Source organism: Marmota flaviventris, chromosome 18 (assembly GCF_047511675.1).
Source record: "Marmota flaviventris isolate mMarFla1 chromosome 18, mMarFla1.hap1, whole genome shotgun sequence".
Lineage (NCBI taxonomy): Eukaryota > Metazoa > Chordata > Mammalia > Rodentia > Sciuridae > Marmota > Marmota flaviventris.
The window spans coordinates 15915852-16044244 of NC_092515.1; the positions used below are offsets into that span (position 1 = coordinate 15915852).

Here is a 128393-nt window from a genome sequence, read left to right on the forward strand (position 1 = left end):
CCCGCTTATCCCTACACACAGCTCCTCAGGCTGTGGGGGTCTTTGCTGGCATGAGTCCCTGTGGGAACAAAGCTACCTGCAAATACACACCTCAGGCTCACAGGGCGATGTCCCTGTGCAAAGAGTCAGTCCCAGTCGCTCATACCAGTCCTGGGGCTGGGATTCGAGGGTCCATCCCTGTCCCCCAACATCACTCCTTCAGCCTGTCCAGGCCTTCTTTGGTCCTTACAGCCCCAACAAATGGCCAACCCGCTGGAGTAGACAGGTCAGAGCCCAACCCAAGGCAGTGTCACAATAGGCACCTGCTCCCCAACGCCTCAGGGACACATCACTAGGCAACTGCTAGTTGATTATTACGACTGCATCTAACGGCTCACAGCAAGCGCATGCGCAGTTGCCAGACAGTCAAGACTAAGGACGCGGTCCCACCAGGAGGTAAATGAAACAGACGATTTGGGGAGGGGGGTCACAAAGGTCTCCACATGGACATTCATTGACCCTGAATTCAGTCACACTCTCAGAGCTGGGCTTAGGAAAGCCCATTCTCTGTGACAACCCTCAGGATCTTCTACGTCTTTGAACTGGCTGGTGGGGAACGTTAGGTCTGCACCACCCATTCCCACCCTCCAGGGGGGACCAGACTCTGTTCAGAGAGGACCCAAGCATTGAGAGATCCACCTGTCTTTAGTATCCCAGTGTCCACTTTTCCCAACATAATTTTTTTCAAATGGCTATCTTTTTTTTCCACTGAATGTTTTGACACTCTTATTGAAAATCATTTGTGAATGTACAGGTGGGTTTATTTCTAGAATCTCAAGGCCATTGGTCTATGTGTCTATGTGTACCCAGTACCACATTGTTTGGAATACTGTAGCTTTATAGTAAAATTTTAACAACTTTATTTTACTTATTTTTTATGTTGAGGATCGAACCCAGTACCTCACAAGTGCTAGGCAAGCGCTCTACCATTGAGCCACAACCCCAGACCTAAAGTAAATTTCAAAATCACAAAGTATTAGTTCTTCAACTTTATTCTTTCTCAAGGTTGTTTTGACTATTCCAAGTTTCTTGAAATTTCATATGCCTTATAGGATGAATTTTTCTATTAAAAAAATTTTCAGGGTTTGTGGAGATTATTTTAAACCTGCAGACTGGGGTACTGACTCCCATGATGCGTGTTGACCCACTAATAGTATCCCACAAGTTTCTTAGGCTTTATTCACTTTTTTCCTTTCTATTCCTTAGACTCAGTGATTTCAATTGTCATATTTTGAAGTTTGCCAATTTATTCTACTTTCAAAAATCTTCTTTTGAATCTCCCTAATGAGTTTTTCATTTTGGTTATTGTACTTTTTGCTCAAAAATTTCATTTTTGTACCTTTCTGTTTTCTATTTCTTTATTGTTTCCATTTTGTTTCTTCATGTGTTCTTGAACTTGTTTGTGGACATCTACCATTGGCTCTTTGTGCATTTTTAATATAACTGTTTTAAAATCTTTGTCTAATATATCCACCATCTGGTCTTACTCATTGACTATATTTTCCTTTGAATGAGTAATAATTTTCTGTTTCTTGGTATACCTTGAGATTATTTTTGTTCTCAGCTGGACATTTGAATCTTATACTACAGTAACTGGAAATTATATTTCGCTTTCCCCAGCATTTACTGAGTTTTGTTGATGCTGTTTTTTGTTTATTGTACAAGGGTATCTCCTGCTGGGGATGAACCTGAGTTGTCAACTTAAGATCTCAGGTTTTTCCTGTGCCCACATCTGTCCCTGGGCATTTATAGTGACTTTTAAAATTTCCTATATAATAATGGTTTTCAATTGTCCTAGTCCTTAAATTTCTATTTCCCAAAAGGTAAAATATGAGGAAGTGAATGGGAAACAAACATGGACTGGCTTTTTAAATCCTTTGAAGGCCACATCACTCAGTGGGGTCTGCAATAATAGTGATTTGCCTCTGTGTCTCTACCTCCATGATCAGAAGCTGCAATCACTGATCAGAATATAGATCCCCAATATTTGAAAAAGATTCTTATTGTCAAACATGACTCCTGCTGCTCAGGAAAGAGAGCATGGCTGAAATCTAGAGGTGTTGTCTGGTAGCTGCTATTGTGCTGAGTGTTGAAACATACCAAAACTAATAGCAATTTACTTTCCAGCAACTGTAAGCCTTTTAATAGGCCCCAGAGTCCCAAAAATAATTACATAAGATAAATTCTGTCAGTAGTTTATGTCTAAGTGGAGAAATTGATTCTTGGCACTTTGGACTTTCCACCTTCCCTAACATCAATATTTCATTCTGTTTACAGCAAAACCTGCACACAGAGATATTTATAGCAGCTTTATTCATAATATCCTAAAACTGTAAGCAACAAAAATACCCTTCAGTGGTTGGATAAATAAACTGTGGCACATCCAGACAATGGAATATTGTTCAGCACTAAAAAGAAATGAGCTATCAAGCCATGAAAAGACATAGAGGAAACCTAGATACATATTACTAATTGAAAGAAGGCTATCTAATACTGTATGATTTCAACTGTATAACATTCTGGAAAATACAAAACTATGGAGAGAGTAAAAAGATGCCAGGAGCTAGGGGGAGAAATATACAGAGGATTTTTAGGGCGGTAAAGCTACTCTGTATCCTAATGATGAATACATGTCATTATTAGTTTGTCTCAACCTATAGAATGTACAGTGACATAAGATTACATAAGGAAACAATTGAATACAAATTAATAGACAAGAAAAAGGAAGTCTAGTAGAGAAAGGGGGGAGATGGGAGGAAAAAGGGGGATCATGAACTGATATCAATTTCCATGCATGTATGAGTTTGTTAGGAGAAACCAACTATTATGTATAACCATAAAGCTCTATTAAAAAATAAAAGTGCTAATAAAAATGAATTCTAATGTAAACTGTGAACTTTGGGTGATAATGAGTGTCAATGTAGGTTCTTCAATTGTAAACAGATTGGGTATGTCAAAATGCAGTCTACTGTCATGTGTAACTAATTAAAACAAATAAAAATTGTAGCCTTAATTAGAAGAAAAAACCCCAAATGTACCACTCTGGTGGGGGGATGTGATAATGGAAGAGACTATGTATGCAGTGGTAGAAATGTACGGGAAATCTCTGTAACTTCTAATTTTGTGTGACCCTAAGACTGCAATAAAATGTAAAAAGTCATATCCCCCTAGTCATGTATTAGAACTGTTATGCAATGACAACTATAAAAGTAAAATAATGGAAAGTAATTTACAACAAAATGTTTTCCCTCCATGAGGCTTGGGCCTGTAGAGGATGGTCAGGTGCTTCTGTCAGCTTATAATTTAATTAATAGGGCACCCTCATTGGGCTCTGCCAGTCCTGCTCCCATCATGTAACCCATATTGGCACTTCATTCTTGCATAACCCCATTTTTATTGACTCTTTTTACTTATACATAACATCAGGGTTCATTTTGGCATAATTATAAAAACATGGACTATCATTTCCTCTAACTCAGTCCCCATTACTTCCCCATTCCTTCCCCTGCCCCTGTTCCCTCTACTGGTATTTCTGCTATTTATAGTTTTTCTTTTTTCTTAATGCCTTGTGGATATACATGATGGTAAGATTCATATATGTACATAAAAGTTAAGTCAGATCAATGCTACTGTCCTTCCCTTACCCCACTCCACCTCTCTGCCATCAATTCCCTTCATTAGTTCAACAATTTTTTCTTCTGTTTTGATGGAATTCCTCCCTCCCTTTCCCCCCATTCTCTCTTTCTTATTATCCCTTATTTTGAACTAGTTTCTGCATATCAGAGAAAACATTCAACCTTTGACTTTGGGGGCTTATTTCACTTGTAGCATGATTGTCTACATGTTATGCTAGTTCCATCCACTTACCAGCAAATTCCATAACCCCATTTTAAAGGTGAGGCAATCAAGGCAACTCCTAGACAGTAATTCCTAAATAGATCACTGTTGTGCCAGAATTTGAACCTAGGTTCACAGCTTTCTCTCACCATTCTTCTTGTGTCACTTCTCAAAAATTTGAAGCTCAACTTGTGATCTCCTGATATCCCCAGATCCTCCTCAGCCATCCTGGGTTGATAATTGCCCTGTGCTTTATGAGGCACTCAGAAGGTGGGTGTCTATGAGGCTGGGACCTCATCCTTGTCCCTCAGGCCTTCTATCTACAAACACGGGGAAACAGTGCTGAGAAACTTGGGAGTAGTCAAGGACGACTGGGGGCCTCAAAAAGTAATGGGGGCAGTGAGGAATCTACAGACATTATACTAGAGGGGTTAGTGAGGAACCAGCATATAGTGCCAGGATTTGATGGGGAGGGGTCACAGATACTGTGTCACTGGTCAAGATATAACAGACATGGGAATGTAGGGCCCCCATCATAATTGTCCTATTGTTAATAGGGTGCTATGGAGAGTGCAATGGAGGCTCCAAAATGTAGATGGGAAATGTGGTTATGGTTTGTTATCAGCCATTTACCTTTACTACAGAGGAGAAAGGCAGGTTAACAGTATGAACCATATTGGAAGAATCACCAAGTGCTGTACTGGGGATAGTTACAGAGACTGCTAAGTGAGTAATAGAAGATCACTGGTTACCACTGTGATGGACAAATAAGTGGAGGGGGATCACACATCCCCCTACAGATGTAATAAAATTATCAGCTAACATTTGGATTTGCCAATATTTCTTAATTCTGACATTGTATTAAGTGGTCATCAGACACTGGAGCATGGAAGTTAGCAGACATTGTCACAAATAGGATGAAGTAACAAATATGCTGAAGTGAAATTGGGGGAGGGAGGAAGTAATAAAATCTACAGGTACTATTTCCAGGGATTAAGTAGGGGTGACACACATAAAAAGGGGATAACAGAGAGTGGACAGACATTATTCTGGGGCAGATTAAGAAGGGGGAAAAGGTGACCATAATTACTCTGAAAGGTCAGTAGCCACTGCCCTAAGTTGGGGGGAAATGGAGGGTCACGAGATATTCTAAGTTGGTGAAACAGTAGTGAAATCTTAGCTACAGTGCTGGATGGGGAAAAAGGAGGTAATGGTCAACAACAATCTTCTAAGATAGGGAAGGTCATCCTGTGCATCATCAGATACAGTGAAGGAAGAGTGTGGAGACATAAATGTGGATGAGCAGATATTAAGCTAGGCAAGGACAGTGGGATAGATCATGGAGCACTGCCCCATCAGGAGCCAGGGCAATAAATCCCCAGCCCTCCCCCCCTTGATCAGGTCATCTCTTGGTCTCTATCCTTACCTCTTCATATTGCCCTTCACAAGGACAAGACCATCTCTGCACAGCCTATTTCCCACTCCCAGCATTGCCAATGCATTGGCCCTAGACAAATCATTCTGCTGGCTCCAGTAAGGCCATCCAGAAGCTGAATTTCAAAACATGCCCAAGTATCTGTAAGCTAATGCTACCCATTTGGGGTTGGTCACCTAATTTGCAAGATCCAACCTTGCCTACTCTTGGCCCTTCCATACTTGGCACACCTGTCAAAACAGGATAAGCAGGTCTACAGATGGAATTATTTGGTGTTAGAACTCTGGACTTTGTGCAGCGTAGAACTGTGAATGCAGGGGCTTCAAAATGAGTGGGATTTTAAAAAACACTCTGGAACTGACATTTTGGAATTTTAGAATCATGGCAGGGAATCCTGGGATTTCCTATACCTAAATTTTTCTTCTTTAAATGGGTTAGTATCGAGAAATTTTATAGACTTTATTTAGCTTTAGGGCTAGGAAGGGACACAGCTTAAGTAAACATTAAAAATGGAAATGCTTACCATGTTTTAAGCAAGCTGGTTCTCCCTTTTGGAGCCTCATATGCTGCAAAACAGAAAGGAACTGAGGGAATCTGGGGTAAGGATGGGTCAATACTCCACAATGTGCATATGCCTGCTACATGGCAGACATGGGTCTAGGCCCCTAGTGGTGAAGAAAACAAAACAAAAAAAATTCTAGAGTGGGAGCCACAGGCAAAAAAGCATCATAGATAAGGCTCCATGGCATAAGTGCTATGGAGAAAGATAAAAGGGGAAGGTAGAGGGGGCTTGGATTTTAATCAGGTAGGGAAGGGCTATGAGGTGACCTTGGAGGAAAGGCATAAAGGGAAAAGCTACAAAGATATAATGAAAAACAGTGCTCTGTGCAGAGGCACAGCAAATTCAAAGGTCCAAGACAGGAACTAAATGAATGTGTTGAAGGCATGCGGGGAGGAGGTCTTTGTGGAGTACATGACATGAAGATGAACACAAAACATAATATATGTTGGGGTTTGTTATAAGTTAGTAATTTGTTCTTATGTAAGTTGAGTCATTAAGGAAGGCAAATAAGTGTGAAGAACTGTGACTAAGGGAGACTTAATTTGACCCAGATGACCTGAAAATTCTTACCTCAAATGGCTCTCCCAAAGACAGTGAACTGAGTTCAAAAGATACTATGCTGGGGGTCAGAAGACAATGTGATGATAGCTTCTGAGGCACGAAGACACTACAAGTAGCTGTAAGTGGGGTGACAAATCCTGTGTTAGATGATAATGGTAAATCCACATACACTCTTTTGTGTCAGTATAGATAAGGAATATATTTTATTACATCACTTCCTTGATAGAAGCAGCAATGGTAGACTGAATATACACAAATGTGTTAGATTCAACCAAAGAATGAAAACCCTCATGCCTGTTAGATATGTTCTTCAGGAAACAACTTACAGAACTAAGGACGTATCACCACCCTCTATATTGTGTTGTTTTACTGTTCAATTTGTTGGCATTGTCCCTATTCCACCAAGAGGATTATCATGATTATAATTTATCCTTCCTATGAAGAATTTGGTACCTATGTTCCACTGTATTTTTCATGAGAAGGCTTCCTCTAAAGCACCAGTTCCTTCTCAGTATGCCCCAGGATTTAACAATGGTGATGACAATGTAGAATCCCCCCACCCCGCCATTCAGCTCCTTCTCAGAGGTCCTCTTGTAAACAGTGCAGTGTCACATTCTGCTGTGGGCATTTCTACTTACAATAATATACATATTATTCTGTTGCATGGATTCAATAGTGTCATGTCCTCAGTAAGGTTTTTCTCACACTGTTTAAGTGTGAATACTCTGGTGCACATTGAGTACAGATTTCTGAACAAAGCCTTTCCCACAGACTACACACTTGTAGGGCTTGTCTCCAGTATGTGTTGTTTGGTGTTTATTCAAATTTGACCTGTCAGTAAAGGCTTTGCCACATTCAGCACACACATAAGGCTTTTCACCTGTGTGAATTCGCTGATGCACTTGGAGCTGAGATTTCTTAGTGAAAGATTTCCCACAGTCACTGCATTCATAAGGTTTCTCTCCAGTATGAATTCTGTGATGTGTAATCAACTCTGACTTCTGTCTGAAGGTCTTCCCACATTCAGAACAGATGTAAGGCTTCTCTCCTGTGTGGGTTTTTTGGTGTTTACTGAGATTTGACCTGCCACTAAAGGCCTTGCCACATTCACCACACACATAGGGTTTCTCGCCTGTGTGAATTGGCTGATGTACCAGCAGCTGAGACTTGGACGTGAAGGACTTCCCACAATCACTGCATTCATAAGGTTTCTCTCCTGTATGAATTCTTTGATGAGTAATGAAGTTTGACTTTCGGATAAAGGCTCTTCCACATTCAGTGCATACATAGGGTTTCTCCCCCGTATGAATTTTCTGATGCACAATGAGTATTGATTTCTGATTGAAGGCTTTCCCACATTCATGGCATTCATACTGCCTCTCTCCAGTATGAATTTTCTGGTGTATATTGAGGTGTGACTTTTGGGTGAAGGCTTTTCCACAGGTACTGCATTCATAAGGTTTCTCTCCGGTATGAATTCTCTGATGTGTTATCAAGTCTGATCTCTGAGTAAAGGCCTTTCCACATTTAGAACATACATAAGACTTTTCTCCTGTATGAGTTTTCTGATGTGTGATGAGATTTGACCTGTTGGTGAATGCCTTCCCACATTTATTGCACATGTAAGGTTTTTCTCCTGTGTGAATTCGTTTATGCACATGCAGTTGTGACTTAGAAGTAAAGAATTTCCCACAGTGACCACATTTATAAGGTTTCTCTCCAGTATGAATAATTTGATGTGCAATCAAGTGTGCCTTCTGGATGAAGGCCAGCCCACACTTCGTGCACACATAGGATTTTTCTCCTGTATGAATTCTCTGATGCACTGTGAGTGCTGACTTCTGAGTAAAGGCTTTTCCACAGTCACCACATTCATAGGGTTTCTCTCCAGTGTGAATTCTCTGATGAATAATTAACTCTGACCTGTAAGTAAAGGCCTTCCCACATTCAGCACATATGGACGATTTCTCTCTAATTTGAACTTTCTTATTTGCAACAAGGTTAGAACTATTGTTGAAGACCTTCCCATATTCGGTACATGAATAGGGCTTTACTCTTGTGTGAATTCGTTGATGTACCTGGAGTTGAGACTTGGAAATGAAGGCTTTCCCACAGTAACTGCATTCATATGGCTTTTCTCCAGTATGAATTCTTCGGTGTGCAACCAAGTGTGTCTTCTGGATGAAGGCCTGTCCACATTCAATACATATGTAGGATCGCTCTCCTGTATGAATTTTCTGATGCATCTTGAGTGTGGACTTTTGTGTAAATGCTTTGCCACAGTCACCGCATTCATGGTGTCTCTCTCCAGTATGAATTTTCTGATGTATACTGAGATCTGAGTTATAAGAGAAGCCTTTCCCACATTCACTGCATTCATAGAGTTTCTCTCCAGTGTGAATTCTATGATGCCTGAAGAGAGAAGACACTTGGAAAAAGGACTTTCCGCATTCATTGCATTTATAGGGCTTTTCTCTAGTATGGGTTTTTTGATGTGTGATGAATTCTGGCTTATGCACAAAAGCCTTGCCACATTCAATACATACATAGAGTTTTTCTCCTGTATGAACTCTCATATGTACCTTGAGCTGTGATTTATGGGTGAAGATCTTTCCAAATTCTGCACAATCATAGGATTTCTCTCCCGTATGAATTTTCTGATATCGAGAGGGTACTTGTTGATAACTGAGATTTGTTCTACTTTGATTATGGTTCCATAATTTCTCTCCTGTTAGAGTATACTCATGGTCATCAGTATAGGAAGAAATTTTACTACATTCAGTCATCTTTTTAATGCTATTTGATGTATTACTTCTATAATGACTGTATAAATCTAAATTATGTTTCAAGACATTCCCAAATGAGCCAAATTGGTGGGGTCTTTTGGAGGGGGGAATAATGTTTGGGCTCATGTGGATTATTTTTGTAATGCCTTCATACTCATGATGACTCTTTGTAGTCCATATTTTCTTGATGAAAGCAGTATCATTTATTGATTTACTTCCTGTTTGATGATAGGTGACTATCTGATCACCAATCTGCTGCAATTCTTCTAGAATAAAATACAAGAAAACATCACTTGTAATACCACCCCACTGCTCAATGTGGAAAGAAGTTTTTCAGAAATCTGTTATAAGGTTTGAAACCCAAATACATCTTCTCAGAAAAGAAAGAGGTGATTTTAGCTCAAAGAACAGCTAAAAGAGGCTAAAGGGAAGGGTACAAATACCTCATCCAGGTTGAACAAAGAGAAAAGGGTGAGTGTCATTTGATGAGGAGGTTGACGATGGTATTGATAGGAAACATTCTGGCATACAATTCAAGAAAGGAAATAAACTAAGCAGATAGCACTATGGACATGTGGGAAAAAATAAGGCAAAGAACAAGATATATTGCAAAGTTATATTTATGTAATCTAATGATACATAGCCCTAATTTACTATAAATTTTATAACAAGCATGAATTAAAAATGTTTCTATCAGCCAGGTAGCACATGCCTGTAATCTCAGTGGCTTGGGAGACTGGAATAAGAGGATTATGAGTTTGAGAGAAGTCTCAGCAAATCAGCAAGGCCCTCAGCAACTTAGCAAGACCCTGTCTCAAAATAAAAAATAAAAAGGACTGGGGAGGTTGCTCAGTGGTTAAGCGCCCCTGGATTCAATCCTCAGTCCCCCCCCAAAAAAGTTTGGGTCATACAAAAGAGTGACCTATAGTGGGAGTGTTAACTGAAGACTATGATTAAACTCAAGCAGATAAGGTACACAAAATAGTAACAATAAATCCAACCGATCAGGCAGAGAAACCCTAGTTAATGTGAAGTCACTCAAGCAGCATGAGAAGGAAAGTTTGGGAAAGGTGACTGATAATGTCAAGTATCACATATAAGTATACCCAAAGGTTAAGTGACAGTGACCCCCACATCATCAATTGGGAAACTGAAGAAATGAAAAATCTCATGGAAATAACTATGGAGAAAACAGGAGGAGTCCCAGGTTGGAGACTGTAGGGAGCCACTCTGAATGACTCAAGCCTTCCATCCTGAAGCAAGGCTTTGACCATCACTACATTTCGTTGTCCCAGTTCAGGAAGTTAAGGGCATATCTTCAGATGTGGGCGATGCCCCTTGAATTACACTCACCTGACCCTTGTAATCCTGCCCCTTCTGGTCTTTTTTTGGATGGAACTTTCTCAGAACAAGGGTCCCCCCAATAAAGGCCCACTTCTGAATGTGCTCGCTCTCTCTTGCCAAACTTTCGTGACTTTCTCTTGCTCTCCTATTTGGGGAGCCTGAGGCCGAGAGTGGAGAAGCTGTCCTGAAGCTTGTTTAAAGGTAAAGTGTGTGTCTGTGTTTTATTTGGTGTCCCTGGAAATTCACACGAGCCACCTTAAGTTCAGCTGCCCACATCGGTTGGGGGCAGCAGGAGACAAAAGTTCTGAGGCATCTCAGAAAGAAAAAGGGACTAACAGGAATGTGAATATGTGTCACATAGTAAATCTGAAGTAAAGTAGATCCATAAATGCCTGGATGTGTAAACAAAGACTCTAGAACTACATGAAAGGTAGGGATTTAAAAAAAAAAAGTTAAGAGAAAAAGGGCATAACAAAAAAGAATAATCCTTAATGAGACCAATTGTTACGGGCAGAATTCAAAAAGCCAAGGAAGACAGAAATGGCAAAGGTCAATCAGGTAGAAGGCATTTAGTTATCTGAAAAGTCAATATCGAGGACACTCAAAAAATTGAGTACCTTCCAGAAAAGCATTTCAAAGCACCTCAGATTCTTAAAGACAGCTGAGATTTGCTCTCTTGCGTTGCTGAAACTCCCTTATCTCCCATTTACAAGGGTGACACTCACTCACCTGGACAGCTCTGGTGTGGGTTCTCACCCTGCAGTGCCCACGGCTCCTGTCCTTGTTCCACCATGAAAACCTCTGACTCAGGAACTTGATACCCTGTTCATGGGAAATGACAGAGGACTGGTTCCAGCTAATTCAGTTTCAGAGCCCAATCTATCAATTTGTTTTTCTTTTTTGGTAGCAGGGATTGAACTCAGGCACTCAACCACTAAGCCTCATCCCCAGCCCTATTTTGTATTTATTTAGAGACACAGTCTCACTGAGATACTTAGCACCTCACCATTGCTGAGGCTGGCTTTGAACTCACGATCCTCCTATCTCAGCCTTCCTAGCTGCTGGAATTATAGGCATGTGCCACCACGCCCAGCAGCCCAATTAATCTTATGAGTCAATAAAGTTTTTTTTTTAAGAAGAGTAGTCATGTATCTCTATGAATAGAGTAATATGAAGATTCTCAAAGGAGATAAAGAATTCTGGACATTGTTCCACAGAATTCATCCAACTGAGAGTGGAAACACTCTCAGAAACCTCCTTTCAGATACCACGGTGACAAAGCTTACCTACTGAGAGCAGGTGGCTGTAGGTCTCCTGCATCACATCCCGGTAGAGGTTTCTCTGAGCAGGATCCAGATGCTGCCATTCCTCTCTGCTGAAATCTATAGTCACATCCCTGAAGGACACTGGTCCCTGTAAAGGGAAAATTCCTGTTCAATGTGAACAGTTAGTTTTTGGGATGCAAAAACAGTATTTAGGAATTTGGAACATGACTTTTGCAATTGTTTTTAATTTAACTCCTTTTTTAAAAAACTCACACCAGGGAATAATGCCAACAGCATGGCTGACTAGAAACCCTAGCACTCATCCACCAACACAGAGACAGGCAAAGCAACAAACAACTACATTTTGATTAAAATAACTAAAGAAAAGTGCCAAAGTACATTAAAGGAGTAGTAGAAACCTTATAAAGTATAGAGACCCAGGCTAGTCACATAAAGAGCAAAAGGCAATACCTCACCTCTGCCACCCCTAAGTAGCAGTTAGCACAGAATTAAGAGAAAGGTAAGCAAGCGGACTCCAGCAACCACCACCTATTGCCATCTATCCTAGCTGGCGACCTAAGGCTGGGTTCACAAAATCTGACTCTTCTGATAACTTAAGAAAACAGCCAAGAAAGCATGCAAACACACAGAAGTACCTTTTCAAAATCTGGGGATGGCTCTGTGACCTTAGGGGCCTGTGGAAAGAGAGAGAGCCACTAGAATTCTTTATTCTTATATAGGGGACACACAAGGGGAGGTTCCATGGAACATTCTACACCAGAAGGGGCAAGGGGTGGGATTACAGAGGAACAGATGCGTGTAGCTCAACCCCACCGGGTGACGCCTACTCCTGGAGCCATGCCCCATTATCTGAGTGGAGGTAAAGCCCAAGTTATTGTGGGGCACAATAATTGCTCAGCATCTCTTGCTCAGGACTTATGGGCATGTATTTCCAGAACAGCTCCTGAGAATCACCACCTTGGATCTCTACAATCCTCACTACCTGGGACTCATGTTGTCCTCACAGGTGCTAAGCCCGACTGAAGGAGGTGCCCAGTCTTCACACGAAGCCAACACTGTGTTCTACCCTTTATGATTCATGTGTATACTGTATATAGCATCTTGCTGGGAGTATCCTACTCCAGGGTGAGTATCACAGCACCCTTTCATTCCTGAGGCCTTATTGCTACTGAACGACCACTGCCTAGTGGCCCACTATCTCTGAGACAAGCTATTGCTACACCCTACCCTGTGGGAGCAAAATACCACAAAGCCATTCCATCTACCTTCTCAGCTGCTGCTGCACCCTGCCCCTCAAGGCCTGAACTAAAGTGGTATCCTGCCTACTGGGTAAACAGTGTCTTGGCCACCCAGAGCAGTCCCACACTCCTGTACCTGAACTGAAGCCGCACATTACCCTCCAAGGAACTGGTGCCTTGACCCAAATCAAGCAACAACACATCCCAGACTGAGCTGACATGGCACTCCATCTCCTAGGGAAACAGCATTGGCTGAGTTGTACCCAACCCTACAGGTTGAACAACAGTAGTGTCCTGCTTCCCTGGAACTGAACTAGCCACCTGGAGCCTAAGCTGGTGAGATACCCCTGACCAAGGCATGCAGCTGTCCCTGTGCTACCCCCTACATTCCAGGGCTCAAGCAACAGCTGAGCTCTGCCATCCCAGAGTCATTACTATAACTGCAGTTAGCCTCACAGAATTTGGGACATTGCCAGGACCCACCATCATCACTATTCAAAACATGATCCCTTGAGGCCTGAGTCATTACTGTGTCCTGAATTGCAGCTGCACCCTGCTTCCCACGCCCAATCCTCCATTGCATCCCTTCTACCCAGTAGCTGAGCCAGTGCTGTGGCGTGCCCTCGGATTCCAAGTCACATCTATAATCCAGACCATGGGCCCAAGCTGCTGGAGGTGCCTCAGAATGACAGACTAGTTTTATCAGGAATCTGAATCCAGCTCTGCCTCAGAGCAAACCTGCACCCCAAAGTCTAAATACTACCACAGGTTTGTGAGTCCCTGAGTCAAGGACTAGGTCAGACTCAATACAAAGAAGGATCCCTAAGCTAAGAGTCATCACTGTGAGAGAAATGAGAAAAGGAGGACCACAAAAGTCCTTGCTGCTGAGGATCCTAATAACCTATGATGATGTCATTCCTGCTATAAACCCTTATAGGTTAAGTCACCAAGGCACATGCACTATCGCTGATGTTGATCAAAGCTTAAGAAACCATACAGAGGCTATACCACTGCACTTCAGGGAATCAGCCATACTCTTCCCATCCAGCACACTAAGACCCATATGCAGGTGAAAAATCTCTCCCTACAAAAGCTACTCTGTGTAATATAGAAAAGGTAATTTTTCCACCAGATTTGTAGACATAAGAACATGAAAAGGCAAGAAAACATGACACTACCAAAGAAACAATAATTCTCCAATAATGACCAAAGAAATGGAGATTCACCAACTACCTTAAAAGGAATAAAAATAATTTTCTTAAGGACACTCTGTGAGATGTAAGAAAACACAGATAATTCAACAAAATCAGGAAAACAATCATGATCTGAATGAGAAATTCAACAGCAATAGATATCATAAAGAAGAATCAAACAAAAATCTTGGAACTGAATAATTCAATTAACAAATATAGAACATAGTAGAGAGCTTCAACAGCACCCTAGATCAAGCAGAAAAAAATTTGAACTTGCTATGATTTGGATGTGGGTTGTCCTCCAAGGATTAATGTGACAAAAGATTGATCCCCAGTGTGATAGCATGAGAGGTGGTGGAAATTTTAAGAGGCAGAGCCTAGTAGGGGTCACTGGGGCATGCCGTTGGAAGGGATTAACAAAGTTCCCTTAAGAAACATTAGTCCCCTCAAGAGAAAAAAAATTGGTCCTCTCCTCAATCTCTACCTTCCTGCCTTGCCATGGGATCTCACTCTCATGCACTCCTACCATGGTGCCATTCACCAAGATGTGACACATATAAAGGCAGCCCTCACCAGAACCAGTGCCATGCAATTTGGACTTTCAGCCTCCAAATTTTTATACATACCTAGCCTTAGATACTGTGTTATGGTATAAAAACAGATTTATACAGGACTAAAAGCAAGACCTGAAACCATAAAACTAGAAGAAAACAGGGGAAGCTCCTTGACATTGGCCTTGGCAATGATTTCTTGGATATCACATAATTCAGGCTACAAAAGCAAAAATAAATACACAGGACTATATCAAACAAAACAGCTCCTTCATAGCAGAAGAAACAGTCAACAAAATATAAATACAACCTACAGATTAGGAAAAAATATACGATACATTACAGCAACTGTTTATTTTTCATATATATATATATATGTATATATATAAAAACAATGATGTCATGTTAATTATACCTTAAATATAAAATAAAATTTAGTTAGAAACAAAACTTAACTCATCCCCATTTCCCTAATGATTTTTTTTCAATTTTTTTTAGTTGTAGATGGACAGAATGCCTTTATTTTATTTGTTTATTTTTAGGAGGTGCTGAGGATCGAACCCAGTGTTTCATGCATGCTGTGCAAGCACTCTGCCACTGAGCTACAGCCTCAGTCCATCCTTAATATTTTACTATGGAAATTTTTAATCACACATAAAATTTAAAAGAATTTCATAGTTCACTTACTTTACTTACTTTATCACACATTTACCCAAGTTTTTATTTATCCATTGATTTACCTTACATTTTGGTGCATTTCAAAGTAAATTGCAAACATTAGCACACTTCCTCCTAAATATTTTTTTTAATATTTATTTTTTAGTTGTAGTTTAGTTGTAGAATATAGCTCAGTGGTAGAGCAGTGGTAGAGCACCTGTCTATCATATTTCAGACCCTAGATTTGATCTAGAGTACCACACATACACACAAAAAAATGTGTATGGAAGAGAAAATACTCATGGAATTGATCCATCTTTAATTAGGAGGCCATTTTACTCATAAAAGTCACACAAACACAACTCAAGTTCCTTAAGGATATGGGAAAATGTAGCTAATAGAAAAGGCCAGACAGTGCACAGTAAAAATGAGCCCAAAATGTATCCTGGATATTGGTATAAAAGTGGTGAAACTGCCATAAAGGCTGCAAGTTTAGTTAATAATATTGTCCCCAAGTCACTTTCCTATTCTCATCCATGTACTACAGTTAGTTTTAGCTTTAGGTGAAAAAAAAGTCAAAAGCCACCTTCTTTTACCTCTTTTTGCATCTTCCCTCCTCAGTAGGACCACAATGAGCTCCCATGGGGTTTTTGTTCTTGGGGGTGTGGGGGGTCCTCTTGATTTGACTAAGGTGCTCCCTCTAAGAGGGGAGGAGCTTCCTACCCCTGCAGCCCAAGATAGTTCCCAACCCTGGCCCCACATAAGAAGAGTAAACAAGAGATCCCCATGAAAAAACATCACGCTCAGTCACACAACCGGAGCAGAAGCACAGGGACAGGGTCAACGACAGGTACGCCAATTTGAGAGAGTTCCCGCTTATCCCTACACACAGCTCCTCAGGCTGTGGGGGTCTTTGCTGGCATGAGTCCCTGTGGGAACAAAGCTACCTGCAAATACACACCTCAGGCTCACAGGGCGATGTCCCTGTGCAAAGAGTCAGTCCCAGTCGCTCATACCAGTCCTGGGGCTGGGATTCGAGGGTCCATCCCTGTCCCCCAACATCACTCCTTCAGCCTGTCCAGGCCTTCTTTGGTCCTTACAGCCCCAACAAATGGCCAACCCGCTGGAGTAGACAGGTCAGAGCCCAACCCAAGGCAGTGTCACAATAGGCACCTGCTCCCCAACGCCTCAGGGACACATCACTAGGCAACTGCTAGTTGATTATTACGACTGCATCTAACGGCTCACAGCAAGCGCATGCGCAGTTGCCAGACAGTCAAGACTAAGGACGCGGTCCCACCAGGAGGTAAATGAAACAGACGATTTGGGGAGGGGGGTCACAAAGGTCTCCACATGGACATTCATTGACCCTGAATTCAGTCACACTCTCAGAGCTGGGCTTAGGAAAGCCCATTCTCTGTGACAACCCTCAGGATCTTCTACGTCTTTGAACTGGCTGGTGGGGAACGTTAGGTCTGCACCACCCATTCCCACCCTCCAGGGGGGACCAGACTCTGTTCAGAGAGGACCCAAGCATTGAGAGATCCACCTGTCTTTAGTATCCCAGTGTCCACTTTTCCCAACATAATTTTTTTCAAATGGCTATCTTTTTTTTCCACTGAATGTTTTGACACTCTTATTGAAAATCATTTGTGAATGTACAGGTGGGTTTATTTCTAGAATCTCAAGGCCATTGGTCTATGTGTCTATGTGTACCCAGTACCACATTGTTTGGAATACTGTAGCTTTATAGTAAAATTTTAACAACTTTATTTTACTTATTTTTTATGTTGAGGATCGAACCCAGTACCTCACAAGTGCTAGGCAAGCGCTCTACCATTGAGCCACAACCCCAGACCTAAAGTAAATTTCAAAATCACAAAGTATTAGTTCTTCAACTTTATTCTTTCTCAAGGTTGTTTTGACTATTCCAAGTTTCTTGAAATTTCATATGCCTTATAGGATGAATTTTTCTATTAAAAAAATTTTCAGGGTTTGTGGAGATTATTTTAAACCTGCAGACTGGGGTACTGACTCCCATGATGCGTGTTGACCCACTAATAGTATCCCACAAGTTTCTTAGGCTTTATTCACTTTTTTCCTTTCTATTCCTTAGACTCAGTGATTTCAATTGTCATATTTTGAAGTTTGCCAATTTATTCTACTTTCAAAAATCTTCTTTTGAATCTCCCTAATGAGTTTTTCATTTTGGTTATTGTACTTTTTGCTCAAAAATTTCATTTTTGTACCTTTCTGTTTTCTATTTCTTTATTGTTTCCATTTTGTTTCTTCATGTGTTCTTGAACTTGTTTGTGGACATCTACCATTGGCTCTTTGTGCATTTTTAATATAACTGTTTTAAAATCTTTGTCTAATATATCCACCATCTGGTCTTACTCATTGACTATATTTTCCTTTGAATGAGTAATAATTTTCTGTTTCTTGGTATACCTTGAGATTATTTTTGTTCTCAGCTGGACATTTGAATCTTATACTACAGTAACTGGAAATTATATTTCGCTTTCCCCAGCATTTACTGAGTTTTGTTGATGCTGTTTTTTGTTTATTGTACAAGGGTATCTCCTGCTGGGGATGAACCTGAGTTGTCAACTTAAGATCTCAGGTTTTTCCTGTGCCCACATCTGTCCCTGGGCATTTATAGTGACTTTTAAAATTTCCTATATAATAATGGTTTTCAATTGTCCTAGTCCTTAAATTTCTATTTCCCAAAAGGTAAAATATGAGGAAGTGAATGGGAAACAAACATGGACTGGCTTTTTAAATCCTTTGAAGGCCACATCACTCAGTGGGGTCTGCAATAATAGTGATTTGCCTCTGTGTCTCTACCTCCATGATCAGAAGCTGCAATCACTGATCAGAATATAGATCCCCAATATTTGAAAAAGATTCTTATTGTCAAACATGACTCCTGCTGCTCAGGAAAGAGAGCATGGCTGAAATCTAGAGGTGTTGTCTGGTAGCTGCTATTGTGCTGAGTGTTGAAACATACCAAAACTAATAGCAATTTACTTTCCAGCAACTGTAAGCCTTTTAATAGGCCCCAGAGTCCCAAAAATAATTACATAAGATAAATTCTGTCAGTAGTTTATGTCTAAGTGGAGAAATTGATTCTTGGCACTTTGGACTTTCCACCTTCCCTAACATCAATATTTCATTCTGTTTACAGCAAAACCTGCACACAGAGATATTTATAGCAGCTTTATTCATAATATCCTAAAACTGTAAGCAACAAAAATACCCTTCAGTGGTTGGATAAATAAACTGTGGCACATCCAGACAATGGAATATTGTTCAGCACTAAAAAGAAATGAGCTATCAAGCCATGAAAAGACATAGAGGAAACCTAGATACATATTACTAATTGAAAGAAGGCTATCTAATACTGTATGATTTCAACTGTATAACATTCTGGAAAATACAAAACTATGGAGAGAGTAAAAAGATGCCAGGAGCTAGGGGGAGAAATATACAGAGGATTTTTAGGGCGGTAAAGCTACTCTGTATCCTAATGATGAATACATGTCATTATTAGTTTGTCTCAACCTATAGAATGTACAGTGACATAAGATTACATAAGGAAACAATTGAATACAAATTAATAGACAAGAAAAAGGAAGTCTAGTAGAGAAAGGGGGGAGATGGGAGGAAAAAGGGGGATCATGAACTGATATCAATTTCCATGCATGTATGAGTTTGTTAGGAGAAACCAACTATTATGTATAACCATAAAGCTCTATTAAAAAATAAAAGTGCTAATAAAAATGAATTCTAATGTAAACTGTGAACTTTGGGTGATAATGAGTGTCAATGTAGGTTCTTCAATTGTAAACAGATTGGGTATGTCAAAATGCAGTCTACTGTCATGTGTAACTAATTAAAACAAATAAAAATTGTAGCCTTAATTAGAAGAAAAAACCCCAAATGTACCACTCTGGTGGGGGGATGTGATAATGGAAGAGACTATGTATGCAGTGGTAGAAATGTACGGGAAATCTCTGTAACTTCTAATTTTGTGTGACCCTAAGACTGCAATAAAATGTAAAAAGTCATATCCCCCTAGTCATGTATTAGAACTGTTATGCAATGACAACTATAAAAGTAAAATAATGGAAAGTAATTTACAACAAAATGTTTTCCCTCCATGAGGCTTGGGCCTGTAGAGGATGGTCAGGTGCTTCTGTCAGCTTATAATTTAATTAATAGGGCACCCTCATTGGGCTCTGCCAGTCCTGCTCCCATCATGTAACCCATATTGGCACTTCATTCTTGCATAACCCCATTTTTATTGACTCTTTTTACTTATACATAACATCAGGGTTCATTTTGGCATAATTATAAAAACATGGACTATCATTTCCTCTAACTCAGTCCCCATTACTTCCCCATTCCTTCCCCTGCCCCTGTTCCCTCTACTGGTATTTCTGCTATTTATAGTTTTTCTTTTTTCTTAATGCCTTGTGGATATACATGATGGTAAGATTCATATATGTACATAAAAGTTAAGTCAGATCAATGCTACTGTCCTTCCCTTACCCCACTCCACCTCTCTGCCATCAATTCCCTTCATTAGTTCAACAATTTTTTCTTCTGTTTTGATGGAATTCCTCCCTCCCTTTCCCCCCATTCTCTCTTTCTTATTATCCCTTATTTTGAACTAGTTTCTGCATATCAGAGAAAACATTCAACCTTTGACTTTGGGGGCTTATTTCACTTGTAGCATGATTGTCTACATGTTATGCTAGTTCCATCCACTTACCAGCAAATTCCATAACCCCATTTTAAAGGTGAGGCAATCAAGGCAACTCCTAGACAGTAATTCCTAAATAGATCACTGTTGTGCCAGAATTTGAACCTAGGTTCACAGCTTTCTCTCACCATTCTTCTTGTGTCACTTCTCAAAAATTTGAAGCTCAACTTGTGATCTCCTGATATCCCCAGATCCTCCTCAGCCATCCTGGGTTGATAATTGCCCTGTGCTTTATGAGGCACTCAGAAGGTGGGTGTCTATGAGGCTGGGACCTCATCCTTGTCCCTCAGGCCTTCTATCTACAAACACGGGGAAACAGTGCTGAGAAACTTGGGAGTAGTCAAGGACGACTGGGGGCCTCAAAAAGTAATGGGGGCAGTGAGGAATCTACAGACATTATACTAGAGGGGTTAGTGAGGAACCAGCATATAGTGCCAGGATTTGATGGGGAGGGGTCACAGATACTGTGTCACTGGTCAAGATATAACAGACATGGGAATGTAGGGCCCCCATCATAATTGTCCTATTGTTAATAGGGTGCTATGGAGAGTGCAATGGAGGCTCCAAAATGTAGATGGGAAATGTGGTTATGGTTTGTTATCAGCCATTTACCTTTACTACAGAGGAGAAAGGCAGGTTAACAGTATGAACCATATTGGAAGAATCACCAAGTGCTGTACTGGGGATAGTTACAGAGACTGCTAAGTGAGTAATAGAAGATCACTGGTTACCACTGTGATGGACAAATAAGTGGAGGGGGATCACACATCCCCCTACAGATGTAATAAAATTATCAGCTAACATTTGGATTTGCCAATATTTCTTAATTCTGACATTGTATTAAGTGGTCATCAGACACTGGAGCATGGAAGTTAGCAGACATTGTCACAAATAGGATGAAGTAACAAATATGCTGAAGTGAAATTGGGGGAGGGAGGAAGTAATAAAATCTACAGGTACTATTCCCAGGGATTAAGTAGGGGTGACACACATAAAAAGGGGATAACAGAGAGTGGACAGACATTATTCTGGGGCAGATTAAGAAGGGGGAAAAGGTGACCATAATTACTCTGAAAGGTCAGTAGCCACTGCCCTAAGTTGGGGGGAAATGGAGGGTCACGAGATATTCTAAGTTGGTGAAACAGTAGTGAAATCTTAGCTACAGTGCTGGATGGGGAAAAAGGAGGTAATGGTCAACAACAATCTTCTAAGATAGGGAAGGTCATCCTGTGCATCATCAGATACAGTGAAGGAAGAGTGTGGAGACATAAATGTGGATGAGCAGATATTAAGCTAGGCAAGGACAGTGGGATAGATCATGGAGCACTGCCCCATCAGGAGCCAGGGCAATAAATCCCCAGCCCTCCCCCCCCTTGATCAGGTCATCTCTTGGTCTCTATCCTTACCTCTTCATATTGCCCTTCACAAGGACAAGACCATCTCTGCACAGCCTATTTCCCACTCCCAGCATTGCCAATGCATTGGCCCTAGACAAATCATTCTGCTGGCTCCAGTAAGGCCATCCAGAAGCTGAATTTCAAAACATGCCCAAGTATCTGTAAGCTAATGCTACCCATTTGGGGTTGGTCACCTAATTTGCAAGATCCAACCTTGCCTACTCTTGGCCCTTCCATACTTGGCACACCTGTCAAAACAGGATAAGCAGGTCTACAGATGGAATTATTTGGTGTTAGAACTCTGGACTTTGTGCAGCGTAGAACTGTGAATGCAGGGGCTTCAAAATGAGTGGGATTTTAAAAAACACTCTGGAACTGACATTTTGGAATTTTAGAATCATGGCAGGGAATCCTGGGATTTCCTATACCTAAATTTTTCTTCTTTAAATGGGTTAGTATCGAGAAATTTTATAGACTTTATTTAGCTTTAGGGCTAGGAAGGGACACAGCTTAAGTAAACATTAAAAATGGAAATGCTTACCATGTTTTAAGCAAGCTGGTTCTCCCTTTTGGAGCCTCATATGCTGCAAAACAGAAAGGAACTGAGGGAATCTGGGGTAAGGATGGGTCAATACTCCACAATGTGCATATGCCTGCTACATGGCAGACATGGGTCTAGGCCCCTAGTGGTGAAGAAAACAAAACAAAAAAAATTCTAGAGTGGGAGCCACAGGCAAAAAAGCATCATAGATAAGGCTCCATGGCATAAGTGCTATGGAGAAAGATAAAAGGGGAAGGTAGAGGGGGCTTGGATTTTAATCAGGTAGGGAAGGGCTATGAGGTGACCTTGGAGGAAAGGCATAAAGGGAAAAGCTACAAAGATATAATGAAAAACAGTGCTCTGTGCAGAGGCACAGCAAATTCAAAGGTCCAAGACAGGAACTAAATGAATGTGTTGAAGGCATGCGGGGAGGAGGTCTTTGTGGAGTACATGACATGAAGATGAACACAAAACATAATATATGTTGGGGTTTGTTATAAGTTAGTAATTTGTTCTTATGTAAGTTGAGTCATTAAGGAAGGCAAATAAGTGTGAAGAACTGTGACTAAGGGAGACTTAATTTGACCCAGATGACCTGAAAATTCTTACCTCAAATGGCTCTCCCAAAGACAGTGAACTGAGTTCAAAAGATACTATGCTGGGGGTCAGAAGACAATGTGATGATAGCTTCTGAGGCACGAAGACACTACAAGTAGCTGTAAGTGGGGTGACAAATCCTGTGTTAGATGATAATGGTAAATCCACATACACTCTTTTGTGTCAGTATAGATAAGGAATATATTTTATTACATCACTTCCTTGATAGAAGCAGCAATGGTAGACTGAATATACACAAATGTGTTAGATTCAACCAAAGAATGAAAACCCTCATGCCTGTTAGATATGTTCTTCAGGAAACAACTTACAGAACTAAGGACGTATCACCACCCTCTATATTGTGTTGTTTTACTGTTCAATTTGTTGGCATTGTCCCTATTCCACCAAGAGGATTATCATGATTATAATTTATCCTTCCTATGAAGAATTTGGTACCTATGTTCCACTGTATTTTTCATGAGAAGGCTTCCTCTAAAGCACCAGTTCCTTCTCAGTATGCCCCAGGATTTAACAATGGTGATGACAATGTAGAATCCCCCCACCCCGCCATTCAGCTCCTTCTCAGAGGTCCTCTTGTAAACAGTGCAGTGTCACATTCTGCTGTGGGCATTTCTACTTACAATAATATACATATTATTCTGTTGCATGGATTCAATAGTGTCATGTCCTCAGTAAGGTTTTTCTCACACTGTTTAAGTGTGAATACTCTGGTGCACATTGAGTACAGATTTCTGAACAAAGCCTTTCCCACAGACTACACACTTGTAGGGCTTGTCTCCAGTATGTGTTGTTTGGTGTTTATTCAAATTTGACCTGTCAGTAAAGGCTTTGCCACATTCAGCACACACATAAGGCTTTTCGCCTGTGTGAATTCGCTGATGCACTTGGAGCTGAGATTTCTTAGTGAAAGATTTCCCACAGTCACTGCATTCATAAGGTTTCTCTCCAGTATGAATTCTGTGATGTGTAATCAACTCTGACTTCTGTCTGAAGGTCTTCCCACATTCAGAACAGATGTAAGGCTTCTCTCCTGTGTGGGTTTTTTGGTGTTTACTGAGATTTGACCTGCCACTAAAGGCCTTGCCACATTCACCACACACATAGGGTTTCTCGCCTGTGTGAATTGGCTGATGTACCAGCAGCTGAGACTTGGACGTGAAGGACTTCCCACAATCACTGCATTCATAAGGTTTCTCTCCTGTATGAATTCTTTGATGAGTAATGAAGTTTGACTTTCGGATAAAGGCTCTTCCACATTCAGTGCATACATAGGGTTTCTCCCCCGTATGAATTTTCTGATGCACAATGAGTATTGATTTCTGATTGAAGGCTTTCCCACATTCATGGCATTCATACTGCCTCTCTCCAGTATGAATTTTCTGGTGTATATTGAGGTGTGACTTTTGGGTGAAGGCTTTTCCACAGGTACTGCATTCATAAGGTTTCTCTCCGGTATGAATTCTCTGATGTGTTATCAAGTCTGATCTCTGAGTAAAGGCCTTTCCACATTTAGAACATACATAAGACTTTTCTCCTGTATGAGTTTTCTGATGTGTGATGAGATTTGACCTGTTGGTGAATGCCTTCCCATATTTATTGCACATGTAAGGTTTTTCTCCTGTGTGAATTCGTTTATGCACATGCAGTTGTGACTTAGAAGTAAAGAATTTCCCACAGTGACCACATTTATAAGGTTTCTCTCCAGTATGAATAATTTGATGTGCAATCAAGTGTGCCTTCTGGATGAAGGCCAGCCCACACTTCGTGCACACATAGGATTTTTCTCCTGTATGAATTCTCTGATGCACTGTGAGTGCTGACTTCTGAGTAAAGGCTTTTCCACAGTCACCACATTCATAGGGTTTCTCTCCAGTGTGAGTTCTCTGATGAATAATTAACTCTGACCTGTAAGTAAAGGCCTTCCCACATTCAGCACATATGGACGATTTCTCTCTAATTTGAACTTTCTTATTTGCAACAAGGTTAGAACTATTGTTGAAGACCTTCCCATATTCGGTACATGAATAGGGCTTTACTCTTGTGTGAATTCGTTGATGTACCTGGAGTTGAGACTTGGAAATGAAGGCTTTCCCACAGTAACTGCATTCATATGGCTTTTCTCCAGTATGAATTCTTCGGTGTGCAACCAAGTGTGTCTTCTGGATGAAGGCCTGTCCACATTCAATACATATGTAGGATCGCTCTCCTGTATGAATTTTCTGATGCATCTTGAGTGTGGACTTTTGTGTAAATGCTTTGCCACAGTCACCGCATTCATGGTGTCTCTCTCCAGTATGAATTTTCTGATGTATACTGAGATCTGAGTTATAAGAGAAGCCTTTCCCACATTCACTGCATTCATAGAGTTTCTCTCCAGTGTGAATTCTATGATGCCTGAAGAGAGAAGACACTTGGAAAAAGGACTTTCCGCATTCATTGCATTTATAGGGCTTTTCTCTAGTATGGGTTTTTTGATGTGTGATGAATTCTGGCTTATGCACAAAAGCCTTGCCACATTCAATACATACATAGAGTTTTTCTCCTGTATGAACTCTCATATGTACCTTGAGCTGTGATTTATGGGTGAAGATCTTTCCAAATTCTGCACAATCATAGGATTTCTCTCCCATATGAATTTTCTGATATCGAGAGGGTACTTGTTGATAACTGAGATTTGTTCTACTTTGATTATGGTTCCATAATTTCTCTCCTGTTAGAGTATACTCATGGTCATCAGTATAGGAAGAAATTTTACTACATTCAGTCATCTTTTTAATGCTATTTGATGTATTACTTCTATAATGACTGTATAAATCTAAATTATGTTTCAAGACATTCCCAAATGAGCCAAATTGGTGGGGTCTTTTGGAGGGGGGAATAATGTTTGGGCTCATGTGGATTATTTTTGTAATGCCTTCATACTCATGATGACTCTTTGTAGTCCATATTTTCTTGATGAAAGCAGTATCATTTATTGATTTACTTCCTGTTTGATGATAGGTGACTATCTGATCACCAATCTGCTGCAATTCTTCTAGAATAAAATACAAGAAAACATCACTTGTAATACCACCCCACTGCTCAATGTGGAAAGAAGTTTTTCAGAAATCTGTTATAAGGTTTGAAACCCAAATACATCTTCTCAGAAAAGAAAGAGGTGATTTTAGCTCAAAGAACAGCTAAAAGAGGCTAAAGGGAAGGGTACAAATACCTCATCCAGGTTGAACAAAGAGAAAAGGGTGAGTGTCATTTGATGAGGAGGTTGACGATGGTATTGATAGGAAACATTCTGGCATACAATTCAAGAAAGGAAATAAACTAAGCAGATAGCACTATGGACATGTGGGAAAAAATAAGGCAAAGAACAAGATATATTGCAAAGTTATATTTATGTAATCTAATGATACATAGCCCTAATTTACTATAAATTTTATAACAAGCATGAATTAAAAATGTTTCTATCAGCCAGGTAGCACATGCCTGTAATCTCAGTGGCTTGGGAGACTGGAATAAGAGGATTATGAGTTTGAGAGAAGTCTCAGCAAATCAGCAAGGCCCTCAGCAACTTAGCAAGACCCTGTCTCAAAATAAAAAATAAAAAGGACTGGGGAGGTTGCTCAGTGGTTAAGCGCCCCTGGATTCAATCCTCAGTCCCCCCCCAAAAAAGTTTGGGTCATACAAAAGAGTGACCTATAGTGGGAGTGTTAACTGAAGACTATGATTAAACTCAAGCAGATAAGGTACACAAAATAGTAACAATAAATCCAACCGATCAGGCAGAGAAACCCTAGTTAATGTGAAGTCACTCAAGCAGCATGAGAAGGAAAGTTTGGGAAAGGTGACTGATAATGTCAAGTATCACATATAAGTATACCCAAAGGTTAAGTGACAGTGACCCCCACATCATCAATTGGGAAACTGAAGAAATGAAAAATCTCATGGAAATAACTATGGAGAAAACAGGAGGAGTCCCAGGTTGGAGACTGTAGGGAGCCACTCTGAATGACTCAAGCCTTCCATCCTGAAGCAAGGCTTTGACCATCACTACATTTCGTTGTCCCAGTTCAGGAAGTTAAGGGCATATCTTCAGATGTGGGCGATGCCCCTTGAATTACACTCACCTGACCCTTGTAATCCTGCCCCTTCTGGTCTTTTTTTGGATGGAACTTTCTCAGAACAAGGGTCCCCCCAATAAAGGCCCACTTCTGAATGTGCTCGCTCTCTCTTGCCAAACTTTCGTGACTTTCTCTTGCTCTCCTATTTGGGGAGCCTGAGGCCGAGAGTGGAGAAGCTGTCCTGAAGCTTGTTTAAAGGTAAAGTGTGTGTCTGTGTTTTATTTGGTGTCCCTGGAAATTCACACGAGCCACCTTAAGTTCAGCTGCCCACATCGGTTGGGGGCAGCAGGAGACAAAAGTTCTGAGGCATCTCAGAAAGAAAAAGGGACTAACAGGAATGTGAATATGTGTCACATAGTAAATCTGAAGTAAAGTAGATCCATAAATGCCTGGATGTGTAAACAAAGACTCTAGAACTACATGAAAGGTAGGGATTTAAAAAAAAAAAGTTAAGAGAAAAAGGGCATAACAAAAAAGAATAATCCTTAATGAGACCAATTGTTACGGGCAGAATTCAAAAAGCCAAGGAAGACAGAAATGGCAAAGGTCAATCAGGTAGAAGGCATTTAGTTATCTGAAAAGTCAATATCGAGGACACTCAAAAAATTGAGTACCTTCCAGAAAAGCATTTCAAAGCACCTCAGATTCTTAAAGACAGCTGAGATTTGCTCTCTTGCGTTGCTGAAACTCCCTTATCTCCCATTTACAAGGGTGACACTCACTCACCTGGACAGCTCTGGTGTGGGTTCTCACCCTGCAGTACCCACGGCTCCTGTCCTTGTTCCACCATGAAAACCTCTGACTCAGGAACTTGATACCCTGTTCATGGGAAATGACAGAGGACTGGTTCCAGCTAATTCAGTTTCAGAGCCCAATCTATCAATTTGTTTTTCTTTTTTGGTAGCAGGGATTGAACTCAGGCACTCAACCACTAAGCCTCATCCCCAGCCCTATTTTGTATTTATTTAGAGACACAGTCTCACTGAGATACTTAGCACCTCACCATTGCTGAGGCTGGCTTTGAACTCACGATCCTCCTATCTCAGCCTTCCTAGCTGCTGGAATTATAGGCATGTGCCACCACGCCCAGCAGCCCAATTAATCTTATGAGTCAATAAAGTTTTTTTTTTAAGAAGAGTAGTCATGTATCTCTATGAATAGAGTAATATGAAGATTCTCAAAGGAGATAAAGAATTCTGGACATTGTTCCACAGAATTCATCCAACTGAGAGTGGAAACACTCTCAGAAACCTCCTTTCAGATACCACGGTGACAAAGCTTACCTACTGAGAGCAGGTGGCTGTAGGTCTCCTGCATCACATCCCGGTAGAGGTTTCTCTGAGCAGGATCCAGATGCTGCCATTCCTCTCTGCTGAAATCTATAGTCACATCCCTGAAGGACACTGGTCCCTGTAAAGGGAAAATTCCTGTTCAATGTGAACAGTTAGTTTTTGGGATGCAAAAACAGTATTTAGGAATTTGGAACATGACTTTTGCAATTGTTTTTAATTTAACTCCTTTTTTAAAAAACTCACACCAGGGAATAATGCCAACAGCATGGCTGACTAGAAACCCTAGCACTCATCCACCAACACAGAGACAGGCAAAGCAACAAACAACTACATTTTGATTAAAATAACTAAAGAAAAGTGCCAAAGTACATTAAAGGAGTAGTAGAAACCTTATAAAGTATAGAGACCCAGGCTAGTCACATAAAGAACAAAAGGCAATACCTCACCTCTGCCACCCCTAAGTAGCAGTTAGCACAGAATTAAGAGAAAGGTAAGCAAGCGGACTCCAGCAACCACCACCTATTGCCATCTATCCTAGCTGGCGACCTAAGGCTGGGTTCACAAAATCTGACTCTTCTGATAACTTAAGAAAACAGCCAAGAAAGCATGCAAACACACAGAAGTACCTTTTCAAAATCTGGGGATGGCTCTGTGACCTTAGGGGCCTGTGGAAAGAGAGAGAGCCACTAGAATTCTTTATTCTTATATAGGGGACACACAAGGGGAGGTTCCATGGAACATTCTACACCAGAAGGGGCAAGGGGTGGGATTACAGAGGAACAGATGCGTGTAGCTCAACCCCACCGGGTGACGCCTACTCCTGGAGCCATGCCCCATTATCTGAGTGGAGGTAAAGCCCAAGTTATTGTGGGGCACAATAATTGCTCAGCATCTCTTGCTCAGGACTTATGGGCATGTATTTCCAGAACAGCTCCTGAGAATCACCACCTTGGATCTCTACAATCCTCACTACCTGGGACTCATGTTGTCCTCACAGGTGCTAAGCCCGACTGAAGGAGGTGCCCAGTCTTCACACGAAGCCAACACTGTGTTCTACCCTTTATGATTCATGTGTATACTGTATATAGCATCTTGCTGGGAGTATCCTACTCCAGGGTGAGTATCACAGCACCCTTTCATTCCTGAGGCCTTATTGCTACTGAACGACCACTGCCTAGTGGCCCACTATCTCTGAGACAAGCTATTGCTACACCCTACCCTGTGGGAGCAAAATACCACAAAGCCATTCCATCTACCTTCTCAGCTGCTGCTGCACCCTGCCCCTCAAGGCCTGAACTAAAGTGGTATCCTGCCTACTGGGTAAACAGTGTCTTGGCCACCCAGAGCAGTCCCACACTCCTGTACCTGAACTGAAGCCGCACATTACCCTCCAAGGAACTGGTGCCTTGACCCAAATCAAGCAACAACACATCCCAGACTGAGCTGACATGGCACTCCATCTCCTAGGGAAACAGCATTGGCTGAGTTGTACCCAACCCTACAGGTTGAACAACAGTAGTGTCCTGCTTCCCTGGAACTGAACTAGCCACCTGGAGCCTAAGCTGGTGAGATACCCCTGACCAAGGCATGCAGCTGTCCCTGTGCTACCCCCTACATTCCAGGGCTCAAGCAACAGCTGAGCTCTGCCATCCCAGAGTCATTACTATAACTGCAGTTAGCCTCACAGAATTTGGGACATTGCCAGGACCCACCATCATCACTATTCAAAACATGATCCCTTGAGGCCTGAGTCATTACTGTGTCCTGAATTGCAGCTGCACCCTGCTTCCCACGCCCAATCCTCCATTGCATCCCTTCTACCCAGTAGCTGAGCCAGTGCTGTGGTGTGCCCTCAGATTCCAAGTCACATCTATAATCCAGACCATGGGCCCAAGCTGCTGGAGGTGCCTCAGAATGACAGACTAGTTTTATCAGGAATCTGAATCCAGCTCTGCCTCAGAGCAAACCTGCACCCCAAAGTCTAAATACTACCACAGGTTTGTGAGTCCCTGAGTCAAGGACTAGGTCAGACTCAATACAAAGAAGGATCCCTAAGCTAAGAGTCATCACTGTGAGGCAAATGAGAAAAGGAGGACCACAAAAGTCCTTGCTGCTGAGGATCCTAATAACCTATGATGATGTCATTCCTGCTATAAACCCTTATAGGTTAAGTCACCAAGGCACATGCACTATCGCTGATGTTGATCAAAGCTTAAGAAACCATACAGAGGCTATACCACTGCACTTCAGGGAATCAGCCATACTCTTCCCATCCAGCACACTAAGACCCATATGCAGGTGAAAAATCTCTCCCTACAAAAGCTACTCTGTGTAATATAGAAAAGGTAATTTTTCCACCAGATTTGTAGACATAAGAACATGAAAAGGCAAGAAAACATGACACTACCAAAGAAACAATAATTCTCCAATAATGACCAAAGAAATGGAGATTCACCAACTACCTTAAAAGGAATAAAAATAATTTTCTTAAGGACACTCTGTGAGATGTAAGAAAACACAGATAATTCAACAAAATCAGGAAAACAATCATGATCTGAATGAGAAATTCAACAGCAATAGATATCATAAAGAAGAATCAAACAAAAATCTTGGAACTGAATAATTCAATTAACAAATATAGAACATAGTAGAGAGCTTCAACAGCACCCTAGATCAAGCAGAAAAAAATTTGAACTTGCTATGATTTGGATGTGGGTTGTCCTCCAAGGATTAATGTGACAAAAGATTGATCCCCAGTGTGATAGCATGAGAGGTGGTGGAAATTTTAAGAGGCAGAGCCTAGTAGGGGTCACTGGGGCATGCCGTTGGAAGGGATTAACAAAGTTCCCTTAAGAAACATTAGTCCCCTCAAGAGAAAAAAAATTGGTCCTCTCCTCAATCTCTACCTTCCTGCCTTGCCATGGGATCTCACTCTCATGCACTCCTACCATGGTGCCATTCACCAAGATGTGACACATATAAAGGCAGCCCTCACCAGAACCAGTGCCATGCAATTTGGACTTTCAGCCTCCAAATTTTTATACATACCTAGCCTTAGATACTGTGTTATGGTATAAAAACAGATTTATACAGGACTAAAAGCAAGACCTGAAACCATAAAACTAGAAGAAAACAGGGGAAGCTCCTTGACATTGGCCTTGGCAATGATTTCTTGGATATCACATAATTCAGGCTACAAAAGCAAAAATAAATACACAGGACTATATCAAACAAAACAGCTCCTTCATAGCAGAAGAAACAGTCAACAAAATATAAATACAACCTACAGATTAGGAAAAAATATACGATACATTACAGCAACTGTTTATTTTTCATATATATATATATATATGTATATATATAAAAACAATGATGTCATGTTAATTATACCTTAAATATAAAATAAAATTTAGTTAGAAACAAAACTTAACTCATCCCCATTTCCCTAATGATTTTTTTTCAATTTTTTTTAGTTGTAGATGGACAGAATGCCTTTATTTTATTTGTTTATTTTTAGGAGGTGCTGAGGATCGAACCCAGTGTTTCATGCATGCTGTGCAAGCACTCTGCCACTGAGCTACAGCCTCAGTCCATCCTTAATATTTTACTATGGAAATTTTTAATCACACATAAAATTTAAAAGAATTTCATAGTTCACTTACTTTACTTACTTTATCACACATTTACCCAAGTTTTTATTTATCCATTGATTTACCTTACATTTTGGTGCATTTCAAAGTAAATTGCAAACATTAGCACACTTCCTCCTAAATATTTTTTTTAATATTTATTTTTTAGTTGTAGTTTAGTTGTAGAATATAGCTCAGTGGTAGAGCAGTGGTAGAGCACCTGTCTATCATATTTCAGACCCTAGATTTGATCTAGAGTACCACACATACACACAAAAAAATGTGTATGGAAGAGAAAATACTCATGGAATTGATCCATCTTTAATTAGGAGGCCATTTTACTCATAAAAGTCACACAAACACAACTCAAGTTCCTTAAGGATATGGGAAAATGTAGCTAATAGAAAAGGCCAGACAGTGCACAGTAAAAATGAGCCCAAAATGTATCCTGGATATTGGTATAAAAGTGGTGAAACTGCCATAAAGGCTGCAAGTTTAGTTAATAATATTGTCCCCAAGTCACTTTCCTATTCTCATCCATGTACTACAGTTAGTTTTAGCTTTAGGTGAAAAAAAAGTCAAAAGCCACCTTCTTTTACCTCTTTTTGCATCTTCCCTCCTCAGTAGGACCACAATGAGCTCCCATGGGGTTTTTGTTCTTGGGGGTGTGGGGGGTCCTCTTGATTTGACTAAGGTGCTCCCTCTAAGAGGGGAGGAGCTTCCTACCCCTGCAGCCCAAGATAGTTCCCAACCCTGGCCCCACATAAGAAGAGTAAACAAGAGATCCCCATGAAAAAACATCACGCTCAGTCACACAACCGGAGCAGAAGCACAGGGACAGGGTCAACAACAGGTACGCCAATTTGAGAGAGTTCCCGCTTATCCCTACACACAGCTCCTCAGGCTGTGGGGGTCTTTGCTGGCATGAGTCCCTGTGGGAACAAAGCTACCTGCAAATACACACCTCAGGCTCACAGGGCGATGTCCCTGTGCAAAGAGTCAGTCCCAGTCGCTCATACCAGTCCTGGGGCTGGGATTCGAGGGTCCATCCCTGTCCCCCAACATCACTCCTTCAGCCTGTCCAGGCCTTCTTTGGTCCTTAGAGCCCCAACAAATGGCCAACCCGCTGGAGTAGACAGGTCAGAGCCCAACCCAAGGCAGTGTCACAATAGGCACCTGCTCCCCAACGCCTCAGGGACACATCACTAGGCAACTGCTAGTTGATTATTACGACTGCATCTAACGGCTCACAGCAAGCGCATGCGCAGTTGCCAGACAGTCAAGACTAAGGACGCGGTCCCACCAGGAGGTAAATGAAACAGACGATTTGGGGAGGGGGGTCACAAAGGTCTCCACATGGACATTCATTGACCCTGAATTCAGTCACACTCTCAGAGCTGGGCTTAGGAAAGCCCATTCTCTGTGACAACCCTCAGGATCTTCTACGTCTTTGAACTGGCTGGTGGGGAACGTTAGGTCTGCACCACCCATTCCCACCCTCCAGGGGGGACCAGACTCTGTTCAGAGAGGACCCAAGCATTGAGAGATCCACCTGTCTTTAGTATCCCAGTGTCCACTTTTCCCAACATAATTTTTTTCAAATGGCTATCTTTTTTTTCCACTGAATGTTTTGACACTCTTATTGAAAATCATTTGTGAATGTACAGGTGGGTTTATTTCTAGAATCTCAAGGCCATTGGTCTATGTGTCTATGTGTACCCAGTACCACATTGTTTGGAATACTGTAGCTTTATAGTAAAATTTTAACAACTTTATTTTACTTATTTTTTATGTTGAGGATCGAACCCAGTACCTCACAAGTGCTAGGCAAGCGCTCTACCATTGAGCCACAACCCCAGACCTAAAGTAAATTTCAAAATCACAAAGTATTAGTTCTTCAACTTTATTCTTTCTCAAGGTTGTTTTGACTATTCCAAGTTTCTTGAAATTTCATATGCCTTATAGGATGAATTTTTCTATTAAAAAAATTTTCAGGGTTTGTGGAGATTATTTTAAACCTGCAGACTGGGGTACTGACTCCCATGATGCGTGTTGACCCACTAATAGTATCCCACAAGTTTCTTAGGCTTTATTCACTTTTTTCCTTTCTATTCCTTAGACTCAGTGATTTCAATTGTCATATTTTAAAGTTTGCCAATTTATTCTACTTTCAAAAATCTTCTTTTGAATCTCCCTAATGAGTTTTTCATTTTGGTTATTGTACTTTTTGCTCAAAAATTTCATTTTTGTACCTTTCTGTTTTCTATTTCTTTATTGTTTCCATTTTGTTTCTTCATGTGTTCTTGAACTTGTTTGTGGACATCTACCATTGGCTCTTTGTGCATTTTTAATATAACTGTTTTAAAATCTTTGTCTAATATATCCACCATCTGGTCTTACTCATTGACTATATTTTCCTTTGAATGAGTAATAATTTTCTGTTTCTTGGTATACCTTGAGATTATTTTTGTTCTCAGCTGGACATTTGAATCTTATACTACAGTAACTGGAAATTATATTTCGCTTTCCCCAGCATTTACTGAGTTTTGTTGATGCTGTTTTTTGTTTATTGTACAAGGGTATCTCCTGCTGGGGATGAACCTGAGTTGTCAACTTAAGATCTCAGGTTTTTCCTGTGCCCACATCTGTCCCTGGGCATTTATAGTGACTTTTAAAATTTCCTATATAATAATGGTTTTCAATTGTCCTAGTCCTTAAATTTCTATTTCCCAAAAGGTAAAATATGAGGAAGTGAATGGGAAACAAACATGGACTGGCTTTTTAAATCCTTTGAAGGCCACATCACTCAGTGGGGTCTGCAATAATAGTGATTTGCCTCTGTGTCTCTACCTCCATGATCAGAAGCTGCAATCACTGATCAGAATATAGATCCCCAATATTTGAAAAAGATTCTTATTGTCAAACATGACTCCTGCTGCTCAGGAAAGAGAGCATGGCTGAAATCTAGAGGTGTTGTCTGGTAGCTGCTATTGTGCTGAGTGTTGAAACATACCAAAACTAATAGCAATTTACTTTCCAGCAACTGTAAGCCTTTTAATAGGCCCCAGAGTCCCAAAAATAATTACATAAGATAAATTCTGTCAGTAGTTTATGTCTAAGTGGAGAAATTGATTCTTGGCACTTTGGACTTTCCACCTTCCCTAACATCAATATTTCATTCTGTTTACAGCAAAACCTGCACACAGAGATATTTATAGCAGCTTTATTCATAATATCCTAAAACTGTAAGCAACAAAAATACCCTTCAGTGGTTGGATAAATAAACTGTGGCACATCCAGACAATGGAATATTGTTCAGCACTAAAAAGAAATGAGCTATCAAGCCATGAAAAGACATAGAGGAAACCTAGATACATATTACTAATTGAAAGAAGGCTATCTAATACTGTATGATTTCAACTGTATAACATTCTGGAAAATACAAAACTATGGAGAGAGTAAAAAGATGCCAGGAGCTAGGGGGAGAAATATACAGAGGATTTTTAGGGCGGTAAAGCTACTCTGTATCCTAATGATGAATACATGTCATTATTAGTTTGTCTCAACCTATAGAATGTACAGTGACATAAGATTACATAAGGAAACAATTGAATACAAATTAATAGACAAGAAAAAGGAAGTCTAGTAGAGAAAGGGGGGAGATGGGAGGAAAAAGGGGGATCATGAACTGATATCAATTTCCATGCATGTATGAGTTTGTTAGGAGAAACCAACTATTATGTATAACCATAAAGCTCTATTAAAAAATAAAAGTGCTAATAAAAATGAATTCTAATGTAAACTGTGAACTTTGGGTGATAATGAGTGTCAATGTAGGTTCTTCAATTGTAAACAGATTGGGTATGTCAAAATGCAGTCTACTGTCATGTGTAACTAATTAAAACAAATAAAAATTGTAGCCTTAATTAGAAGAAAAAACCCCAAATGTACCACTCTGGTGGGGGGATGTGATAATGGAAGAGACTATGTATGCAGTGGTAGAAATGTACGGGAAATCTCTGTAACTTCTAATTTTGTGTGACCCTAAGACTGCAATAAAATGTAAAAAGTCATATCCCCCTAGTCATGTATTAGAACTGTTATGCAATGACAACTATAAAAGTAAAATAATGGAAAGTAATTTACAACAAAATGTTTTCCCTCCATGAGGCTTGGGCCTGTAGAGGATGGTCAGGTGCTTCTGTCAGCTTATAATTTAATTAATAGGGCACCCTCATTGGGCTCTGCCAGTCCTGCTCCCATCATGTAACCCATATTGGCACTTCATTCTTGCATAACCCCATTTTTATTGACTCTTTTTACTTATACATAACATCAGGGTTCATTTTGGCATAATTATAAAAACATGGACTATCATTTCCTCTAACTCAGTCCCCATTACTTCCCCATTCCTTCCCCTGCCCCTGTTCCCTCTACTGGTATTTCTGCTATTTATAGTTTTTCTTTTTTCTTAATGCCTTGTGGATATACATGATGGTAAGATTCATATATGTACATAAAAGTTAAGTCAGATCAATGCTACTGTCCTTCCCTTACCCCACTCCACCTCTCTGCCATCAATTCCCTTCATTAGTTCAACAATTTTTTCTTCTGTTTTGATGGAATTCCTCCCTCCCTTTCCCCCCATTCTCTCTTTCTTATTATCCCTTATTTTGAACTAGTTTCTGCATATCAGAGAAAACATTCAACCTTTGACTTTGGGGGCTTATTTCACTTGTAGCATGATTGTCTACATGTTATGCTAGTTCCATCCACTTACCAGCAAATTCCATAACCCCATTTTAAAGGTGAGGCAATCAAGGCAACTCCTAGACAGTAATTCCTAAATAGATCACTGTTGTGCCAGAATTTGAACCTAGGTTCACAGCTTTCTCTCACCATTCTTCTTGTGTCACTTCTCAAAAATTTGAAGCTCAACTTGTGATCTCCTGATATCCCCAGATCCTCCTCAGCCATCCTGGGTTGATAATTGCCCTGTGCTTTATGAGGCACTCAGAAGGTGGGTGTCTATGAGGCTGGGACCTCATCCTTGTCCCTCAGGCCTTCTATCTACAAACACGGGGAAACAGTGCTGAGAAACTTGGGAGTAGTCAAGGACGACTGGGGGCCTCAAAAAGTAATGGGGGCAGTGAGGAATCTACAGACATTATACTAGAGGGGTTAGTGAGGAACCAGCATATAGTGCCAGGATTTGATGGGGAGGGGTCACAGATACTGTGTCACTGGTCAAGATATAACAGACATGGGAATGTAGGGCCCCCATCATAATTGTCCTATTGTTAATAGGGTGCTATGGAGAGTGCAATGGAGGCTCCAAAATGTAGATGGGAAATGTGGTTATGGTTTGTTATCAGCCATTTACCTTTACTACAGAGGAGAAAGGCAGGTTAACAGTATGAACCATATTGGAAGAATCACCAAGTGCTGTACTGGGGATAGTTACAGAGACTGCTAAGTGAGTAATAGAAGATCACTGGTTACCACTGTGATGGACAAATAAGTGGAGGGGGATCACACATCCCCCTACAGATGTAATAAAATTATCAGCTAACATTTGGATTTGCCAATATTTCTTAATTCTGACATTGTATTAAGTGGTCATCAGACACTGGAGCATGGAAGTTAGCAGACATTGTCACAAATAGGATGAAGTAACAAATATGCTGAAGTGAAATTGGGGGAGGGAGGAAGTAATAAAATCTACAGGTACTATTTCCAGGGATTAAGTAGGGGTGACACACATAAAAAGGGGATAACAGAGAGTGGACAGACATTATTCTGGGGCAGATTAAGAAGGGGGAAAAGGTGACCATAATTACTCTGAAAGGTCAGTAGCCACTGCCCTAAGTTGGGGGGAAATGGAGGGTCACGAGATATTCTAAGTTGGTGAAACAGTAGTGAAATCTTAGCTACAGTGCTGGATGGGGAAAAAGGAGGTAATGGTCAACAACAATCTTCTAAGATAGGGAAGGTCATCCTGTGCATCATCAGATACAGTGAAGGAAGAGTGTGGAGACATAAATGTGGATGAGCAGATATTAAGCTAGGCAAGGACAGTGGGATAGATCATGGAGCACTGCCCCATCAGGAGCCAGGGCAATAAATCCCCAGCCCTCCCCCCCTTGATCAGGTCATCTCTTGGTCTCTATCCTTACCTCTTCATATTGCCCTTCACAAGGACAAGACCATCTCTGCACAGCCTATTTCCCACTCCCAGCATTGCCAATGCATTGGCCCTAGACAAATCATTCTGCTGGCTCCAGTAAGGCCATCCAGAAGCTGAATTTCAAAACATGCCCAAGTATCTGTAAGCTAATGCTACCCATTTGGGGTTGGTCACCTAATTTGCAAGATCCAACCTTGCCTACTCTTGGCCCTTCCATACTTGGCACACCTGTCAAAACAGGATAAGCAGGTCTACAGATGGAATTATTTGGTGTTAGAACTCTGGACTTTGTGCAGCGTAGAACTGTGAATGCAGGGGCTTCAAAATGAGTGGGATTTTAAAAAACACTCTGGAACTGACATTTTGGAATTTTAGAATCATGGCAGGGAATCCTGGGATTTCCTATACCTAAATTTTTCTTCTTTAAATGGGTTAGTATCGAGAAATTTTATAGACTTTATTTAGCTTTAGGGCTAGGAAGGGACACAGCTTAAGTAAACATTAAAAATGGAAATGCTTACCATGTTTTAAGCAAGCTGGTTCTCCCTTTTGGAGCCTCATATGCTGCAAAACAGAAAGGAACTGAGGGAATCTGGGGTAAGGATGGGTCAATACTCCACAATGTGCATATGCCTGCTACATGGCAGACATGGGTCTAGGCCCCTAGTGGTGAAGAAAACAAAAAAAAAAAATTCTAGAGTGGGAGCCACAGGCAAAAAAGCATCATAGATAAGGCTCCATGGCATAAGTGCTATGGAGAAAGATAAAAGGGGAAGGTAGAGGGGGCTTGGATTTTAATCAGGTAGGGAAGGGCTATGAGGTGACCTTGGAGGAAAGGCATAAAGGGAAAAGCTACAAAGATATAATGAAAAACAGTGCTCTGTGCAGAGGCACAGCAAATTCAAAGGTCCAAGACAGGAACTAAATGAATGTGTTGAAGGCATGCGGGGAGGAGGTCTTTGTGGAGTACATGACATGAAGATGAACACAAAACATAATATATGTTGGGGTTTGTTATAAGTTAGTAATTTGTTCTTATGTAAGTTGAGTCATTAAGGAAGGCAAATAAGTGTGAAGAACTGTGACTAAGGGAGACTTAATTTGACCCAGATGACCTGAAAATTCTTACCTCAAATGGCTCTCCCAAAGACAGTGAACTGAGTTCAAAAGATACTATGCTGGGGGTCAGAAGACAATGTGATGATAGCTTCTGAGGCACGAAGACACTACAAGTAGCTGTAAGTGGGGTGACAAATCCTGTGTTAGATGATAATGGTAAATCCACATACACTCTTTTGTGTCAGTATAGATAAGGAATATATTTTATTACATCACTTCCTTGATAGAAGCAGCAATGGTAGACTGAATATACACAAATGTGTTAGATTCAACCAAAGAATGAAAACCCTCATGCCTGTTAGATATGTTCTTCAGGAAACAACTTACAGAACTAAGGACGTATCACCACCCTCTATATTGTGTTGTTTTACTGTTCAATTTGTTGGCATTGTCCCTATTCCACCAAGAGGATTATCATGATTATAATTTATCCTTCCTATGAAGAATTTGGTACCTATGTTCCACTGTATTTTTCATGAGAAGGCTTCCTCTAAAGCACCAGTTCCTTCTCAGTATGCCCCAGGATTTAACAATGGTGATGACAATGTAGAATCCCCCCACCCCGCCATTCAGCTCCTTCTCAGAGGTCCTCTTGTAAACAGTGCAGTGTCACATTCTGCTGTGGGCATTTCTACTTACAATAATATACATATTATTCTGTTGCATGGATTCAATAGTGTCATGTCCTCAGTAAGGTTTTTCTCACACTGTTTAAGTGTGAATACTCTGGTGCACATTGAGTACAGATTTCTGAACAAAGCCTTTCCCACAGACTACACACTTGTAGGGCTTGTCTCCAGTATGTGTTGTTTGGTGTTTATTCAAATTTGACCTGTCAGTAAAGGCTTTGCCACATTCAGCACACACATAAGGCTTTTCACCTGTGTGAATTCGCTGATGCACTTGGAGCTGAGATTTCTTAGTGAAAGATTTCCCACAGTCACTGCATTCATAAGGTTTCTCTCCAGTATGAATTCTGTGATGTGTAATCAACTCTGACTTCTGTCTGAAGGTCTTCCCACATTCAGAACAGATGTAAGGCTTCTCTCCTGTGTGGGTTTTTTGGTGTTTACTGAGATTTGACCTGCCACTAAAGGCCTTGCCACATTCACCACACACATAGGGTTTCTCGCCTGTGTGAATTGGCTGATGTACCAGCAGCTGAGACTTGGACGTGAAGGACTTCCCACAATCACTGCATTCATAAGGTTTCTCTCCTGTATGAATTCTTTGATGAGTAATGAAGTTTGACTTTCGGATAAAGGCTCTTCCACATTCAGTGCATACATAGGGTTTCTCCCCCGTATGAATTTTCTGATGCACAATGAGTATTGATTTCTGATTGAAGGCTTTCCCACATTCATGGCATTCATACTGCCTCTCTCCAGTATGAATTTTCTGGTGTATATTGAGGCGTGACTTTTGGGTGAAGGCTTTTCCACAGGTACTGCATTCATAAGGTTTCTCTCCGGTATGAATTCTCTGATGTGTTATCAAGTCTGATCTCTGAGTAAAGGCCTTTCCACATTTAGAACATACATAAGACTTTTCTCCTGTATGAGTTTTCTGATGTGTGATGAGATTTGACCTGTTGGTGAATGCCTTCCCACATTTATTGCACATGTAAGGTTTTTCTCCTGTGTGAATTCGTTTATGCACATGCAGTTGTGACTTAGAAGTAAAGAATTTCCCACAGTGACCACATTTATAAGGTTTCTCTCCAGTATGAATAATTTGATGTGCAATCAAGTGTGCCTTCTGGATGAAGGCCAGCCCACACTTCGTGCACACATAGGATTTTTCTCCTGTATGAATTCTCTGATGCACTGTGAGTGCTGACTTCTGAGTAAAGGCTTTTCCACAGTCACCACATTCATAGGGTTTCTCTCCAGTGTGAATTCTCTGATGAATAATTAACTCTGACCTGTAAGTAAAGGCCTTCCCACATTCAGCACATATGGACGATTTCTCTCTAATTTGAACTTTCTTATTTGCAACAAGGTTAGAACTATTGTTGAAGACCTTCCCATATTCGGTACATGAATAGGGCTTTACTCTTGTGTGAATTCGTTGATGTACCTGGAGTTGAGACTTGGAAATGAAGGCTTTCCCACAGTAACTGCATTCATATGGCTTTTCTCCAGTATGAATTCTTCGGTGTGCAACCAAGTGTGTCTTCTGGATGAAGGCCTGTCCACATTCAATACATATGTAGGATCGCTCTCCTGTATGAATTTTCTGATGCATCTTGAGTGTGGACTTTTGTGTAAATGCTTTGCCACAGTCACCGCATTCATGGTGTCTCTCTCCAGTATGAATTTTCTGATGTATACTGAGATCTGAGTTATAAGAGAAGCCTTTCCCACATTCACTGCATTCATAGAGTTTCTCTCCAGTGTGAATTCTATGATGCCTGAAGAGAGAAGACACTTGGAAAAAGGACTTTCCGCATTCATTGCATTTATAGGGCTTTTCTCTAGTATGGGTTTTTTGATGTGTGATGAATTCTGGCTTATGCACAAAAGCCTTGCCACATTCAATACATACATAGAGTTTTTCTCCTGTATGAACTCTCATATGTACCTTGAGCTGTGATTTATGGGTGAAGATCTTTCCAAATTCTGCACAATCATAGGATTTCTCTCCCGTATGAATTTTCTGATATCGAGAGGGTACTTGTTGATAACTGAGATTTGTTCTACTTTGATTATGGTTCCATAATTTCTCTCCTGTTAGAGTATACTCATGGTCATCAGTATAGGAAGAAATTTTACTACATTCAGTCATCTTTTTAATGCTATTTGATGTATTACTTCTATAATGACTGTATAAATCTAAATTATGTTTCAAGACATTCCCAAATGAGCCAAATTGGTGGGGTCTTTTGGAGGGGGGAATAATGTTTGGGCTCATGTGGATTATTTTTGTAATGCCTTCATACTCATGATGACTCTTTGTAGTCCATATTTTCTTGATGAAAGCAGTATCATTTATTGATTTACTTCCTGTTTGATGATAGGTGACTATCTGATCACCAATCTGCTGCAATTCTTCTAGAATAAAATACAAGAAAACATCACTTGTAATACCACCCCACTGCTCAATGTGGAAAGAAGTTTTTCAGAAATCTGTTATAAGGTTTGAAACCCAAATACATCTTCTCAGAAAAGAAAGAGGTGATTTTAGCTCAAAGAACAGCTAAAAGAGGCTAAAGGGAAGGGTACAAATACCTCATCCAGGTTGAACAAAGAGAAAAGGGTGAGTGTCATTTGATGAGGAGGTTGACGATGGTATTGATAGGAAACATTCTGGCATACAATTCAAGAAAGGAAATAAACTAAGCAGATAGCACTATGGACATGTGGGAAAAAATAAGGCAAAGAACAAGATATATTGCAAAGTTATATTTATGTAATCTAATGATACATAGCCCTAATTTACTATAAATTTTATAACAAGCATGAATTAAAAATGTTTCTATCAGCCAGGTAGCACATGCCTGTAATCTCAGTGGCTTGGGAGACTGGAATAAGAGGATTATGAGTTTGAGAGAAGTCTCAGCAAATCAGCAAGGCCCTCAGCAACTTAGCAAGACCCTGTCTCAAAATAAAAAATAAAAAGGACTGGGGAGGTTGCTCAGTGGTTAAGCGCCCCTGGATTCAATCCTCAGTCCCCCCCCAAAAAAGTTTGGGTCATACAAAAGAGTGACCTATAGTGGGAGTGTTAACTGAAGACTATGATTAAACTCAAGCAGATAAGGTACACAAAATAGTAACAATAAATCCAACCGATCAGGCAGAGAAACCCTAGTTAATGTGAAGTCACTCAAGCAGCATGAGAAGGAAAGTTTGGGAAAGGTGACTGATAATGTCAAGTATCACATATAAGTATACCCAAAGGTTAAGTGACAGTGACCCCCACATCATCAATTGGGAAACTGAAGAAATGAAAAATCTCATGGAAATAACTATGGAGAAAACAGGAGGAGTCCCAGGTTGGAGACTGTAGGGAGCCACTCTGAATGACTCAAGCCTTCCATCCTGAAGCAAGGCTTTGACCATCACTACATTTCGTTGTCCCAGTTCAGGAAGTTAAGGGCATATCTTCAGATGTGGGCGATGCCCCTTGAATTACACTCACCTGACCCTTGTAATCCTGCCCCTTCTGGTCTTTTTTTGGATGGAACTTTCTCAGAACAAGGGTCCCCCCAATAAAGGCCCACTTCTGAATGTGCTCGCTCTCTCTTGCCAAACTTTCGTGACTTTCTCTTGCTCTCCTATTTGGGGAGCCTGAGGCCGAGAGTGGAGAAGCTGTCCTGAAGCTTGTTTAAAGGTAAAGTGTGTGTCTGTGTTTTATTTGGTGTCCCTGGAAATTCACACGAGCCACCTTAAGTTCAGCTGCCCACATCGGTTGGGGGCAGCAGGAGACAAAAGTTCCGAGGCATCTCAGAAAGAAAAAGGGACTAACAGGAATGTGAATATGTGTCACATAGTAAATCTGAAGTAAAGTAGATCCATAAATGCCTGGATGTGTAAACAAAGACTCTAGAACTACATGAAAGGTAGGGATTTAAAAAAAAAAAGTTAAGAGAAAAAGGGCATAACAAAAAAGAATAATCCTTAATGAGACCAATTGTTACGGGCAGAATTCAAAAAGCCAAGGAAGACAGAAATGGCAAAGGTCAATCAGGTAGAAGGCATTTAGTTATCTGAAAAGTCAATATCGAGGACACTCAAAAAATTGAGTACCTTCCAGAAAAGCATTTCAAAGCACCTCAGATTCTTAAAGACAGCTGAGATTTGCTCTCTTGCGTTGCTGAAACTCCCTTATCTCCCATTTACAAGGGTGACACTCACTCACCTGGACAGCTCTGGTGTGGGTTCTCACCCTGCAGTGCCCACGGCTCCTGTCCTTGTTCCACCATGAAAACCTCTGACTCAGGAACTTGATACCCTGTTCATGGGAAATGACAGAGGACTGGTTCCAGCTAATTCAGTTTCAGAGCCCAATCTATCAATTTGTTTTTCTTTTTTGGTAGCAGGGATTGAACTCAGGCACTCAACCACTAAGCCTCATCCCCAGCCCTATTTTGTATTTATTTAGAGACACAGTCTCACTGAGATACTTAGCACCTCACCATTGCTGAGGCTGGCTTTGAACTCACGATCCTCCTATCTCAGCCTTCCTAGCTGCTGGAATTATAGGCATGTGCCACCACGCCCAGCAGCCCAATTAATCTTATGAGTCAATAAAGTTTTTTTTTTAAGAAGAGTAGTCATGTATCTCTATGAATAGAGTAATATGAAGATTCTCAAAGGAGATAAAGAATTCTGGACATTGTTCCACAGAATTCATCCAACTGAGAGTGGAAACACTCTCAGAAACCTCCTTTCAGATACCACGGTGACAAAGCTTACCTACTGAGAGCAGGTGGCTGTAGGTCTCCTGCATCACATCCCGGTAGAGGTTTCTCTGAGCAGGATCCAGATGCTGCCATTCCTCTCTGCTGAAATCTATAGTCACATCCCTGAAGGACACTGGTCCCTGTAAAGGGAAAATTCCTGTTCAATGTGAACAGTTAGTTTTTGGGATGCAAAAACAGTATTTAGGAATTTGGAACATGACTTTTGCAATTGTTTTTAATTTAACTCCTTTTTTAAAAAACTCACACCAGGGAATAATGCCAACAGCATGGCTGACTAGAAACCCTAGCACTCATCCACCAACACAGAGACAGGCAAAGCAACAAACAACTACATTTTGATTAAAATAACTAAAGAAAAGTGCCAAAGTACATTAAAGGAGTAGTAGAAACCTTATAAAGTATAGAGACCCAGGCTAGTCACATAAAGAACAAAAGGCAATACCTCACCTCTGCCACCCCTAAGTAGCAGTTAGCACAGAATTAAGAGAAAGGTAAGCAAGCGGACTCCAGCAACCACCACCTATTGCCATCTATCCTAGCTGGCGACCTAAGGCTGGGTTCACAAAATCTGACTCTTCTGATAACTTAAGAAAACAGCCAAGAAAGCATGCAAACACACAGAAGTACCTTTTCAAAATCTGGGGATGGCTCTGTGACCTTAGGGGCCTGTGGAAAGAGAGAGAGCCACTAGAATTCTTTATTCTTATATAGGGGACACACAAGGGGAGGTTCCATGGAACATTCTACACCAGAAGGGGCAAGGGGTGGGATTACAGAGGAACAGATGCGTGTAGCTCAACCCCACCGGGTGACGCCTACTCCTGGAGCCATGCCCCATTATCTGAGTGGAGGTAAAGCCCAAGTTATTGTGGGGCACAATAATTGCTCAGCATCTCTTGCTCAGGACTTATGGGCATGTATTTCCAGAACAGCTCCTGAGAATCACCACCTTGGATCTCTACAATCCTCACTACCTGGGACTCATGTTGTCCTCACAGGTGCTAAGCCCGACTGAAGGAGGTGCCCAGTCTTCACACGAAGCCAACACTGTGTTCTACCCTTTATGATTCATGTGTATACTGTATATAGCATCTTGCTGGGAGTATCCTACTCCAGGGTGAGTATCACAGCACCCTTTCATTCCTGAGGCCTTATTGCTACTGAACGACCACTGCCTAGTGGCCCACTATCTCTGAGACAAGCTATTGCTACACCCTACCCTGTGGGAGCAAAATACCACAAAGCCATTCCATCTACCTTCTCAGCTGCTGCTGCACCCTGCCCCTCAAGGCCTGAACTAAAGTGGTATCCTGCCTACTGGGTAAACAGTGTCTTGGCCACCCAGAGCAGTCCCACACTCCTGTACCTGAACTGAAGCCGCACATTACCCTCCAAGGAACTGGTGCCTTGACCCAAATCAAGCAACAACACATCCCAGACTGAGCTGACATGGCACTCCATCTCCTAGGGAAACAGCATTGGCTGAGTTGTACCCAACCCTACAGGTTGAACAACAGTAGTGTCCTGCTTCCCTGGAACTGAACTAGCCACCTGGAGCCTAAGCTGGTGAGATACCCCTGACCAAGGCATGCAGCTGTCCCTGTGCTACCCCCTACATTCCAGGGCTCAAGCAACAGCTGAGCTCTGCCATCCCAGAGTCATTACTATAACTGCAGTTAGCCTCACAGAATTTGGGACATTGCCAGGACCCACCATCATCACTATTCAAAACATGATCCCTTGAGGCCTGAGTCATTACTGTGTCCTGAATTGCAGCTGCACCCTGCTTCCCACGCCCAATCCTCCATTGCATCCCTTCTACCCAGTAGCTGAGCCAGTGCTGTGGCGTGCCCTCGGATTCCAAGTCACATCTATAATCCAGACCATGGGCCCAAGCTGCTGGAGGTGCCTCAGAATGACAGACTAGTTTTATCAGGAATCTGAATCCAGCTCTGCCTCAGAGCAAACCTGCACCCCAAAGTCTAAATACTACCACAGGTTTGTGAGTCCCTGAGTCAAGGACTAGGTCAGACTCAATACAAAGAAGGATCCCTAAGCTAAGAGTCATCACTGTGAGAGAAATGAGAAAAGGAGGACCACAAAAGTCCTTGCTGCTGAGGATCCTAATAACCTATGATGATGTCATTCCTGCTATAAACCCTTATAGGTTAAGTCACCAAGGCACATGCACTATCGCTGATGTTGATCAAAGCTTAAGAAACCATACAGAGGCTATACCACTGCACTTCAGGGAATCAGCCATACTCTTCCCATCCAGCACACTAAGACCCATATGCAGGTGAAAAATCTCTCCCTACAAAAGCTACTCTGTGTAATATAGAAAAGGTAATTTTTCCACCAGATTTGTAGACATAAGAACATGAAAAGGCAAGAAAACATGACACTACCAAAGAAACAATAATTCTCCAATAATGACCAAAGAAATGGAGATTCACCAACTACCTTAAAAGGAATAAAAATAATTTTCTTAAGGACACTCTGTGAGATGTAAGAAAACACAGATAATTCAACAAAATCAGGAAAACAATCATGATCTGAATGAGAAATTCAACAGCAATAGATATCATAAAGAAGAATCAAACAAAAATCTTGGAACTGAATAATTCAATTAACAAATATAGAACATAGTAGAGAGCTTCAACAGCACCCTAGATCAAGCAGAAAAAAATTTGAACTTGCTATGATTTGGATGTGGGTTGTCCTCCAAGGATTAATGTGACAAAAGATTGATCCCCAGTGTGATAGCATGAGAGGTGGTGGAAATTTTAAGAGGCAGAGCCTAGTAGGGGTCACTGGGGCATGCCGTTGGAAGGGATTAACAAAGTTCCCTTAAGAAACATTAGTCCCCTCAAGAGAAAAAAAATTGGTCCTCTCCTCAATCTCTACCTTCCTGCCTTGCCATGGGATCTCACTCTCATGCACTCCTACCATGGTGCCATTCACCAAGATGTGACACATATAAAGGCAGCCCTCACCAGAACCAGTGCCATGCAATTTGGACTTTCAGCCTCCAAATTTTTATACATACCTAGCCTTAGATACTGTGTTATGGTATAAAAACAGATTTATACAGGACTAAAAGCAAGACCTGAAACCATAAAACTAGAAGAAAACAGGGGAAGCTCCTTGACATTGGCCTTGGCAATGATTTCTTGGATATCACATAATTCAGGCTACAAAAGCAAAAATAAATACACAGGACTATATCAAACAAAACAGCTCCTTCATAGCAGAAGAAACAGTCAACAAAATATAAATACAACCTACAGATTAGGAAAAAATATACGATACATTACAGCAACTGTTTATTTTTCATATATATATATATATATGTATATATATAAAAACAATGATGTCATGTTAATTATACCTTAAATATAAAATAAAATTTAGTTAGAAACAAAACTTAACTCATCCCCATTTCCCTAATGATTTTTTTTCAATTTTTTTTAGTTGTAGATGGACAGAATGCCTTTATTTTATTTGTTTATTTTTAGGAGGTGCTGAGGATCGAACCCAGTGTTTCATGCATGCTGTGCAAGCACTCTGCCACTGAGCTACAGCCTCAGTCCATCCTTAATATTTTACTATGGAAATTTTTAATCACACATAAAATTTAAAAGAATTTCATAGTTCACTTACTTTACTTACTTTATCACACATTTACCCAAGTTTTTATTTATCCATTGATTTACCTTACATTTTGGTGCATTTCAAAGTAAATTGCAAACATTAGCACACTTCCTCCTAAATATTTTTTTTAATATTTATTTTTTAGTTGTAGTTTAGTTGTAGAATATAGCTCAGTGGTAGAGCAGTGGTAGAGCACCTGTCTATCATATTTCAGACCCTAGATTTGATCTAGAGTACCACACATACACACAAAAAAATGTGTATGGAAGAGAAAATACTCATGGAATTGATCCATCTTTAATTAGGAGGCCATTTTACTCATAAAAGTCACACAAACACAACTCAAGTTCCTTAAGGATATGGGAAAATGTAGCTAATAGAAAAGGCCAGACAGTGCACAGTAAAAATGAGCCCAAAATGTATCCTGGATATTGGTATAAAAGTGGTGAAACTGCCATAAAGGCTGCAAGTTTAGTTAATAATATTGTCCCCAAGTCACTTTCCTATTCTCATCCATGTACTACAGTTAGTTTTAGCTTTAGGTGAAAAAAAAGTCAAAAGCCACCTTCTTTTACCTCTTTTTGCATCTTCCCTCCTCAGTAGGACCACAATGAGCTCCCATGGGGTTTTTGTTCTTGGGGGTGTGGGGGGTCCTCTTGATTTGACTAAGGTGCTCCCTCTAAGAGGGGAGGAGCTTCCTACCCCTGCAGCCCAAGATAGTTCCCAACCCTGGCCCCACATAAGAAGAGTAAACAAGAGATCCCCATGAAAAAACATCACGCTCAGTCACACAACCGGAGCAGAAGCACAGGGACAGGGTCAACGACAGGTACGCCAATTTGAGAGAGTTCCCGCTTATCCCTACACACAGCTCCTCAGGCTGTGGGGGTCTTTGCTGGCATGAGTCCCTGTGGGAACAAAGCTACCTGCAAATACACACCTCAGGCTCACAGGGCGATGTCCCTGTGCAAAGAGTCAGTCCCAGTCGCTCATACCAGTCCTGGGGCTGGGATTCGAGGGTCCATCCCTGTCCCCCAACATCACTCCTTCAGCCTGTCCAGGCCTTCTTTGGTCCTTAGAGCCCCAACAAATGGCCAACCCGCTGGAGTAGACAGGTCAGAGCCCAACCCAAGGCAGTGTCACAATAGGCACCTGCTCCCCAACGCCTCAGGGACACATCACTAGGCAACTGCTAGTTGATTATTACGACTGCATCTAACGGCTCACAGCAAGCGCATGCGCAGTTGCCAGACAGTCAAGACTAAGGACGCGGTCCCACCAGGAGGTAAATGAAACAGACGATTTGGGGAGGGGGGTCACAAAGGTCTCCACATGGACATTCATTGACCCTGAATTCAGTCACACTCTCAGAGCTGGGCTTAGGAAAGCCCATTCTCTGTGACAACCCTCAGGATCTTCTACGTCTTTGAACTGGCTGGTGGGGAACGTTAGGTCTGCACCACCCATTCCCACCCTCCAGGGGGGACCAGACTCTGTTCAGAGAGGACCCAAGCATTGAGAGATCCACCTGTCTTTAGTATCCCAGTGTCCACTTTTCCCAACATAATTTTTTTCAAATGGCTATCTTTTTTTTCCACTGAATGTTTTGACACTCTTATTGAAAATCATTTGTGAATGTACAGGTGGGTTTATTTCTAGAATCTCAAGGCCATTGGTCTATGTGTCTATGTGTACCCAGTACCACATTGTTTGGAATACTGTAGCTTTATAGTAAAATTTTAACAACTTTATTTTACTTATTTTTTATGTTGAGGATCGAACCCAGTACCTCACAAGTGCTAGGCAAGCGCTCTACCATTGAGCCACAACCCCAGACCTAAAGTAAATTTCAAAATCACAAAGTATTAGTTCTTCAACTTTATTCTTTCTCAAGGTTGTTTTGACTATTCCAAGTTTCTTGAAATTTCATATGCCTTATAGGATGAATTTTTCTATTAAAAAAATTTTCAGGGTTTGTGGAGATTATTTTAAACCTGCAGACTGGGGTACTGACTCCCATGATGCGTGTTGACCCACTAATAGTATCCCACAAGTTTCTTAGGCTTTATTCACTTTTTTCCTTTCTATTCCTTAGACTCAGTGATTTCAATTGTCATATTTTGAAGTTTGCCAATTTATTCTACTTTCAAAAATCTTCTTTTGAATCTCCCTAATGAGTTTTTCATTTTGGTTATTGTACTTTTTGCTCAAAAATTTCATTTTTGTACCTTTCTGTTTTCTATTTCTTTATTGTTTCCATTTTGTTTCTTCATGTGTTCTTGAACTTGTTTGTGGACATCTACCATTGGCTCTTTGTGCATTTTTAATATAACTGTTTTAAAATCTTTGTCTAATATATCCACCATCTGGTCTTACTCATTGACTATATTTTCCTTTGAATGAGTAATAATTTTCTGTTTCTTGGTATACCTTGAGATTATTTTTGTTCTCAGCTGGACATTTGAATCTTATACTACAGTAACTGGAAATTATATTTCGCTTTCCCCAGCATTTACTGAGTTTTGTTGATGCTGTTTTTTGTTTATTGTACAAGGGTATCTCCTGCTGGGGATGAACCTGAGTTGTCAACTTAAGATCTCAGGTTTTTCCTGTGCCCACATCTGTCCCTGGGCATTTATAGTGACTTTTAAAATTTCCTATATAATAATGGTTTTCAATTGTCCTAGTCCTTAAATTTCTATTTCCCAAAAGGTAAAATATGAGGAAGTGAATGGGAAACAAACATGGACTGGCTTTTTAAATCCTTTGAAGGCCACATCACTCAGTGGGGTCTGCAATAATAGTGATTTGCCTCTGTGTCTCTACCTCCATGATCAGAAGCTGCAATCACTGATCAGAATATAGATCCCCAATATTTGAAAAAGATTCTTATTGTCAAACATGACTCCTGCTGCTCAGGAAAGAGAGCATGGCTGAAATCTAGAGGTGTTGTCTGGTAGCTGCTATTGTGCTGAGTGTTGAAACATACCAAAACTAATAGCAATTTACTTTCCAGCAACTGTAAGCCTTTTAATAGGCCCCAGAGTCCCAAAAATAATTACATAAGATAAATTCTGTCAGTAGTTTATGTCTAAGTGGAGAAATTGATTCTTGGCACTTTGGACTTTCCACCTTCCCTAACATCAATATTTCATTCTGTTTACAGCAAAACCTGCACACAGAGATATTTATAGCAGCTTTATTCATAATATCCTAAAACTGTAAGCAACAAAAATACCCTTCAGTGGTTGGATAAATAAACTGTGGCACATCCAGACAATGGAATATTGTTCAGCACTAAAAAGAAATGAGCTATCAAGCCATGAAAAGACATAGAGGAAACCTAGATACATATTACTAATTGAAAGAAGGCTATCTAATACTGTATGATTTCAACTGTATAACATTCTGGAAAATACAAAACTATGGAGAGAGTAAAAAGATGCCAGGAGCTAGGGGGAGAAATATACAGAGGATTTTTAGGGCGGTAAAGCTACTCTGTATCCTAATGATGAATACATGTCATTATTAGTTTGTCTCAACCTATAGAATGTACAGTGACATAAGATTACATAAGGAAACAATTGAATACAAATTAATAGACAAGAAAAAGGAAGTCTAGTAGAGAAAGGGGGGAGATGGGAGGAAAAAGGGGGATCATGAACTGATATCAATTTCCATGCATGTATGAGTTTGTTAGGAGAAACCAACTATTATGTATAACCATAAAGCTCTATTAAAAAATAAAAGTGCTAATAAAAATGAATTCTAATGTAAACTGTGAACTTTGGGTGATAATGAGTGTCAATGTAGGTTCTTCAATTGTAAACAGATTGGGTATGTCAAAATGCAGTCTACTGTCATGTGTAACTAATTAAAACAAATAAAAATTGTAGCCTTAATTAGAAGAAAAAACCCCAAATGTACCACTCTGGTGGGGGGATGTGATAATGGAAGAGACTATGTATGCAGTGGTAGAAATGTACGGGAAATCTCTGTAACTTCTAATTTTGTGTGACCCTAAGACTGCAATAAAATGTAAAAAGTCATATCCCCCTAGTCATGTATTAGAACTGTTATGCAATGACAACTATAAAAGTAAAATAATGGAAAGTAATTTACAACAAAATGTTTTCCCTCCATGAGGCTTGGGCCTGTAGAGGATGGTCAGGTGCTTCTGTCAGCTTATAATTTAATTAATAGGGCACCCTCATTGGGCTCTGCCAGTCCTGCTCCCATCATGTAACCCATATTGGCACTTCATTCTTGCATAACCCCATTTTTATTGACTCTTTTTACTTATACATAACATCAGGGTTCATTTTGGCATAATTATAAAAACATGGACTATCATTTCCTCTAACTCAGTCCCCATTACTTCCCCATTCCTTCCCCTGCCCCTGTTCCCTCTACTGGTATTTCTGCTATTTATAGTTTTTCTTTTTTCTTAATGCCTTGTGGATATACATGATGGTAAGATTCATATATGTACATAAAAGTTAAGTCAGATCAATGCTACTGTCCTTCCCTTACCCCACTCCACCTCTCTGCCATCAATTCCCTTCATTAGTTCAACAATTTTTTCTTCTGTTTTGATGGAATTCCTCCCTCCCTTTCCCCCCATTCTCTCTTTCTTATTATCCCTTATTTTGAACTAGTTTCTGCATATCAGAGAAAACATTCAACCTTTGACTTTGGGGGCTTATTTCACTTGTAGCATGATTGTCTACATGTTATGCTAGTTCCATCCACTTACCAGCAAATTCCATAACCCCATTTTAAAGGTGAGGCAATCAAGGCAACTCCTAGACAGTAATTCCTAAATAGATCACTGTTGTGCCAGAATTTGAACCTAGGTTCACAGCTTTCTCTCACCATTCTTCTTGTGTCACTTCTCAAAAATTTGAAGCTCAACTTGTGATCTCCTGATATCCCCAGATCCTCCTCAGCCATCCTGGGTTGATAATTGCCCTGTGCTTTATGAGGCACTCAGAAGGTGGGTGTCTATGAGGCTGGGACCTCATCCTTGTCCCTCAGGCCTTCTATCTACAAACACGGGGAAACAGTGCTGAGAAACTTGGGAGTAGTCAAGGACGACTGGGGGCCTCAAAAAGTAATGGGGGCAGTGAGGAATCTACAGACATTATACTAGAGGGGTTAGTGAGGAACCAGCATATAGTGCCAGGATTTGATGGGGAGGGGTCACAGATACTGTGTCACTGGTCAAGATATAACAGACATGGGAATGTAGGGCCCCCATCATAATTGTCCTATTGTTAATAGGGTGCTATGGAGAGTGCAATGGAGGCTCCAAAATGTAGATGGGAAATGTGGTTATGGTTTGTTATCAGCCATTTACCTTTACTACAGAGGAGAAAGGCAGGTTAACAGTATGAACCATATTGGAAGAATCACCAAGTGCTGTACTGGGGATAGTTACAGAGACTGCTAAGTGAGTAATAGAAGATCACTGGTTACCACTGTGATGGACAAATAAGTGGAGGGGGATCACACATCCCCCTACAGATGTAATAAAATTATCAGCTAACATTTGGATTTGCCAATATTTCTTAATTCTGACATTGTATTAAGTGGTCATCAGACACTGGAGCATGGAAGTTAGCAGACATTGTCACAAATAGGATGAAGTAACAAATATGCTGAAGTGAAATTGGGGGAGGGAGGAAGTAATAAAATCTACAGGTACTATTTCCAGGGATTAAGTAGGGGTGACACACATAAAAAGGGGATAACAGAGAGTGGACAGACATTATTCTGGGGCAGATTAAGAAGGGGGAAAAGGTGACCATAATTACTCTGAAAGGTCAGTAGCCACTGCCCTAAGTTGGGGGGAAATGGAGGGTCACGAGATATTCTAAGTTGGTGAAACAGTAGTGAAATCTTAGCTACAGTGCTGGATGGGGAAAAAGGAGGTAATGGTCAACAACAATCTTCTAAGATAGGGAAGGTCATCCTGTGCATCATCAGATACAGTGAAGGAAGAGTGTGGAGACATAAATGTGGATGAGCAGATATTAAGCTAGGCAAGGACAGTGGGATAGATCATGGAGCACTGCCCCATCAGGAGCCAGGGCAATAAATCCCCAGCCCTCCCCCCCTTGATCAGGTCATCTCTTGGTCTCTATCCTTACCTCTTCATATTGCCCTTCACAAGAACAAGACCATCTCTGCACAGCCTATTTCCCACTCCCAGCATTGCCAATGCATTGGCCCTAGACAAATCATTCTGCTGGCTCCAGTAAGGCCATCCAGAAGCTGAATTTCAAAACATGCCCAAGTATCTGTAAGCTAATGCTACCCATTTGGGGTTGGTCACCTAATTTGCAAGATCCAACCTTGCCTACTCTTGGCCCTTCCATACTTGGCACACCTGTCAAAACAGGATAAGCAGGTCTACAGATGGAATTATTTGGTGTTAGAACTCTGGACTTTGTGCAGCGTAGAACTGTGAATGCAGGGGCTTCAAAATGAGTGGGATTTTAAAAAACACTCTGGAACTGACATTTTGGAATTTTAGAATCATGGCAGGGAATCCTGGGATTTCCTATACCTAAATTTTTCTTCTTTAAATGGGTTAGTATCGAGAAATTTTATAGACTTTATTTAGCTTTAGGGCTAGGAAGGGACACAGCTTAAGTAAACATTAAAAATGGAAATGCTTACCATGTTTTAAGCAAGCTGGTTCTCCCTTTTGGAGCCTCATATGCTGCAAAACAGAAAGGAACCGAGGGAATCTGGGGTAAGGATGGGTCAATACTCCACAATGTGCATATGCCTGCTACATGGCAGACATGGGTCTAGGCCCCTAGTGGTGAAGAAAACAAAAAAAAAATTCTAGAGTGGGAGCCACAGGCAAAAAAGCATCATAGATAAGGCTCCATGGCATAAGTGCTATGGAGAAAGATAAAAGGGGAAGGTAGAGGGGGCTTGGATTTTAATCAGGTAGGGAAGGGCTATGAGGTGACCTTGGAGGAAAGGCATAAAGGGAAAAGCTACAAAGATATAATGAAAAACAGTGCTCTGTGCAGAGGCACAGCAAATTCAAAGGTCCAAGACAGGAACTAAATGAATGTGTTGAAGGCATGCGGGGAGGAGGTCTTTGTGGAGTACATGACATGAAGATGAACACAAAACATAATATATGTTGGGGTTTGTTATAAGTTAGTAATTTGTTCTTATGTAAGTTGAGTCATTAAGGAAGGCAAATAAGTGTGAAGAACTGTGACTAAGGGAGACTTAATTTGACCCAGATGACCTGAAAATTCTTACCTCAAATGGCTCTCCCAAAGACAGTGAACTGAGTTCAAAAGATACTATGCTGGGGGTCAGAAGACAATGTGATGATAGCTTCTGAGGCACGAAGACACTACAAGTAGCTGTAAGTGGGGTGACAAATCCTGTGTTAGATGATAATGGTAAATCCACATACACTCTTTTGTGTCAGTATAGATAAGGAATATATTTTATTACATCACTTCCTTGATAGAAGCAGCAATGGTAGACTGAATATACACAAATGTGTTAGATTCAACCAAAGAATGAAAACCCTCATGCCTGTTAGATATGTTCTTCAGGAAACAACTTACAGAACTAAGGACATATCACCACCCTCTATATTGTGTTGTTTTACTGTTCAATTTGTTGGCATTGTCCCTATTCCACCAAGAGGATTATCATGATTATAATTTATCCTTCCTATGAAGAATTTGGTACCTATGTTCCACTGTATTTTTCATGAGAAGGCTTCCTCTAAAGCACCAGTTCCTTCTCAGTATGCCCCAGGATTTAACAATGGTGATGACAATGTAGAATCCCCCCACCCCGCCATTCAGCTCCTTCTCAGAGGTCCTCTTGTAAACAGTGCAGTGTCACATTCTGCTGTGGGCATTTCTACTTACAATAATATACATATTATTCTGTTGCATGGATTCAATAGTGTCATGTCCTCAGTAAGGTTTTTCTCACACTGTTTAAGTGTGAATACTCTGGTGCACATTGAGTACAGATTTCTGAACAAAGCCTTTCCCACAGACTACACACTTGTAGGGCTTGTCTCCAGTATGTGTTGTTTGGTGTTTATTCAAATTTGACCTGTCAGTAAAGGCTTTGCCACATTCAGCACACACATAAGGCTTTTCGCCTGTGTGAATTCGCTGATGCACTTGGAGCTGAGATTTCTTAGTGAAAGATTTCCCACAGTCACTGCATTCATAAGGTTTCTCTCCAGTATGAATTCTGTGATGTGTAATCAACTCTGACTTCTGTCTGAAGGTCTTCCCACATTCAGAACAGATGTAAGGCTTCTCTCCTGTGTGGGTTTTTTGGTGTTTACTGAGATTTGACCTGCCACTAAAGGCCTTGCCACATTCACCACACACATAGGGTTTCTCGCCTGTGTGAATTGGCTGATGTACCAGCAGCTGAGACTTGGACGTGAAGGACTTCCCACAATCACTGCATTCATAAGGTTTCTCTCCTGTATGAATTCTTTGATGAGTAATGAAGTTTGACTTTCGGATAAAGGCTCTTCCACATTCAGTGCATACATAGGGTTTCTCCCCCGTATGAATTTTCTGATGCACAATGAGTATTGATTTCTGATTGAAGGCTTTCCCACATTCATGGCATTCATACTGCCTCTCTCCAGTATGAATTTTCTGGTGTATATTGAGGTGTGACTTTTGGGTGAAGGCTTTTCCACAGGTACTGCATTCATAAGGTTTCTCTCCGGTATGAATTCTCTGATGTGTTATCAAGTCTGATCTCTGAGTAAAGGCCTTTCCACATTTAGAACATACATAAGACTTTTCTCCTGTATGAGTTTTCTGATGTGTGATGAGATTTGACCTGTTGGTGAATGCCTTCCCACATTTATTGCACATGTAAGGTTTTTCTCCTGTGTGAATTCGTTTATGCACATGCAGTTGTGACTTAGAAGTAAAGAATTTCCCACAGTGACCACATTTATAAGGTTTCTCTCCAGTATGAATAATTTGATGTGCAATCAAGTGTGCCTTCTGGATGAAGGCCAGCCCACACTTCGTGCACACATAGGATTTTTCTCCTGTATGAATTCTCTGATGCACTGTGAGTGCTGACTTCTGAGTAAAGGCTTTTCCACAGTCACCACATTCATAGGGTTTCTCTCCAGTGTGAATTCTCTGATGAATAATTAACTCTGACCTGTAAGTAAAGGCCTTCCCACATTCAGCACATATGGACGATTTCTCTCTAATTTGAACTTTCTTATTTGCAACAAGGTTAGAACTATTGTTGAAGACCTTCCCATATTCGGTACATGAATAGGGCTTTACTCTTGTGTGAATTCGTTGATGTACCTGGAGTTGAGACTTGGAAATGAAGGCTTTCCCACAGTAACTGCATTCATATGGCTTTTCTCCAGTATGAATTCTTCGGTGTGCAACCAAGTGTGTCTTCTGGATGAAGGCCTGTCCACATTCAATACATATGTAGGATCGCTCTCCTGTATGAATTTTCTGATGCATCTTGAGTGTGGACTTTTGTGTAAATGCTTTGCCACAGTCACCGCATTCATGGTGTCTCTCTCCAGTATGAATTTTCTGATGTATACTGAGATCTGAGTTATAAGAGAAGCCTTTCCCACATTCACTGCATTCATAGAGTTTCTCTCCAGTGTGAATTCTATGATGCCTGAAGAGAGAAGACACTTGGAAAAAGGACTTTCCGCATTCATTGCATTTATAGGGCTTTTCTCTAGTATGGGTTTTTTGATGTGTGATGAATTCTGGCTTATGCACAAAAGCCTTGCCACATTCAATACATACATAGAGTTTTTCTCCTGTATGAACTCTCATATGTACCTTGAGCTGTGATTTATGGGTGAAGATCTTTCCAAATTCTGCACAATCATAGGATTTCTCTCCCGTATGAATTTTCTGATATCGAGAGGGTACTTGTTGATAACTGAGATTTGTTCTACTTTGATTATGGTTCCATAATTTCTCTCCTGTTAGAGTATACTCATGGTCATCAGTATAGGAAGAAATTTTACTACATTCAGTCATCTTTTTAATGCTATTTGATGTATTACTTCTATAATGACTGTATAAATCTAAATTATGTTTCAAGACATTCCCAAATGAGCCAAATTGGTGGGGTCTTTTGGAGGGGGGAATAATGTTTGGGCTCATGTGGATTATTTTTGTAATGCCTTCATACTCATGATGACTCTTTGTAGTCCATATTTTCTTGATGAAAGCAGTATCATTTATTGATTTACTTCCTGTTTGATGATAGGTGACTATCTGATCACCAATCTGCTGCAATTCTTCTAGAATAAAATACAAGAAAACATCACTTGTAATACCACCCCACTGCTCAATGTGGAAAGAAGTTTTTCAGAAATCTGTTATAAGGTTTGAAACCCAAATACATCTTCTCAGAAAAGAAAGAGGTGATTTTAGCTCAAAGAACAGCTAAAAGAGGCTAAAGGGAAGGGTACAAATACCTCATCCAGGTTGAACAAAGAGAAAAGGGTGAGTGTCATTTGATGAGGAGGTTGACGATGGTATTGATAGGAAACATTCTGGCATACAATTCAAGAAAGGAAATAAACTAAGCAGATAGCACTATGGACATGTGGGAAAAAATAAGGCAAAGAACAAGATATATTGCAAAGTTATATTTATGTAATCTAATGATACATAGCCCTAATTTACTATAAATTTTATAACAAGCATGAATTAAAAATGTTTCTATCAGCCAGGTAGCACATGCCTGTAATCTCAGTGGCTTGGGAGACTGGAATAAGAGGATTATGAGTTTGAGAGAAGTCTCAGCAAATCAGCAAGGCCCTCAGCAACTTAGCAAGACCCTGTCTCAAAATAAAAAATAAAAAGGACTGGGGAGGTTGCTCAGTGGTTAAGCGCCCCTGGATTCAATCCTCAGTCCCCCCCCAAAAAAGTTTGGGTCATACAAAAGAGTGACCTATAGTGGGAGTGTTAACTGAAGACTATGATTAAACTCAAGCAGATAAGGTACACAAAATAGTAACAATAAATCCAACCGATCAGGCAGAGAAACCCTAGTTAATGTGAAGTCACTCAAGCAGCATGAGAAGGAAAGTTTGGGAAAGGTGACTGATAATGTCAAGTATCACATATAAGTATACCCAAAGGTTAAGTGACAGTGACCCCCACATCATCAATTGGGAAACTGAAGAAATGAAAAATCTCATGGAAATAACTATGGAGAAAACAGGAGGAGTCCCAGGTTGGAGACTGTAGGGAGCCACTCTGAATGACTCAAGCCTTCCATCCTGAAGCAAGGCTTTGACCATCACTACATTTCGTTGTCCCAGTTCAGGAAGTTAAGGGCATATCTTCAGATGTGGGCGATGCCCCTTGAATTACACTCACCTGACCCTTGTAATCCTGCCCCTTCTGGTCTTTTTTTGGATGGAACTTTCTCAGAACAAGGGTCCCCCCAATAAAGGCCCACTTCTGAATGTGCTCGCTCTCTCTTGCCAAACTTTCGTGACTTTCTCTTGCTCTCCTATTTGGGGAGCCTGAGGCCGAGAGTGGAGAAGCTGTCCTGAAGCTTGTTTAAAGGTAAAGTGTGTGTCTGTGTTTTATTTGGTGTCCCTGGAAATTCACACGAGCCACCTTAAGTTCAGCTGCCCACATCGGTTGGGGGCAGCAGGAGACAAAAGTTCTGAGGCATCTCAGAAAGAAAAAGGGACTAACAGGAATGTGAATATGTGTCACATAGTAAATCTGAAGTAAAGTAGATCCATAAATGCCTGGATGTGTAAACAAAGACTCTAGAACTACATGAAAGGTAGGGATTTAAAAAAAAAAAGTTAAGAGAAAAAGGGCATAACAAAAAAGAATAATCCTTAATGAGACCATTTGTTACGGGCAGAATTCAAAAAGCCAAGGAAGACAGAAATGGCAAAGGTCAATCAGGTAGAAGGCATTTAGTTATCTGAAAAGTCAATATCGAGGACACTCAAAAAATTGAGTACCTTCCAGAAAAGCATTTCAAAGCACCTCAGATTCTTAAAGACAGCTGAGATTTGCTCTCTTGCGTTGCTGAAACTCCCTTATCTCCCATTTACAAGGGTGACACTCACTCACCTGGACAGCTCTGGTGTGGGTTCTCACCCTGCAGTGCCCACGGCTCCTGTCCTTGTTCCACCATGAAAACCTCTGACTCAGGAACTTGATACCCTGTTCATGGGAAATGACAGAGGACTGGTTCCAGCTAATTCAGTTTCAGAGCCCAATCTATCAATTTGTTTTTCTTTTTTGGTAGCAGGGATTGAACTCAGGCACTCAACCACTAAGCCTCATCCCCAGCCCTATTTTGTATTTATTTAGAGACACAGTCTCACTGAGATACTTAGCACCTCACCATTGCTGAGGCTGGCTTTGAACTCACGATCCTCCTATCTCAGCCTTCCTAGCTGCTGGAATTATAGGCATGTGCCACCACGCCCAGCAGCCCAATTAATCTTATGAGTCAATAAAGTTTTTTTTTTAAGAAGAGTAGTCATGTATCTCTATGAATAGAGTAATATGAAGATTCTCAAAGGAGATAAAGAATTCTGGACATTGTTCCACAGAATTCATCCAACTGAGAGTGGAAACACTCTCAGAAACCTCCTTTCAGATACCACGGTGACAAAGCTTACCTACTGAGAGCAGGTGGCTGTAGGTCTCCTGCATCACATCCCGGTAGAGGTTTCTCTGAGCAGGATCCAGATGCTGCCATTCCTCTCTGCTGAAATCTATAGTCACATCCCTGAAGGACACTGGTCCCTGTAAAGGGAAAATTCCTGTTCAATGTGAACAGTTAGTTTTTGGGATGCAAAAACAGTATTTAGGAATTTGGAACATGACTTTTGCAATTGTTTTTAATTTAACTCCTTTTTTAAAAAACTCACACCAGGGAATAATGCCAACAGCATGGCTGACTAGAAACCCTAGCACTCATCCACCAACACAGAGACAGGCAAAGCAACAAACAACTACATTTTGATTAAAATAACTAAAGAAAAGTGCCAAAGTACATTAAAGGAGTAGTAGAAACCTTATAAAGTATAGAGACCCAGGCTAGTCACATAAAGAACAAAAGGCAATACCTCACCTCTGCCACCCCTAAGTAGCAGTTAGCACAGAATTAAGAGAAAGGTAAGCAAGCGGACTCCAGCAACCACCACCTATTGCCATCTATCCTAGCTGGCGACCTAAGGCTGGGTTCACAAAATCTGACTCTTCTGATAACTTAAGAAAACAGCCAAGAAAGCATGCAAACACACAGAAGTACCTTTTCAAAATCTGGGGATGGCTCTGTGACCTTAGGGGCCTGTGGAAAGAGAGAGAGCCACTAGAATTCTTTATTCTTATATAGGGGACACACAAGGGGAGGTTCCATGGAACATTCTACACCAGAAGGGGCAAGGGGTGGGATTACAGAGGAACAGATGCGTGTAGCTCAACCCCACCGGGTGACGCCTACTCCTGGAGCCATGCCCCATTATCTGAGTGGAGGTAAAGCCCAAGTTATTGTGGGGCACAATAATTGCTCAGCATCTCTTGCTCAGGACTTATGGGCATGTATTTCCAGAACAGCTCCTGAGAATCACCACCTTGGATCTCTACAATCCTCACTACCTGGGACTCATGTTGTCCTCACAGGTGCTAAGCCCGACTGAAGGAGGTGCCCAGTCTTCACACGAAGCCAACACTGTGTTCTACCCTTTATGATTCATGTGTATACTGTATATAGCATCTTGCTGGGAGTATCCTACTCCAGGGTGAGTATCACAGCACCCTTTCATTCCTGAGGCCTTATTGCTACTGAATGACCACTGCCTAGTGGCCCACTATCTCTGAGACAAGCTATTGCTACACCCTACCCTGTGGGAGCAAAATACCACAAAGCCATTCCATCTACCTTCTCAGCTGCTGCTGCACCCTGCCCCTCAAGGCCTGAACTAAAGTGGTATCCTGCCTACTGGGTAAACAGTGTCTTGGCCACCCAGAGCAGTCCCACACTCCTGTACCTGAACTGAAGCCGCACATTACCCTCCAAGGAACTGGTGCCTTGACCCAAATCAAGCAACAACACATCCCAGACTGAGCTGACATGGCACTCCATCTCCTAGGGAAACAGCATTGGCTGAGTTGTACCCAACCCTACAGGTTGAACAACAGTAGTGTCCTGCTTCCCTGGAACTGAACTAGCCACCTGGAGCCTAAGCTGGTGAGATACCCCTGACCAAGGCATGCAGCTGTCCCTGTGCTACCCCCTACATTCCAGGGCTCAAGCAACAGCTGAGCTCTGCCATCCCAGAGTCATTACTATAACTGCAGTTAGCCTCACAGAATTTGGGACATTGCCAGGACCCACCATCATCACTATTCAAAACATGATCCCTTGAGGCCTGAGTCATTACTGTGTCCTGAATTGCAGCTGCACCCTGCTTCCCACGCCCAATCCTCCATTGCATCCCTTCTACCCAGTAGCTGAGCCAGTGCTGTGGCGTGCCCTCGGATTCCAAGTCACATCTATAATCCAGACCATGGGCCCAAGCTGCTGGAGGTGCCTCAGAATGACAGACTAGTTTTATCAGGAATCTGAATCCAGCTCTGCCTCAGAGCAAACCTGCACCCCAAAGTCTAAATACTACCACAGGTTTGTGAGTCCCTGAGTCAAGGACTAGGTCAGACTCAATACAAAGAAGGATCCCTAAGCTAAGAGTCATCACTGTGAGAGAAATGAGAAAAGGAGGACCACAAAAGTCCTTGCTGCTGAGGATCCTAATAACCTATGATGATGTCATTCCTGCTATAAACCCTTATAGGTTAAGTCACCAAGGCACATGCACTATCGCTGATGTTGATCAAAGCTTAAGAAACCATACAGAGGCTATACCACTGCACTTCAGGGAATCAGCCATACTCTTCCCATCCAGCACACTAAGACCCATATGCAGGTGAAAAATCTCTCCCTACAAAAGCTACTCTGTGTAATATAGAAAAGGTAATTTTTCCACCAGATTTGTAGACATAAGAACATGAAAAGGCAAGAAAACATGACACTACCAAAGAAACAATAATTCTCCAATAATGACCAAAGAAATGGAGATTCACCAACTACCTTAAAAGGAATAAAAATAATTTTCTTAAGGACACTCTGTGAGATGTAAGAAAACACAGATAATTCAACAAAATCAGGAAAACAATCATGATCTGAATGAGAAATTCAACAGCAATAGATATCATAAAGAAGAATCAAACAAAAATCTTGGAACTGAATAATTCAATTAACAAATATAGAACATAGTAGAGAGCTTCAACAGCACCCTAGATCAAGCAGAAAAAAATTTGAACTTGCTATGATTTGGATGTGGGTTGTCCTCCAAGGATTAATGTGACAAAAGATTGATCCCCAGTGTGATAGCATGAGAGGTGGTGGAAATTTTAAGAGGCAGAGCCTAGTAGGGGTCACTGGGGCATGCCGTTGGAAGGGATTAACAAAGTTCCCTTAAGAAACATTAGTCCCCTCAAGAGAAAAAAAATTGGTCCTCTCCTCAATCTCTACCTTCCTGCCTTGCCATGGGATCTCACTCTCATGCACTCCTACCATGGTGCCATTCACCAAGATGTGACACATATAAAGGCAGCCCTCACCAGAACCAGTGCCATGCAATTTGGACTTTCAGCCTCCAAATTTTTATACATACCTAGCCTTAGATACTGTGTTATGGTATAAAAACAGATTTATACAGGACTAAAAGCAAGACCTGAAACCATAAAACTAGAAGAAAACAGGGGAAGCTCCTTGACATTGGCCTTGGCAATGATTTCTTGGATATCACATAATTCAGGCTACAAAAGCAAAAATAAATACACAGGACTATATCAAACAAAACAGCTCCTTCATAGCAGAAGAAACAGTCAACAAAATATAAATACAACCTACAGATTAGGAAAAAATATACGATACATTACAGCAACTGTTTATTTTTCATATATATATATATATGTATATATATAAAAACAATGATGTCATGTTAATTATACCTTAAATATAAAATAAAATTTAGTTAGAAACAAAACTTAACTCATCCCCATTTCCCTAATGATTTTTTTTCAATTTTTTTTAGTTGTAGATGGACAGAATGCCTTTATTTTATTTGTTTATTTTTAGGAGGTGCTGAGGATCGAACCCAGTGTTTCATGCATGCTGTGCAAGCACTCTGCCACTGAGCTACAGCCTCAGTCCATCCTTAATATTTTACTATGGAAATTTTTAATCACACATAAAATTTAAAAGAATTTCATAGTTCACTTACTTTACTTACTTTATCACACATTTACCCAAGTTTTTATTTATCCATTGATTTACCTTACATTTTGGTGCATTTCAAAGTAAATTGCAAACATTAGCACACTTCCTCCTAAATATTTTTTTTAATATTTATTTTTTAGTTGTAGTTTAGTTGTAGAATATAGCTCAGTGGTAGAGCAGTGGTAGAGCACCTGTCTATCATATTTCAGACCCTAGATTTGATCTAGAGTACCACACATACACACAAAAAAATGTGTATGGAAGAGAAAATACTCATGGAATTGATCCATCTTTAATTAGGAGGCCATTTTACTCATAAAAGTCACACAAACACAACTCAAGTTCCTTAAGGATATGGGAAAATGTAGCTAATAGAAAAGGCCAGACAGTGCACAGTAAAAATGAGCCCAAAATGTATCCTGGATATTGGTATAAAAGTGGTGAAACTGCCATAAAGGCTGCAAGTTTAGTTAATAATATTGTCCCCAAGTCACTTTCCTATTCTCATCCATGTACTACAGTTAGTTTTAGCTTTAGGTGAAAAAAAAGTCAAAAGCCACCTTCTTTTACCTCTTTTTGCATCTTCCCTCCTCAGTAGGACCACAATGAGCTCCCATGGGGTTTTTGTTCTTGGGGGTGTGGGGGGTCCTCTTGATTTGACTAAGGTGCTCCCTCTAAGAGGGGAGGAGCTTCCTACCCCTGCAGCCCAAGATAGTTCCCAACCCTGGCCCCACATAAGAAGAGTAAACAAGAGATCCCCATGAAAAAACATCACGCTCAGTCACACAACCGGAGCAGAAGCACAGGGACAGGGTCAACGACAGGTACGCCAATTTGAGAGAGTTCCCGCTTATCCCTACACACAGCTCCTCAGGCTGTGGGGGTCTTTGCTGGCATGAGTCCCTGTGGGAACAAAGCTACCTGCAAATACACACCTCAGGCTCACAGGGCGATGTCCCTGTGCAAAGAGTCAGTCCCAGTCGCTCATACCAGTCCTGGGGCTGGGATTCGAGGGTCCATCCCTGTCCCCCAACATCACTCCTTCAGCCTGTCCAGGCCTTCTTTGGTCCTTAGAGCCCCAACAAATGGCCAACCCGCTGGAGTAGACAGGTCAGAGCCCAACCCAAGGCAGTGTCACAATAGGCACCTGCTCCCCAACGCCTCAGGGACACATCACTAGGCAACTGCTAGTTGATTATTACGACTGCATCTAACGGCTCACAGCAAGCGCATGCGCAGTTGCCAGACAGTCAAGACTAAGGACGCGGTCCCACCAGGAGGTAAATGAAACAGACGATTTGGGGAGGGGGGTCACAAAGGTCTCCACATGGACATTCATTGACCCTGAATTCAGTCACACTCTCAGAGCTGGGCTTAGGAAAGCCCATTCTCTGTGACAACCCTCAGGATCTTCTACGTCTTTGAACTGGCTGGTGGGGAACGTTAGGTCTGCACCACCCATTCCCACCCTCCAGGGGGGACCAGACTCTGTTCAGAGAGGACCCAAGCATTGAGAGATCCACCTGTCTTTAGTATCCCAGTGTCCACTTTTCCCAACATAATTTTTTTCAAATGGCTATCTTTTTTTTCCACTGAATGTTTTGACACTCTTATTGAAAATCATTTGTGAATGTACAGGTGGGTTTATTTCTAGAATCTCAAGGCCATTGGTCTATGTGTCTATGTGTACCCAGTACCACATTGTTTGGAATACTGTAGCTTTATAGTAAAATTTTAACAACTTTATTTTACTTATTTTTTATGTTGAGGATCGAACCCAGTACCTCACAAGTGCTAGGCAAGCGCTCTACCATTGAGCCACAACCCCAGACCTAAAGTAAATTTCAAAATCACAAAGTATTAGTTCTTCAACTTTATTCTTTCTCAAGGTTGTTTTGACTATTCCAAGTTTCTTGAAATTTCATATGCCTTATAGGATGAATTTTTCTATTAAAAAAATTTTCAGGGTTTGTGGAGATTATTTTAAACCTGCAGACTGGGGTACTGACTCCCATGATGCGTGTTGACCCACTAATAGTATCCCACAAGTTTCTTAGGCTTTATTCACTTTTTTCCTTTCTATTCCTTAGACTCAGTGATTTCAATTGTCATATTTTGAAGTTTGCCAATTTATTCTACTTTCAAAAATCTTCTTTTGAATCTCCCTAATGAGTTTTTCATTTTGGTTATTGTACTTTTTGCTCAAAAATTTCATTTTTGTACCTTTCTGTTTTCTATTTCTTTATTGTTTCCATTTTGTTTCTTCATGTGTTCTTGAACTTGTTTGTGGACATCTACCATTGGCTCTTTGTGCATTTTTAATATAACTGTTTTAAAATCTTTGTCTAATATATCCACCATCTGGTCTTACTCATTGACTATATTTTCCTTTGAATGAGTAATAATTTTCTGTTTCTTGGTATACCTTGAGATTATTTTTGTTCTCAGCTGGACATTTGAATCTTATACTACAGTAACTGGAAATTATATTTCGCTTTCCCCAGCATTTACTGAGTTTTGTTGATGCTGTTTTTTGTTTATTGTACAAGGGTATCTCCTGCTGGGGATGAACCTGAGTTGTCAACTTAAGATCTCAGGTTTTTCCTGTGCCCACATCTGTCCCTGGGCATTTATAGTGACTTTTAAAATTTCCTATATAATAATGGTTTTCAATTGTCCTAGTCCTTAAATTTCTATTTCCCAAAAGGTAAAATATGAGGAAGTGAATGGGAAACAAACATGGACTGGCTTTTTAAATCCTTTGAAGGCCACATCACTCAGTGGGGTCTGCAATAATAGTGATTTGCCTCTGTGTCTCTACCTCCATGATCAGAAGCTGCAATCACTGATCAGAATATAGATCCCCAATATTTGAAAAAGATTCTTATTGTCAAACATGACTCCTGCTGCTCAGGAAAGAGAGCATGGCTGAAATCTAGAGGTGTTGTCTGGTAGCTGCTATTGTGCTGAGTGTTGAAACATACCAAAACTAATAGCAATTTACTTTCCAGCAACTGTAAGCCTTTTAATAGGCCCCAGAGTCCCAAAAATAATTACATAAGATAAATTCTGTCAGTAGTTTATGTCTAAGTGGAGAAATTGATTCTTGGCACTTTGGACTTTCCACCTTCCCTAACATCAATATTTCATTCTGTTTACAGCAAAACCTGCACACAGAGATATTTATAGCAGCTTTATTCATAATATCCTAAAACTGTAAGCAACAAAAATACCCTTCAGTGGTTGGATAAATAAACTGTGGCACATCCAGACAATGGAATATTGTTCAGCACTAAAAAGAAATGAGCTATCAAGCCATGAAAAGACATAGAGGAAACCTAGATACATATTACTAATTGAAAGAAGGCTATCTAATACTGTATGATTTCAACTGTATAACATTCTGGAAAATACAAAACTATGGAGAGAGTAAAAAGATGCCAGGAGCTAGGGGGAGAAATATACAGAGGATTTTTAGGGCGGTAAAGCTACTCTGTATCCTAATGATGAATACATGTCATTATTAGTTTGTCTCAACCTATAGAATGTACAGTGACATAAGATTACATAAGGAAACAATTGAATACAAATTAATAGACAAGAAAAAGGAAGTCTAGTAGAGAAAGGGGGGAGATGGGAGGAAAAAGGGGGATCATGAACTGATATCAATTTCCATGCATGTATGAGTTTGTTAGGAGAAACCAACTATTATGTATAACCATAAAGCTCTATTAAAAAATAAAAGTGCTAATAAAAATGAATTCTAATGTAAACTGTGAACTTTGGGTGATAATGAGTGTCAATGTAGGTTCTTCAATTGTAAACAGATTGGGTATGTCAAAATGCAGTCTACTGTCATGTGTAACTAATTAAAACAAATAAAAATTGTAGCCTTAATTAGAAGAAAAAACCCCAAATGTACCACTCTGGTGGGGGGATGTGATAATGGAAGAGACTATGTATGCAGTGGTAGAAATGTACGGGAAATCTCTGTAACTTCTAATTTTGTGTGACCCTAAGACTGCAATAAAATGTAAAAAGTCATATCCCCCTAGTCATGTATTAGAACTGTTATGCAATGACAACTATAAAAGTAAAATAATGGAAAGTAATTTACAACAAAATGTTTTCCCTCCATGAGGCTTGGGCCTGTAGAGGATGGTCAGGTGCTTCTGTCAGCTTATAATTTAATTAATAGGGCACCCTCATTGGGCTCTGCCAGTCCTGCTCCCATCATGTAACCCATATTGGCACTTCATTCTTGCATAACCCCATTTTTATTGACTCTTTTTACTTATACATAACATCAGGGTTCATTTTGGCATAATTATAAAAACATGGACTATCATTTCCTCTAACTCAGTCCCCATTACTTCCCCATTCCTTCCCCTGCCCCTGTTCCCTCTACTGGTATTTCTGCTATTTATAGTTTTTCTTTTTTCTTAATGCCTTGTGGATATACATGATGGTAAGATTCATATATGTACATAAAAGTTAAGTCAGATCAATGCTACTGTCCTTCCCTTACCCCACTCCACCTCTCTGCCATCAATTCCCTTCATTAGTTCAACAATTTTTTCTTCTGTTTTGATGGAATTCCTCCCTCCCTTTCCCCCCATTCTCTCTTTCTTATTATCCCTTATTTTGAACTAGTTTCTGCATATCAGAGAAAACATTCAACCTTTGACTTTGGGGGCTTATTTCACTTGTAGCATGATTGTCTACATGTTATGCTAGTTCCATCCACTTACCAGCAAATTCCATAACCCCATTTTAAAGGTGAGGCAATCAAGGCAACTCCTAGACAGTAATTCCTAAATAGATCACTGTTGTGCCAGAATTTGAACCTAGGTTCACAGCTTTCTCTCACCATTCTTCTTGTGTCACTTCTCAAAAATTTGAAGCTCAACTTGTGATCTCCTGATATCCCCAGATCCTCCTCAGCCATCCTGGGTTGATAATTGCCCTGTGCTTTATGAGGCACTCAGAAGGTGGGTGTCTATGAGGCTGGGACCTCATCCTTGTCCCTCAGGCCTTCTATCTACAAACACGGGGAAACAGTGCTGAGAAACTTGGGAGTAGTCAAGGACGACTGGGGGCCTCAAAAAGTAATGGGGGCAGTGAGGAATCTACAGACATTATACTAGAGGGGTTAGTGAGGAACCAGCATATAGTGCCAGGATTTGATGGGGAGGGGTCACAGATACTGTGTCACTGGTCAAGATATAACAGACATGGGAATGTAGGGCCCCCATCATAATTGTCCTATTGTTAATAGGGTGCTATGGAGAGTGCAATGGAGGCTCCAAAATGTAGATGGGAAATGTGGTTATGGTTTGTTATCAGCCATTTACCTTTACTACAGAGGAGAAAGGCAGGTTAACAGTATGAACCATATTGGAAGAATCACCAAGTGCTGTACTGGGGATAGTTACAGAGACTGCTAAGTGAGTAATAGAAGATCACTGGTTACCACTGTGATGGACAAATAAGTGGAGGGGGATCACACATCCCCCTACAGATGTAATAAAATTATCAGCTAACATTTGGATTTGCCAATATTTCTTAATTCTGACATTGTATTAAGTGGTCATCAGACACTGGAGCATGGAAGTTAGCAGACATTGTCACAAATAGGATGAAGTAACAAATATGCTGAAGTGAAATTGGGGGAGGGAGGAAGTAATAAAATCTACAGGTACTATTTCCAGGGATTAAGTAGGGGTGACACACATAAAAAGGGGATAACAGAGAGTGGACAGACATTATTCTGGGGCAGATTAAGAAGGGGGAAAAGGTGACCATAATTACTCTGAAAGGTCAGTAGCCACTGCCCTAAGTTGGGGGGAAATGGAGGGTCACGAGATATTCTAAGTTGGTGAAACAGTAGTGAAATCTTAGCTACAGTGCTGGATGGGGAAAAAGGAGGTAATGGTCAACAACAATCTTCTAAGATAGGGAAGGTCATCCTGTGCATCATCAGATACAGTGAAGGAAGAGTGTGGAGACATAAATGTGGATGAGCAGATATTAAGCTAGGCAAGGACAGTGGGATAGATCATGGAGCACTGCCCCATCAGGAGCCAGGGCAATAAATCCCCAGCCCTCCCCCCCTTGATCAGGTCATCTCTTGGTCTCTATCCTTACCTCTTCATATTGCCCTTCACAAGGACAAGACCATCTCTGCACAGCCTATTTCCCACTCCCAGCATTGCCAATGCATTGGCCCTAGACAAATCATTCTGCTGGCTCCAGTAAGGCCATCCAGAAGCTGAATTTCAAAACATGCCCAAGTATCTGTAAGCTAATGCTACCCATTTGGGGTTGGTCACCTAATTTGCAAGATCCAACCTTGCCTACTCTTGGCCCTTCCATACTTGGCACACCTGTCAAAACAGGATAAGCAGGTCTACAGATGGAATTATTTGGTGTTAGAACTCTGGACTTTGTGCAGCGTAGAACTGTGAATGCAGGGGCTTCAAAATGAGTGGGATTTTAAAAAACACTCTGGAACTGACATTTTGGAATTTTAGAATCATGGCAGGGAATCCTGGGATTTCCTATACCTAAATTTTTCTTCTTTAAATGGGTTAGTATCGAGAAATTTTATAGACTTTATTTAGCTTTAGGGCTAGGAAGGGACACAGCTTAAGTAAACATTAAAAATGGAAATGCTTACCATGTTTTAAGCAAGCTGGTTCTCCCTTTTGGAGCCTCATATGCTGCAAAACAGAAAGGAACTGAGGGAATCTGGGGTAAGGATGGGTCAATACTCCACAATGTGCATATGCCTGCTACATGGCAGACATGGGTCTAGGCCCCTAGTGGTGAAGAAAACAAAACAAAAAAAATTCTAGAGTGGGAGCCACAGGCAAAAAAGCATCATAGATAAGGCTCCATGGCATAAGTGCTATGGAGAAAGATAAAAGGGGAAGGTAGAGGGGGCTTGGATTTTAATCAGGTAGGGAAGGGCTATGAGGTGACCTTGGAGGAAAGGCATAAAGGGAAAAGCTACAAAGATATAATGAAAAACAGTGCTCTGTGCAGAGGCACAGCAAATTCAAAGGTCCAAGACAGGAACTAAATGAATGTGTTGAAGGCATGCGGGGAGGAGGTCTTTGTGGAGTACATGACATGAAGATGAACACAAAACATAATATATGTTGGGGTTTGTTATAAGTTAGTAATTTGTTCTTATGTAAGTTGAGTCATTAAGGAAGGCAAATAAGTGTGAAGAACTGTGACTAAGGGAGACTTAATTTGACCCAGATGACCTGAAAATTCTTACCTCAAATGGCTCTCCCAAAGACAGTGAACTGAGTTCAAAAGATACTATGCTGGGGGTCAGAAGACAATGTGATGATAGCTTCTGAGGCACGAAGACACTACAAGTAGCTGTAAGTGGGGTGACAAATCCTGTGTTAGATGATAATGGTAAATCCACATACACTCTTTTGTGTCAGTATAGATAAGGAATATATTTTATTACATCACTTCCTTGATAGAAGCAGCAATGGTAGACTGAATATACACAAATGTGTTAGATTCAACCAAAGAATGAAAACCCTCATGCCTGTTAGATATGTTCTTCAGGAAACAACTTACAGAACTAAGGACATATCACCACCCTCTATATTGTGTTGTTTTACTGTTCAATTTGTTGGCATTGTCCCTATTCCACCAAGAGGATTATCATGATTATAATTTATCCTTCCTATGAAGAATTTGGTACCTATGTTCCACTGTATTTTTCATGAGAAGGCTTCCTCTAAAGCACCAGTTCCTTCTCAGTATGCCCCAGGATTTAACAATGGTGATGACAATGTAGAATCCCCCCACCCCGCCATTCAGCTCCTTCTCAGAGGTCCTCTTGTAAACAGTGCAGTGTCACATTCTGCTGTGGGCATTTCTACTTACAATAATATACATATTATTCTGTTGCATGGATTCAATAGTGTCATGTCCTCAGTAAGGTTTTTCTCACACTGTTTAAGTGTGAATACTCTGGTGCACATTGAGTACAGATTTCTGAACAAAGCCTTTCCCACAGACTACACACTTGTAGGGCTTGTCTCCAGTATGTGTTGTTTGGTGTTTATTCAAATTTGACCTGTCAGTAAAGGCTTTGCCACATTCAGCACACACATAAGGCTTTTCGCCTGTGTGAATTCGCTGATGCACTTGGAGCTGAGATTTCTTAGTGAAAGATTTCCCACAGTCACTGCATTCATAAGGTTTCTCTCCAGTATGAATTCTGTGATGTGTAATCAACTCTGACTTCTGTCTGAAGGTCTTCCCACATTCAGAACAGATGTAAGGCTTCTCTCCTGTGTGGGTTTTTTGGTGTTTACTGAGATTTGACCTGCCACTAAAGGCCTTGCCACATTCACCACACACATAGGGTTTCTCGCCTGTGTGAATTGGCTGATGTACCAGCAGCTGAGACTTGGACGTGAAGGACTTCCCACAATCACTGCATTCATAAGGTTTCTCTCCTGTATGAATTCTTTGATGAGTAATGAAGTTTGACTTTCGGATAAAGGCTCTTCCACATTCAGTGCATACATAGGGTTTCTCCCCCGTATGAATTTTCTGATGCACAATGAGTATTGATTTCTGATTGAAGGCTTTCCCACATTCATGGCATTCATACTGCCTCTCTCCAGTATGAATTTTCTGGTGTATATTGAGGCGTGACTTTTGGGTGAAGGCTTTTCCACAGGTACTGCATTCATAAGGTTTCTCTCCGGTATGAATTCTCTGATGTGTTATCAAGTCTGATCTCTGAGTAAAGGCCTTTCCACATTTAGAACATACATAAGACTTTTCTCCTGTATGAGTTTTCTGATGTGTGATGAGATTTGACCTGTTGGTGAATGCCTTCCCACATTTATTGCACATGTAAGGTTTTTCTCCTGTGTGAATTCGTTTATGCACATGCAGTTGTGACTTAGAAGTAAAGAATTTCCCACAGTGACCACATTTATAAGGTTTCTCTCCAGTATGAATAATTTGATGTGCAATCAAGTGTGCCTTCTGGATGAAGGCCAGCCCACACTTCGTGCACACATAGGATTTTTCTCCTGTATGAATTCTCTGATGCACTGTGAGTGCTGACTTCTGAGTAAAGGCTTTTCCACAGTCACCACATTCATAGGGTTTCTCTCCAGTGTGAATTCTCTGATGAATAATTAACTCTGACCTGTAAGTAAAGGCCTTCCCACATTCAGCACATATGGACGATTTCTCTCTAATTTGAACTTTCTTATTTGCAACAAGGTTAGAACTATTGTTGAAGACCTTCCCATATTCGGTACATGAATAGGGCTTTACTCTTGTGTGAATTCGTTGATGTACCTGGAGTTGAGACTTGGAAATGAAGGCTTTCCCACAGTAACTGCATTCATATGGCTTTTCTCCAGTATGAATTCTTCGGTGTGCAACCAAGTGTGTCTTCTGGATGAAGGCCTGTCCACATTCAATACATATGTAGGATCGCTCTCCTGTATGAATTTTCTGATGCATCTTGAGTGTGGACTTTTGTGTAAATGCTTTGCCACAGTCACCGCATTCATGGTGTCTCTCTCCAGTATGAATTTTCTGATGTATACTGAGATCTGAGTTATAAGAGAAGCCTTTCCCACATTCACTGCATTCATAGAGTTTCTCTCCAGTGTGAATTCTATGATGCCTGAAGAGAGAAGACACTTGGAAAAAGGACTTTCCGCATTCATTGCATTTATAGGGCTTTTCTCTAGTATGGGTTTTTTGATGTGTGATGAATTCTGGCTTATGCACAAAAGCCTTGCCACATTCAATACATACATAGAGTTTTTCTCCTGTATGAACTCTCATATGTACCTTGAGCTGTGATTTATGGGTGAAGATCTTTCCAAATTCTGCACAATCATAGGATTTCTCTCCCGTATGAATTTTCTGATATCGAGAGGGTACTTGTTGATAACTGAGATTTGTTCTACTTTGATTATGGTTCCATAATTTCTCTCCTGTTAGAGTATACTCATGGTCATCAGTATAGGAAGAAATTTTACTACATTCAGTCATCTTTTTAATGCTATTTGATGTATTACTTCTATAATGACTGTATAAATCTAAATTATGTTTCAAGACATTCCCAAATGAGCCAAATTGGTGGGGTCTTTTGGAGGGGGGAATAATGTTTGGGCTCATGTGGATTATTTTTGTAATGCCTTCATACTCATGATGACTCTTTGTAGTCCATATTTTCTTGATGAAAGCAGTATCATTTATTGATTTACTTCCTGTTTGATGATAGGTGACTATCTGATCACCAATCTGCTGCAATTCTTCTAGAATAAAATACAAGAAAACATCACTTGTAATACCACCCCACTGCTCAATGTGGAAAGAAGTTTTTCAGAAATCTGTTATAAGGTTTGAAACCCAAATACATCTTCTCAGAAAAGAAAGAGGTGATTTTAGCTCAAAGAACAGCTAAAAGAGGCTAAAGGGAAGGGTACAAATACCTCATCCAGGTTGAACAAAGAGAAAAGGGTGAGTGTCATTTGATGAGGAGGTTGACGATGGTATTGATAGGAAACATTCTGGCATACAATTCAAGAAAGGAAATAAACTAAGCAGATAGCACTATGGACATGTGGGAAAAAATAAGGCAAAGAACAAGATATATTGCAAAGTTATATTTATGTAATCTAATGATACATAGCCCTAATTTACTATAAATTTTATAACAAGCATGAATTAAAAATGTTTCTATCAGCCAGGTAGCACATGCCTGTAATCTCAGTGGCTTGGGAGACTGGAATAAGAGGATTATGAGTTTGAGAGAAGTCTCAGCAAATCAGCAAGGCCCTCAGCAACTTAGCAAGACCCTGTCTCAAAATAAAAAATAAAAAGGACTGGGGAGGTTGCTCAGTGGTTAAGCGCCCCTGGATTCAATCCTCAGTCCCCCCCCAAAAAAGTTTGGGTCATACAAAAGAGTGACCTATAGTGGGAGTGTTAACTGAAGACTATGATTAAACTCAAGCAGATAAGGTACACAAAATAGTAACAATAAATCCAACCGATCAGGCAGAGAAACCCTAGTTAATGTGAAGTCACTCAAGCAGCATGAGAAGGAAAGTTTGGGAAAGGTGACTGATAATGTCAAGTATCACATATAAGTATACCCAAAGGTTAAGTGACAGTGACCCCCACATCATCAATTGGGAAACTGAAGAAATGAAAAATCTCATGGAAATAACTATGGAGAAAACAGGAGGAGTCCCAGGTTGGAGACTGTAGGGAGCCACTCTGAATGACTCAAGCCTTCCATCCTGAAGCAAGGCTTTGACCATCACTACATTTCGTTGTCCCAGTTCAGGAAGTTAAGGGCATATCTTCAGATGTGGGCGATGCCCCTTGAATTACACTCACCTGACCCTTGTAATCCTGCCCCTTCTGGTCTTTTTTTGGATGGAACTTTCTCAGAACAAGGGTCCCCCCAATAAAGGCCCACTTCTGAATGTGCTCGCTCTCTCTTGCCAAACTTTCGTGACTTTCTCTTGCTCTCCTATTTGGGGAGCCTGAGGCCGAGAGTGGAGAAGCTGTCCTGAAGCTTGTTTAAAGGTAAAGTGTGTGTCTGTGTTTTATTTGGTGTCCCTGGAAATTCACACGAGCCACCTTAAGTTCAGCTGCCCACATCGGTTGGGGGCAGCAGGAGACAAAAGTTCTGAGGCATCTCAGAAAGAAAAAGGGACTAACAGGAATGTGAATATGTGTCACATAGTAAATCTGAAGTAAAGTAGATCCATAAATGCCTGGATGTGTAAACAAAGACTCTAGAACTACATGAAAGGTAGGGATTTAAAAAAAAAAAGTTAAGAGAAAAAGGGCATAACAAAAAAGAATAATCCTTAATGAGACCAATTGTTACGGGCAGAATTCAAAAAGCCAAGGAAGACAGAAATGGCAAAGGTCAATCAGGTAGAAGGCATTTAGTTATCTGAAAAGTCAATATCGAGGACACTCAAAAAATTGAGTACCTTCCAGAAAAGCATTTCAAAGCACCTCAGATTCTTAAAGACAGCTGAGATTTGCTCTCTTGCGTTGCTGAAACTCCCTTATCTCCCATTTACAAGGGTGACACTCACTCACCTGGACAGCTCTGGTGTGGGTTCTCACCCTGCAGTGCCCACGGCTCCTGTCCTTGTTCCACCATGAAAACCTCTGACTCAGGAACTTGATACCCTGTTCATGGGAAATGACAGAGGACTGGTTCCAGCTAATTCAGTTTCAGAGCCCAATCTATCAATTTGTTTTTCTTTTTTGGTAGCAGGGATTGAACTCAGGCACTCAACCACTAAGCCTCATCCCCAGCCCTATTTTGTATTTATTTAGAGACACAGTCTCACTGAGATACTTAGCACCTCACCATTGCTGAGGCTGGCTTTGAACTCACGATCCTCCTATCTCAGCCTTCCTAGCTGCTGGAATTATAGGCATGTGCCACCACGCCCAGCAGCCCAATTAATCTTATGAGTCAATAAAGTTTTTTTTTTAAGAAGAGTAGTCATGTATCTCTATGAATAGAGTAATATGAAGATTCTCAAAGGAGATAAAGAATTCTGGACATTGTTCCACAGAATTCATCCAACTGAGAGTGGAAACACTCTCAGAAACCTCCTTTCAGATACCACGGTGACAAAGCTTACCTACTGAGAGCAGGTGGCTGTAGGTCTCCTGCATCACATCCCGGTAGAGGTTTCTCTGAGCAGGATCCAGATGCTGCCATTCCTCTCTGCTGAAATCTATAGTCACATCCCTGAAGGACACTGGTCCCTGTAAAGGGAAAATTCCTGTTCAATGTGAACAGTTAGTTTTTGGGATGCAAAAACAGTATTTAGGAATTTGGAACATGACTTTTGCAATTGTTTTTAATTTAACTCCTTTTTTAAAAAACTCACACCAGGGAATAATGCCAACAGCATGGCTGACTAGAAACCCTAGCACTCATCCACCAACACAGAGACAGGCAAAGCAACAAACAACTACATTTTGATTAAAATAACTAAAGAAAAGTGCCAAAGTACATTAAAGGAGTAGTAGAAACCTTATAAAGTATAGAGACCCAGGCTAGTCACATAAAGAACAAAAGGCAATACCTCACCTCTGCCACCCCTAAGTAGCAGTTAGCACAGAATTAAGAGAAAGGTAAGCAAGCGGACTCCAGCAACCACCACCTATTGCCATCTATCCTAGCTGGCGACCTAAGGCTGGGTTCACAAAATCTGACTCTTCTGATAACTTAAGAAAACAGCCAAGAAAGCATGCAAACACACAGAAGTACCTTTTCAAAATCTGGGGATGGCTCTGTGACCTTAGGGGCCTGTGGAAAGAGAGAGAGCCACTAGAATTCTTTATTCTTATATAGGGGACACACAAGGGGAGGTTCCATGGAACATTCTACACCAGAAGGGGCAAGGGGTGGGATTACAGAGGAACAGATGCGTGTAGCTCAACCCCACCGGGTGACGCCTACTCCTGGAGCCATGCCCCATTATCTGAGTGGAGGTAAAGCCCAAGTTATTGTGGGGCACAATAATTGCTCAGCATCTCTTGCTCAGGACTTATGGGCATGTATTTCCAGAACAGCTCCTGAGAATCACCACCTTGGATCTCTACAATCCTCACTACCTGGGACTCATGTTGTCCTCACAGGTGCTAAGCCCGACTGAAGGAGGTGCCCAGTCTTCACACGAAGCCAACACTGTGTTCTACCCTTTATGATTCATGTGTATACTGTATATAGCATCTTGCTGGGAGTATCCTACTCCAGGGTGAGTATCACAGCACCCTTTCATTCCTGAGGCCTTATTGCTACTGAACGACCACTGCCTAGTGGCCCACTATCTCTGAGACAAGCTATTGCTACACCCTACCCTGTGGGAGCAAAATACCACAAAGCCATTCCATCTACCTTCTCAGCTGCTGCTGCACCCTGCCCCTCAAGGCCTGAACTAAAGTGGTATCCTGCCTACTGGGTAAACAGTGTCTTGGCCACCCAGAGCAGTCCCACACTCCTGTACCTGAACTGAAGCCGCACATTACCCTCCAAGGAACTGGTGCCTTGACCCAAATCAAGCAACAACACATCCCAGACTGAGCTGACATGGCACTCCATCTCCTAGGGAAACAGCATTGGCTGAGTTGTACCCAACCCTACAGGTTGAACAACAGTAGTGTCCTGCTTCCCTGGAACTGAACTAGCCACCTGGAGCCTAAGCTGGTGAGATACCCCTGACCAAGGCATGCAGCTGTCCCTGTGCTACCCCCTACATTCCAGGGCTCAAGCAACAGCTGAGCTCTGCCATCCCAGAGTCATTACTATAACTGCAGTTAGCCTCACAGAATTTGGGACATTGCCAGGACCCACCATCATCACTATTCAAAACATGATCCCTTGAGGCCTGAGTCATTACTGTGTCCTGAATTGCAGCTGCACCCTGCTTCCCACGCCCAATCCTCCATTGCATCCCTTCTACCCAGTAGCTGAGCCAGTGCTGTGGCGTGCCCTCGGATTCCAAGTCACATCTATAATCCAGACCATGGGCCCAAGCTGCTGGAGGTGCCTCAGAATGACAGACTAGTTTTATCAGGAATCTGAATCCAGCTCTGCCTCAGAGCAAACCTGCACCCCAAAGTCTAAATACTACCACAGGTTTGTGAGTCCCTGAGTCAAGGACTAGGTCAGACTCAATACAAAGAAGGATCCCTAAGCTAAGAGTCATCACTGTGAGAGAAATGAGAAAAGGAGGACCACAAAAGTCCTTGCTGCTGAGGATCCTAATAACCTATGATGATGTCATTCCTGCTATAAACCCTTATAGGTTAAGTCACCAAGGCACATGCACTATCGCTGATGTTGATCAAAGCTTAAGAAACCATACAGAGGCTATACCACTGCACTTCAGGGAATCAGCCATACTCTTCCCATCCAGCACACTAAGACCCATATGCAGGTGAAAAATCTCTCCCTACAAAAGCTACTCTGTGTAATATAGAAAAGGTAATTTTTCCACCAGATTTGTAGACATAAGAACATGAAAAGGCAAGAAAACATGACACTACCAAAGAAACAATAATTCTCCAATAATGACCAAAGAAATGGAGATTCACCAACTACCTTAAAAGGAATAAAAATAATTTTCTTAAGGACACTCTGTGAGATGTAAGAAAACACAGATAATTCAACAAAATCAGGAAAACAATCATGATCTGAATGAGAAATTCAACAGCAATAGATATCATAAAGAAGAATCAAACAAAAATCTTGGAACTGAATAATTCAATTAACAAATATAGAACATAGTAGAGAGCTTCAACAGCACCCTAGATCAAGCAGAAAAAAATTTGAACTTGCTATGATTTGGATGTGGGTTGTCCTCCAAGGATTAATGTGACAAAAGATTGATCCCCAGTGTGATAGCATGAGAGGTGGTGGAAATTTTAAGAGGCAGAGCCTAGTAGGGGTCACTGGGGCATGCCGTTGGAAGGGATTAACAAAGTTCCCTTAAGAAACATTAGTCCCCTCAAGAGAAAAAAAATTGGTCCTCTCCTCAATCTCTACCTTCCTGCCTTGCCATGGGATCTCACTCTCATGCACTCCTACCATGGTGCCATTCACCAAGATGTGACACATATAAAGGCAGCCCTCACCAGAACCAGTGCCATGCAATTTGGACTTTCAGCCTCCAAATTTTTATACATACCTAGCCTTAGATACTGTGTTATGGTATAAAAACAGATTTATACAGGACTAAAAGCAAGACCTGAAACCATAAAACTAGAAGAAAACAGGGGAAGCTCCTTGACATTGGCCTTGGCAATGATTTCTTGGATATCACATAATTCAGGCTACAAAAGCAAAAATAAATACACAGGACTATATCAAACAAAACAGCTCCTTCATAGCAGAAGAAACAGTCAACAAAATATAAATACAACCTACAGATTAGGAAAAAATATACGATACATTACAGCAACTGTTTATTTTTCATATATATATATATGTATATATATAAAAACAATGATGTCATGTTAATTATACCTTAAATATAAAATAAAATTTAGTTAGAAACAAAACTTAACTCATCCCCATTTCCCTAATGATTTTTTTTCAATTTTTTTTAGTTGTAGATGGACAGAATGCCTTTATTTTATTTGTTTATTTTTAGGAGGTGCTGAGGATCGAACCCAGTGTTTCATGCATGCTGTGCAAGCACTCTGCCACTGAGCTACAGCCTCAGTCCATCCTTAATATTTTACTATGGAAATTTTTAATCACACATAAAATTTAAAAGAATTTCATAGTTCACTTACTTTACTTACTTTATCACACATTTACCCAAGTTTTTATTTATCCATTGATTTACCTTACATTTTGGTGCATTTCAAAGTAAATTGCAAACATTAGCACACTTCCTCCTAAATATTTTTTTTAATATTTATTTTTTAGTTGTAGTTTAGTTGTAGAATATAGCTCAGTGGTAGAGCAGTGGTAGAGCACCTGTCTATCATATTTCAGACCCTAGATTTGATCTAGAGTACCACACATACACACAAAAAAATGTGTATGGAAGAGAAAATACTCATGGAATTGATCCATCTTTAATTAGGAGGCCATTTTACTCATAAAAGTCACACAAACACAACTCAAGTTCCTTAAGGATATGGGAAAATGTAGCTAATAGAAAAGGCCAGACAGTGCACAGTAAAAATGAGCCCAAAATGTATCCTGGATATTGGTATAAAAGTGGTGAAACTGCCATAAAGGCTGCAAGTTTAGTTAATAATATTGTCCCCAAGTCACTTTCCTATTCTCATCCATGTACTACAGTTAGTTTTAGCTTTAGGTGAAAAAAAAGTCAAAAGCCACCTTCTTTTACCTCTTTTTGCATCTTCCCTCCTCAGTAGGACCACAATGAGCTCCCATAGGGTTTTTGTTCTTGGGGGTGTGGGGGGTCCTCTTGATTTGACTAAGGTGCTCCCTCTAAGAGGGGAGGAGCTTCCTACCCCTGCAGCCCAAGATAGTTCCCAACCCTGGCCCCACATAAGAAGAGTAAACAAGAGATCCCCATGAAAAAACATCACGCTCAGTCACACAACCGGAGCAGAAGCACAGGGACAGGGTCAACGACAGGTACGCCAATTTGAGAGAGTTCCCGCTTATCCCTACACACAGCTCCTCAGGCTGTGGGGGTCTTTGCTGGCATGAGTCCCTGTGGGAACAAAGCTACCTGCAAATACACACCTCAGGCTCACAGGGCGATGTCCCTGTGCAAAGAGTCAGTCCCAGTCGCTCATACCAGTCCTGGGGCTGGGATTCGAGGGTCCATCCCTGTCCCCCAACATCACTCCTTCAGCCTGTCCAGGCCTTCTTTGGTCCTTACAGCCCCAACAAATGGCCAACCCGCTGGAGTAGACAGGTCAGAGCCCAACCCAAGGCAGTGTCACAATAGGCACCTGCTCCCCAACGCCTCAGGGACACATCACTAGGCAACTGCTAGTTGATTATTACGACTGCATCTAAAGGCTCACAGCAAGCGCATGCGCAGTTGCCAGACAGTCAAGACTAAGGACGCGGTCCCACCAGGAGGTAAATGAAACAGACGATTTGGGGAGGGGGGTCACAAAGGTCTCCACATGGACATTCATTGACCCTGAATTCAGTCACACTCTCAGAGCTGGGCTTAGGAAAGCCCATTCTCTGTGACAACCCTCAGGATCTTCTACGTCTTTGAACTGGCTGGTGGGGAACGTTAGGTCTGCACCACCCATTCCCACCCTCCAGGGGGGACCAGACTCTGTTCAGAGAGGACCCAAGCATTGAGAGATCCACCTGTCTTTAGTATCCCAGTGTCCACTTTTCCCAACATAATTTTTTTCAAATGGCTATCTTTTTTTTCCACTGAATGTTTTGACACTCTTATTGAAAATCATTTGTGAATGTACAGGTGGGTTTATTTCTAGAATCTCAAGGAGTGCTTGCCTAGCACATGTGAGGTACTGGGTTCAAAGTATGTTCCACAATGGAATCAGCCCCCCAGACAACTGAAAAATCTCCAAAATAATAACAACAGCTATCTAGAAAATCTTAAAATATTTGGGTAATAGCAATTTACTCGAAATGACCCATGAATCAAAGAGGAAAATTAAAAAGAAATTTAAAAAATACACAGAACTGAAAGAAGATGAAAATATAATCTATCAAAATCTGTGGGAGGCAGATAAAGCAATGCAGAGAGGGAATTTTATAGCATTAAGCTTAAATTAGAAGAGTAAAGGTCACGAGTTAATAATGTAAGCTCCTGGGGCTGGGGTTGTGGCTCGGCGGTAGAGTGCTCGCCTAGCACGTGCAGGGTCCTGGGTTCTATCCTCAGCACCACATATAAATAACTTTCAATATTCCTTAAAAAGGCATTTGAATCTGGGCTGGGGATGTGGCTCAAGCGGTAGCGAGCTCGCCTGGCATGTGTGCGGCCATTCGATCCTCAGCACCACATACAAACAAAGATGTTGTGTCCGCCGAAAACTAAAAAAAAAAAATATTAAAATTCTCTCTCTCTCTCTTTAAAAAAAAAGGCATTTGAATCTATATTCCCCTCCCATCTACAGCTTAGCTTCACCATACTCCCTTTAAAATGTAATACTGTGATAGGGCTGAGGTTGTGGGGGGCAGAGTGCTTGCCTAGCGTGTGTCAGGCACTGGGTTTGATCCTCAGCACCAAATAAAAATAAAGGTATGTGTCTGTCTACAACTAAAAATAAAAATTAAAAAAATAATAATACTGTTGCCATTTTGGGTGATACATGCTTGTAAATCTAATTGCTCTGAAGATAGAGGCAGGAGGTACTAGGTTCAAACCTCAGCACCACATAAAAATGAAGTAAAGATATTGTGTCCACCTATAACAACAACAAAAAAGATGCATTTCTAGAAACATCAAATTTCCCACCAGCCCTTTATTATTGTTTATGACAAGTTTGAATTTAGGTGTTTAAAATTTCACCTAAGAAAGTCTACTTTTGGGGGGCTGGGATTGTGGCTCAGCAGTAGAACACTTGCCTAGCATGTGTGAGGCCCTGGGTTTGATCCTCAGCACCACAAAAAATAAATAAAATAAAGATATTGTGTCCAATTACAACTATTGAAAAAAAAATATAAGTCTACTTTTGGGGGCTGGAGCTACAACTCGGTTGTAGAACGTTTGCCTTGCAAGTATGAGGCACTGGGTTTGAGCCTCAGCACCACATAAAAAAATAAATAAAGACATTGTTGTCCATCTACAAGGAAAAAAATATTAAAAAAAAAAGAAGAAAGTCTACTTTTGGTGGGCGCAGTGGCACATCCTGTGTGATCCCAGCTACTCAGGAAGCTGAGACAGGAGGATGAGAAGTTTGAGGCCATTCTGGTCAATTTAGCAAGACCCAAGCTCAGTGCTTGCCTACCATGTGTGTAAGTTCAATCTCCAGAACCAAAATAATTATAGTAGTAATAATAATAAGTTTAATAAAATTAGGATTCATCAATGGAGAGATTTATTTGCTTTTGGAATATCATTATGGGTTTTTGTTTTGCAAAATTTATGTGTTGTATTTCTGAATGCTGCATAGGCATATGAAAGGAAATCTGTTTTCAGGATATAGAATTTGATATCTGTAAGATATATAATTAGGAAGGTTTTATAGTATTATTAATTTTTTCTTTATCTCATCAGAGCTGAGAGAGTTTGAAGTTTCTCATTAGAAATGTCTATTTTCCTAGAGTAGTTCCTGTTTACAATTTTTTTTTTTTTTTTGACAGAGTTTCATTGTGTTGCTCAGGCTGGTCTGGAACTCCTGGGTTTCAGTGAATCCTGTCTCAGCCTCCCTAGTAGCTGGGAGTACAGGGGAGCCCAGCTATCTATAATTTTTAGAGATATAATTTGGTGCAGTGATAATAATACCATCTGAAATTTATTTTGGATTGTGTCCTTGTCATGTTTAATGTTTTTTTAAGGGGGGGGGGAGAAAGAGAGAGAGAGAGAGAGAGAGAAAAAATTTTTTTTAATATTTATTTTTTAGTTTTTGGCAGACACAACATCTTTGTTTGTATGTGGTGCTGAGGATCGAACCCGGGCCGCACGCATGCCAGGCGAGCGCGCTACCGCTTGAGCCACATCCCCAGCCCCATGTTTAATATTTTTAAAATATTAAAAAATAATATTTTTCTAAACTTAATATTTAGTGTTTAGAAATCATCTCTTTCTAACAATAAGGTGGCACCTTGTACTTCCTTTCTGAGGTCATATTCCTATAGAAATTATTTTTAAAACTCTTTTATTTGAAATTATTGTAGATGCCATGTGTAGTGGTGTGTGCCCCAAATCCTAGTAAGTAGGAAGGCCAAGTCAGGAAGATCACAACTTCAAGGCTAGCCTGCTAACCTTGAACTCGGTTGAATGCTCAATACTAAAAAAAAAAAAAAAAAAAAAAAAAAAAAAGTATTACAGATTAACAGGGAGTACAAAGTGTAACATAGAATTTCCCCACAAATTCCAGTTTATTTTTATTGTGGTGCATGATTCTATTTATTAATTGCTGGGTTCAGCATGCTAATATTTGCAGATGGGTTTGTGAGAGACACTGGTCTGGAGTTTGTTTATATATATATATATACATATTTTTTTTTTGGGGGGGTGGGTGGGGTGCCGCAGTCTGGCTGGGCACAATCAGAAGCCACTTGTCAAAAGAAACTAACTTTATTTTTAGAACCAAACACGCCAAACAAACAGCCTCTCAGGAAAAACCCCTCAGAGCCCAACTGCCACCATCGGCTTTTCACAAGCCTCTCTCTCCCCCCACAAGCTTCTCTCCACCTCCCCGTACGGGCCACCAAATGCCGCAGTCTGGCTGGGCACAATCAGGAGCCACTTGTCAAAAGAAACTAACTTTATTTTTAGAACCAAACACGCCAAACAAACAGCCTCTCAGGAAAAAACCCCTCAGAGCCTCAACTGCCACCATCTGAGGGTAAGTGAAACTGCTCGCCCCTGAGGGCAGGGCGAGAGGATGGGTAGCCATTTTAAGATTCTTCTTTTGTTATTTTGTTTCACTTTTGTTTTAAGTTGCCTGTCCCTGGAGATGAGTGAGACGGAAGAAAAACCGCTCACATCTGAGGAAAAACTATTTACGTCTGAGGAACAGATAGGGAGAAAGGACGGATGCACATGTCAGGAGGATAGAAAGGCTATAATGACTTTTTGTTGTTCCCTTTTTATCTCATTCTGTCTCGGTTTTGTTTGGCGTCATCTTGTTGGGTTGTATTATAGTAGAAATACGGGATCAGAAATTAGTAAAAAACAAACTGAAAGAGTGTTAAGTAAATTGTTAGAGGAAGGAGGCATCCCAGTAAAATCAATAGCAGTCAGGGCATACGTTGATACAATACAAAAATGTAGCCCATGGCTTTTTAAGGAGGAGTTGTTAAATATATCACAATGGAACCATCATGGTGAAGATTTAAAAAGAATAGAAAAGAAAAGCCCAGGGACTCTGCCAGTTGGCACATTGCCATTGTGGACGTTCGTATCTTGTTTGCTTAGTCCAAAGCCTTCAGTTCAGACAATGGTAGAGGAAGGAGAAGACATAATGATTCAAGTAAAAGAGAAGGTCTCTCAAGTTAGTCAGACAGAGGAAAAGATTCAAGTAAAAAAGAAGGTCTCTCAAGTTAGTCAGACAGAGGAAAAGATTCAAGTAAAAGAGAAGGCCTCTCAAGTTAGTCAGACAGAGAAAGAAAGTGTAAAACAGAAAAAGCCATCAGGGGGAAAGTTACAACAGGAGATTGCTACTAACACCTTTCTATCACCAGAGGGTGTAAGTGTCCAACCAACAGCACCACCTCTACAGGAGACTGCTACTAACACCTTTCTATCACCAGAGGACGTAAGTGTCCAACTAACAAGGCCACCTCCATATGCTGGGAGGTCCCCAACCCCCGCAGTTGATAGTTGGGATCCTGAGACAAGATCTCAAATATTAACATGCCCTGTATTTGAGGCAGGAGGGCAGCGATTTTACCAAGTTTTAAATTTCAAAACAGTGAAGCAGCTAAAAGAGGCTGTAACAACCTATGGTCCTCAAGCACCCTTCACTGTAAGCTTGGTCGAATCCATTAACAACTTGAACATGACGCCAGCAGATTGGGCTAATATGTGTAAAGCTGTGCTAAATGGAGGACAATACCTGTTATGGAAGGTTGCCAATGAGGAATTTTGCAAGGAGACGGCTAGGCGAAATGCAGCAGCTGGTTATCCTCAGAGAAATCTAGATATGTTGTTAGGAAAGGGACCTTATGAGGATCAGCAGCAACAAATGGCATATGATCCTGGCGTATACGCACAAATTGCTGCAGATGCAATTAAGGCATGGAAGACTTTACAAGGACATGGAGGTTTACAAGGTCAATTATCTAAGGTAATACAAGGAGCTAATGAACCTTATGCTGAATTTGTAGATAGGCTTATTCAAACAGCTACCAGAGTTTTTGGGAATACAGAACAAGCAATGCCATTACTAAAACACCTGGCTTATGAGCAAGCGAATCGTTGGTGCAGAGAGAGGCTTGTGGAAAGCCGATGGTGGCAGTTGAGGCTCTGAGGGGTTTTTTCCTGAGAGGCTGTTTGTTTGGCGTGTTTGGTTCTAAAAATAAAGTTAGTTTCTTTTGACAAGTGGCTCCTGATTGTGCCCAGCCAGACTGCGGCATTTGGTGGCTCGCACGGGGAGGTGGAGAGAAGCTTGTGGGGGGAGAGAGAGGCTTGTGAAAAGCCGATGGTGGCAGTTGGGCTCTGAGGGGTTTTTCCTGAGAGGCTGTTTGTTTGGCGTGTTTGGTTCTAAAAATAAAGTTAGTTTCTTTTGACAAGTGGCTTCTGATTGTGCCCAGCCAGACTGCGGCAGTGGGGAATGTAGCTTAATGGGAAAGTGCTCTGGGTTTAATCCCCAGTATTGAAATTTTAAAAAAGTAATAATGTGTTTATTGAAATATTTACTTAAGGTTGTTGGGACTGGGGTTGTGGCTCAGCTCGTCTAGCGACTGTGAGACCCTGAGTTGGATCCTCACCGCCACATAAAAATAAATAAATAAAATAAAGGTATTGACAACTACAACTAAAAAATAAATATAAAAAAATTAAGATTATAGTAAATACACATTACAAGATTTACCATTTTAATCAGTTTTAAGTGTACAGTTCAGTAGCATTAAGTACATTCACACTGTTAAGCAAAGGCCTTTCACTTTTTATTTCTAATTTAATGCTCTTGGTCAGAAAACAAACTTAATATTACAAAAAAAGATTATGTTTTTTTCTCTTTGATCAATAAGAGGGAAGGAAGAGAGTAGGTGATAAAATGGCTAATGATGACACAGTTAGTATGAGTTCTATTCATTTTTAATTACTATAGTTCAAAATTAAATTGTTAAATGTTGGTAACTTTTTTTTTTAGTTGTTGATGGACCTTTATTTATTTATTAATTTATATGTGGTGCTGAGAATTGAACCCAATGCCTCACACATGCTAGGCAAGCGCTCTACCACTGAGTCACAATCTCAGCCCCAAATGCTGGTAACTTTTATAACTGTTGTATATTGTTCCTTTTATAAGTAGAAACCATCCTTCTTCAGCCATTTAGTTGTTTTTTGTCTTAATTTTTTTTTTTTTTTTTTGTCAATACTTTTGATCTGTTCCTAAAATTGCAGACCTACTTTCTTTTGGTTCTTACTTCTGAGTCAAACTTTCCCTATTCCTTCTTTTTAAATATTTTTTTTAGTTGTGGATGGACACAATACTTTTATTTTTATGTGGAGCTGAGGATAGAACCCAGTGCCTCATGCATGCTAGGCAAGTGCTCTACCACTGAGCTACAACCCCAGCCCCTATTCCTTTATTTTTAAATAAGAAAACCAGCTCCTGATAGCTGAGATTTAGCCTGGTACTATCAAGTGGGCTTTACTGATGCTAGGAGCTAACCTAGCACCTTATTACACAAAAATAATCTCGCAGAACATCAACATCAAAGAAAACCTACTCTCTGATAAGTAGTGCAAGACAAAACCAAGACCACTCTGTATTCACATCTGAACACAGACAAAAATCAGAACATTGTTCAAACCACAAAGGTCAACAAACATACCCTTATTTTGGCTAATAAAGTGATTGCCTCTTCTTTATTATAGCTTTAAGCCTCACACCATTCATCTTATCTTCTAAATAAAATATTAAGATGCCCATTCATGGGGCTGGGGTTATGGCGCAGCAGTAGAGCGCTTGTCTCACACATGTAAGGCCCTGGGTTTGATCCTAAGCACCACATAAAAATAAATAAATAAAAGATATTGTGTCTATCTAAAAACTAAAAAAAAAACATACCCAGTCATAAACTTGCTGAACAACAACAAAAATGGAGGTTACCTGAAATTCAGTTGACTAAACCCTAAAATGAAATTCTAGTATTTCTTATATATTCAATAAAAAAGGAAGACATGACAAGAATGTCCACTGCTCATAATATGCTTTCTTTGTATTATAGCAAACATTAAAAAAAAATTATGTGAAGTGTCTAGCATATCATCTTTGGTGAAATCACAAGAAAAAATTGTAGTTGTATTTTTACCTATATACAGAACTTGGCAATCAAAAAAAAACTAATAAGACTGATTATCTATATTGGAAGATGTGGGCACATAACAGAGTGGCAGGTGAACAGCAATCCCATCTTTCCCCTGAATTTCTTTTTTCTTTTTTTTTATAGTTGTAGATGGACAGCATGCTTTTATTTTACTTGTTTATTTTTATGTGGTGCTAAGGATAGAACCCAGTGCTTTACATGTGCTAGGCAAATGCTTTGCCACTGAGCTATAGCCCCAGTACCTCCCCTGAATTTTTTTTACCACAATACTTTTTGTTGGTGTTACTAGGGACTGAACCTAGGGGCACTTTATCACTGAGCAACATTTCCAGCCATCTTTATTTTTATTTTGAGACAGGATCTCACTAAGTTGTTCAGGGCCTCACTAAGTTACTGAGTCTGGCTTTGAACTTGTGGTCCTCCTGTCTCAGCCTCCTGAGTCACTGGGATTATAGGCATGCACCACCTCGTCCAGCTCACCACAATGCTTTTCAGTGTTGCTTTAATATTTTGTAAATATTTCATCTAAGTGTATGTATTGTCTATTCAAAAAAATTATTCCTAGTAAACTATCAGAATATCATCAGAGGAATAATAAATATTATATACCTGAAATAAGAACAGTATGCTAATGAAAATGAATATTTAGACTACAAACTAAAGTTTTTGAAAATTAAAACTTTGAATTAAATGTTGATATCACTGAAGAAAAGCTCAACAGAAGGGCTAAAGGACAAAGTTGGTAAAGTTTCCCAGAAAGGAAAACAGCCAAGGAATAGAAAAACAGTGCGTGGTGGGTGTAAGGGGTGGGGGATGGCGGGGTGCGGGTATGGAGAACCAAAATTTGAAAAACAGAAATCTCAACATCAGAATTCAAAAAATATTTGTGTTGGGAGAAGCAGTTTGGGAAGAGATGGAGAAATGTCTTCAAAATGCCATACAAAAGTGATTTCTAACTAAGAATTTTATCCACAGATGAAGGATCAATCAATATAGTGTGATGGCAAAATAAACAACCTCCCTTGATAGGCCACTTTCCACTGTCATACAGTTGGCCCCTAGAGATGGAGATATCACCTCTTTGCTCATTCTTTTTTTTTTTAACAATTCTTTTTAAATTTTTCTTAATTTTTTAGTTGTAGATGGACACACCAACTTTATTTTATTTAGTTATGTTTTTATGTGGTGCTGAGGATCGAACCCAGTGCCTCACACATGCTAGGCAAGCACTCTACCATTGGTTACAACCCTAGCCCCCTGTTTGCTCATTCTTGACAGATGAAGATTTGTTTCAAGTACAGCAAATTTTGTGTGGGTGGGGGTGGGGTGAGGGGCAGTGTGCTGGGGATTGAATCCAGGGCCTTCTGCAGGTGAGGCAAGCACTCTACGAACTGGGCTATATCCCCAGCCCAAGAACAGCAAATTTAAAGAGTATGGCTGATTCTTACAGCCTATCTGCCTCTGCTCTGAGGCTCTGGTTACAGATAATAGATATTCACTCCTGGGATGAATTCCCACCCCAAGGATGCCTCCTCCGTACCTCATATGAGCTGTCATGATCCTCTAGAGCCAGAGTTGTAGGTTTCTGAGGTGAAATCCAATTAGTTGGCATGGCCACACTGGGTTGCAACTCTTGTTCTCTCAGGAGCCAAAGACTTAATGGTCCTTTGTGAATTCAAGTAGAGCTGTTGGGAAGAGGTGACCTGGAGTCTGAGGAAGATCTGGTCCAGGGGTTCCCCAGAGATACCACAAAACCTAGAAACATCAAGTCCACATAGTCAGTCATTCAACATTCACTACCTAAACAACTTCTGCAGCTAGAAACCACAGAGCAGTGGTTCTCAAACTTGAGTATCCATTCAAATCATCTGAAGGGCTTGTTAAAACACATTTTAAAATTTTCAGTCTCATCCTTGCAATTTCTAATTTAGTAGGTTTAAGGTAAGGCCCAATAATTTGCATTTCTAGCTAGTGCCCTGATTACCCTAAAACTGTTTTTTCAGGGACCATATCGAAGAAGCAGTCCTGTGAAGGATATAAAATCAAAATGTGACAGGCATTACTGATGGTAAAATATGGGGAAAAGCATGACATCTGGAGTCACATTCCCACAGATTTGAATTGCAGCTCTGCCACCTTTCAGCTAAGAGAATATGCAGTTACTTCAGTATTAATTTCAAAAATTAGGATGAGAATACCTATCTAGTACTTATGAAAATGAAAGTATATAATGCTTATATAAAGTACTCAACACTTCCCTGGCATACAAAGATCATGCAATAAATACTAGCAAACTATATTATACATTAAAACAATATAAAAAACAATGTTAATCAGGACAAGTAAAACAATAAATACACCATACAATATTGACTTATATATGTGACTAAAGTGGAATTCAATTGAATGTGCACAAAACATTGTATCAATGTTCCTAATATAACAGTCCATCCACCTAGAACAAAACAAACTAGAAGACTACCACACACTATTCAGTAGACAAATTCCAACTGAACTTAAATATATGTATTTTTTAAAACCCAAAGAACATTTAAATATATTTTAGGAGTATGTATTGCATAACATTATCATGTGCTGAGTGTAACTTAGACACAGAGGAAACCCAAAAGCTATTTTTTAAAAACCCAGATTTTTCTGATTAGATGACATTTACTAATTATATTAAATATGCCATAAAAATTGAAATAAAGATATTTAAAGATATCAATTTTTTTCACTATGTGGTAATAGGTTTCTTGTAATGTTAAAAAAAATCTAGCGGGGCTGGGGATGTGGCTCAAGTGGTAGCGCGCTCGCCTGGCATGCATGCGGCCCGGGTTTGATCCTCAGCACCACATACAAACAAAGATGTTGTATCTGCCGAGAACTAAAAAAATAAAAAATATTAAAAATATTTTAAAAAAATCTAGCAATCACTAAATAAAACCTGGACAAAGGATATGAAAATTCAAAGAAAAGGAAACAAATAGAAATTATGCATTAAAACAATTAAATATAGTTTCCTTTAAGAATTGTAAAAATTTTTCAAAAGCAATAATATCCAGTGATGGAAAGTATTTGGAAAAATAATTTCTTTTACAATTCATTGGTGGAAGCTTAAATTGCTAAAATACCTTTTGAGACATTTACTCAGAATCTATTATTAAAATACACATAAGTGTTCATAATAATATAGTTTCAAATATATTACAAAGCAGAAACTAACAAAAGGAAGAATAAGAAGACAAAACTACCTTTCTGGTGTAAGTAGTTTACCTTCTTCTGTAATTAAGCAGACAACATTTGTAAGGAGAGATAAGATATATTCGTAAAATATATGCTGAATTTGTATATAACAATACAATTTGAGAATATATATTGTTTTATGTAACATTTTTGAAAACTGACCATTACATAGACCATAAGATTTTTTTTTCAACTGAGCAGTGCCCAGAGACATAATTTGAAACAGAAAATACTCTTCTGAATAACTAATGGGTCAAAGGAAAAAAAAGTTAAAAAAAAAAAAAAAAACAGATTTAAACAAAAAAGAAAATGTTACACACCAAAGGTTGTGAATCTCTATATTAAAGAAGACCGAAAATTGACGAGCTGAACTTTCAACTCAGGTTAGAAAGCAAGCTGATCAAAGAACTCAGTGACCCCACTACAGACTTCAATCACCAACCACAGACTCTATGACTCCTAACTCCCAATAACTCACCTCAGAGAACCCCATCACTGACAGGAGAGACCTTCGTCAATGACAACCATAACGGACGCCCCGCCCCCACCACTGAACCCCCAAACCATCACTAGCTCCACCCCACCGCTCACACTGCTGACTAGACAGAATCCTCAATCGCAACCAACCAAAAATCATCTCAGAGACTTCTAGCCATCTCCAATTAGTAGCCCCGAAATAGCCTTCGAGGACCACTTCCACTTCCGGTTTGACTTCTAAAACCTCCCCTTGGGGGAATGTTGGTACTGCGCATGCTCCGAACTCTAGGCTGCCACTTTAAGCCAACACTAAACACGGCGCAGACATTCCTTTAGAGACTTTAAGCGGTTTCCATAGGAGGTGCGGTCCGGCGGAGAACATGGTCGCGCCCAGGGATACTTCTTTGTGTGGGCCGCCATCTGTTCATAGAGCGTAGGAGTTGGCCCTCACCCAAGTGTCACGGTGTGAGCCTGGGACTGTCACATAAAACGCGGGACTGTCGCCTTTGTCTGAATAGGCCTCCGGGAGGAGGAAGTTACCGGATATGGGTTCTGGAACTTTACATTATACTTAGAAAAGCTAGTTGCCACGAGGGCTACAGCGAACAGGGAATCCAGAGAGGACAAACCACTTGGAGGGATTCCTGGGAGAAACCACAGGGAAATAAGGCAGAAAACAGACGGAACAATCCGCTTTATGAAGAAACTATTCAGGGAGAAAATGGAGAGGCAAGAATGGGAATCCGCCCCTGGGTAAAACCCCCAGCAACACGGAGACAGAAAATTGGGAATATGCCAAACCCCTACTGTGAGTGGTACAGCCTTTAATAGGAGAAACCACCCCTGGGAACTAGGGTAGCAGTCCAGCCCGGGAGATACCACTGGAGCAGGGGGGAGAAGGCGGGGCGTCGGGTCCGGAAGTTATGATGAAGGGAGGGGAGGCTCGAATTCCCGTTAGTTTCTGTCAGCCTCCACCCAACTAAAGTAGAACTACAATAGGTAGTCGTCGTCGTCGTCGTGGTAATAAGGGCAGTTAACATAGGCAACGTTATTAAAAACACCTAAGGAAAACATTGCTATTTTTATTTTCTTGTAAATTAAAATATAATGTGTCTTCACTAGGAAAATGAAACCTTAAGCCGTCTCTGACTCTTCGCTAGTTTTTGTATGGAAATTTTGAAGTAACACTCTCTTTATGAGGTTAGGGGTGGGGAACGGCTAAATGGTCTTCAAAACCCAGTTTAGTTATCCCTTCCCCCAGGAACGTCTATCTGGCCATGGTGGGAAGTTCTATGCTCTATTGAAAATGTTCACTCCCAGCAGAGGAGGAAAGGGTTTTGAAGGAATTGGAACTACGCCCTCATGTGGGAATGCTGGGTATTGTCAGGCCAGTTTTGTACCTCTCTGGGATTCAGTTTAAAAATAGAGCCAAAGGCTGGGTATTTAGCTCTGTGATTAAATAGTTTGCTTAGTATGAGCAAGACTTGGGTACATCCCCATGTCACAAAAAATGAGTGGGGCAGTTAGTGAGTTGAACTCTTTCTCCCTCCAAAAGATGGTCTAAGAAAAAAAAAAATCTGTGGAAGTCCCTTAGTGAACACATGTTTCTACCAAAGACTTAAGAATAACTGCTATTTTTTTTTTTTTTTTTGGTAATATGGTCATGTTAAAAAGAAGACTTTTGAGATTCACATAAAAATATTATGGGTGGAATGGTATTCACTTTAAAAACTCAACACTGAGCTGGGGTTGTGACTCAGTGTCTAGTAGAGCGCTTGCCTAGCATGTGCAAAGCCCTGGGTTCAATCCTCAACACCACATAAAAATAAATAAATAAAATAAAAGTATTGTGTCCAACTACAACTAAAAATAAATAAATATTTTAAATAGCCTATCTCCACTATAAATTAACCAATGTAGAATGAAAATATGAACTTAAGCTAAGACCATTATATTTATATATTATAAATATATAAATTATAAATATAACCTATATTTATTACATAAATGTAGGTTTATGACAGTATAAATTATTGACATAACATAATCCATAGAAATAAAAACTTATTAGATAATACATTTATGTAGCTTTTTTCCTGAAGGAATTCTCCAACACAAAGTGTAAAGTAAAACAAAAGACATTCTTATAGGGCTGGGGTTGGAGCTCAGTGGTAGAGTGCTTGTTTCACATTCATGAGGCCCTAAGTTTGATCCTCAGCACCACATAAATATAAATAAAAATATATTGTGTCGATCTACAACTGAAAAAAAAAATTTAAAGTCATTCTTATATTTTCTATATTCACAGAGTTCTTATCAATGGCCCATAAAGGATGACTTGGAAGCCAAGGATTAACTACATTCATTACAATATTGGGGCTTTTCTTTCTCTAGTATGCATTTTCTGATGTCAAATAAGACATGAACCACGAGTAAAAGTCTTCCCACATCCCTCACATTCAAAGAGTTTTGCTCTGGAATGAATTTTCTTATGTCAATAAGATTTGAGTGTTAATGGAAGGTTTTCCTACAATTGTTACATTCATGTGGTCTTTCTCCAGTGTGAATTCTCTGATGTTGAGTAAGAACTGAGTGGCGATGAAAGGCTTTCCCACATTTACTACATTCATAGGGTCTTTCTCCACTATGAACTCTCTGATGTCCCTTAAAAATTGAGCTGTTTCTAAAAGCTTTTCCACACTTATTACACTCATAGTGTTTTTCTTTAGTATGGGTTTTCTTATGTCAAATGACTGAAAGTTTTTCTACATTCCTTGCATTCATAGAGTTTCTCTCCAGTATGAACTATCTGAACGACTGAAGGCCTTTCCACATTGCTTACATTCATAAGGTTTTTCTCCAGTGTAGATTCTCTGATGATGAATAAGATTTGAGGAGTGCTGGAAAGCTTTACTACACTCATTACATTCATAGAGTTTTTCTCTACTATGAATTCTCTGATATCCAGTTAGCTTTGAGCAACAGCTAAAATCCTTTCCACAATCCTTACATTCATAGTGTTTTTCTTCTGTGTGACTTCTCCCATGGTCAGTAAGCAATGAGTGGTAACTGAAGACTTTCCCACATTCTATGCATTCATGGGGTTTTTGCTTAGTATGTTTATTTGATGTGAAGTATATGGCATCTGTTGACTAAGATTCTTCATATTTTCATGGATGATTGTTACAGGTTGAAATATTCTTTCTGATTTCCCTGTTCTGTCTGAAAATGGAATGTTCAAAGCTATGACTTACCGGGTTTCTGTTCTTGCGACTAAAAGGCTCAGGGGTCACTCCAGGGAAACTGGGCTAACTGGGCTGAGAAAAATAACCCCACAAGAGACACAAATACCTTTTTCTTTGGGGTCGCTGTGACGGCTCCTCTGACCTTAAGGGTCTGCAGGAAGAGAGAGATCATGCATTGACTCCTTTTATTGAGGAGAAGCTATTCAAATGAGGCAAGGGGTCAGGTTTCAGGGGGCTGAGTCTATCTTCATGATGTCCACTGTTAGCAGGTTGACTGACATCTAGGTAGGCCACACCCAAGGGCACAGTAAGAGAAGGGGACACACACAAGGCACTTCCATGGAACATTCTATCCTAAACAGGGAAAGGGGTTATATTACAAAGGAATAGCTTTAGCTTCACCCATGGGGCTGTAGGAAGCCACTCCCAGGCACGAAGACACAGTCACTTGAACCCTAGAAGAGCCGGGCAGTCTAGCAGCATGGGTGCCTGATGCCACATCGCCCAGCAGGGGAGTTAACTCAGTCATGTGCCAGTTGGTCTCCCACAATAACTTGCAAGTCTTTTCATTACATTCCACTGAGATGACTTTTATTTTATGAGCATCATCCTTTGATGAAAACTCCTTCTGTTGGGGCTGGAACTTTACATTATATGGGTTCTGGAACTTTACAGAAAAATAAGGAGAATGCAAACACATTTTTTTCCAGTTCCTGGAAAATGAAATTTCTAAAATAGGAATATGAACACAATGCTTATGATAAACGAATGGTTTGGAAAGCTCTACTATAACCATGAAAGGTGAGAGTGTACAGAGAAGGTGACGTAGTGAACTTAGTGCTTCTAAAATGTTGCTATAGATCAGAATTAATGAAAAACTTGTTAAAAATACAGATGGCACTTCAGATAAAAGTATCACTTCAGATCAAATGAATAAAAATACACAGGAGTGGACCTTGACTTTAAGAAAAATCTCTAGGGTCTCTGATGCTGTCTAAAGTTAGGTTGGCTTCCTTATGGAAAGGCATTTTAGTGTGGTTTATGTATGATATTAAATAAAGAATATTTAACATTAAAAAAATTAAAAAACAAAGTTAGGTTGGCCTTTGCACTGAGAATAACTTTTGAGTAAATTATCATTGACTGAAGGGTTGGGTCACCTAGCAACGTGGTCCTACCTTTTACTGAACCCATGCTTTACACGTTCACTTAATTCCATTCCAAGAGTAGACAACATGCTTCTCTACATCAGAGAGATTACCATTGACATTCTATCACATATTGTCTATCTGTGTATGGCAGGCTCAGTAGCATAATTTGTAATATAATACAAAAGGCACTTTAAAAATTCCTGCTTTCAAACCATGTCAGATGACACCCACTCTTATTCTAGTGCCCATATGGCTAATCATTACCTTTGATTTTTTTCCTCCTTGCGTATTTATTTTCTCATATTCTGTACTAGGCTGAAAGTTTTCTATTGGAAGATACTATGTCTGCTTAAATCACTATTGTTTTAATCAGCTTCTAACAAAATATTATCATAAAAAAGTGTTCAAGGGCTGGGGTTGTGGCTCAGAAGTAGAGTGCTTGCCTAGCATGTGCAAGGTCATGGGTTTGATCCTAAGTACCACATAAAAATAAATAAATAAAATAAAGGTATTGTGTCCAATTACAACTAAAAAATAAATATTAAAGAAAAGGTGTTCAGTATTTTACTACTGAGTAGTAAATGGTTCAGAAAAGGAATTAAAATAGGAATAGAGGAAACTTTCATGGAGTTTAAACATTGGAGAACTAAGCCAGGTACCGTGGTACATGCCTGTAATTCCAACGACTCTGGAGGCTGAGGCCAGAAAATCAAAAGTTCAAACCCGGCCTCAGCAATTTACCAAGGCCCTAAGCAACTCAACAAGACCCTGTCTCTAATAAAATATAAAAATAGGCTGGGAATGTGGCTCGGTGGTTAAGCACCCCTGGGTTCAATCCCTGATACAAAAAAAAAAAATAGTGGAACTAATTAAGAATTATAATCATCAATATTTTTAAAGATGTCATGTATTATGGCAAGATTACATAACTAAAGGTTTGCGTAATCCTGAATGTATAAATTTATGGGTGTGGGGAGATTAAGGAATGCCCTCCAATGGGGAAAAGGGTGTCTCAGGTGGCTAGTGAGCCAGAAATACTCTAACAAGATGAATGATGCATGTTCTCTGATAGCAACAAAAATATGACAATCCAAAGTGGGGAATAACCTAGGGAAAATTTAGAAGGCTGTAGGAGGAGCCTCATATGAGCAGATGATGTCGAAGTAGTTTTAATGTCTGGAGTAGAAACTATAAAATACAATTGCTTGAAAAGTGATGATACAGATCAAGAATGAGAAATAAGTAGATTCACCAAATACTATAGTCATTGGCAGCCTGAGGCAAAAGAAACTAACAGGTGGCATGAGAGAATAAAATGCAGAGTGGTATAGTGGGAACATCAAAAGAACTAAAACGCACTGAGGATATAGCTCATTGGTAGAGTGCTTGCCTCCAATGTGAAGCCCTGGGTTTGATCACCAGCACCACCAAAAAAAAAAAAAAAAACAGAAATCTAATTTCAAATCTCAACTCTGCGAGTTGCGAAGGTTGTATCCTTGGAAGAATATATCATAGAACATATGCTAGTTAAAATTTCCAAGGATTAGAATTCCTCTTGATTCTTTTTACTACCAAAACTTTACAGAACATATTATTTCCCAGTACATTTTCCAGCCAATAATTACGTGGTGGCAGGGGAAATTAACAAAATGACATGGAGAATGTCTCTAGATACACTTCAAATACAAATAGTCATCAGATTAATGTGTAGATACTATTTTAAGTGTGCCAAGTGTCAACAAGGCAGAAAGACAGCACAGTAGTTTTTTTATTTTTATTTTTTTAGTTGTAGATGGACACCATGTGGTGCTGAGGATCGAACCCAGTGCTTCATAAATGTGAGGCGCACGCTCTACCACTAAGTCATGGCCTCAGTCCACCTAGTTAACTTTTTGGTGATAAGAAAGGAGGTAGGAGGCTGGGGTTGTGGCTCAGTGGTACAGCACTTGCCTAGCATGTGTGAGGGTTAGGGTTAGATCCTCAGCACCACATCGTTAAAAAGAAAGAAAGGAGACAGGATATTACGCACTTTTCATGCTAATATGACAGCTTGTCACTTAAATAAGCAATGTACTGTGTTTTAGTTGCATTAAGAAATTGATTAGGAGGAGCTGTGGTTATAGTTCAGTGGTAGAATACTTGCCTAGCATGTGTGAGGCACTAGGTTTGATCCTCAGCACCACATATAAATATAAATAAAGGTCCATTGACAACTAAGGTGAATAACATATATATCCGTATATGTGTGTGTGTGTATATATATATATACATATATATATATATATATATATATATATATATATATATATATATATATATATTAATAGATATATTAAAAAATAGTTCATTATAAAAAATAAGAAAGAAATTGCTTAGGGTTTGGGAGCCATTGTACACATCTTAATTTGATCCAGTTCAAGGGAAATGAGTTCTTGTTGGCTTTTATTTTCACACAAAAAAATTTAATATGTAAAGACTATTTATTATGAAAGACCCGCCGATTCCCTGTCCAAGAAAGACGCACGAGGCACTGGCTGCAAAAGCAAGAGGCGATTTATTGATACACAGGCGCCTGCGGGTGCTCAGTGAAACCTCAGCCGGAGCTTCGGTGAACTGGCACACCGGGCTTTGGGGCACAGATCTTTTATAGGGAATAAGTGGGTTAGTTCTTAGCATAGCACAGCGACAGTCTTCCTGTTGGACCTTCTGAATCCAGTCAGTGGGTCACCTAGGGGGTAAACTTGTTTTTCAACTTATTGTTCTTGGGAAAACCATAGAATGGCATCCTGTCTTTTTAATTCCTATTTTAAACCTGCATCCTATCCTTTTAGTTCCTGTTTTTAAACCTGCATCCTCAAGTTTGACCGTTAGGGTTATCTATATGGAACATCTTGTGGTAGCATTGTGCAGGACTTGAAATGCTACGTGCTGCTGGAGGGGTCTTGACATGGGGGTTGTATAAGGGAGCATCTTGCAGCTTCAGGGCCCAGGGGTTAGATTTCCTAATGTTGGGCCTGGGGCCTTGAAGTCCTTCATTCCCCCCTTTTCTTTATCCCGGATATAATCTTATATCCATTGATCTATCTGCTCAGAATTCAGCATTTGCTCAGTTGATGGCTCAGCGTGTTGTTGGAGTACTTGATATTGCTGTGCGAGGACCATAGTTTGGATTACGGACAGTCTTTCTTTCATAAATTGCATTAATTTGTTAAATATGCAGGGTCCAAATGTTAAAATTAACAGTAATATAATCAAGGGGCCAGCTACAGTAGATAATATAGTAGTTAGCCAAGGGGATTTATTATACCAGCTTTCAAACCAACTTTGGGAGCCTCACAGGGATTTTTCCCTTGCATCCAGTCTTTCTCTAAGCTTTGTCATGGACTCCCTTACTACCCCTGTGTGATCTGTGTAAAAGCAACAGTTTTCCTTTAAGGCCGCACAAAGTCCTCCTTCCTTCAAGAATAATAGGTCCAGACCTCGTCTATTCTGCAAAACAACCTCTGATAAGGAGGTTAGGGATTTTTCTAAAGCAGTTACAGAGGTTTATATTGCTCTTAGGTCTTGTTGGATTGCAGTCTCCAGAATCCCTAGCTGTCGAGGGCCCTCAATCAGAGCTGCAGCCCCAGTCCCAACCCCTGCCAATACTCCTGCTCCTAACAAGACTGCCAGGGTAATGCTGATAGGCTCTCGGGTGAATCGAGTCCTGCTCATGAAATGTCCCTCAAATTCTTCTGTGGAATAATAGAGTAGCCGTGGATAGATCTGGACTAACACACAAAAATCTTTAGACTGGTTGAAATTGGCTATCGCAACACAGGGTGTAATCCCAGTGTTACATGCCCAGTAGAGTCCTGTTGGAGGCACTAAGTAGCTGGATGTGTCAGAGGATGACACGGTTGCAGTACGTGCACAGAGCTCTTTTAACATAGAGGAGCCTCCTATGCATGTTCCTGAACCGGTTACTTCAGGCAGTGTCAACCTGTGTCTTGTTTCCCAGTTGCAGCTGGTGGAGGTGCCATAGGTGAAATTCCCATTAATAGCTACTCCTTCATAGTAGGGGGGGGCTTGCCTGGAGGCAAATCCAGCAGGACTCAGTGAGATTGGGCTGGGTGGAATTGAGGGCTTGGTATCCCCCTTCAACTAGGTCCATTAGTCTTTCTCCTGACCCTGGTAAAGTAGGATTAGTGACAACTGCCGCGGTCGGAGGAGTGGAGGGGGTTGGACGGATGGTATTAGATGGGGACGTTGGTCTTGAGGGTGCCTGTTTATATTTTTTTTTTTTTTTTTGGAGGAGGAGCCTTTTGGTCTTGGAGTATCTTGTTAGGGCCTATCAGCTGGGGGTCAACTTTTATAGTTAACCTGATTTTGAATAGGACCCCCGGGTCATATGCAGTCTGATGATATACCCGTAGTCCCCATAGCTTCCCTTGTAACCAATCTTTTGATGTTCTGCCTGCCTTAGTAAAGGTAATGTTTAAGGGGTTGCAGGCAAACATGGTGCATGGCCCGTCCCCATACCATAAGGTGTTGACTGTCCCAGGTGTACTTTTACAATAGTCTGTAGAGAGTGGGGGCTCATTTTGCTTTTCTCTTTTCACTTGGATCAAATCCCTGGATGAGCTAGGGTTCCAGTATGCATCCCCCGTAGTTTCACATCCCCAAGCCTTACAATAATAACTTTCATGTTGCCCACATTTACGTGCTTGCGACTTAGTTCTCCCGTCCCTGGGGCATACATAGAATGATTTTTTTTTTTTTCTTAGAGCTGCCCGAGCCCTTGGGTCCCTACATCCTGCCGGATAGCGTGAGCAAGGGCAGCCCCCGCTGGAGATGCACACTTCTGGCCCACTCGGTTTAGCTGGGTCAGTAGTTGGAATATCAAAGTCTTCTGACCCGGCCAGTATGTGACAAAGATCTGGCTCCAGGTTAGGCCACCAAGCCCAGAGGGGGTACTTTGTGGATGTTTTTTCCCAAATTATGTCTCCCACCCCCGATAGTATTTGCCATGTCTGGCGTATAGGCCGATTGGGATCATAGAGTTGGTGCCTAGCAACTGATATGGGGAAGATAGAGCACAGAGCAAGAAAAATCAACAGCGGGTAAGTCTTATCTTTAGCGGGTTCTGGGTGCGTTGCAATTTCCATTCAGGCTCTGGAGTGGTGTCTGTGGGCTCCTGTGGATGTGCAGCTTTCACGTGGGAGGCGTGGATCCAAGCGGTGATGCCGTCCACTTTGATTGCAGTGGGAGTGGTCAGCAGAATGGTGTAGGGTCCTTTCCACCGCGGTTCGAGGTTCTTGCTCTGGTGCCTGCGTACCCAGACGGTGTCTCCGACCTTGAAGGGATGTGGCAGCAAGGGGGTTTTAAGTTCCTCTTTGTATGCTGCTGCTAGAGGCTTCCAGACCTCGTTCTGGACCAATTGCAAAGCATGCAAATGAGTCTGCATAGATGGGATGAGGGAGGCATAGGTTTCAGTTTCATAAAAGTTAACAGCGGGAGGTGGGGCACCGTACAGGATTTCAAATGGGGTTAGTCCATGTGGGCCTGGGGTGTTTCGGGCCCGATACAAGGCTAAAGGTAGGAGTTGTACCCAGTCTCTAGTGCCAGTTTCAAGTGTCAATTTAGTTAAAGTCTCCTTAATGGTTCTATTCATCCTTTCTACCTGTCCTGAACTTTGGGGTCTATAAGCACAGTGTAATTTCCAATTAATCCCCAATGTATTGGCCACCGCCTGACTTACCTGGGAGATGAAGGCAGGCCCATTAAATGTTTCCTTTCTGGTCCTCACTATCAGGATCAAAGGGAGTAAACCTCCGATAAGCCTCTTTTAATCTCTTTAAGAAGGCTGTCGGAGTTTCCTCTGACCCCTGGATAGTCTGTCTTACCTGAGCCAAATTGGTGGGCCGTCGCCCTGCTCCATGGAGACCCGCTATGAGTAACTGGCGATAGAGTAACTGGTGGTTCCTACCTGCTTCAGTTGCATAGTCCCAGTTTGGCCGGGTTAAAGGAAAAGCTTTCTTAATCAAATTTGTGAGTTGGGTGGGGCGCCCGTCGTCCCCTGGCACATTTTTTTTTTTTTTTTGCGAGCTTCCAAGAGAACCTTTTGTTTCTCCTCTGTGTCTAATAGAGAAATCTTTAATTCTGCTACTTAGGGCTGGATAACCATATTAGCAAACATCAAGTCTACCTGCGTTGGCTAGAAATAAAAGCCTTAGACTAAAACTACTCTAGCAGTCCCTTTAACAGTTATCAGGCATTTCTGTCTAAGAATCTCTCTTGTAGCCTCCAGTCTATTTATTTATGGAAGTTACATTTAACTATTATTATTATTTAAGATGTCCAGGAACAGCTGTGCTTTGGCTTTTACTGTCTTTGCTAAGTGTTTAAGATGAAGCAAGTCAAACTGACTTTTGTTTCTACCTATTGTTTACAGTCAGCTGAGTTATCCTGGGAGTCCTCGGGAACTTCATAGCAGCTTTTCAGTTCTGCTAGTGCCATTTGCGCTAGGATGGGCCCAGGCCTTGCTTGACCATGTAGCTTCCCTCAGAAGCATCAGGGACGTCTCCCTTTTTTAATGACCCTCCTCTTTACAGCAAATGCACCGATTGGCTTTCTGTCCTCCACTGGTCTCATTAATCTCCCTGCTCAGGAGGTTATGTGGCCTAGAGTTGCTGAGCCCTTTGGAGAAGTCCCCTATTCCCTGATTCAGACTGACTCAGAGGGCAAGAGCCGAATATTGGTTTTCTTGGCCCTTTTAATTTAACTAATTTTAAAACTTGATCTTAAACATCCAGCAAATAAGTTAACAGCCTTATATTAAGAGCACTGGGCTTTAATGTTTATCTCTCTATCCTGTAGGTGATAACTCCTTATCTTATGTTGGCCCAGGTTGTGTTTTTAAAGCAATACCTCTTTAAAACATTAACAGGCAATCCTTAAACCATCTATAAGTAAACTACAAAACAAAACTAACTAGGGTAGAAACATATTTAGCTTATATAATAGCTACCTTGAATTCTAGCAGGGTTATACATCATAATTTTCTGTTTGAGATCCTAGTAATCTTGGCACAAACCTATTTTTGGACACAACTTTAACTGTACTGAAATCTTGCTTACTTTTTTATAGCCACTTTCACATGTAGTGAGATGGGACAGAGCCTTATCTCAAGTAAGGCAGGGCTCTTTATAAATCTCAAGTACTATAGTTCTGAAGCTGATCGTTTTACAAAGTTTACATAAATTGTTGTTCAAGTTTACATGAACATTAGCTAACACAACATAATATCATACCTAAAACATGAATTAGAGGCTGAAAGCTTTTAACCTTTTATAGAAAAGTAGTAATGTACTTTTGTGTTTTGCAATAAAACCTTTACATAGATTAGGCTCTCATTAACTTAAAAATACATAAATTGTATCTCAGAGTAGAAAGTAACATGGAACTGTACATATCTTATTGATAACGAGTTCAGTTATAGAACACAAATGATATAATTGAATCTCTAACATGCTTTTTTTTTTTTTTAACCTAAAATTACCATACAACTTTAGAACACCAGCTTGATATAATGTTCTTTCGAAGCTTCTACCTTACAGACTTGTATACCTGGAAGATATGAACACATTAATAACACCATAATTATATAAACCTCTTTTTGTTCACATTTTGAAACAATACTTGTAAACTTTTAAATTTAAGCAGAGTTAACATTTTATTAGGGCCTTTTTGAACACCTAGAGAAACTTATAAGCTTAATTTTGAGGACAGGAACTGCTATTTTGAGCAGACACTTTAGGCCTAAGGCATTTTAACCTTAAGTTATATTTCCAGGTTTAGATGTTGAAAATTATGATACAAATTTAAGAAGCAATTTTTAAAATTTTATATCTTTTTACATTAGAAAAACTTGTTCACATAAAACTGGAAATAGGATCTCTACCATCAGAAGAAATTTCTTTGGTACCTCTAAACCACTTTGCTTGTTCTGAAGTTTCTAAAGTAGCATTGAGTTACATTAAATTTGCCCACACACTACCATATATATCTGAAATTAAGCTTTGAAAATTTCTAAGACTATTGCTATTTAATTATCTAATGTCATTTTTATGAGCCAGACCAACGTTTTAATTGCTCTTCAGGCTACCCAGTTCAAAATTGAAATTTTTTAATTAATTTTTTTTTTTTATCCCAAGTATGTAAGTTTTCTAGCATGAACTATCTGAAATCAAACTAAACAATTGCTTAAACCCAACTTTTAACTGCAAGATAGTGCAATGCTTTAGAAACCCATTCAGATACCAGATTGTTACAATAAAAATTATTATTATTATTATTATTATTTTTTTTTAGACACACATTTAACCTAGATTATCTTTAAGAAACAATCAGACAACCAGATAAGAAAATATCTCTCCAGGTTTTGAACTTTCATTTAATTATGACTCCTATCAGTGGCACCATAGACTTTCCCATGAGTGGACCAGATGTTTTCACATAGGGGCAACTGTAGGTGTAAAATCAAGGGTCTCAGCGTGACTGGCTTTACTGCATTCAGTGTCCCTTCTTTTTAAGTAAACAGAGGTGGCGTAATCCTTAAGATGTAGATAAGGACCCAGGGAACTCCCCAGAGCTAAATGGCTCTGGCAGCTGCTGGGAGTCCCTTAATCTTATCTTTCACCCATAGGATCAGTTCCTCCAGTTTGGTTTGACCTTAGGCATTAGGCTTTTTTTTTTTTTTCCTAACTTTTTAGTAGCCAGCTCCCAAAAAGTCCATCCTCTGCTTGCAGTTGTTTCGAGTGCTAGGCTTCCCCAAGAAAGCAGAGTGGGAACTCCTTAAAAGTCCCCTTGAGAGTGTCAAAATTTGTGACTGAAAATTTGGTTCCCATTTCTAAAGCCAATTAACACTAATTTAATAATGAGGACAGGGCTTTGAGAAAAGTCAAAGCGAGATGTCAAAGTTGTTAAATCCCCAGCAGGCATCTCTATTTGCACTCAAGCCGGTTATGGGGGGGGAAGAAAACATTGCTTCCCTAGTCTCAGTATTCAGCCTTAGATGGAATTTATCATCCGCCTTGGGCTGCATTTCCAAGCAGCCTGACTCCAGGAAGACCCGTTCGCTTCCTGGGGTGGAGGGGCCGGGAGGAACAGGGACGGGACAGATCCGCCATACCGCCGGGTGGAATCCTCCCGGCGGACTGCGCGGACCCCACCCATGCAGGAGGAGATTCGCAGAGGTCCTGAAAGGTTAAAAGCCATGATCTGGATGGCCATGCGGCCCCGGCTGAAAGACAATCTCTGATTTTGCAGATTAGAGAGAGAGATGGAGGGACTCTCCTGGGGGCCATTCAACTCCGAGGGTGGGCCAATATTGGCCACTCCGTGGTACAGAGTGTTACCAATTTTTTTCTTCTTAACTGCCACGGACAAGTTGTTTGCCCGCTCTTGAATGTCTTGCCAATGATCTAGAGTGAGGCTCAAAGGGGTTGTTAGTGATTGTCCCATGTTATTCTCAGAGAGGAAATAGAGAGACAGACACAACGACACAAAAACGAAACCAAACAGTGAGATCGCTGCGCGGCTTCGGTGGAAACCGAAAAAATCAGATGGCCTGAGAGAAGTTTGTACTTCTCCGTCGCCTACAAAGATGGTGTAATCCTCGGAAACACCGGGGGCCCCAAAGAAATGGACCCCTCTGATCCCTGGGACGTCTCCCAGGGTGGCAGGGGAGAAGTCCGAGTTCGTCAACTCCTTCTCAAACTGCCTCAGAATACAAATCGACTACAGAACTGCCTCAGAATACTAAATGACTATGCCTAGGATCATATAGTCTTACAGACGCTGCGCGGAACAAAGAACAGATAGCCAACAGGACAACAAGACAGAAAGTTTGAGCTGGCCAGCTTACCTCCCAGTGATGTCGGGAGTTCCTCGGGCAGGGATCCGGATGGGGTTACAGGAGTTCTCCTGGCTGGCTCGCCAAATGAAAGACCCGCCGATTCCCTGTCCAAGAAAGACGCACGAGGCACTGGCTGCAAAAGCAAGAGGCGATTTATTGATACACAGGCGCCTGCGGGTGCTCAGTGAAACCTCAGCCGGAGCTTCGGTGAACTGGCACACCGGGCTTTGGGGCACAGATCTTTTATAGGGAATAAGTGGGTTAGTTCTTAGCATAGCACAGCGACAGTCTTCCTGTTGGACCTTCTGAATCCAGTCAGTGGGTCACCTAGGGGGTAAACTTGTTTTTCAACTTATTGTTCTTGGGAAAACCATAGAATGGCATCCTGTCTTTTTAATTCCTATTTTAAACCTGCATCCTATCCTTTTAGTTCCTGTTTTTAAACCTGCATCCTCAAGTTTGACCGTTAGGGTTATCTATATGGAACATCTTGTGGTAGCATTGTGCAGGACTTGAAATGCTACGTGCTGCTGGAGGGGTCTTGACATGGGGGTTGTATAAGGGAGCATCTTGCAGCTTCAGGGCCCAGGGGTTAGATTTCCTAATGTTGGGCCTGGGGCCTTGAAGTCCTTCAATTATATAAATCAAGATTGTGTTTAAATTTTTCAAAATAAAAAGTTGAAAAGTATAAAAATACTAGAAAATTTTATAAGGTAATGCTTATACTTGTAAAGATGAAAATACTATTTTAAATGATATAAGTCACAATAGATCAAAATTTAAAATATGGGTAGAACGAGAAAAATCATAAATCTAAGCACCTAAAAAGTACAAAAAGCTATTTTTGATATATTTATAGGACAAGAGTACTCATATCCAGACTATAAAAGGAATTTCAATTCAATAAGAAAAAGCAAAAAGCCCAGTAAAGACATGAACACAAAATACATAAAAGAGAGAACAAAAATAGCTTCAACATTAAAAGAACTTGAAAGTTGTCACTCCTGTGCTTACAAGAAGAAAAAGGTGAATAACTGACAAGAAGTTTTCCTGGATCCATTAAAGAACTGATTGCAGGGCAAACCCCCACCCCAAAATCTGGAGAGCAGGCAAATTTGAGAGTCACAGTTGAGACCTATTTACCAGGAACAGAAGCTTATAGAAACATAAACTGTTAGGAACATTTACATGGAAAAAAAATTTTTTTTTTTTGGAACCGGGGATTGAACTCAGGGGCATTCAACCACTGAGCCACATCCCCAGCCCTATTTTATATTTTATTTAGAGACTGAGTTGCTTAGCATCTCACTTTTTCTGAGACTGGCTCTGAACTCATGATCATCCTATCTCAGCCTCCTGAGCCACCGAGATTACAGGTGTGCGCCAGCACATCCAGCTTACATAGAAAAATTTAAGAAATTGCTAGATGTTGAGTGGAGGCTAGTTTGAGAGTGAGAAATACATGAGGGCTGTAGTCTTAGCAGACCCCCCACACCTCTATAGGTTTTACGTGCAAGAACCCCATCAGGTTCTTACTATGAAGATATGAGAAAGGTCCCTTCATTACTAGCAAGGACATTCTGAACTATACCCAGAGTGCTCTCAGTAACAAAGAGCCTTCTTTAAGGAAACAAGACTTTACCTGTTTCTACAACTTATTCTTGAATTATTAAAAATTATACATATATGTATATTAAATATATGTCATATATACCTATGTCTACCTATCTATATATTACACATACACAGACACTGAGAGATCGAGAGACAAAATGACAGCAAATGTAGCAACTAGAAAACCCAGGTAAACAGTTTGTAGGAGAGTTCTTTGTACTATTAGAACCCTTATGTTATAAAATAAACTACTGTAAGAAAATAAAGGAGGAAGAAGTAATGTAAAGAGCCTATACTGTAGAGTAGGAATACAGGAATGAAAAGCAGGAGGAGACCCAGCAGTCTGCGTTCTTACGAATGGACAGTGTTCATGGAGACACAGAGAGTCACAACAGTTGGAGATGGAGTTAAAGCAAAAGAATCCCATAATGGTGGTCCTGACTTATGATGCAGTGTGTGCTATTCATTTAAGTTTCTTAAATGATTATCTGCATGGGTAGAAGCTCTTATAACCCCCCAAAAGAATAAAAACAAGAGAAAATATTAGAGCTGTATTTTTACCATATTTAATTCATTCTAATACTCATGTTTTTTCATTTTAACCTCCCTGAAATTGTATGCATTCTACAATAAATGGAATATTATAGTTTAATTGGTTGTGTTTTTTTAGCAGTACATAAATAACAGTGTATCTTATAATTAGTGCTGTCTTAGATGAGTGAAATATATATATTTTTTATTTTATAATATATAATTTTATATGTTTATATTTTACTTATGCCAATGTTGCTGTGGTAACAAAATCACCACAGTCTTAGTGGCTTAAACAATGAAATTTACTATCTTATATATAGTTCTGTAGGTCGGGTCAGAAGTCCAACAAAGGTGTCAATGAGCAAAAATCAACATGTTTTGTGTTTCTTTATTGAGGCTCTAAGGGAGAATTGGTTCCTTGACCTTTCCATTTTCTAGAGAGTGTGCTTGGGTCATGGTTCCCTTATTTCCTCTTCAAAGTCAGCAAGGATGCATCTTTACTCTTCCTTCCAGAATCATATCTCCCTCTGACCAGTCAGAAAAGTTCTCTGTTTTTAATGACTCATGTGATAGGACTGGATTCATTCACTTGGACAATCCAGTGTTATCTCTCCATCTCAAGGTCACTTGATTAGCAACCTCAAGTCCCTTCTGGCATGTTATATATCATATTCACAGGGTCTAGGACATGGACAACTTTGGAGAAGGCATTATTCTAGTCACCATAATAGTGATATGAAAGTAATAAAGGAAGCATTACTAATGTTCTCATTTGGCTATTATGTAATAAGATCATTCTGGGGACTGGGGTTGTGGCTTAGTGGTACAGTGCTTGCTTAGCACATGTGAGGCACTCAGTTCAATTCTTAGCACCACATAAAAAAAAACAACCAAAGGGCTGGGGCTGAGGCTTAGCGGTAGCGCACTTGCATGGCATGTGTGAGGCACTGGGTTCGATTCTCAGCACCACGTAAAATAAATAAAGGACTATCAACAACTGAAAAAAAAATTTTTAATGAAAAAAAAGACAACCAAAACAACTTATTGAAAAAAATGACTTTATGACTTTAAAAAATCATTCTGTAAAGAAAAATCTGAAAAACAAGTGATATCCAAAAAAACAAGTTCATATCCAAAATATAAGGTTCCTGATATGAGTACCAGAAAATGTTATAGAATTATGGACTGTGGAGTATATTAATTAATGTGTGTGTTACATAAAGACTGTAAGCATTATGTCCGTGATGTCATGTAAGCTGCAAAACTTTAGATACCTAACTGCAGAACTTAGATATCTGACTTAAGATAGTGATGTAAGAGTCTACACCCAGGCATAGACCCCAGAACTCAACCAATTATCAGCTGCAAGCACAACCAAACTAGGACTTAAAAACCCAGCCTTTTGGACCCAGCAGGACTAACAGGACAGAAAGACCTCCATCTCTATTGTCCCCTCGGCACCAGACTTCTCTGGCCTGGATCAAGATGCTCATCACAGGTGAGCATCTGGAACCCTTGGGTGTAGACTCAGTTAGGACTTAGAATTAGGATGTGTGTCTGAAGTGTGATGAGCATTAATAACATGAATTTGTTTGAATCTAACTGTGTCTCAGACTGGGTCTGTAGAAACTGGTCATGACAGTAAGCCAATTACAAAAAGACAAATACTGCATGATTCTACATATGTAACTGAAAGAGTCAAACTCTTAGAAACTGAAGATAAAATGGTGGTTTCTAGTAGAAGGGGAGGGAGAAAAGAGTTTTCAGTGGGTGTAGAATTCAGTTTTATAAGATAAGAAAGTTCTAGAGATCTTTTGAACAGCAATGTGCATACAGTTAATATTAATACCCTTAAAATGGCTAAGGTGGGCTGGGTGCGGTGGCGCACACCTGTAATCCCAGTGGCTTGGGAGTTCAAAGCTAGCCTCAGCAACTTAGCAAGGCCTTAAGCAACTTAGTGAGACCCTGTCTCAAAATAAAAAATAAAAAAGTGTTGGGGATGTGACTCAGTGGTAAAGAGCCCTAGGTTTAATATCCCTGGTGAAAAAAAAAAAAGACTAAGGAGGTAAATTGTGTTTTATTGTCATGAGCCTTCCATGGGCTGTGTGTGTGAACTACTGCACATAGTAGCCTCTTGAGAGGCTAGGCTGGCACCAGGAGCTCCTTGTCAGACTGATCACATGATGCAGGCACCTCCCACTCTAGCTCTGCCTAAGATCCCACACAGCGCCTGAGTGTGACTCCCCAAGATGTCAGTCAATCTGCTGATCACAAGACATCAGGAAGCAAGGCTCCACCCCTGAAACCTTATCCCCCTCTGAGGCCCCCCTTTAAAATAAAGGAAAGTGGGGGGGGTCTCATACTCTCTCTGCAGCGCTCTTTCCAGCATGGAAGCTGACCCTTAAAGTTGCAAAGCTGTCCTGCCCTCGATTTAAAAACTACTCTCTGTACTGTGTGATATTTCACTGCTTTCTTAGCTTAATATTGCTGCCAGCTCTTTTAAACCCAGTTCGTCTCCTCTACCCAGGTCATGGGCCAGATTATTTTTCCATAATAAAAAATTAACATATTCATGATTTGACAGATTTTTAAAAGAACAGTGAATTTCATGTTAAAGAGAAACTAGTAAAGAAATGTAAACAGCCAGGCATGGTGGCACACACCTGCAATCCCAACAACTCAGAAGGCTGAGGCAGGAGAATTGCCAACTTTATAACCTATGAGGCCCTAGGACTTAGTGAGACCCTGCCTCAAAATAAAAAAAATAAGATAGGGCTAGGGATGTGGCTCAGTGGTTGAGCGCCCCTGGGTTCAATCCCTGGTACAAAAAAAAAAAAAAAAAAAAAAAATCAAAATCAAAATTAAAGAAAAGGAAGAAGAGGAGGAGGATGAGAAGGAGGAGGGAAGAGGAGAGGGGAGGGAGAGAAGGAGAGAAAATGAGAATAGAAGATCAGAAAATTAACTAAAATAAGAATAATGCTCAGGAGAAAAGGATACATACATTAAGATATGGAGAAACTATTAAAGTCTAAAAGCAAAAGAGGGGGCTGTGGTTGTAGCTCAGTGGTACAGCGCTTGCCTTGCCAAGTGTAAGACCCTGGCTTTGGTCCTCAGCACCACATAAAAATAAACAAATAAAAATAAATATATTGTATCCATCTGCAACAAAAAAAATTAAAGAAATAAAGAAAAGCAAAAGAGGAACAGGGAAAAATTATATATTAATTACAGATAGAACACTTTATCATAGAGGAAAAAATAAAGACACCTCCTTATTTGAAGAACATTCTGAACAGTTTCTCCTACTATCTCACTGAGCAGGTGTTCTGCTCATGCAAGAGCTTAATCCCCTCTGAATTTCCTTCACCCACCTGAGTACAGGTCTTTTAGTGCTTCTCTCTCAACAATTCAGGTTTCATTATCTTGTTCCCAAAAGAAAAAAAAAAGATCACAGTTGGTTTAGGAAGAGTCAGTCCTGTTAACAAAACAAAAAAGAAATAGGACTTAATTATGCCACAGATGTCCAAAATTGAGACCCAAATCCTTAGTAAAAAAAAGAAGAAAAAAACTCAAAGAAATGGGCCAAGATTATTTAAAAGATGGGGAAGATGAAACTTCAGCAAATGCAAAGGAGCTGCTCATTTCCAACTCTTCAAAATTCAAGCTTCTCTGCTCAGAACCAGAAATGGAAAATCAGTCAGAAAATCAGAATATCTATAGCCAAGGACAGAAACATTCGAGGTAGCAGATTCTTAGTTACTGGGGGCAAATATTCTTACCCAACAAGATCAAATTGCTGTTATTCTCCAACGTCTCATCTCTGTACAAGTTCCTCTGTTTCAAGTTCAGATATTCCTACTCCTCTTGAGAGAAGTCTACAGCCATATTCCTGAACGTCACCACTCCCTGAAAGAACAAAGCCATATACTACTTATGAAGAGCATCATATATATCTATTTCACTAAACCCCAAATCTGATGAGGGGTGACACAACAGTTCCTTAAAGAAAGTACTCCCGGGGCTGGGGTTGTGGTTCAAGTGGTAGAGCGCTTGCCTAGCACACGGGAGGCACTGGGTTCAATCCTCAGCACCACATAAAAATAAAATAAAAATATTGTATCCACCTAAAACTAAAAATAAATATTTTTTTAAAAAGTACTTCCATTATAAGACTGAGAACACAGGAGATGCTGATTGATTTACTAAATGGACATGTGAATATTGGTGTAACAGGACAGCAGTATATGTGGAGGCTCTGAACCACAACACTCCCGTGGGACTCATACTGGAAGGGAGTAGCTTGGTCCAGGCTCCTGGATGGGACTTAGAAAAGAACATTTCAGGACAAGAAAACCTAATATTTATGGCCTGGGATAAAAATGACTATAATCTTCAAGGAGAGAGAAAAACTACAATAACCTCTGCCATGACTTATAATTACAACCATTATTCAGTTCCACAATTCTTTCTTCTATCATTAGCTGTACTCTCCCTTTTCTTGGAGACAGGCTGAATTCAGAGAAGACAAAGCTAAGGAAGGAAAAAGGTGTAATGAGAAATTAGATTGGCTAATAGCACTCAGACTCATGTTAAATATGATTATTATCACTGCGAGGGAAGTGTCTTAAAAATCATTAAGCTATGTCTACACTGTGTAGTTTTCTGAATCTACATTATACTTTGCAATAATAAAGTTGTTAAAAAGAACTAATTTTTTCTTCTCTTCCTAGTCCCACCTTCCTTCCACACCCATGCTTGCCACCAACATAAACACTGGGGATTGTAAGGGAATGTAGAACATAGTGGATGTCTCCCATATCACACACCATAGGTTACAACTGGCACAGGCTTCAGTGCCCCTTTTTCCTCCTGCTTGTTCTAGAAATCCTGAGGTTCCTACATGCACCAGAGAAATTCAAGTTAGGATCTAAACAAATTGCACATGCAGTCTTTGGCTGACATATACTTTGTTTCTTTTTACCTAACATAGTTACCTCTCCTTCATCTGCCATGCATTTGTCTATACTGTGCAGTTTTATTTATTGAATCTGATATTGAATATAAACCTTGTATCTATTGTTCAAAAATTCCCCATATTCTAGATTTTTCTCACTGCCTCCCACACCGGTGATGTTTAATGTATTTCTGTATGGCCCTGTACAGACTGTTGAGGTGGGATTAGATCTAGCTTTAAAAAAAAAAAAAAAAAAAAATATATATATATATATATATATATATATATATATATATATATATATACACACACACACACACACACACACACACATATACATTTATTTTTAGTTATAGGTGGACACAATATCTTTATTTTATTTTTATATGGTACTGAGGATTGAACCCAGTGCCTCATGCATGGTAGGCAAGCACTCTGCCACTGAGCCACAGCTACAGCCCTAGAAACTAGCTTTTCATAGCTGTAAAACCAAACCTATTTCTGCTATAACTTGTTGCCCTCAGATCCTGATTTATACCTTCTTAGAAAAAAATGCATGTTTACTTGCTGTTTTTTTTTTCCACATTTTACTAGGAATTTAGAAATGAGAGAAAGGGGGAGGAAAGAGAAATCAATTTTGTAAATCAAATTATGTGGTGCAGAGGTTTCAACATATTTAAAGGAGGCAAGAGGATGCTGGTAAAAAGCCAGGGATTTATTATAACAAAATAAAAGGAAGAAGGGTGAGTCAGGAATGAGTAATGAGACTGGAGCAGAGGTGACCATCAGAGCTTGATACTGAAGAATAATCTCCTGAGGAGTGTGAATGTTATCTCACAATGAAAAAAACTAATCATGGAATATTAAGAATACTACAGAAAAATACATTAGAGAAAGGCTGGGGATGCAGCTCAGTGGTAGAGTGCATGTGTGGGGCCCTGGGTTCCATTTTCAGAACTCCAAAAAATAAGAGAGGAAATGAGAAACATTATTTGGGAGGCCAGAGAATGTAATGCTTACGATTACATTGATTATATTATGATTACATTAGTTGATGGAGGTTTTAAAAACTTTGTACAAGGGGCTGGGGATGTGGCTCAAGTGGTAGTGCGCTCCCCTGGCATGCGTGCGGCCCGGGTTCGATCCTCAGCACCACATACAAACAAAGTCATTGTGTCCGCCGAAAACTAAATATATATATATATATATATATATATATATATATATATATATATATATATATATATATTTAAAAAAAAAAACAACTTTGTGCGATAAGGGAATGTGATCTAGGGTTTGGGTAGACAGAATTTTTTTTGCGGGGGGCGCGTTATTGGGCACTGAACCCAGAGACACTTTACCACTAAACAACATACCCTGTCCTTTGTCCTTTCTTTCTTTTTCTTTTTCTTTCTTTCTTTTTTTTTTTTTTTTTTTTTTAGACAGGGTCTAAGTTGCCTGGGCAGGCTTTGAACTTGCAACCTGCTGCTTTAGCCTCTCAAGTCACTGGGATTAGAGGAATATACACCCTACTTTGCACAGAATAGAATTTTGATGGGAAGAAGTACTAGGGCAGGGTTTTATATTTCTATGCAATCATTCTGATAAAATATAATCAGCCATCCTCAGGATGGTTGCACAGAAATACAAAGAACACAAAACTGTTTACAAGAATGCTGCATAAGGAAAATTTATAAAACTCAACGTGAAATAATACAACCTTCAACTAGTTAATTAGTCAGATAAATTATGATATATTAAAGTGACAGAATTCACTACAATGATTAATAATAAAGATGATGCCCACTCATAAAGAGGAAAAGATCTGTACTCTGAATTATTGAGAGGAGCAAACAGTAACAATAGTAGATGTTATCTTACTTAATTAAAGTATATATTAATGTAAGAAAAAATGGAAATACATCTTTCAAACCAATGATTACTATAGATAATCTTATTTATTTATTATTCTAATTTGTTATACATGACAGCAGTGTTGAGAGCCACAGCTGAAGGGGTCCCAGCAAACTTCCAGCTGCCGCCTGATGATTGGCTCACAGCAGCCCCAGCAACATCTAGCTGATTGGCTCCTCTGCGGTGATGCTCATTGGGCTGTTTCCCTGCCCTTTCAGACCATGGAGCTGCTCATTGGGGGACTTTTTTGGCTCCGCCCACGTGACCCAGCCAATTGGCCTCAAGAGCAGGAGGATTGTGGGAGGTTGAGAGAAGCTTGTGTTGGAGAGAGAGGCTTGTGGGAAGCCGGTGGTGGCAGTTGAGGCTCTGAGGGTTTTTCCTGAGAGGCTGTTTTGTTTGGCGTGTGTGGTTCTAAAAATAAAGTTAGTTTCTTTTGACAAGTGGCTCCTGATTGTGCCCAGCCAGACTGCGGCATTTGGTGGCTCGCACGGGGAGCAACTGAGGGTAAGTGAAACTGCTCGCCCCTGAGGGCAGGGCAAGAGGATGGGTAGCCATTTTAAGATTCCTCTTTTATTTTGCTTCACTTTTGTTTTAAGTTGCCTGTCCCTGGAGATGAGTGAGACGGAAGAAAAACCGCTCACATCTGAGGAAAAACTATTTACGTCTGAGGAACAGATAGGGAGAAAGGACGGATGCACATGTCAGGAGGATAGAAAGGCTATAATGACTTTTTGTTGTTCCCTTTTTATTTCATTCTGTCTCAGTTTTGTTTGGCGTCATCTTGTTGGGTTGTATTATAGTAGAAATACGGGATCAGAAATTAGTAAAAAACAAACTGAAAGAGTGTTAAGTAAACTGTTAGAGGAAGGAGGCATCTCAGTAAAATCAAGAACAGTCAGGGCATACGTTGATACAATACAAAAATGTAGCCCATGGCTTTTTAAGGAGGAGTTGTTAAATATATCACAATGGAACCATCATGGTGAAGATTTAAAAAGAATAGAAAAGAAAAGCCCAGGGACTCTGCCAGTTGGCACATTGCCATTGTGGACGTTCGTTTCTTATTTGCTTAGTCCAAAGCCTTCAGTTCAGACAATGGTAGAGGAAGGAGAAGACATATTGATTCAAGTAAAAGAGAAGGTCTCTCAAGTTAGTCAGACAGAGGAAATGATTCAAGTAAAAGAGAAGGTCTCTCAAGTTAGTCAGACAGAGGAAAAGATTCAAGTAAAAGAGAAGGCCTCTCAAGTTAGTCAGACAGAGAAAGAAAGTGTAAAACAGAAAAAGCCATCAGGGGGAAAGTTACAACAGGAGACTGCTACTAACACCTTTCTATCACCAGAGGGTGTAAGTGTCCAACCAACAGCACCACCTCTACAGGAGACTGCTACTAACACCTTTCTATCATCAGAGGACGTAAGCGTCCAACTAACAAGGCCACCTCCATATGCTGGGAGGTCCCCAACCCCCGCAGTTGGGATCCTGAGACAAGATCTCAAATATTAACATGCCCTGTATTTGAGGCAGGAGGGCAGCGAGTTTACCATGTTTTAAATTTCAAAACAGTGAAGCAGCTAAAAGAGGCTGTAACAACCTATGGTCCTCAAGCACCCTTCACTGTAAGCATGGTTGAATCCATTAACAACTTGAACATGACGCCAGCAGATTGGGCTAATATGTGTAAAGCTGTGCTAAATGGAGGACAATACCTGTTATGGAAGGTTGCCAATGAGGAATTTTGCAAGGAGACGGCTAGGTGAAATGCAGCAGCTGGTTATCCTCAGAGAAATCTAGATATGTTGTTAGGAAAGGGACCTTATGAGGATCAGCAGCAACAAATTGCGTATGATCCTGGTGTATATGCTCAAATTGCTGTAGATGCAATTAAGGCATGGAAGACTTTACAAGGACATGGAGGTTTACAAGGTCAATTATCTAAGGTAATACAAGGAGCAAATGAACCTTATGCTGAATTTGTAGATAGGCTTATTCAAACAGCTACCAGAGTTTTTGGAAATACAGAACAAGCAATGCCATTACTAAAACAACTGGCTTATGAGCAAGCGAATCGTTGGTGCAGAGATATCATTAGACCATGGAAACATGAAGATTTAAACACATATATTAAATTATGTAGAGATATTAATGAACAAGAGCAAGTCGTGGCAGCTGCAGTAAAATAGGCTTTAGATGCCAGAGACATTAATGAACAAGGGCAAATTGTGGCAGCTGCAGTAAAACAGGCTTTAGATGCCAGGCCAAGAACATGCTACAATTGTGAACAAACAGGACATTTTAAAAGGAATTGCCCCATAGGAGGAGGGTTTAACAAAACTAGGTATCAAAGGAGTAGAATACCAGGTATTTGCCCATGATGCAGTAGAGGGAGACATTGGGCTAATGAATGCCGTTCTCAAACCACCATACAGGGTACTCCATTATTAAAAAACGAACAAGAACCAGGTGTTTATCCACGATATCGTGGAGAAAGGCATCAGGCTCCATTGCCAAAAAATGGACAGGGGGGCCCAATGCTCCGGGGCCCAAAACCACAAATATACGGAGCACTGGAGGAACCCAGCAACCCCGTCAGGGTAGTGCCCAGGACACATTGTCCATCAGATCCCTCATCAGACAAACCAGAGGGAGCGGAGGGTTGGACATCTGCGCCTCCGCCAGAGCAGTACTAACTCCAGAAATGGGAGTTCAAATCATTCCCACAGGGGTAAAAGGACCTCTTCCCAAGGGAACAGTAGGCTTATTATTGGGACGCAGCTCTTCTACTCTAAAAGGACTTATGATAAGTCCTGGGGTAATTGATCCCGATTATGAAGGTGAAATAAAAATTATAGCCAGTTCTCCAAAGGGTATATCAGTAATTTCACCAGGAGATAGAATAGCACAGTTACTAATAATACCCAGCCTACATGATAAATTTTCCAGTTGTGCCACAGTCTGGCTGGGCACAAATGCCGCAGTCTGGCTGGGCACACAATCACGAGCCACCACACAGCTTGTAGATTCAAACAGCAACTCTTTATTTCCGAACTCACACCAGCCGTCTACAATCACGTTCTGGGGAAATCCACGTTCTCTGCCCAAATCCACATCCACTGGGCTTCTATCTCCCCAAATATACTGTCTGAATCCCGTGGGAACTCAGGCAGCAGGATACGCCCTATTCCTAGCAGGAATAATCTTAAACCTGGAATGCCCTAAACCCGATTATCCTAAACCGGGAACACCCTAATCCGCCCTGGTCCTTGAGCAAGGTCACCTACATTCAATGTCACTGCAACATGGGGTACGCTGGCAAGGAAATTGTCATACCTACTTGGCTAATGGCTCCCAGCACAGTTGTGCTGTAGAAAGAGGTTCCAAGGGATTAGGCTCCACAGGTGTAGATTGGGCTATGCTTTCTTTAAATTTAGATTCTCGCCCCATGCTAAAACTAAATATTCAAGGACATGAATTTAATGGTGTGGGAAGCCATCCTGACACGTGACTGGGCGACTCCCGTTAAGGGTCTGAGGCTTCCGGCTGTGTCGGAATATTCCCGGCCCTTTCCTGATGAGAGAACCCGTCCGTGTGGGGGTGTGACTGACCACTGACCCCGGGGGCCCAATCACTGACCCTGACCTTGGAGTGCAGTCCCCCCTCAACCTTCATTGGATGGAATTATCCCCTGAATTTCTTGTTCCCCAATAAAAGGCTACTCCCTGGCGTGTTCACTCTCTCTCTCTCTCCTGCTAGCCCTGAGTAATCCTTGCTGCCCTGCTGGGCGGTTAGAGGTCGGAGCCAGAGAGGGGAGCCGTCTCGGACCTGGCAATAGAAATAAGGTAACTGAGTCTGTGTGTTTTATTTCGATCTCTTCTAACTAACTTTATGCCTAGAACCTCATTAATGAAACCATTGCGCAGGCCGCATGGTAGATAATGGGCTACTGGATACAGGCGCAGACCTTAGCATCATCTCTCGTCAAGAGTGGCCAAAACATTGGCCATTACAACAAGCCACTCAAACACTTCGAGGCCTAGGAGTGGCGACTAATCCCCATAGAAGTGCAATGATATTAGATTGGAAGGATCCTGAAGGATGTGAAGGAACTATACAGCCATATGTATTGGATCATCTTCCCGTAAATTTATGGGGACGAGATGTCCTAGATCAATTAGGTTTGACATTAACAAATAACATCAATCAAAATGCACCCACTATTATGGCTAGACAAGATTTTAGGAAAGGAAAAAGATTAGAAAAACAAGAACAAGGTATAGCAGCACCAATACAAATAGATCAAGGAACAGACAGACATGGGTTGGATTTTCAGAAAGGGCCACTGAGACAATAAAAATTACTTGGAAATCAGAAAGACCAGTATGGGTTCCTCAGTGGCCCCTGACTAAAGAAAAGATACAAGCAGCCCATGACCTGGTTAAACAACAATTAGCGGAAGGACATATACAACCTTCTGTATCTCCCCATAATACTCCCATTTTTGTCATCAAAAAGAAATCTGGTAAATGGAGATTATTGCAAGATTTAAGAGCCATTAATAATGAGATGGTTATTATGGGACCTGCTCAATCAGGGATTCCTCAATTGTCTGCTTTGCCAAAAACCTGGTATGTTTTAGTTATAGATATTAAAGATTGGTTTTTTTTCAATTCCAATTCATCCTGAGGATAGTCCATGTTTTGCATTTACTATCCCTGCACTGAATCATGAAGGTCCTGATCAGAGATATGAATGGAAAGTACTCCCTCAAGGGATGGCTAATAGCCCAACTATGTGTCAAATTTATGTTAACAAAGTAATCCAGCCACTTAGAAATCAAAATCCTGAACTACAAATATTTCACTATATAGATGATGTATTATTAGCACACAAAGATAAAAACACATTGCTAGAATGTTATGCCACACTTACAAACTTATTAAAAAATTATAATCTAGAGATAGTAATAGATAAAGTACAATTAAATTTTCCAATTAATTATTTAGGAGTTCTATTATCCTCAACCATGGTCCATCCACCAAAAATTCAAATACGAGTAGATCAACTCAAATCACTTAATGACTTTCAAAAGTTATTAGGAGACATAAATTGTATAAGGCCTTATCTAGGTATACCAACAGGAGAGTTGGGACCTTTATTTGATATCCTAAAGGTCCATCAGATCCAAATTCACCCCGAATGTTAACGCCTGAAGCAAGAAAGGCATTAAAAATCATTGAAACATATATGGAAAATATGCATTTGGATAGAATTGATATAAGTTTGCCTTTATTATTTATTGTACTACCAACAAAAAATATTCCTACAGGAGTATTTTGGCAAGAAGGTCCATTATTATGGATACATTTATCTTATTCTCCTAACACTATTCTTACTAGGTATCCTGAGGCTGTAGGACAATTAATACTCAAAGGAATAAAAGCAGCAAAGGGAGTGTTTGGAATTTCTCCCAATAAAATTATTACTCCATATACTATGAATCAAATTGATGAGTTAGCTAATGAGTTAAATACTTGGGCAATAATCATGTGCAAATCTAATGTTTCATTTGATAACCACTTACCATCTAATCCTTTATTGTCTTTTTGGTCATTGCATCCTGTAATTTTTCCAAAAATGACAAGAAAAACACCTATCATGAATGCTCCAAATATATTCACTGATGGGTCAAATAATGGTACAATAGCAGTAGTTACCCCTGATCAAACTTTTACATTTTTAGTACCCAAACAATCAGCTCAAAAGGTAGAGCTTAATGCAGTTTTACAAGCTTTTGTGATGTTTAAAGATTCTGTATTTAATTTATTTTCTGATAGTCAGTATGTAGTTAATGCTATAGTATCTCTTGAAGATGCTGGTAGGATTTCCCCTTCTTCTACTGTTTTCTCTTTGCTTTCCACTATACAAAGTCTAATCTGGGACAGAAAAGATCCATTCTTTATAGGACATATCAGGGCACATACAGGATTGCCTGGAGCCCTTAGTTTGGGCAATGATTTAGCAGATAAAACTACACATGACATACATATTTTCTCTACACTAGAAGAAGCTATAAATTTTCATAAAAAGTTCCATGTCAATGCTAATACTTTACAAAAGCGTTTTAAAATAACTAAGGAACAAGCTAGACAAATAATAAAACAATGTCAAAATTGTGTGACCTTTTTACCACAAGTTAATCTTGGAGTCAATCCTAGAGGATTGATACCTAACCATATTTGGCAGATGGACGTCACACACTTGCCAGAATTTGGAAAATTAAAATATTTGCATGTTACAGTTGATACTTCTTCTGGATTTTTGATGGGCTCCCTTTATGCTGGAGAAAAAAACTAAAGATGTTATAGCTCATTGCTTACAAAATTTTGCCACTGTGGGTGTTCCAAAACAGTTAAAAACAGATAATGCCCCTGGTTATACTTCTACCTCTTTTAAACAATTTTGCTCAACATTTGGCATTACTCATATAACAGGAATCCCATACAATCCACAGGGACAAGGCATAGTTGAAAGAGCTCATCAAACTATTAAAATGTACTTATTAAAGCAAAAAGAAGGAATTGGGAAGGGGTATATATTCCCCAAAGATAAACTTAAAATAACCCTTTTTACTCTAAACTTTTTAAATTTGGATTCATCAGGACTTAGTGCTGCGGAAAGGCATATGTGTCCAAAAAATGTGCTTAAGCCCAAGGTACTTTGGAAGGATAGTCTAACAGGACAATGGAAAGGTCCTGACCCAGTAATTGTTTGGAGTCGGGGCTCTGTTTGTGTGTTTCCACAGGGAGAACAGCAGCCGATTTGGATTCCAGAGAGATTAACCAAGGTCCTGACCCAGTGATTGTCTGGAGTCGGGGGTCTGTTTATGTGTTTCCACAGGGAGAACAGCAGCCGATTTGGATTCCAGAAAGATTAACTAAAGCGATTTCTACAGACCAAAAAGAAGATGATTTGGCTCAAATCCATAACAACTGATATCCAAAACTCCAGTTTGGCTATTCTTACATCTGCAACAGAACCAGGATGCTTTTTTCAATATCTATTTTATTATTGCCCTTTGCCATATCATGAAGTTCTATTTTATTTTTTGAGCTCTTACAGACCTAGGTTAATGTTTTGCTGATCAGTTCTATTTTTTTTGACTATAGAGTTTTTAAACATTGCAATGGAGATTTCACCTGTAAAAAGTTATAAGGCCTTTACTATAATGTTATGTGTTGTATGTATTATATTATGTGTGCACACTTGTGTTTTGTGTTATATGTTTGAATGTACGTATGTCCATATATCATATATGATGAGCGCTCATGATAAAATGGATCCAAATATTTTTTTTCACGTGATTTATATGGTTTAATTTAAATTGGGTAAACAACTGTTGAGGATTGTTTTAACATGTAAACAAAAAATAAGGTTAACAGATCTGTTTGTTTACTTTCACCTTTCCTTTTCATTATATTTAATAATTCTCTTAAAGACAATGTAAATTGTTAAGAAAATTGTTTTCTTTTAGTGCCTTCTGGAATGTTACATAATTTTTTCTTTAGCCATTATTGCCAGAATTCCTATCTTCATCCCAGTGCTGGTGAAGACAATGTAAATTGTTAAGAAAATTGTTTTCTTTTAGTGCCTTCTGGAATGTTACATAATTTTTTCTTTAGCCATTATTGCCAGAATTCCTATCTTCATCCCAGTGCTGGTGAAGTCAAAGATAAAACCAATCTACAGCTTCTGCAATAGCCATCACTGAACTGCTTGCAGAACTTGCCTGGACACATTGTGAACTCACCTGTATGCATTGTTAACTATCTGTTGGTGCAGCGACTTGTGGTAGTGTTGGGGTATTTTTGCTGATGATGTCATTGGTGGTACAATTTTTCCAAAAGGAGCCGTCAATTGGCTTGGTGTATCTTCCTCCCTTCTGCTTGTCATGATCGTCCAGCTAAAATTTGGGGGCCAACAGAGGTGAGGCAAAGAACCTTACCCCCCAGCTGGTACAAAGACCTCTCCACAGGTGTGGCTGTATACTGGACCGGTAGTCAGTGATGGGTAAGATCCAATTGCAATGGTACCAACCTAACGGGTAAGGACCATATGTACTATTGGACAACCTAAGGCAGGCACGGTCCCTAAGCCACATGCTTGTTGTTTAAACAGAGAGGGGGAGATGTTGAGAGCCACAGCCGAAGGGGTCCCAGCAAACTTCCAGCTGCCAGCAAACTTCCAGCTGCCGGCTGATGATTGGCTCACAGCGGCCCCAATGCATTACAATTCATATTACATATATAGAGCACATTTTTCATATCTCTGATTGTACACAAAGTATATTCACACCATTCGTGTCTTCTTCATACATGTAGTTAGGTAGTGATGTTCATCTCATCCCACCATCATTTTCTTTAACCCCCTTACCCCCTCCCTCCCTCTCCCTCCCCTTTTCCCTATTTAGAGTTTTGTCTATTCCTCCCATGCTCCCCCTCCCAACCCCACTATGAATCAGCCTCTTTATATAAAAGAAAACATTCAGCATTTGGTTTTTTGAGATTGGCTAACTTCACTTAGCATTATATTCTCCAGCTCCATTCATTTACCTGCAAATGCCATGATTTTATTCTCTTTTATTGCTGAGTAATATTCCATTGTGTATATATACCACATTCTCTTTATCCATTTCTACTGAAGGGCATCTAGGTTGGTTCCACAGTTTAACTATTGTGAATTGTTCTGCACTAAACATTGATGTGGCTGTGTCCCTGTAGTATGCTGTTTTTAAGTCCTTTTGGTGTAGACTGAAGAGTGGGATACCTGGGTCAAAAGGTGGTTCCATTCCATTTGTTGATTGATTATATATCACCTTCTGAGAAGTGTCTGTTCAGAGGAACTATAGATAATTTAAATCCAATTCTTTATAATCTTAACTTAAAGAAAATTTAAATTTTCTTTCATTAAGTCTACAATAATTTCCTTAGGAAAAAAAACATAAAACCATTTTCATTTCGTGAAAAATAAATGGACAGTGATGGGGTAGGGGCATCCTAAATGTTAAGAAAATTATTAATGAATACATTGAAACCACATGGCTGTGACATGAATGGGAATCATCAAGAAAATTAACATAGGGGCTGGGGTTGTGGCTCAGCAGTAGCGCACTCGCCTAGCATGTGTGTACCCTGGGTTCGATCCTCAGCACCACATAAAAATAAATAAAGGTATTAAAAAAAAGAAAAGAAAATTAATGTAGCTGAAGCTGTAAGGGTCCCGCGAAACATCGGAGAAAGAGACCACCAAGTGACCACTCATGCAATTGGCAGAGGGGATTTATTGAACCAGCATGCTGGGCTCCGTGCCCACTCAAGAAGGGAAAGCAGCCCAGAGCCCCAAGCAGGGGCTGAGCACTGCTTAAGTACACTTTTTGGGGAGGGCGGAGGGCTTTGTATACATCAGAACAAATCATCATGAGGTGCGGGAAAATTGAACAACAACTCCTAAACATGATTAGTTCATTCATTGGCGGTAACAGGTCAGGCTGGAGTGATAGGTCATTTCTAAACGGGGTACACATTCAAACTGATTTGTTCAGGCCCTGCAAGGCCTACGTGCAACCACACAGAGCCCTTCAGTTATTAAACAACCAAACAGTCAGGGGAAATGTTTACTGGGCGGTTCTAAGCATTGTCTTAACAGCTACAGAAATTTCAGGTTTTGCAGGTAGCATAGAAACCTAACAATACCTAATCCTTTACATTTTAACTCAGACCTTGCAGCTTAGAAACTTTACAACACCCGGTCTTTTACCCTTTAACTTTTACGCTTTAACTTCAATTTCTTTTACCCTTACAAAGCAAATAACTAAGGTTTTAATTAAAATACTTATTTTAGGTCTGGGGTTGTTACTCAGCGGTAGAGCGCTCGCGTCACACATGCGAAAAATATTTTTATTTTTATTTTTTTTAAAGAGAGAGAGAGAGAGAGAGAGAATTTTTTTTAATATTTATTTATTTTTTTTTAGTTTTCGGCAGACACAACATCTTTGTATGTGGTGCTGAGGATCGAACCCGGGCTGCACGCATGCCAGGTGAGAGCGATACCACTTGAGCCACATCCCCAGCCCCGAAAAATATTTTTAAAAAATAAAAATAAAATACTTATTTTACTTAAAAAACCTCCCTGATATCTGAAATAACTTTACAATGACAATATGTCTGGTAAATTCAGGCAAGTAGAACTTCCAAATGAACTATAACATTTCTACTTCCAAATGAAGTATAGCAGAATAACAAAAGAAAAAAAACATAGTAGTGGCTTAATAAAATGCAGGTTTCTCTCTCCCCTTCTTCTCTTAATTACCAATGTAAATAATTTTTCAACCAACTCTTAACAAAGTCTTATAATTTTATATCTCTTTTAGTAAAATGGTTTTAATTGTGACCTATTTCTTTAATACTTTTTATCACAGCTTAGCATTAGACCATAAGCATTTTTGTTGTTCAATACACTAACTGAAAATAATATGTATTATTGTAAAATTGTAAAAATATCCTATTACATGGATACAGCATGATTTGCTCAAACATTTCCTACTGTTGTTTTGGGGTATCATCTTAAAGTCATTTCCAGTCTGTGATTTTAGACTTCTGCTTTAAATTCTTTAAATATTACTGGACTGGGAATGTAGCACTGCAGTAGAGTGTTTGCCTAAGATGATGATGATTTTAGTGTGAGTCATTGTGATTCTAATGAAAGAGGGAGGGAGAGGAAGTGCTGCAAAATTTGTGTTTACTATTTGAAGAGATTATTGCCTCATGCAAACTTCTGTTAGCTTAAGGGTTACTATTCTGGACTACTTGAGTACAAAGATCATATCTTGCAAGCACAATAATAATCTACTTCAAGTTTTCACTACTCCTGTTCTGGAGGAATAATTAGGGCTAGGGTTATAGCTCGGTAGTACAGAACTTGCTTAGGTAGAAGGCCTTGGGTTCAATCCCCAGCACAAAGAAAAATATGTAGTTGTGACTGAGACAGAGGAAGTGGCGCAACCTCAGACTAGAAATGACTGTTGATACAAGCGTCCGTTACAATTCCCTGGCAATCCTTGCCTAAACACTGTCACATTCCCACCCCTAATCATCAAAGGGGATGGAGCTCAGAAGACTGTGACAGGGAGGGACTATCCACTGCCAGCATCTGTCTTGACATACAGGAGTCTCCGGGGGCACAGCGTTTAGAGTCTCAATGGCAATCAAAGACATTTCATAACAGTACACACAATGCCACAGTGACATGGTCACAATCACACCTGCACAGGAATGAACATTAGAGACACACGGTCACAGAGTACGATCACAGGGACACACATAGTCACAGTAGGACAGTCACGGGCTAAGGAAAATATCTAGGCTCACAGAACCACGCAACGTCACAATCACCTACCCACCACAGGAACATCGCGGCCGTCAAAGTCCTTAGTGTCCCATACTCACGCACACAGCGCCGCACGCCCGCTACACAGTCGTTCATTGACACCCACCGACACACACGATCACAATCACAACCTCTACTCAGACCGTCCCTACCACAAAGGCCTGACGCTGCACACCCACCCGGCTCCCGCCCGGGTTCCAACCTCCTCATCTCAAAACCCTCCTTGGACGGCTCCCAACCATTCTAGAAGAAACGATTCCATCAAAGTCTTCGACAACTCTCTAGCTGAAATTGAAGTTCGGCCACCGCGGGAAAAGAAGGCCGAGTTCTCGCGTAAAATGGAGTGGAGCCACAGGGGCCTCTGGGAAATGTAGTCTAGAGTTAGGTGGCGCGAACAAGAGGGCACCGAGACTTCAGATTTTCTGGCGGGCACTTCAAGGCTGAATTTTTCTACACCACGAATCAAAAACAGGACTTGAAGTTCATGCGAAAACCGCATACGTGAAATCTCAGGGTCTTCTAAGGCCCAGAATTTGAAGGAAGGGAGGTTGGATCGTGCTGAAGCTGAGCCACGGAATTTAGTCCTTTTCAGAGATGCTGAATTTGACCTGAGCAG

The 128393-nt window shown here is 40.4% G+C and overlaps 4 protein-coding genes and 1 long non-coding RNA gene across 20 annotated transcripts; all 5 read right to left on the reverse strand.

The window, feature by feature from the left end:
- Positions 1 to 6163: 6163 nt before the first annotated feature.
- LOC114084006 (zinc finger protein 585A-like) lies at positions 6164 to 12520 on the reverse strand. 3 transcript variants are annotated; one of them, XM_027925210.2, is made up of 4 exons: positions 12486 to 12520; positions 11851 to 11977; positions 11294 to 11386; positions 6164 to 9486 (listed from the first exon to the last, which is right to left on the reverse strand). In XM_027925210.2, the coding sequence occupies exons 2-4, from the start codon at positions 11882 to 11884 to the stop codon at positions 7145 to 7147; spliced, it is 2469 nt and encodes an 822-aa protein (XP_027781011.2). In that variant the 5' UTR covers positions 11885 to 11977; positions 12486 to 12520; the 3' UTR covers positions 6164 to 7144. The 3 variants fall into 3 exon arrangements, with proteins under 3 accessions (XP_027781011.2, XP_071461077.1, XP_027781012.2); XM_071604976.1 differs by lacking the exon at positions 11294 to 11386; XM_027925211.3 differs by lacking the exon at positions 12486 to 12520 and having other exon boundaries at positions 6164 to 9483; positions 11851 to 12116.
- Positions 12521 to 22521: 10001 nt separating this feature from the next.
- On the reverse strand, positions 22522 to 45242 carry LOC139702789 (zinc finger protein 585A-like). 4 transcript variants are annotated; one of them, XM_071604980.1, is made up of 5 exons: positions 44573 to 45135; positions 44016 to 44108; positions 40023 to 42208; positions 24887 to 25263; positions 22524 to 24718 (listed from the first exon to the last, which is right to left on the reverse strand). In XM_071604980.1, exons 1-5 carry the CDS (start codon positions 44604 to 44606, stop codon positions 23506 to 23508), a joined length of 3903 nt encoding a protein of 1300 aa, XP_071461081.1. In that variant the 5' UTR covers positions 44607 to 45135; the 3' UTR covers positions 22524 to 23505. The 4 variants fall into 4 exon arrangements, with proteins under 4 accessions (XP_071461080.1, XP_071461081.1, XP_071461078.1 ...); XM_071604979.1 differs by lacking the exons at positions 40023 to 42208; positions 44016 to 44108; positions 44573 to 45135 and adding exons at positions 27655 to 27747; positions 28212 to 28338; positions 28847 to 28881 and having other exon boundaries at positions 22522 to 25847; XM_071604978.1 differs by lacking the exons at positions 22524 to 24718; positions 24887 to 25263 and adding an exon at positions 45208 to 45242 and having other exon boundaries at positions 38885 to 42208; positions 44573 to 44699.
- A 10003-nt stretch (positions 45243 to 55245) lies between these two features.
- LOC139701381 (zinc finger protein 585A-like) lies at positions 55246 to 61600 on the reverse strand. 2 transcript variants are annotated; one of them, XM_071604982.1, is made up of 4 exons: positions 61567 to 61600; positions 60932 to 61058; positions 60375 to 60467; positions 55246 to 58567 (listed from the first exon to the last, which is right to left on the reverse strand). In XM_071604982.1, exons 2-4 carry the CDS (start codon positions 60963 to 60965, stop codon positions 56226 to 56228), a joined length of 2469 nt encoding a protein of 822 aa, XP_071461083.1. In that variant the 5' UTR covers positions 60966 to 61058; positions 61567 to 61600; the 3' UTR covers positions 55246 to 56225. The 2 variants fall into 2 exon arrangements, with proteins under 2 accessions (XP_071461083.1, XP_071461082.1); XM_071604981.1 differs by lacking the exons at positions 60375 to 60467; positions 61567 to 61600 and having other exon boundaries at positions 60932 to 61486.
- A 10002-nt stretch (positions 61601 to 71602) lies between these two features.
- LOC114084017 (zinc finger protein 585A) lies at positions 71603 to 93612 on the reverse strand. 10 transcript variants are annotated; one of them, XM_071604971.1, is made up of 7 exons: positions 93480 to 93612; positions 92560 to 92587; positions 90846 to 91060; positions 77927 to 77965; positions 77292 to 77418; positions 76735 to 76827; positions 71604 to 74927 (listed from the first exon to the last, which is right to left on the reverse strand). In XM_071604971.1, exons 3-7 carry the CDS (start codon positions 90915 to 90917, stop codon positions 72586 to 72588), a joined length of 2673 nt encoding a protein of 890 aa, XP_071461072.1. In that variant the 5' UTR covers positions 90918 to 91060; positions 92560 to 92587; positions 93480 to 93612; the 3' UTR covers positions 71604 to 72585. The 10 variants fall into 10 exon arrangements, with proteins under 10 accessions (XP_071461075.1, XP_071461072.1, XP_071461069.1 ...); XM_071604968.1 differs by lacking the exons at positions 92560 to 92587; positions 93480 to 93612 and adding exons at positions 93030 to 93046; positions 93179 to 93456; XM_071604970.1 differs by lacking the exon at positions 92560 to 92587.
- A 6347-nt stretch (positions 93613 to 99959) lies between these two features.
- LOC117794634 (uncharacterized) lies at positions 99960 to 107040 on the reverse strand. The gene is made up of 2 exons (XR_011705370.1): positions 104965 to 107040; positions 99960 to 102864 (listed from the first exon to the last, which is right to left on the reverse strand). It is a non-coding gene; the product is annotated as an uncharacterized lncRNA (long non-coding RNA).
- Between the last annotated feature and the right edge of the window lie 21353 nt (positions 107041 to 128393).

Bases quoted from the DNA above. Each gene is read 5' to 3' on its own strand.
- LOC139701381 (XM_071604982.1), bottom strand. From the start codon at position 60,965: ATGCAGGAGACCTACAGCCACCTGCTCTCAGTAG. The intron at 60,468-60,931 runs GTAAGCTTTGTC...TCCCATGAACAG, and splicing joins CAGCCACCTGCTCTCAGTAG to GGTATCAAGTTCCTGAGTCA. The intron at 58,568-60,374 runs GTGAGTGAGTGT...ATTTTATTCTAG, and splicing joins CCCACACCAGAGCTGTCCAG to AAGAATTGCAGCAGATTGGT.
- LOC139702789 (XM_071604980.1), bottom strand. From the start codon at position 44,606: ATGCAGGAGACCTACAGCCACCTGCTCTCAGTAG. The intron at 44,109-44,572 runs GTAAGCTTTGTC...TCCCATGAACAG, and splicing joins CAGCCACCTGCTCTCAGTAG to GGTATCAAGTTCCTGAGTCA. The intron at 24,719-24,886 runs GTCTCAACTCCA...CTTTACTTACAG, and splicing joins GGGAAAGCCTTCATTTCCAA to GTCAGAGTTAATTATTCATC.
- LOC114084006 (XM_027925210.2), bottom strand. From the start codon at position 11,884: ATGCAGGAGACCTACAGCCACCTGCTCTCAGTAG. The intron at 11,387-11,850 runs GTAAGCTTTGTC...TCCCATGAACAG, and splicing joins CAGCCACCTGCTCTCAGTAG to GGTATCAAGTTCCTGAGTCA. The intron at 9,487-11,293 runs GTGAGTGAGTGT...ATTTTATTCTAG, and splicing joins CCCACACCAGAGCTGTCCAG to AAGAATTGCAGCAGATTGGT.
- LOC114084017 (XM_071604970.1), bottom strand. From the start codon at position 90,917: ATGCCAACTAATTGGATTTCACCTCAGAAACCTACAACTCTGGCTCTA. The intron at 77,966-90,845 runs GTACGGAGGAGG...CTCTTTCCACAG, and splicing joins ATCATGACAGCTCATATGAG to GCCCCTAAGGTCACAGAGCC. The intron at 74,928-76,734 runs GTGAGTGAGTGT...ATTTTATTCTAG, and splicing joins CCCACACCAGAGCTGTCCAG to AAGAATTGCAGCAGATTGGT.